The sequence below is a fragment of the Chanodichthys erythropterus genome, chromosome 19 (genome assembly GCF_024489055.1).
Source record: "Chanodichthys erythropterus isolate Z2021 chromosome 19, ASM2448905v1, whole genome shotgun sequence".
Lineage (NCBI taxonomy): Eukaryota > Metazoa > Chordata > Actinopteri > Cypriniformes > Xenocyprididae > Chanodichthys > Chanodichthys erythropterus.
Window position 1 is genome coordinate 4820784 of NC_090239.1, and position 144179 is coordinate 4964962.

Consider the following 144179-nt stretch of genomic DNA (forward strand, 5'->3'; position numbering starts at 1 on the left):
TAATGCCAGCAGCATCTTTCCTTCCTGTTTTCTGGATGCCTTGCGTGATGTCATTTCCTTTTGAAGGTCCAAGATAAACATTAATTTCAGGATCACCTGGGGTAGCGCTCTGATAGACAGCTCAAGGATCCGAGTATTCCCTTACATAATTAGCAAAACCAGGCATGGGCATAATCTCATTCTCCAGACCCAGAAATGATGTGCCCTAGAAAGACAAGTTATTTTTATTGATTTATTGATTGATTTTCGCTTTATTCTCATCCCACCGCTGTTGACACCTGAAGTTTATGCGTTCGGATAACTCCTCTGCTCCACTCTGTTTGAAAACGTGGTTTTATACTCTGGAAAGAAACAAAAAAAAAACTTTTGAGAACATACTCCTCTGTGATGCAGTGGAGAGGTTTTTGTGTGCGTATGTTGCGTTTGATTGACAGCGAGTCAGAGATATACCTTAGTCTCCAAGCGGGAGCGAGATATTTAATCATTCGTAATTAACATTTCTGCCGTAGTGGAAGCTGGAAGACAGCAGGCACGTGTGATTATCTGTGTGCGAGACAAAAGTGATGATTAAGAAAGTTATTCCTAATTTAGACAACACATGTCCACCTTTGACCATCCAACCCGAGCAAAAGGAAGCCACATGGGTTCGGGTCGTCTTCGCACTCATCTTCTTTTCAGCACTTTGTTCAAACGTTCTTTGAAATGTTGATATTGAGCCGATTAAAGATGTATGTAAACAACTTATGGGGAATTCTCAGAGCTGTGCAAATATTCACTGTTTGCATCTCTGACATTTGCAGGCGTTTTGTAATGCGCGTCTCTCGCTTTGTGCCGTACAAGTGTTCGGGTCGTGACTCCGTGGTCCGTTCTGCATGTTTGGACACTTTCTTTTCCTTTCATTTGACTTTTTTCTCTTTGATAATTCCTGTTCCACACACACTGACCTCCAAATGTATTCTACCCGGAGCTCGCGAGGCCGGTTCTCTGAAGAACGTGGTTTTCCCCTTGCGACGCCCAAATGCAGATGTTCAACCGCTCTGCCAAGAACTAGCGAGCCTTTCTCTCTCCCACCAGTCCCAGGACAGCTTCACACAGCCGTCCATGCTGGCACACACATTGCATTTGTGTGTGTTTGTCCTCCCTGCACACCAAATCACAGCAACCAGCTGAGGAACACTTTCTGATGTCTTCCACCTTTATTTTCTTCACGTTCCTTCTCTCCCTTTCTGTCTTTCATCCTCTATTTTCTCCCTTCATCAGGAATGATTGTAGGGCTCTTAACCATCATGGATAATTACTCAAATGACAAATTGAATTTGGTTAATGGTGAGGATCTGACTTTGGGATTTTCAGGATTTCACTCCTGTGAGCGACCGCAGAGGCCGGGCTAACAAGAAACACGCTTTCTCCATCAAATAGTGGTCTGCAGCTGGCTGAGGGAGTGCTCAGCGCTGGTATTCAAGCGTGGATTTGTGTGTGGGATATTTCCTATAGTTTAAATGAACACCAGGTGGCCTATATGATCAGGCCATTACTTCATGACTGTGAGCACCAGGTCAGACATTAGCCAAACTGTGAAGACGTGCTGTCACCAGAAACTACTCCGAATCACATGTTGAGGTTTTGTACATTTTATGTACACTTCATGTAGTTCTGTGTGAAAATTCCCATTGCAGCTATAGTTTCTACCATATATAATAAACTACAGCAAATGTGGTAGCCTGATATTAGCCATCAGGTGAGCATAAAAATAACACGGTTTAAAGGAGTAAAAGTAACTGTAGAGTAACTATAATGTTTTTGGTGGAAATATACGTAGCCAATATAGGGACATGGTGATCCAAAACGCCTCGCAAATGTATTTAGTTTGCAGAACATGTCTATTTGCTCGCAAAGCTATTGTGTTCCCATGAGAAACTTTGCATTTGCTTGCAAAACATTTGTGTTCTCTCACAAAACTATTGCGTTCCCCCCTAACAGTCTACTAATACTCAACTAATACTCTAATGAGACTAAGTTGGCATGTAGGTGCAATGTTTTTTATAGTCAACAAAATATGGGGACGGACCATCAAAATAAAGTGTAACCCAATCAACATGTCCCTTCAGGGGCTCTGTAGAAATACATGACTGGCTACATTTCTGCAAATGTTGGAGTTTGGGTTCCTTGCCGCTGTCGCCTTTGGTTTGCTTAGTTGGGGACACTTGACATTTGATATTCAACAGTATTCTTGACATTTATTCAACAGTGCTTCTGATCTGCCTGCATTGACACTATTCTTTAAGAGCTGCTGTGCATGAAAAATTATGTACCAGTTATCAATGTAAAGCTGCTTTGGCACAATCTGCATTGTAAAAGGCGCTATATAAATGAAGGTGACTTGACTTGACTTGCAAAACCTATATACGGTACACTTCACTGCACTTTTGAGGTGACGCATCCACAAGAGGCATTATATAATTTTTTTTCTCCATTGCAGAAAGGGTTTTATTTATTTGCAAGATGTGTGTTGCTTATAACACTTTTCATGGCAGTAAAGTGTCCAGTGACGTGTGTTTAAAAATACTTGTCAAAAGTCAACAAAAGTCAGCATTAACCATTTAACTTGTGTAATCTGATGTATTTGTTGTTGTTCTTGTAGTTTGTGTAGTTTGTATACATTAAATTTAACAATTCATTAAACAAGAACTTAAAGGGTTAGTTCACCCAGAAATTAAAATTCTTTCATTTATTACTCACCCTAATGCCGTTCCACACCCGTAAGACCTTCGTTCATCTTCAGAACACAAATTAAGATATATTAGTTGAAATCCAATGGCTTCGTGAGGCCTGCATAGGGAGCAATGACACTTCCTCTCTCAAGATCCATAAAGGTACTAAAAACATATTTAAATCGGTTCATGTGAGTACAGTGGTTCAATATTAATATTATAAAGCGCCAAAAAAACAAAATAACGACTTATTTAGTGATGGCCGATTTCAAAACTGCTTCAGGAAGCATCGGAGCAAAAATGAATCAGTGTGTCGAATCTGCTATTCGGAGCGGCAAAGTCACGTGGTTTCAGCCGTTGGCAGTTTGACACGCTGAATCATGATTCGATACACTGATTCTTTTGTGCTCCGACGCTTCATGAAGCAGTTTTGAAATCGGCCATAACTAAATAAGTTTTTATTTTGTTTTTTTGGCGCTCCAAAAATATTCTCGTTGCTTTATATATGAACCGATTTAAATATGTTTTTAGTACCTTTATGGATCTTGAGAGAGGAAGTGTCATTGCTCCCTATGGAGGCCTCACGGAGCCATCGGATTTCAACTAAAATATCTTAATTTGTGTTCCGAAGATTAACGAAGGTCTTACGGGTGTGGAACGGCATGAGGGTGAGTCATAAATGACAGAATTTTCATTTTTGGGTGAACTTACCCTTTAATATTGAGTAGGGTTGTCAGGGTTGTAGGGTAGTCAGTTGTACTGACTTCTATACCAAGTAGGTACTGAAATATTAAAAAAGTGACGATACCAGTTTTTCACCGCTAGCATTTTGAGCTCCGTTGAGCGGATTCTTACACACCTCTGATTGGCCATTGTGTTCACATGCTCAACAGATATGCCTGTGATTGGCTACAGTGATCAACGCTTTAAAAACATGTTCTTCACCGAGCACTTACACAGATACACATGGGAGCGTTTGAAAGCAGGCGTCTATCAGCGGATATATTAGGGACGCTCCTGTGTATCTGTGTAAGCATTCGGTGAAAAATGCGTCAGTGATGTCTATATACAACATTTTTTCAAGTGTTGATCATTGTAGCCAATCACAGACATATCTGCTGAGCACGTGAACACAATGGCCAATCAGAGGTGTTTAAGAATCCGCTCAACGGCGGTGCTCAAAATGCTAAGGGGAAATGCTGGTATCATCACATTTTTAAAATTTCTGTACCAAAGTCGATACTTTTCACAACCCTAATATTGAGTAGCTTACGTTTTATACAAAACTTTGTCTACTTTCTCCAATGAAAACGGTTTCAAACTAATTAAAACCATCGTTCATCTTTGAGGAACCAAACGCATTGTATTGACCAAATGCGAACACTAACCACCAAGCCACATTATTTCATCTTTAATAGCACTTCTGATGTTGTAAGACTTCAAGAAGTAAGTTTACAATGTGACTTTCCCTCAGACTTGACTCTTTTTTGCACTACTCATTTTTAAACTCTCACTGATGTTCACTCATCTTCTTTATCAAGTCATCCCTGCAAATCACACCCCCATTGGTCATCCATCAGTCTGCGGCGATCACCAGAGACTCCCTCCTCTCCCAGTAGCATTTTTCTCTCTCTGAACTATCAATCGCTCCATCCGCAAACCAGCTCTCATTTCCCCAAAATGACCCTCCCTCCCCTCTCCGTCCGGTCAGATTGATACGTTTCACGCCGCCATCACGAGAGGAGGTAAAATATTTCCTGTCACTTAAAGTCCAAGAGGCACGGCTGCTAAATCGTCGAGCCGAAACCCAGAAATCCATCAAGCCAACGCTCGACTTTGCACTAGAACATTTGATATGCAGCATTACTGCATCTGCTTTGCCAGATCCTCCTCGGGCCAGAGGTCAATAATGAAACAAAGTTTGGAGGAGCTGCTGGAATATTCACAGTATATGGTTAAAGGGCTTGAGAAACACATCATTAACTCCCCTGTAAGAAAGTCCGCCTCATTCCAGCGACTGTTGTATTCGTAGCATTCCCTTTTCAGATGTCTTAACGATCACGCACAGATGTATGGATCACGCCGCTCTCTTTTCTCCTGGCGCGTAATGGCAGAGCGAGAGAGTTGCCCTATGGCTAATTTGTATCATTCAGTAGCGTGACTGTTTGTCAGAGCCGAACTGACTCTCTTGACCTTCTATTTCTTGTGGCGGCCGACAAGTGGCTCTGCCTCTGGTAATTAGTTTTCAGCCGCTCTCGGTGCATGTGTGTGCGTGTGTTTAAAGTTGAGCTTACGAGGGCCAGGCGATGCAGAGTGCTGGTTAAATATTTACTGTTCAAGGCAGATTCACACAACTTTTTAAAATTAATGAGTGGAGCGGGCTGTTTGGACAGTGGCAGTGGTATTGAACTGTTTGTAGAGCTTTTCCACCTCGCACTGGTGACGTGCAAGTCACTCCGTATTTCCCTGCTCTCTCTCTCGCTCTCTTTCTCTCTCCCTCTCTGGAATTAATGGAGAAATGGCCATGTGGTTTCAACCCACGCGGCGCGCGAGCCATTGGATGTGCTCTCTCTATATTAAACTGTATTTGCAATGGATCACTGCCATTGTGAAGTAGTTTTCGGAGAGCTTCAGTGCTTCACTCTTCAAGCATTCAGCTACACTTCTTTTCCTTTGTTTTCCTATTGTCCAACTCTTTTCACTTCCCAGAGGAAGAGGAATTGCTCTTTTGTAGTTCGGAAGACTTAACGAGGTCTCAGCTTTGTTTATTTGAAAAATCACAGTTGTTTTAGATGATTCTCTCAAAATTCCTTATGATGAATAACAATAGAATTGAGCAAGGCAATTGTTGTTGTATAGAATGTGTATAGAGTAGGGGTGTAACGGTACACAGAAGTCACGGTTCTGTACGTACCTCAGTTTTGGGGTCACGGTTTAGGTACAATAGGAAAAAGGGTCACACTTTGGTTAAGGGTCCATTTCTCACTATTAACTATGACCTTTGCCTCAATAAACCCCTAATTACTGCTTATTAATAGTTAGTAAGGTGGTAGTTAAGTTTAGGTATTGGGTAGGATTATGGGATGTAGAATATGGCCATGCAGAATAAGGCATTAACATCTGCTTTAATTACTAATGAACAGCCAATATCCTAGTAATATGAATGCTAATAAGTAACTAGTTCATAGTGAGAACTGGATCCTAAACTAAAGCGTTACCAGACAAAGGAACAAATCCACAATGCTAGGTTTTATTTATTTTTAACAGAAAAATGTGCAAATTTGTTCCACCTAGCGGCATTTAGTCCCCTAGTTGGTACAGCCTCCTTAAGTGTATTAAACACTAAGCAGTAAACAGAATGCACTCTTTCATAGGTCATATTTTTTGTGCAGGGCTGATTAAAAAAACAAACAAAAGGTATTTGGTCACAATCAGCTACAAAACTGAAAAGTGTTTTAATATCAATATTAATAAAGATTTTATTATCTTAGTATAATATCAGTCTTTAAATGCATGGTATTTAAAATATACTTACAATAGTTCCACTTTAGCACAATCAAATATACTTCAGTATATGTTTAGTTGAATCTCAGCACTACTTCCGCACAATTAAAGTGCATTATGTACAAAATTAATTGTTCCAATTTAGCAGACTTTAAGTATACCAAAAGTACAATTGCAGGGTATTTTTATTTAGCACATAAATATGTAAATGTATTTGTAGTATACTTAGCACAAAATAAATGTTTCAAATACATTTAGCATTTTTTATTATTATTATTATTATTATTATTATTATAAATATTTTATTTATTTATTTATTTATTCACTAGGGCTTATCTTTAGATTTTGGTACTCCAAATGAGACACATGTGAGATCAATGGATCTTCTTGCTATGAGAAAGCAGAAGTCTCCATTTGCTCTCATCGTTGTCATGTAGAAACAACTGAAATATTAAAGAGACTCTGATTTTGACTTTACCCACTCCTCCTATATCAGCATCCAGTAAATTACGTACATTTATATATAAAATAAATAAATAAAACAGAAGAGGAAGAAGGGGTGGGTTGTCGATGAAGGGGGTGTTGGGGGCAGGCTAAAGGGATTTACTACAGTTAATCTTTTCCATAGAGTAGATATGTGGGTTCCTTCGCTCAGTGCTTTGTTGACAGAAGTGGGCTCCATTGTAGGGGCTCCAGAGGAGGGGGTCTTTTGAAGGGCCTGCTATCGTCCCGCGGCATGCGCGCCACACTCGTCCTGCAGCCAGCTGATAGGCCGGCCTCGGCACGCTGGGAAGATTGAATTGAAGTGTCACACTTGAAGCGTACGGTGCGATCAGCCCTGTGTGAGTGCGAGGTGAAGAGGGGAGATCACGACGCTTCCTCTTCGACTCGCGCGAATGAAGCGAAGTGCCGAACGGTGAACGAATGAATGAACGAAACGAACGAACGAACGAATGCACGCCCTCCCTCTCGGTGCTTATATTTGACTTTGTGTGCTTGGCTGGTTTTATTATGACAGGCTGAATGGTGAAGGGGGGGATTAAACTGTTAAGCAGACATCAGAGGCTGTCTAATGTTTAATGCAAGAGTGTGTGCATGTAAGAACTGATAATGAATACAAACAGGACGACATCTTATTTGCTGTGTTTTTTATTAGGATGACTGGAGAACTTGACATCCTCAGCTATCCTCTCTTAATCTCAAAAACCCCCGACCCACATCAAAAAACCTTTATAATTTCTTGAGAGCCCTGTGTAGTTTTTGTTTCTGGGGCTTTACAGAATGGATGGGTTTTAGTAGCTAAGAAATGACAATAGTGAACACAATAATTGCATGACTTGTTTCAATTTCATTTTTAATTTGTGAATGGTTGTGGTGGCATTTTTTTGAGTGGTACCTTGCATCTAATTGGTTAGAGGTGGCACAGTAACTAACTATACACAAAGACTGTAAATGGTGATTATATACATTTGTTAAACATTGTGTGTATATATTAGAAACAACAACAACAAAAAAAGGTAATTTTTTAGGCAAATAACAAGCTGAAACAACTAAACTGCCTTTATTCACACATAATAACCAAAAAATATATATATTTTAGTTTTATTATGTATGGCCTCTTTGGCCTTGATAACAGCTTGCATTCTTGCTGGCATTGTTTTTATGTACTTTTCCACAGTCTCTGTTGTTATTGACGTCTAAATAGTTTCTGATTGTTCCCAAATCCCCAAAGCACAGGCCAGATGAAGCTGTTCTCGGCGGGTACACGAGCACTGAATGGCTGCTGATGGCCTAGAGCTCACATCTCCGAAAACGTCTAAACACAATATAAAATAGGCGCTATGATTAAATATGAGTCGCATATTTCAGGTCTAAACAACTACATTCTTTCCTTAAAAAACTTTTAAAACTACAGTTCATGGTACAACAAGTGTAGAATTTGTAAAAAATACGGTGGATTTGATTGACCGCCATGACATTCGCTTCAAGCGGAGTGATACAAACGGTTCCAGTGGTGATACTGGTAGAATATCGCATGGCTGGAAAGACCACTCAGCCAATCAGATTCACATATATATGTATGAATTTTGGATTGTCATTGTTTGGCTGACCATTGGCAGACAGGGAGAGCATTTGGGAGAGTGGTAATTCTGTTTAGTGACTTTATTTGAGAAACTTCACTTTCTCCTAGGGCTGGGCGATATATCGAATGCTTCTGTCACGCGCATTTCGTCAGTAAAGCCGGTTCCCTGATTACCGCTAAATCGCCATCACCTGCTTTCAAATGAAGCGGCATTTAATAGACAGAGCCGTAGTTCACTGATAAGCCACGCAATATCGCGTTCAATATCGACGGCGATTCATATCGATATTGAACGTGGCTTGTCAGTGAACTACGGCTCTGTATATGAAATGCTGCTTCATTTGAAAGCAGGTGATGGCGATTTAGCGGTAATCAGGGAACCGGCTTTACTGACGAAATGCGCGTGACAAAAGCATTCGATATATCGCCCAGCCCTACTTTCTCCTTTAAAGGGATAGTTCATGAAAAATGTAAATGTTGTCACCACCCACCCTTGTTTCGTTCCAAACCTGTTCTTTATTTTTGAAAAATAAAAATATATTGTTTGTTGTGAGGCAAAGTATGAGCAAAATATCTTTAAATATCTGATTTTGTGTTGCACAGAACAAAAAATGTCATACATGTTTGGAACAACATGAAGGTGAGTAAAATATATATTTTTTTTTACTTAAAACCGTATCTTAAAAAGGGACAATGGCCAATTGTTTAATTTAACAATTAAAAAAAAAATAGTGTAGACTTTATTTGTGTAGACTTTGTCCATATTATATCCATATTATCCATTAACCGCTCGCTGTTGTATGTGCCGTTTCTCTGAGTGTTGAACTCACAGAACAAGTAGGAGATCATCACCTATGATAATGAAGAGCAGATAGGAGCCGGCGATGGCAGCTTTAAAGGTCACACGTAGACGAATAATTGCTTTTTACATCCTCCACTACGTTTAACAGGCCCGAGGCTTGACCCCACTGGCAAGGGCAGTAAATATGCCATCTCCACAATGCTCACAGATGTACGGACACCGCCGGCTTGTGTTCGGAGCACATTTACTGATGTGAGGTCAGAGCGCTGCATCCAAGGGCCTCTATTAATCAAGAGAAATAATGCAACAACCCTGAACACATCTCAACGTTACAGGACAGACCCAACGAATGGGGTCAATTGATCTGGAAAGAAATTTTACATTAAAAAAAGATTTGATGATACTTTCTGATGGAGAATTAGCTAGTGTGCACTCGTTCTTTAACTCCCTTAACTCTACTTTCAAATGCGTGTTCCCGCAGGAAAGAGAAACCTCAAATGAGATTTGTATAATATCTCAATTGTTTCTCCTATGGCAATGAAATTAAATGCAGAGAGAATGGAAACTTTTTCTCAAGTCTTTCGCTTCTCAGTTTTTGTTTCACATCTCAGAAGAGATCTAACAGATATTAAAAGTCAGAGATCAAACATATCTCATCAACCAAGAGCAAATCATCTAAACTCATTTTATACTTTTAATGCACAGTGAACAATTGTTTCAATTGTCTAAAATGTCGATAACACTTTACAATAGTTAACAACATCAGTTAACATGAACTAACAATGAAAAATACTCCAAAAGCATTTATTAAACTTAGTAAATATCAATTTCAACATTTACTAGCGCAAGTATGTCAATATTACAATATGAACTAACAATGAACATTTTGTATTTTTATTAACCAACATTGAAAAAAATGAATACTGTAACAAACGTATTGCTTAATTTTGCATTATGGGACCTTATCGTAAAGTGTTACTCAAATGTCTCCCTTGCTATTTTAGTAGAAACATCTGAGACAGAGTTGATACTTAAATGAGACACCTGATATCTGAAAAGTCTCCTGAGCAACCTCTGAGCAATAAAACTTTCTCCTGGGTTATTTAATGCACCACACTAGGCTAAATAAACAGCAAAACAGCGAGTGTTTCTCCACACCGTATTTCAGCAGGCTTCGTTTAAACCACATGTGCCACCGAAACCCCACAATAACAGAACACAAGCGCAAATAGGAACCACCTTGCGGTTCGGATCAGGCGTTGAGAGCTTGAAATAGTGACTTTGACACGTCTCGGAGGAGAACGGATACTCTTTGGGAATGGCATCTTACTGATCGAGTTCTCTCATCGGGGGACTTGGGATTGTGAAACATGTGGCCGGAGAGTTCTTCGCAGAGCTCCCTGCGTGCCGTCTGACTGCTTTATGCATCTCAAAACACGCTCGCATACTTTCAGGGGTTAAAACAACAGGAAGGGATCGAGCGGGTTTATTATGATGACATGTTTAAAGCGAAGAAAAATAAATCCACTGGAAATGAATGAAACGTTTCATTGAAGCAGGATGTTAACTTTTCATTCAAAAATATTTGACATGTTGATCTTGTGATCTATACACAGTAAAGTATTTTTGAATGATTTAGAGACCAAAACGAACATGGAAAACAAACATAAAGTGCATTTACTGTCAAGTTACTCAGTACATCAAATTTTAACGGACAATAAAGTGGCTGAATTATTTTCAAATCCAATTAACTATGTATTTTATTTCATTATTAGAATTTCTTTAAAAGTGCAAAGTAACCCTTTGCAAATAAGATTACTTAGTGGATTATTATTTTTCTGTAGTCTCTAAGGTCCAGACTAACAGGAAAGACTTAGGACTTTTTAGTCTTCAGAAAGCCTTTCAAAACCACTCTGACTTCTCATAGAGAGGCACAGAGCCAAGAGTTACTCCATTCAGAGAGAGAGAGAGACTTGATTCAGTGTGTTTGATGGAGGCAGAACCACAGCTCCTCCCTGTGGTATACACACTGGATTACTCCAACCGCAGTTACATGGTTCCTTCCTCCCTCTCTCGCTCTCTCTCTCTCTCTCTCTCTCTCTCTCTCTCTCAGTCAGTTGAATTCTGCATCAAATGCAAGTGACGCTGCCTTCAAGCCCTCCTGGAAAGTTCCTTTTTGCAAGAAGTCATAATGATGAAGTAAATACATTGAACAAATTCATATTTCTTTTTGACATGTTCACTTACTGATAAACATATGAAGGGTTTTTTTTGCACTATAGCAACAAAGTGAAGAGCAAAGCATGTGTATCAGGGGTTTAATCAATGCTTTATCTATGTGTTCTACTCTTGTTGAACAAGTATTTTTTCATCAACAGTGTATAAAATGCATAAAAGTACAGTCAACATTCATAATTAAAACTTAATTATGATTAGTCCCAAAGTGTTTCCATGATTCTTTGAAAGTGAGGGTTGTTTGGAAAAAACTCCCATTGTTTCCCATTGTTGTATTTTCACGTGTGCTCATGTTGCAAATATGACAAGCATAAAAAGTCAGCTTCAAAGCTTTTAATCATAAACAAGCCAGATATTTAATTGAATTTCTGATTTTTAATTGAATTTTAAATTGATATTTAATTGCATTGAATTTTGAATTCTATTGTTTTGCAGACACGAGACCCAAATCTCTTTTCTTGTTTGATGACATCTCGTTTACTTCTTGATCTGCACAACATTGGCTTTCGGGTCAGGATTATCTGATTAGGAATGTTCTGAAAACCTGTTTGAAAATGGTCATTATTTTTGCAATTCATTTTGTGATGCTGGTTTGCATACTTCTTAAGTGCATTTAATTATTTTGACTAATTTAATAATGCTTACAGCTGTTGGTAAGAGTTACTCTCAGCTCTGTCCCCACACATTTTACCATGTTCTTTTCCATTTCTTTTTTCTTTTTCTTTTTTTTTTTTCCTTAATGCAAATCAGTAGATATTTTTTCTCACGTTGCTGATATGACACAGAGGCTTTTGTCCCAACCGCTGTTATATTGCATGCAAGTGCATGTGTGGGACCCAGGGATTTTTACGGCCCATCCCTTGTTGTCTCCAGAGGGTGCTTCCACTCAGGTCCTGGCCATTTCTACCGGCATTCTTCCCCACCTGTGTGTCATGCTCTTGTATATTGCTGTATGCCTTCTCTCATCTTTCTTCCTCTAGAAAGAAGAAAAAACTCTGACATTTGGAAGAGATTGGTGGGAAAAGCAATCTCAGATCACTCGGTCCCAGCAGATCACACGCAGCTTACCGGGGAGAGCGAGACTCTGGCATTATTTGAACCGGTAACTTCTTTACAGCTAAAATGGCGCTGCCTTGGATATTTCTCTCCTCTTGTCCTCTCCTCCGCTTTAATGGGTGAGTGGAGAGCTCGTGCACCGCCTGCTCGTGACATTCGCCGTTTGCTGAGACGTCTCCGTGTGATGGGCCTCAGCTAAGAGCTTTAGGAGTCCCACACCATATGTTTCCTCCCAGGATCACCCCGTCCTGCAGAATTACAGGAACCCGAGCTTAAAAAACACAATTAGTTAAAGGTGAAACGTTTAAGTCCCTATCGCACACGCAGGGTGGCCACCGACACGATCCACCTCCGGCTAAATGTGGCTTTGGTGCGTTTGGTGCCGTGGCCTTTCTTTATGCAACAGTTTGCTCTGCATCACATCTCTCTGCATTCAACGCTTCACCTTTGTCTGTTAGTAAGAGTGTTTTATTTTGGGATGCAAGGCAATTTATATGGCTAAGCTGACTTTTTATTTATTTATTTATTTAAAGAAATTTCAATTGGAAACTTTTTGTGATGCAACCAATATTTTTGATTTGGCATCTGGCATTTTTTTTTTGTAAGATTTTATTTTTTATTTTTATGATATACTCATGAATTGGAAATCTATAAAAAGAGATCCATACCATAATCATAATGTTTTGTTGACATGTTTTTCATCTGATGCTGATCCGAACATAATGCACTGATTTTTTTTAATTAAGTTAATTAATTAATTAAAAAAGTTTAATTAAACCAACAAAAAATGTGTGACTATGTATTAATAAATAAATACATTAAAAAATGTATTTTAAAAAAATATATATTTATATTTTGTTTAACTTGAATTTCAAACAAATTTACTAAAATTAACTTTTAAAAATGCAGTCATTAGCTATCAACGATTATATGTTTTAATGAAAAAAAAAAAAAAAAATATATATATATATATATATATATATATATATATATATATATATATATATATATACTTATTAGACTATCATGACTAACTTTGACTAATGTCAATAAATTTTGAAATTATTATTTTTATTTTTTATTTTTTTCTGCTAATTTGTGTTCAGTCACTGCAGTAATTTCGGTTTAGGATGATGCCTTCGAAGGCAGCAACCTATGTAGACAGCATGGCAGCTGACTATTGGGAAAGCATAATATTAATTTTGCATGCAAACAGACCATAAATCTGCTCTCTTTTTGTCAGAACATCATTTTAAAATCATGTCACTCCTATCATCTGATTGCGCCCTCTTGCTGTTGATAATATGGCCGAGATTTTAATCAGGCATCAGGGGTGACACAGAAACAGACCACCCCTGCACTCCACGCTGGTTTACCCCTCTGAGACCCCGAGACTCAACCTGCAATAAACGCCAATCGACTTTCTATGCCGTGATTCCATCCTCAATTCAACCATTCACCTTTATAGAGCAGCTTCTCCTCTCTTAATGGAGTTCATCTCCAATCACAAACTTCCTTTTTTCCCCTCTTTTAGGAAAAGATTAGCTCATGTTTACAGCCCTGGATGTGGACTCTCGTTTCCTATTCTATACTTTCAGGAGAAAGAGGCTCTTTGTTTGACGACCACATCTGTAACATGTACCTGTGCTTAAATAATGATCCATTCTGAACCCGTCTTGTACATGTACGTATATAGAGATGGGCGGTAATACCAAACGCTTTTGTCACAGAAAGAGCCATTTCATGGCAATAAAATATTTTTTTATAAAATCATTTTTATTAAAAACAGATAGATCTGAATGTAAATTGTTTGCGCCTGCACAGCAAGCTGCAAGAGAGTTGAGAGTTTAAAGTCGTTTTTTTTTAAAAAGCGATAAAATTAAATTTCAAGTGAGTGTTACACTTTATTTCCAGAGTTGAATTTTGGATTTATTTAATTTTTAATCCTTTACAGTTGGTTGAGCACCTGCTTTTCAATTTTGATATGTTTCTAAGTGACACAAGATATTCAGTGAGAACAGGTGGAAGACAAGACTTGATATTATCAATCAGGAACAAGTTACATTGCGTTACATACTACAATAGGTTAAAAAATAGAGAGATTTGTGGCGTCATCCAGAAAGGAAAATCGTTTCAGATGTGATTTTGATAAAGACAAAAGAGAGTGAATTTCGATTTCATCTTGACTTTGAAACACCCCTTGTTTAGGACATGTCCTGCTCTGCATAGTCTCAGCCTCAGACGTCACGGACCGTTGGCTGAACATCTGATGCATATGACACAAATAACGGGAAACACTTTGGGAGTTTTGAAGTCATCATCTGATTGGTTGAATTTTCCAGGATTTTCACTCTATTCTTAAAGCCGTGCACACACTTAACGATTGTAAGGCCGATTATGAATGTAAATTGATACTTATGACTGATTGCGCTCAAACGCGTCCAGTGTTCAAATTCCATGTGTAAGTATTTTAATCGGCTTCAGTCGCAGGAAACATCGCTTGTATGTTCAGCACAGTCTTAGAATGGTTTAGCTAGTCGTTAAATGTGTGCCCGGCTTAAGGGTCCGCCTTAAAACAAAGCCATCGTGATGCCAAACTTTCTCATGGAAGAAGAAAGCCGTCGTGTTTACAGCTGAGACAATGAGCTCTTATCAGGATCAGCTAAACCAGGGGTGTCCAGACTCGGTCCTGGAGGGCCACTGTCCTGCAGAGTTTCACTCCAACAGCTCCAAAACTCCTGCCTGTAAGTTTCTAGTATGCCTAGTTAGACCTTGATGAACTGGTTCAGGTGTGTTTAATTAGGGTTGGAGCTAAACTCTGCAGGACAGTGGCCCTCCAGGACTGAGTTTGGACACCCCTGAACTAAATGCTGGATTTTCAAAAGTATGTGAAGTTCACAGCACCATTGTTGCAGTAAACTTGCACTACGTTCTTGAACGAATTGCATGCCGTTCTGTTATAGTGGGGACAACAACTTTATATTTTTACGCCGCTGAATTTTTACTAGGAACCCCCCCTGAAACGCAGTTGGGCTAGTTTTGAGTAGCAATTGGGTGGTTTTTGTTGTGAAAACCTGGCAACCCTGGTTGCTTTACATCCTCTTAGGCCGTCCTTGGCCAATGAAAGCTGCTCTGGAGACCAGACGTTCTGCCATCAGTCTGAAGGTTTGGCTACGCGAGACTACACTCTGCATGACTATGTGTTTCTTTGTCACTTTGTCGCATGTAAATAATGTAAAGCAGCCACATTGAAGAAAAAAAAAGGTGTAGGATTTACTTTGCAACAATTTTCATTCTGAAATTGCTAGTAATTTTCACAATTAATTACAAAGAAACTGCAAGAGTAACATTGAATTAAACATGAAATTTTGAAGCAGACTTGCCATATGAATATTTCTACCGTCATACCCATTCACACCAAGGTCAATAACTATAATGATAAAGATATAGGGACCCACTTTATATTAAGTGGCCTTAATTACTATGTACTTACATTTAAATAATCATTTGATACAATGCACTTATTGTGTACATACATGTTTTTACATTGTACTTATATTTTAAAAACACCTGCATGTAACTACATCTGTAATTAATTTCTGTAATTACATTTATAATTACTCTGTTGACCCATCCCTTACACTTTACCCCCACCCTTAAATCTACCCACACCACCAAAGCTTTCCCTAACCTTACCCGTGTCCCACATCAATAGCTGCATATGTGTTTTGCAATTCAATATGAACCCAATAAGTACATTGTACTTGTTTTTTGATGTAAGTACATAGTAGTTAAGGCCACTTAATATAAAGTGGGACCAGATATAGTTCTAAAAATCATTCTAAATATAAAAGAATATAGAATATAAAGTCCACACACAACTATAACGGCAACGGCACAGAAGAAAGATATTGTTGGGATCACTTTTAGAATGATTTTTTTCCAGCTGATAAACAATAAAAATATTGACAGCCAGACAGAATCCGTTCTGCTTTAAAGAGCTCGAACATTTAAAGCAGCAGGTGACAAAACTGCAGCACGCTTAAAAATAAACAGAACAATATCGTTCATTGGTGTGCACACTAATATAGCACATTCATATATGGTATCATTATGGTAATCTTTGTAGTTATCATTCTCGGCGTGAATGGGCCTTATATCGGTAATTTTATAGCTTTGTGAGACCCTGTAACCTGCCTGAAGGTTCCTTTCCAGTTGCTTCTCCTTGGCACTTGCTCTCTCCTCCACTCTTCGCGTCTCATTCTGTCTCTATTTCCTATTTGCTTGTGTTTGGTTTGTGTGGTGGAGGGACGTAAGAGGTCTTTCAAGTAAAAGGAGTCTTCATATGTCCCCAATTGGAGAAGTTTGGTTAGGGGCTCGCCCCAAGCTAACTGAACTTTGCCTCTTTTTGCTCCTCGCTCTAATACTTCCTCCAGCGCGGGGGCCGGGGGGCCGAGAGAGGGCCGCTGGAAAACAGCCTGCGGCTCTACAGCTGATAATTTCACCAAATTTGCATCTTTTACAGGCAGTTATAAGGACTCTGCCTCTGAGGCCCACGGCGAGTATTACACAGTCATATTCAGTCTCTTCCACTGTCATCCCCGTCTCCCTCCCTCCTCTCTCAGACTTGCCCCGCGGGAGCTTCTCATCCTCTCTCGTCCTCACCCACCTACCCACTCTCACCATGAGCGTGTGTGTTTGCGAATGCCTGTGGCATCTTGGTACTTCGTCTGGCATCTGGCACGTTTCAAAGGGGGAGAAGGGAAAATGAACACCTTAGTCACTTTACAACAACAGCAACACTTGCAAGTGTGTTTGTGTGTGTTTTGAGAGATTGGTGATGTCATTCTCCCCTCTCCTCCTTACTTCCTCTCATCTCATGGACAGCTTCCTGTTCGCATTACAGTTAAGCATCCATTTGTACTGACACTTCTCAAACACACTGTTTGTTTAGTGTCTTGCTTCCTTAACTAAATTATATGCAGTGATTGTGAAGGGCTGTCCTATATAATATATACAGTCGAGCCAAAATGTATTCAGACACCTTCACACTTCATTCATTATCACAGTTTATTCACTATAGTTTTTAAAAAAAAATGGTAATAAAGCATGACAAGATCTCAGAGTCAGAGAAAAATTAATCTTAATTATGTCAGATAACACTCATGATAAGATCAAACATGGTCAGGTCAAAGTGTGTGAATAATTTTTGGTTCCAATTTTTTTTTTTATCAATTTTACTGGTAGTCCACCGTATGAAGAATTTTTGGGTATAATATGTCACAGTTTACTTTATTTTGCTATCCTCACTTATATAAATGAACTATAGTGTCCTGCACTCACTAGTAAAAATATATCAAAAATGTCTGAATAGTTTTTGGTTTGACTGTATATAATTTAACATTATACATAAAATTTGCTTTCATTTGTTTATGTTTAGTCATGTTTAGTTTAATTTAGTCATATATTTCTCAATTAAAATTAAATTTTATTTGAAATTATTGCTATAGTTCCTTTAGCCTTTATCATTTCTATATAATTAAGTAAACAGTCATTCAAAAATGTCTTAAATTGTCAAAAATCTTATTGTTGTTTGATTAATATTAGCCATTTAATCAGTGGCTCTGGCCTTAATTTTAATTTTAGTCAACTTGAAATGTGAAGTTGTATTAAGTAACAACTTGGATATTTGAGTTGACTGAACTTAAAATATAGTATATAAACTATATATATATATATATATATATATATATATATATATATATATATATATATAATTTTTTTTTTTTTTTTTTTTTTTTTACAGTGTAGCCATTAAAGGAATATTCTGGGCTCTGCTGTAAATTACAAAAAAAAAAAAATAGTAATAATAATTTTGACTTGGCCCCAAGTTTGCAAAAACAAAAGCAAATTTATGTTTACTGTAATACATTTACAACATTAGCACATCTTGACCTGACTGTTTAAAAGTGTATTTTTGTTGAACCATTTGCATTAGTTCTTTGGACTTTTTCAAAAAAAAAAAAAAAAAGTAATAATATTTGAGCTGTATAGTTCTGTAAATCAGTCTTTTTGGAGGGACTATTAGCAGAAGTTCTGGTGATGTGCTTTTGACATATTTCCTTTGGAGTTAAACAGTGCTTCATGTCAGGCCCCTTCCAGGCATCTGACACGAGTATTTATTGAAAGGAAAGCTTGTGTTTTTGTTAAAGAACTTACTTTTTTTTTCTGTGCAAAGTGTGTGTTGTTTCAGTAAAGTTATTTAAATCATCATTTTCTAGGTGGATGAACTTCTGATTGTGTTAGCACCAAATAAAATAACACTGTTGGAGAAGTTTGCAGAGCTCTGCTTCATTTAAACAGTGAAGATTGGATATAACGTTGAACAGGCAAGGTTGGTGAGCAGTTCAGTTATACAATTTCATGGTAATGTGTGCAAAGTTTAAGTTACATTATACTTTTAAAAGTTTATTCCCACTGTTAAAGTGCTCCATAGTCTTTTATTGTAAGTGCATGAGTATAAACACATGCTGGAAACCTGTCTGAAACACTCAGTTTAAGTGCTGCAGAAATGACGCACTTCACCTTTATCAAATGTTCTCCGTTTTTAAACAAATGCATATGAATCCTGCAGGATGATTCTGCTCTTTCCCCTAGTTTTAAAATCTTACTGAGTGTTTAATTGACTTCTGAGATCAAAGTTGTGCATCTTTGACTAAGTTTGCCAAGGACCACAGCAGCTGGGGCGTTTTATTATGTTTAAGTAGGTTAAGTACTGCCCAATTTAAACTCTAAGTCTGGGCGCATTTAAAATAGCTGTAATGAGTATTCCCGCAATTTACTGGAACAAAGGAGTCATTAGCTGCCATTGTGTGCCATCATCGAATGCTGTCACCTTGTCAAAGAGTAAAAAGTATGCCTCATTTAAAGCTACAATTACGCACATTAGTAAAAGCAGTTTTCAAATATAAATGCTCTTAGATGGGTCACCACACGAGCGCTGCTCTTAGTCAAATCGTGTTTCCAGGGCATGTGATAAGACTGTTGTTAAAGCCAAACAAGAGCTTTATATTGTTTGAAAGAAGAATCTCAGCATGTCCAATTGTTTAAATGTGATTACAGCCGTACGGATGAATGCGAATTTGTCCAAAAGGAATGATTTTACATGTATAATGACAGCCTCAGGCTGGGTTTAGTGAAAGCTAGTATCATGCGAAAAATACCTCTGGTGTAAACGGGCTGTGTGAAAGATAGACTATGGCATCAATTTTCACTAATTATATCATTGTGTCAACTGATAAAGTTAAAGGTGAAGTGTGTCATTTTTGAGCCACTTGTGGCAGTAATCTGAATTGCAAAAATATGTGTTCCTGTTGCTCAAAAAGCAGAACATGAACTGATAAAATGAGACCTTTTATGCTTAAATTTGTATTGATATGTGGACCTTAATTTTTTTTTTTATATATATATATATATATATATACATATATATATATATATATGTATATATATATATATGTATATATATATATATGTATATGTATATATATATATATATATATGTATATATATATATATATATATATATATATATATATATATATATATATATATATATATATATATATATATATATATATATATATATATATATATATATATATATATATATATATATATATATATATATATATATATATATATATATATATATATATATATATATATATATATATATATATATATATATATATATATATATATATATATATATATATATATATATGTATATATATATATGTATGTATATATGTATACATGTATATATATATGTATGTATATATGTATATATATATATATATATATATATATATATATATATATATATATATATGTATGTATATATATGTATATATATGTATATATATATATATATATATATATAAATTGATATTGAAATTTTATTTTATGTTTATTGGTATGTAGACTTTGGGCTCTTTGTTGTTTTTATTTTTCATTGATATGTAGAATGTGATTTAATAGATAGATAGATAGATAGATAGATAGATAGATAGATAGATAGATAGATAGATAGATAGATAGATAGATAGATAGATAGATAGATAGATAGATAGATAGATAGATAGATAGATAGATAGATAGATAGATAGATAGATAGATAGATAGATAGATAGATAGATAGATAGATAGATAGATAGATAGATATTATAGACTTATATTTTCAGGGTTTTTTTTTTTGTTTTGACTATTTATTTATTTATTAATTTATATATAGACCTTGAATTTTTATTTTATTTTTTATTGATATGACTTGTTTTTTGCTGTTTATTTATTTATTTATTTATATTCTACAGTTTTGGAGCCCTATAGCCTTGCATTATAGCATTGCTCCGACATAAAGCGATCTGGGCATCCCAGCTCATGGTCCTTTCCTGATCCCATTCCTAACTGTCTTCTCCAATTGTTTCCTTTCTCCATTGGTCAGACAAACATATAGTCCTGCCCTAAACTCATGCCATTGGTTGAGATTTTTTTTATTGCTTGCATAACATTGAAGAGAAAATAGTTCAGTCCCAATAAATTGTATCAAACTGTAATGGGGTTACCCAACAAACCCCACGTTGTATGAATATGTTCAGTGTATTAAACTGCAGAGACTCTGACCCAGTCACACGTCTGTAGAACTGTAAACGCCACGAACACTGTGGCCTGTTTAAGTCACTTGATTCATTAGATGCTTTCGGCAACAGAATCCAATTGAGAGAGAAGGGACGGAGAAAAAAAGACTTTTACGTCATCGTTAAGCTCCTTTAAAATGCACTAAAACTCAACATAGAGCCTTGTCACTGGAAAAAGGTTCTGGCGCCTCTCCGAAACTTGCCCCTAAGTTTCAATAAAATATGTGTTTCATAATTTGCCAATAAATTTGATATTCTTTATAGGTCTATAAACGGCCAATGTTTGACTGATTTACTCTGAAAGGTCATTTTCTATGTAAAAGTGAATGGTAAAACATTTAAGCAGCCCATGTGTCTGCCACTTGGAAGGAATCAAGTACGCTTGACAAAATCAGACTTATGTTCTCCTAGGGCACGAAAACTCCAGCCAAGTGGTGGATGACATTAATAAAAGCGTTTGTTTTGGGATTTGAGATTCTGGTGATCGTTTGCAGGTCTGGGTCGAGTTAGAGCGCATGTTTTGCGGCCTTACTGCAGTAAATCCTGTAAAAAATGATGACAGTCGGTTTAGCTGCATGAGACACAAAGAGGCAGTGACAGGACGTACAGGCAGCTGAGGGTGTGTGACCACATAATGGCTGGTTTGAATAACGTGTGAACTGGGCCTCTCTCTCTCTCTCTCTCTCTCTCTCTCTCTCTCTCTCTCTCTCTCTCTCTCTCTCTCTCTCTCTCTCTTGGTTTCTCATTCCCCTTTTCCCACTGAATTGGAGCTCAGTGTTATATTAGTATATTATAGTATTCTTAGTAATATTTTGAGTTAGGTTCTATTTTATATTTTATACTTTTTCTTTATACAGTTTTCAGTTTTATTTTAGTTTAAGTTGTAGAAATTTTGTTATTGAGCGTCATTTTCATTGTTTTTAATATTTCTATTTATCTTTAATTTATTTATTTTTTAGTAGCCTAATCTTAGTGCTTCAACTTAAACTTATTTCAGTTAGTTGCCATATATATATATATATATATATATGATATTTATATATATATATATATATATATATATATATATATATATATATATATATATATATATATATATATATATATATATATATATATAATTATTACAAATGGCTGTGGTACTTTTTATAAGTTTTTTTTTTTTTTTAACTTTTACTTCTATCTTTATTGTGCAAATGTGGTGTGTGTTTTATGTAAAGCACATTGGTCAACCATGTGTTGTGAAAATGGTGCTATATATATGATATTTATTTATTTATGGTTTTTGAGGAAAACATTCCAGGATTTTTCTCCATATAGTGCATTTCTAATCCTTTAAGTTTAGCTAACAAAACTTATTTCACTTACATTCATTATAGACATTTTTATTTGTGTATATATATATAGATTTTTTTTTTTTTTTTTTTTTTGGTGTTTGAAATAAGTGAAATTAAAGTTGATTGATCATGTCCTATCATTACTAATGGAAAACTTAAAAGGAATCTGATCATTTAGAGTTTAGGCCTATAATTAGTAATGTCTTTTTATATATCTATAAGTACCCATTTTTTCTTCAGAAATCATAAACTTTGCATTTAATATCGGTATCTGGGTCAGTGAAATGGCTTTGACAGTACTTTGTATCAGATCGAGTAAGTAAGGTATTATTGCTGTAAATAGGTGTTATTGCTCGTCCCTATTATGCTGTAATGCTTGAAATTAGTTTTGTTGACAGTTACTTTAGGAAAAAAACAGAATGGAGGAAAACTGGTATTAGAGGCAGTGTGTGGAACTGATTTAAATATACTCTCTCTCTCACACACACACACACACACACTCTCAATCATATGATGCCACAGGGAACATGAAGTTGCCCTCACCTCTCTGAGCCTGGGGCAGTTATGAGTGGGGAGGCAGGGAGAGGTATGGGAGAAGATAAATGAACATATAATGACTCAGAAGAGGCTTGGAGTTACAATGTCAATTTGTTCACATGTTTCTGAACAATCACACACACGTATAATTTCTCACTACAGTATCTCATGTGCTGAGATGATTCTGGTGGCATTTGGAATTTATTTATATTTTTATTCCTGATGGTAGCCAATAATCAATAGTAAATCTTGCTTTTGATAAATAACTAGGGAATTATATTTACCAGATAGTAAATGAATCCAATTTTATGACCGTTAAACTTAGAGGGTTAGTTCACCCAAAAATGAAAATTATGTCATTAATGACTCACCCTCATGACGTTCCAAACCCGTAAGACCTCCGTTCATCTTCGGAACACAGTTTAAGATATTTTACATTTAGTCTTTCTGTCCCTCCATTGAAAATGTTTGTACGGTTTACTGTCCATGTCCAGAAAGGTAATAAAAACATCATCAAAGTAGTCCATGTGACATCAGTGGGTTAGTTAGAATTTGTTGAAGCATCGAAAATACATTTTGGTCCAAAAATAACAAAAACTACGACTTTATTCAGCATTTCCCTCTCTTCCGGGACTGTTGTCAATCCGCGTTCACGACTCCGCAGTGGCGCTGCTGACGTGTTATCTGCGCCCAAGCTTTTTACACTCTGAGGGAGACGCACGCTGTAAACAAAACAATCTTCGCAAACATGTCTAAGGATTTCGTCACAGAGGAAGACTTGCATTTTTTTGCTCAGCCATATTTATTTGAACCCGAATACACAGACGAAGAACTAAGAGCGATGGAAGAAGCTCCTACACAGCAGCAACCGCTGTCACAAGCAGCATCACTGCGGAGTCGTGAACATGGATTGACAACAGACCCGGAAGAGAATACAATGCTGAATAAAGTCGTACTTTTTGTTATTTTTGGACCAAAATGTATTGTTGATGCTTCAAAAACTTCTAACTAACCCACTGATGTCACATGGACTACTTTGATTATATTTCTATTACCTTTCTGGACATGGACAGTCTACCGTACATACATTTTCAATGGAGGGACAGAAAGCTCTCGGACTAAATCTAAAATATCTTAAACTGTGTTCTGAAGATGAATGGAGGTCTTACGGGTTTGGAACGACATGAGGGTGAGTTATTAATGACATAATTTTCATTTTTGGGTGAAATAACCCTTTAAAATAAGTATGACAATTCATAGTTTGGACCTACTTAAAACGTTTTTAATGTTAAATAGCTATAATTGCCTATTTGTTCCTCAGAAATCTCAAACTTTCCGTTTAATACAGTTATTGGAATTGGAATGTCAGCGGTTCTTGTATAGGGTGTATGAAATGTATGAAATAAATGTTTTTGCTGAAAAATTACATTTTTCAGAAATGAAATGTAACCTTTTTTTGCACCATTAATTTGTTTGCATTGTGACATTACTTTCATAACAATTAATAGCATATTTTCTCTCAAAAAACCTGGAATGCAGAATGTTTTACTTTTTAGTTTTTTTTTGTAATTCTCATTACATTATTCATCATCATTATTATTATTATTAAATTGCCATTGCTGCTGTAAAACATTTAGACCTTATTTGTCTATTTTGCATTTTGAAAATGCAAGAAAAAATGGGAGATGTATGTGGAAACGTCAAATAAATATAGTAACGTACCCATGAGAAGATTTTAGCACTTTTGAACAAACTTTACTTTTTGAATTTTTCATGATTCTGCTGAATTATGGAAATCCATTTGCTGGATTTCTTTAACTAACGAAGCACCCAGCGGAGTCTGATCACCACCTCGCTCTTATACAGCAAATCTTCTCCACTAAACTATTACGAGAGAGAGAGAGAGTTGGGGTAAAAGCATCAGGTAGACCCAAAAACGGAAGTAAAATGGAAAGAACAGTTTAAAGTGTGGGTGGGGGAAAAAGTGAATAATATTAATGTAAGATTCAGAGGAAAAAGACAGTATGAAATGAAATGATCAGATCTCTTCTGAATGCTATAGGCCTTATCCATCCATCCATCCATACATACATATTTTATCTATATTGTTTGTTGTTTTTTTATTCAATTTTGTGTAAAAATGACAGTCAAAATACAGAAATATTCCAATCAGAAAGCTTTGAGGCACCTATCAGCCATTTTTTGCTTGTTTTCATTGGATGACAAGTTTTTGGAAGGCGGGGTTTGGGAGAGAATGTGTGTGTGGCTGGAAGTCTGGCAGAAGCTATCACACAGGCTGAAATTGCTTATATCAGTATTGAGAGGAATGTTGATTTACAGCATGAGCCATTTTCAACATACTCTTCTGGCAAGCCGCTCATTTTGCTAAAGTTTCGCCCTTAAAAACACACTGGAGAACAACCGATCCGATCACTTAGCCGAGTGGTGAGACATAAACAGTCTGATATGTTTTGTGAAAAAGCACACTTAAAACCGTACACGACTGGAAATATTTAAGATATTTGTCTTACATAGACTTTTTTTTGCTGCAGTGTTACCAATGTCACCAGATCCAAACATATTGCTAAATATTCCCTTGTCCGTCTTTCTCTCGCAGTCCAAAAGTAATGTTTATATGAAGGAGTTTTTATTGACATCATGGCCTGATGATCGTGTCAATGGTGTGTATTTCCACAGGCTGCGTCTGCGTTTCAGTGACTGTAAAACCATGTTTGTGTACGATGTTATGTCTGTTTACTTTCTTTGGAAAGCCAAATGATCCATTGGCTAATTGACACACTGAAATATTCATATAGTAACGGAGCAAAACCTGTGGTGTGTGTCATGCAGTGTGGGCATCCAGTAATGCAGTTTTTTGGCCAATAAAAGTTTGAGTTCTGGCATTAAAGTAATACCAACATTGAGAGTGTTTGCAGGAGATCCCAGACAGCGGTTATTCCACAGTAGCCAAGGGTCCCGATAAATCTCAATTACAGGTACAATCAACTCAGTCACTTCATAAAACTTGAATTTAGTGCTGCCACTTTTGAATTGTTTTAGATGATTTTTCAAGAAAACCTAAATAGGGTATATTTCTCCCTAAAGTCAAAACTAAGAAAATAATTAAATGAATAAAGAAAAAATGGGTCTATATTTTAGCTTTTCTTTATTTTTTTTCTTTGATTTAGAGCTTTAGACTTTAGATTTTACTATAATGACATATATAAACCAAATATATAAATGTTTTTTCCCCTTTTACTGAATTCAGAAAGCTCTAATATTGAAATAAATATGATAATATTCATGAAGAGGTTTATGGGTCTTCATCCTGCTACTAAAATAAGCTGAAACCTTTAATGAGGGTAGTTTTCCTATTAATAGACTCACTTTGCTCTTCCTTGTGTGCCCGTCACCGTTCACAAGCAGAGACTGAAGACAAGATTTTATGATATGAGAGGATGACAGTTTATTAGCTTCCTGCCTCTATAGTTAACCTCATACAGTGCTCAGAGCTTAAAGAGAAATATCCAACAGAAAAGTACTTATACAAGATACTTTCAGTCAGGACATAATAGAAATGTTTATTTAAAAGTTTAATATATATTTTAATATGGTTACACGTTTAGTTTAGGATCTAATTCTCACTGTTAAGTTGCTTATTAGCATGCATATTGGCTGTTTATTAGTGTAAAGCACATATTAATTTGCATGATCATATTCTGCATCCCTTAATACCCAATACTTAAACTTAACAACTACCTTATTAACTATTAATACGTATAATTAGGAGTTTATTGAGGCAAAAGTCATAGTTAATAGTTAGTTAATAGTGAGAATTGGACCATAATCTAAAGTGTGACCTTTAATATATTACAGGGTTTTTTTTAGAGATAGTGAGTGAAAATGTGATGTCATTCCTTTGGTAAAAAAAAAAAAAAAAAGGAAAATAAAATGAAATTGTTTATTTTTGTTAAGGCGTTCTAGTGGTCATCTCTGATTAATTAGTGAAAATAGTGCTATTTTCCTAAACTAATGGCAGATTTAGTGGTGGCACGAGTTTTCTCCTGTGTAAAGTACAGTCATGCATTTCATTTTAATCTTTACTATCATGTTATTTCAGGTCCAAATTTGTTTAAAGCGAGGAAGTGTTCAATTATTTTTATTCCAGGGTTCTCCTCTGGCCTTATAAAACACGGTATTATGTTAAACCTGAACTTGTTGAAAACAAAAGGGTCACACATTGTTCTGTTTGGAACGTAATGCCAATGTAATTCATTTCCCCGCATGTCGATGAGTGAACGGCTGAAATAGAAATGTGAAAAGAATCTAGTCAAACAATAGAGGGCGAGCATTTTTATCCCGACTGAGGAAATGCAAGAGAATAACCATGACCTTGTACATGGCAGCATTTCTTATGTGCCATATCCGTGGTAAGACCTCACCCAACTCTTTCGTTTTCCATGTTCAGGTTTACCCGAGACTCATTTTGCTTTGTTTTTCATTAAATCTCTCAATTACACACACATGTTTCAGAACACTGTTATTGGCATCTGTCACCTCTGTCATGCGTCTGGTATTAGCTGCAGTCATTCACTGGAGCAGGGTGCATTCTGGGTACGGCTCTCCGTGGTGAATTGTGAAGTGGTTGATAACTAATATTTACTGTTATTTTTGCAGCCAGGCTGCTTTCCTTAATTGTTTTTTACAGTTGGATTGGGAATATTGATTTATTTTCTCTGTCTACACTAATTGTGTACAAGCTTTGGATGGAAACCTAGCAGTAGTATTTTATCAACTGTATCATAGTAATTAGATGTAGAAGATTAGGCACGGATTCAGGGTGAGAGATTAGCATTTAAAGAGGAAAAGTTAAAGATTCAAAATGTGGACTAGCACGGTAGATAATCAAGGAGTTAGTTTGCTTATTATTCTGGTGTTTGTCGATGCTGTAGAGTACAACGTCTTGTGCTTAATTATATCCTGGAATAATTTTAAACAATGCACTAGTACTTTGCAAGCACATATACAAACTGAAACAGAAATGAGCTCTCTCTCTCTCTCTCTCTTCTGTAAACCAGGAAAATTGGTACATTTGATTTACCTGAATTGGGTTGCAATTCAGGGGACTTTTACATGACCATGGCATTTTGGGGGCCTGGAATACAAACTTTTATAAAACTTATATTCCAAATCTGTATGATTTTTTTTTTCTTCTGGTCAACTCAAAAGAAGATATTTTGAAGAATGTTTTTAATTAAACATTTGATGGGCCCCATTGACTTCCATTGTAATTTTTCCTATACTATGGAAGACAGTGGGGCCCATCAACTGTTTGGTTACCCATATTCTTCAAAATATCTTCTTTTGTGTTCAGCAGAAGAAAGAAATTCATGCAGGTTTGGAACAACATTTCTCAGAAACAAGACTTGACATCTTATGTAAATATAAATGTATCTTGATTTAAGAATATTTACATATTTACGCTGGAAAACAAGACAAAAATACTGAGTAAGAAAACCATTATTTTGCAGTGTTGTAAGCCGTTTTTATAGTGAAATCTTGCTGGCCTAGGTGGTTTAAGTGATTAACTCCAAAACCATTCAAATTGACCAACATAACTAGCTTGACCAGGCTGGAGGGCCAGCCAACCATCTTCGGCTTGTTGCACACTGTAACGTCCACACAGTAGAGTCCTACATGACTCTCTCTGGCTCGCACCTTGTAAATGGCATGGTCATTTGGGCTCCCGGAGACAATGGCTTCTTAATTTAGGAGGACCTGGCTGATCAGCTCTGGAAGGTAGAAATTGCCCTGCAGAATCTCATTTGAAATGTGAGCCTGACAGAAGACAAGGGTCTGGGTATCTTTGTCTAGCCTCTTCGGCTGGAGAAAATGTATGTTCAGCAGAAGTACTTCTTCCACTGTAGAGACCGTCAAGTTTTAAATGTCTTCCTCTCCGTAACGACGTTATTCAGTAGCACGTCATTTGCTGCCAGTGACATTTTCTTTGAAGTCATAAAGGCTGGCACAGTCATAAAAGCGCTGAGAGTGACAATTTTCAGCATGCCCGGTGAATTATATCTTTTATTTAAGGTCTCGATTAACTGGTGTCACATTTTTCCCTGAACTAATCAATTTTCATGATACGAGCCGCATATAATTCTGGAAAATGTTGGAGTCCCTCTTGCACACCGCTGCCAGTCATGGGATAGAACCAAAGTGTGGTTATTTTCCACAGTGGCATTTGAGATACTGTTCCACTGTAGTATGAAATCACTAGTACGTTTAGTTTGGAAGCTTCTGTGGTGGCTCTGCCCATAGAAACAGCTAATGCAATACAAAAAGCTGTTATTAAGTTCATGGGCCTAGTCCCTAAATAAAGATTTTGGGTAACACTTTATTTTGATGGTCCACTACGTGTTTACATTTTCTACTAACCCCAACCCTAATGCCTAACCCTAACCTAACAGTCTACTAATACTCTAGTTGACATGTAGTTGCAAAGTTACTTACAGTTAGTAGAATGTCTAAAGTGGACCATCAAAATAAAGTGTAACCAGATTTTGTATCTTTGTTTGTTCTTCTTTACACTTTCTTTGCCAGTTCCTGTGTAGTTCATTAGTATATGGACTAGATTTTAAAAGCCAATTGGTCAGTTGAGGCAGAGAATATGCAGCAAAGGCCGGTGGATTGGGTAGCTGGCAAAATTACAATTTTCCCATATGTTTTCCTCATTGTCCATCTGCCTGCTTTGAAATTATCAAATTTACTCCATTGTCCTTGAAGTTTTCAATTCTTCGCATTGAGCCAAGAGGTGAATCTATGACGACCAAGACTTTTGTTCTACAGTTTTTTGTTTTGTTTTTGTATTCTTGAGTGCAAATAAAGTTGCAGGAGATCCAGTCTCGAAAGTTTATTTTGCAAAGGTACCAAAAGACTTGCCAAAATATGTTGTATGACTATGAAAATTAAATTTGACTTTAATTTGACAAACGTGTACAGTTAAAGAAATTATAAATAGTCAAAATGGTCTTCCAAGATAGCCTTCCGGTCATCCTCCAAGACTGCTGATATGTCCAGCATAGAACTGCAAATAATTCAGTTCCATTCAAATATGTTGTGCTTTTCACAATATAATTGTTCCAATTGTAGCTTTGCAGAGATTGGAATAATAGAACAGAATGGTAGAATGAAAAGGTGTCTCTGTTTCTGTCTTTTTATGCCATATACGCCATTTCAGATGCTCCATTTCTGTGTGTGGAGAAAAAATAGTAATATTAATCAATGTTAAATGATTCATGGTCCTTATGGAACCAATCTTGGCTCTGGATCCGGAAGGCGATTGCTAATTTGTGACCTCTGGTTTAGCTGGTCAACCTAACGCAACTATAAAAATGTCTCGTTTCAAATAAATCCTCATACATGATTCTTGTTCACAGCTGTAGCATATTCTAACAGGAGAACCAATATGAAGATTTTTGACTTCCAAAATTAACAGCACATAACAAAAGAGGCCGTATTTCACGTGTTTCGACTCTACAGTGAAATCTTCTGACGTTTTTTCCAATTTAAAAACGACAGAGAATCACTTCAAATAAAGTACAGAGACAGTAAGTACCTTTCATTAAATCAGGGACTTTAAGCTTGAAGAATCTCAGACTCTGAAATGCATTTCTGAGTTAATAAGTCCGTCTTGGTAAAAGTTATGACGTCGTCTGATATGATCAACCATGAAGTACATTACAAAGGTAATGTGAGTGCAGGAACGGGCTCTCTGAGCAGAGTGTATATTTTCATTATCAAAAACATTGAGCCATTTATCCCAAGAAGTCAGAATAATCATTAATAGGCCGGAATTTATGATGCCAGATCCTCAACTAATGTGAAAGACTCCAGGTGTTACTAATAGCTGTACGGAAATGTGTGCCGGGGTCTACGGCTAAAACGGAGGTAATAGAGGCGCTCTTAATCTCCACAGATGAAGAGCCATTTCACTGACACGTTGATTGGATTTTGAGGACCTTAACCGAGGACTACCGGAAAGCGTGTTTAAATGGCGATGAATGGGGTGACTTTTAAAGTCATGTGTTTTTTTGCACTTAGAAAAGCATTAAACCTACTTTAAAATTATTTAGTGTTAAGCGTAGCCCGGTGATGGCGCTTATGTGAATGGTGACTTAAGTTCAGATCGAACTTGGGTCATTTCCAACTTCGGTCCCATGTTTTTGTTCCTAAATGAATCAGTGTTTTTCGATTGGGTTTTGGGAATTAATCAGTGATTCGCTCATAAAGACAGTCACTTGTTTTGGTACCTTCTTCACCAAATGTTTGCAATTTCGGATGCAGCGATTCACTTGTTCTTATCCAGATGAATCAGTGATTTAGAATTAATTGATTCAGTTGTGGGAATGATTCAGTGATTCATTCATTAAGACATCTAAATGAATCCACATTTTTTAATGAATCGATTTGGTTTTGTGAATGATTCAATTAATTCACTCATAAAGTTCCTGAATGAATCAATGTTGTTGAACAAATCTACTGAGTTAATGAATCAGTGAATCTCTCATAAAGAATTTCACTTGTGCCCACCTTGCGTAACTAGCCTATGTAACCTACAGAAGAAGTCATTGAAAATCTCCACCATTAATGCACAGATTGTTTGTAATTACTTAGTTTGAAGTGAACAAATGATTCTGAATCCTGTACAAGGTGTCATTCTATCAGTTCAAAATAAACACATTTTCAACATGAATAGAATTTCTAAAGGAGTATTCAATGAACAAAATGGCATGTTATCCATTCAATCAAGTGATATATGTTGCAGGTATGAATGATAACCGTGAAGCCCATGGAAGCAGACTGACTCTATAAAACATTGATTAATTCTCCACTTGACAGGAAGTCATATTGATTTCAAAGTCCCATAATTAAATCACAATTATCCAATTTTTATTTATTTATTGCTGAGTAAGAGTTTAAAAGGTGTGGATTAATCAATGTAGGTCACCAATACTAGTTTGGTGTCAAATGAATCAAGTGTATCGAAAAGAGCTGTTGTAGTCTGCTGAAATTAACGAGTTCACATGCTTGACTACCTCTGTACTTGACCGAGTTAATAATCAGTACTGGTTATGTGACCTTTGGCCATTTTAGAGTCGTAAGTTGGAGGATATAGTTTCTGCATGATCAGGGAATTTTCCACTATTATTTGTTAAGGCTTAAGGCAAAAAAGCACTAGTATGAACTATACACTGAATACATGTTTAGTGAACTGTTTCTTACATTTAGTTGCATTGAAATATTTAAACAGCTACTTCACAATTTCAAACATGAACATTGAGCCGACTTCTCTTGTTCCACAGGAAAACAGCAAAACAAAACAACAGCATTTGGGTTTGGACTGACTTGAATGCGAGTAAATAATGAGAATTTCTATTTCTATACAAGTGTGAGATATGACTGTAAAGCACCAACCGTGCCTCAAAACAACTGAAACCTTTTGAGAGTATACCACTGCCATTACCAACAAACTTAATGACACAACAACAAAGGCCTTGAATATTAGGATGAGGCGGATGGATCTTGTGCACCTGTGGCTGGAGAACCATCATGAGTCGTAATCAGAACTTCTCTGTGAGGAAAGTCACTGGGACAGTTTTGGAAAGCTTGAACTAGATGAAAGGGAACACAGCGGTTCAGGATCAAACGCCTGGGCTCTAGTCTCTGCCTGTGTTTGTACTAGGAATGCATATATACTGCATAGCATTTAGATCTGGAGCCTTTGTAGAGTTCGAGGCCACAGACGCGACTCTTATTATGCACTAGTGCAGCAACAAACCTGCCCCTTCTTCCGACCGCCTCTAATCCTCAAAGGCGAAGCAGAGACCAAAGGCAAATTCAAATAAAAACAGACACAGCACAGAGGCGTACAGCAGCACACATTGTTTGTGTTCATAATACATTAAATGTCATGCCTGTATGGATGATGGGATCGTGGGTAATTGATCTGAATGAATTTCTCTTAAATCAGTGCTCGAAGTGGAAGAAAATACACATCTTAAAAGGAAAAATTACTATATTTAGTCATTGAAAAAATGTATTAATCAAGTTAGAATTGCTTTTGAAATTCCACCTATAAAAAATTGTATTAAAGGATTAGTTCAGTTCAGTGCAGCTTCAAAGGACGATCGGTCATTTTCTAAAAAAAATAATAAAAATGTATATACCTTTTTAACCACAAATGCTCGTCTTCCACTAGCTCTGTGATGCACCAAGCATTATGTAATCATGTTGGAAAGGTCACGCGTGACATAGGGTGAAAAACTCTCATTTTCTCCTCCAACTTCAAAATCGTTTGACATCGTTTTTTTTTTACTTGTGTGTGTGTGTGTGTGTGTGTGTATAAAGGACATTTGACTTTGCTTTGTAGATGCTGGATCGATACTTCTGCCTACGTCATGAGTGACCTTTCCAATGCATTTATTTAAAATACAAAAACACAGCAAAAACAGTAATATTGTGAAATTTTCTAATATGCTGATTTGGTGCTCATTTTTAACTATTTTAAATTTTGTAAACAGTTGGGTTGCTTCTTGTCTGGCTATCACCAGACCAAGCTCAATTTAAAATTGAACATTGGTCTGGGGAGTCTGTATGTATTTCCTACTGCACAAGAGGCGTGATTGACAAGCATTATTCACGCAATTGGATAGTCCTTCAACCAATCAGATCAACGATCCGGGTGACGTACTTTTACAGAGTGACGTGAAAACTCCAGACAGGTTTAGTTTGTATTGGTTTGTAGCATTGATCAGCGGTTTGCAGAAGCAGCAATGTCATCGAGCGATTTTTGCAGGTTGCACAAAAAAACATGAAAGTGATCGATATTTACACCCAGTCGAGCGATTTGTTTCCTAAACTAAAGAAGTCATTTAGCATCATTGAGAGGTTAAAAGGAATTGGATTGACGGTCGTGCGAGAGACTTCATCATGTTATACCCGCCCAGAGCCATAGAAAGAGCTCTGTACCCGCCAATAGCAAGCAAGGTGGATAAGCCAGTCTGTGATTGGTTCCCGCAAAAGTGTAACAGATGCAGCAGAAATGAATGTATGGGTTTCCAGACTGAGTTGCCGGGCGAAATCAAATCGCCGGCTGCTTCATATTTTTGTGGAAACTGGGCTAATTTTTTTGCAGGATTCTTTAATAAATAGAAAGTTCAAAAGAACATCATGTATTTGAAATCTTTTGTAACATTATAATTAATAACTAAATGCCTTTAGTGTCACTTTTATGCAATTTAATGCATCCTTGCTACATAAGTGTTAATTTCTTTATATATCTTACTAAATAAAATTGTGATATATATATGTTCCCAGAATGCACTACCTATTTTGAATTTCTTTGCATTAAAATTCTTCTTCCTTTCAGTTTGATTCAAATTCAGATGGTGTGGCCAAATTCACACTTATGAGTTGAAACTAAATTTTGCCAAACCCTTGGCAAGTATAATTCCCTCTACTGTGAATGTTTCCCACTTCCAGCACCATCCATTAAGTACAGCTTGGTGGTTTAATCATGGTTGGTATCATTCTGTTTGAGTGTGCCATGCAAAGTGTGTCTGACAGGGTGCATTAGGTGTCAGTGGCGGTATCTTCTGAGTAGACAGCAAATTCACACCTCACTGGAGAGCAAATGAGGCCCACCTTCATTGAATCACCAGTAGCATAAGCACTTGACGTAACTTTTTTTTTCCAATGCTCTGTCGTTCCAGATCGCAGTCTCTTGTCATCTTCGGGCGTGTGTGTCTGCGGAAGCAACGATGGAGGGGCTCTGTACTTCTGCGGCGTGTTAAAGATGCCCCGTCGCCATGGCAAGCCAAGCGTGGCTGCCGGCTGAAATAAATGATGCCGCGGCTTACCTGTCGGAAAGAGTGATTCGGCGCGTCGGACTGTTGCAGTCGGCACGGTGACAGGCAGGCCCATCATGCTCTAGTAATGGGGTCAAACAGGAAGACGGGGATTTGATGCCCGGTGAGGCCACAGGGCCGTGCCCTCGTTGAGCAGTACGAGCGGCCCGATGGAGTCAGCCTGACCTGTTTATTACCGTGTTTTTCTGCTTCGCTGCAAACCAGTAATGATTGTCACACTGTTTGATTGACAGTAGCTCTCTCCCCTCGCTCACTCACCGGATCCAACTTGAAAGTGGTTGATGGTGGACGAATTGTGCCTGTTGACCCATCTCCATGCCCCACCAAGGGTTCAATTTACCTCCCCTGACAGGCAAATGATAAGTTGCGGCCCCACATGTTCCCAGCACCCTACCTCACACTCAGGAAAACACGCTACCGTCGGAGCCGATTCCGCGGCCTTTAATTAGCCTGGCAGTTTTACTTGACTGAACAAGTTCAAAAAGTTAATGATGTTTACATACATGATCTACAAGTCTAAACAACATGCCTGTTTTCAATTAAGAAAAAAACAGTGCCTTGAACATCCATATTTACAACTTGAGAAAAACCAAGCTAAAACCAAGGGCATAAATACTGAAGTCTTACTCTGGAGCAGTTCGTTCTTAGTTTAGTGCTCTAACATACGAAAGGATCCAACTGTCTGAATGTGGGATTTTATTTCATTTAAACTTGAACATTTGGAAATAATGTAATGCTAGTAAGTTGGCTTATTTTGCTGCTACACAATAAACGATTTTTTGCTAGGCTACAATATATCAGTTTAAAAAGAACACAGCAGCAGTCTTGTATTTGGCAAGACTTATAGTAAACCATAATGGTTAAAGGGGGTAATTCACCAAGAACTGCACAGAAGTCCAGCGCATTACATTTCCAGATGGACGTCTAATAGTGTATTTAGGTTTTTTTTTGTTTTGTTTTTTTCCTTTCCCAGGGAAGTTGATGGGACCTTGGCAATAACTCAAACTGCATAGTCATTAGGAAAGAAATTCAACAACACCGTGAGTGTGTGTCGGCCTGAGAGTTTCGTTTCCAGACTTCACATTGTTCTCAGCAAGTACTTTATTATTAAGGTTACCTTGTGCCTTCCTGCAAATGAGATTGACAAATATGGGTCAGGCAGTTTTATTCATTCAGGAAGAGTGAAAAGCTTTTGCAGTATGAAAGGTAATATGTTCTTAATCGTAATGGCCACAGATGCTTCTGAACAAAACCTCAATGAATCAACCAGCTGGTCAAGAAGTTATTAAATTAAAGAGTCTGCTATGTAAACGTGACATTAAAACCTTAATGATTTACATAAGCCATGTCAAGTTATTTGCCATATGTAGAAATTAGGTGAAATGAAGTCCTTGGTTTTTATTTTCTACAGATTCCAGTTGCATACATTATTTCTTTTTTTTTTTTTTTTTAAATCCAGTTAAATGTGGATATCTCTGACTTTTAGAGCTCACTTTATATCCATGTGTATCACATAGAGTTATGGTTATAAATGGCTCTTTGGAAAACGTCATGGCCAGGAAAAAAAACCACCAGATCCAAAGCAAGATCACAGCGTTCTCTCTTTCTTAGATCAAAAAAGATGTCCAACATGCTGAGTTACTTTTTCTTAAAAGAAACGCCTTGGGCAAGTTCTTCTTTAAGGATCCAAAACAGACAGATGTTTCAGAATAAAGTGGCCTCAGTAGTTGCTTTGCATCACCAAGTTCAGTCATTCCACAAACTCGCAAACACACGCAACCACCTGCACAATCTTACACCTCCGTTTCAATTATGAAAGTAGGTGATTAGCAGCTGTCTGACAGGAAGGACTCCGCCAGATCTCTGTGGCTGCGAGCAGATCATGGTGATGGCTGTGGCGCTGGATGTGTGCTAACTTGCAGAGGCACAGATGCTTGGGCCTTAAATAGCATTATATGCTAATTAATCCGTCCAGTGGCTCTCACTGTCAGTCACACTGCTGGCACTGCAAGCCTTCGTTAGCGCTGTGCCAAGCTGATGTGCTGGTCTTTTGAGTTTTGAGCACTTCTAATAAGTATTTAGGTCTCAGTGTGGACTACATTTTATTGTGGATTGTGGGTTACATTGAGTACAATGGTTGCATTTTTGCATATTGCTGGTAATTTGCTAATTACTTGCCAAAAATTATATAAGTGGACATGAAATATTGATTTGATATAATGTATTTTGTGAGACAACAGAGACTGCAGGGTGATACGAGAGGCATTAAACCAAAAAAATAAAAATAAAAAATTGGAAACTCAACACCACATAATGTAATGGTATTCTGGGTGGTTGCCAAGGTGTTGCTAAACTGTTCTGAATGTTTAGCACATTGATATATGGTTGTTAGAGTGTTGCCATGCTGGTTAGGCTATTCTGGGTGGTTCCCAGGGTGTTGCTATGCAGTTCTAAATGCGTTCTGAATATTTAGCACATTGATGGAGTGTTACTAAGTGGGCTAGGGTGTTCTATATGATTGTCAAGGTGTTGCTATGCAGTTGCTAAAGTGTTCTGGATGTTTGATATGTTGCTATGTGGTTGCTAAGTGGATTAAGGTGTTCTGGTTGATTGCCAGGGTGTTGCTAAGCATTTGCTAAACCGTTCTAAATGTTTGGCATATTGCTATGTGGTTTCTAGGATGTTGCTAAGTGAGTTAGAGTGTTTTGGGTGATTGCCAGGGTGTTGCTATGCAGTTGCTAAAGTGTTCTGGATGTTTAGCTTGTTGTTATGTGGTTGCTAAGTGGATTAAGGTGTTCTGGTTGATTGCCAGGGTGTTGCTAAGCAGTTGCTAAAGTGTTCTAAATGTTTGGCATACTGGTGTGTGGTTTCTAGAATGTTGCTAAGTGAGTTAGAGTGTTGTGGGTGATTGCTGGGTTGTTGCTATGCAGTTCCTAAAGTTTTCTGAATGTTTAGTACATCACTATGTGGTTGCTGCGGTGTTGCTAAGCAGGTTAGGGTGTTCTGGGTGGTTGCCAGGGTGTTTCTATGCAGCTGTTCATGTGTTTAAAATATTTAGGATGTTGCTACTGTATATGATTGCTAAGGTGTTGTTATGTTGGTTTGGGTGTTCTGTGTGATTGCCAGGGTGTTACTATGCCTTTGCTAAAGTGTTCGGGATGTGTAGCACTTTGCTATGTGGTTCAAGTGGGTTAGGGTGTTCTGGGTGGTTGCTTACTGGCTAAAGTTTGAATTATATTTTATATATATACATTATTTAAATAATAAGTATTAAATTAAAAATGTCTTTGATGGTGGGATGATATCTAGAAAGCATATGTTCACAGTGTTGTAAGCACTCTCAGAAGCTGTCAAAAGAGAGTTTAGCTCCTCCGTCCAAAGGTAATGTAGAAAAGAAAGTCAGCAAATTCTGCTTTCTGTGTTTGACTGTTCCCTAATACCTACACAATAACCCCGTGGGGTATACTCGGGCACAAAGTTGTTTTGCTTGTAAAAAAGCAAAGCGGTCCCCGAGGGCTCCTCATCGCACAACGCCTGTCTGCCACCCCTCGGGAACAACTCCCAATCATCAGGGGTCTCAAACACGACAGCCAATCACAGCAACCCTATTTTTATTCTCCGCCTCTTGTTTTCATACTGTGTGGGGTCAGAAGACAACAGCTGAGGGATTTTTGAGTTGCTTTCCCTGTGTAACTTCAGTCAGTTTGAGTTAGTTTTTTTTTTTTTTTTTAGTAATATGATAGAAAAATAAGGTGTATATGATGCAAGTGTGCTTAAACTACAGTATAGAAATATTTTATTGCTCAGAGGTTGCTCTTTCAAAGACTTCTAAAGTCTTCTAAAGGAGCTATGCTATCTCAGATGTTTCTTCTAAAAGTCATTAGATGTATAGAGCTATAAAATTAAAATGGATTGCACAGCATGATAAATGTTTGAGTTAATATTGAGATATATAAATTTTACACATTTTGGTATTTTGTCAAATCTGAGCACAGTTTGAGACATTGTTGAGGTATGGAGACAAAGGTGATTAGCACTTAATCTCATTGCTGTCTAGAAGAAACAATTGAGATATTAAAGATAGCCTTTGTGATTTTTATCTCCTATGGGAAAACATTGTTATTCTTTACAATGTCTGTCATTAGCATTACATTCTGTATATTGTACCCTAATGTAATGGACAGTGTGACAGTGTGAACCTTCCTTGATGTTGACATAATTACAAAGAGCTTTGCAATGTTTCTGTCTTCTCTCATCGCACTAAATATCTCTCTTCCTTTTGCTTTCTCTCCTTTCTCGGGTTTAGCTGCTGGACTATATCGCCACTTCATCACCCTTTTTGGCAGATGAGAACGCAGAGTTATTAATAATTTTGTCTGTGTGCTACAGATGTTCCACAAATGAACAGGGCTGCGTTGAGTTCTCATGACACCAGGGCGCCTCAGGTGCTAAGCGCAGACCCAAATCTGTCTCCCTCCTCCTAGTACTGTCTCACCCCTCTATAAATGAATGAAACAGGAAGAGCTGAGGTGAGGACAGGAAAACAGACACGCCCACACATCCTCAACTCCCGAACGATTGAGAAAAGATGGATTGGGAGTAAGGGTAGGATAGAATTGTGTGGTTGACCACATCCTTCCTCTGTCAGTTCAGGTTTTGGAAAACCTCAGTTTAACATTCATCAGATGTTCTTCAAATATGATTGATGCATTTACATTTATAAACAATTTTATCCAAAGCGACTGTATTCAAGGTAAAGTTTTGGCATTCTCTGCATTGAACCTATGATCTTGGCATTGCAATAGTTTTGAATTTCCTGAAACAAATAATGGTGTTAAAGTTTTTGGTTTTAAATAAAGTAAGTGGGGGGTTTTAATTTAAAAATTAAAATTAAAATGAAAGTATAAAGTATAATTTTTATGGAAACACCTAATGATTCTGCACAAATAGCATATATATATATATATATATATATATATATATATATATATATATATATATATATATATATATATATATATATATATATATATATATATATATATATATATATATATATATATATATACAGGTGGAGCTGGGGAAGATGGAGGGTTTTGGAGCGATTCTGAAAGTGCACTGCAAACTGCTATAGAGAATGCTAACCAGCCATTTAAATGCTCCTTGGCTGCAGATGTGACATGAACTAATCAGCTTATGCCAAGTAGTTTATATTATGAATATCATCAGATTGCATAAGGACAGATCAGCCTGTGCCATCTAGAGTTTCGTGACAGAACTAGGCGGATGGATGGATGGATGGTTGGATGGATGGATGGATGGATGGATGGATGGATGGATGGATGGATGGATGGATGGATGGATGGACGGACGGACGGACGGACGGACGGACGGACGGACGGACGGACGGACAGACAGCTAGACAGATAGATAGACTAGATAGACTAGATAGATAGATAGATAGATAGATAGATAGATAGATAGATAGATAGATAGATAGATAGATAGATAGATAGATAGATAGATAGATAGATAGATAGATACTCTAAAGTATTGACAAAGTTTGGATAAAGTGGAAAAATGTGCAAAAGAATACAATGAGAGATTTCAATATAGTGGAAATTACATTTAAACAGGAACTTTTTAACTACTGTATTTGTCAAACACACTTTTCTTGAGTAATAAATGATTAAAATATTTATCCCAAAGGGAACAGTAGTGAAAGGGCATGGTGAAAAGCGAGTGGGATGGAGAAACAGAGAGAAAGTGCTAACTAGTCAGAGTAAGAAAAGCATTGAAAGACATAAAATATGACTTTTCCATGAGGGGTGTGTGTGTATGTGTGGGAATTTGGACCCAGCTGTGGCACACATGACTGAAGAGATTCTTATCCCGGGCCTCATGTTTCACAATGACCTCCACTTCCGTTCTGCCCCTCGTTGCCCCGCTCAGCTCTGCGCCAAGCTGTAGCCGCTGTTAAAAAAGGCCTTTCTGAGAGCAGCAGACCCATGAAGAGGTGCTGGTGTGTCAAACATCTGTTTTATCCATTACTGTGAGACTGCAGCCCTGCAGAGTACAGAAGACACAGAGAAGCATCCATAAATCTTTGGCCTCTGGTGGAAACATATTTTCCACACACTCCTCCTCCCTCTCCTCCCTCGTTCTCTTGCTAACACTTTGCCTTCATCCCACATCCCTCCATACTTGACTCTAAAGGGCCGTTCACACATGCAGAGATCTGCAGTAGCAAAACAACCAAAAGTCATTGATTTTCAACAGTTGGTGATTTCTAGCAACATAAACGATAGTGATTGTTTACGATGCACATAGAGGTGTGTTTTTTTTAAACTGATATTATATCTAAATTGGTCAGAAGTGACAGTAAAGACATTTGACACTGAAGACTGGAGTAATGATGCTGAAAATTCAGCTTTGCATTACAGGAATAAACTACATTTTGAGATATATTTTTGTTGATTCTTTAAATTGTGATACTATTTCACAGTATTACTGTATTTTTAACTGGCTTGATGAGAATAAGAGACTTCTTTCAACAACATTACAAAATCTTACTGATATGTAACCATGGAGTACATTTTCTGTTTGTTTGTATAATGCAGTTCCAAGTATTCCATTACTCTTTAGACCTGTACTTATGAATCAAGCAAAATAAGACCAGACATGAGTATTAAAAAAAATAATTTTCCAATTTTGATTTAATGTTGTTACGGAGAGGTGTGTAGAGGTTCAGTGCAGGTGGAATAATATCTTCAAACAGTCTCTTGGGCCTTATCTCTATAGTTTAATAGAATAAATATTGCATTTTTATGGATGCTCTGTCTTTCTGCAATTTGATGATGTTGTAAGCTGGTTGAAGACATCAGGCTGAAATCCATGTTTGCATTGATATGAAGCTCTTAATTGTTTTTAGAGCATCAAATGACTTTTTCTTGCATTCTCTTTTATCTGGCAGTGTAGACAGTAATATATTGAAGGCAAAGGATATGAAAGACAGGCCAAATAAAGGACACAACGTCCAAGGTTTGTTAAATATTTCATAATAACTAGATAATTCATTTACAAAAAGACATTCATTTTCCTCCTGTATAATGGCGCACTCATCTAAAATGGAGAGCGTGAGCTCAAACTTTTGAAAAATTCAAATATTTGCATCAATTTTTAAAAGGGGTTTATATCTAATGAATTTAGATTTAATTTGGCATGGCATAAAATCCATTTGTACCGCTTTTAATTAAGAATGCAGTCCATGCAATTAGAATTATGGGTAGAGCCTTCATCAGCGGGTCCTGGGAGAACCGCAGTCGGAAAAATTATGTTAATGCTTTACACTGAAAACACTTCGAATGGAGGGCAGCTTTTTTCTCATCTCTTGCAGACAATGAGGTGCTGCTGAAAGCTTCCTCCTAAGCCTCTTTCCGAAAGCAACATTTGAAGCGTGTTTGTTCCTTTGTTTACAGCAACCCTGCACATGGAACATATGTCTGACGTGGGTTTGCGTGTGACGTTAATGTGTGTTTAAGTGTTGTTTTACAAAATGCAGTGACACTGAGGCTGAGTGCTGTGTTATTTATAAAGGGCTGAGCATCTCTTCAAGGCCTTGGCTCTCTTCAACTTGGAGCAGGAATAATGAATCTTTAAGCCCAGAAAGAGTGAAAAGAGGAAATGCAGTTTGCACCATGCTGTGAGAGCCATTATTACACAGTGCAGCCCATTTTAACCATAATGAAGTTTCAGAGCAAAGTTCTGTCAAATTAAGTTCCTTATCATATGATACAAGCTTCATGGTTTGTGTACTTAATACAGCGATTAAAAGATTTAATTTGTGTAAATGTTTAATTTTTAACATGCTTCAGTGGTGGATATGATTCATAACAGGCTTCTCCAAGATATGTACATGCAACATCATTTATTTTATTATGCAAACATGGAAATAAATAAATAAAATAAAGTAATTTATTTGTGCATATGAACTTTTATTTTTTACATGCAATTTCAAAATTCAAAAAATTTTAATGGTTAAATAAGAAAGGTGCATGGCACACTACTGAATTTACACCAAAGCTTTTTTTCCCCCACTGCTAGCGTATTTTTCCAATTTTCAATGGAAGCGCCACGTTTTTAAAACGGCAGGAGCGTAACGAGTTGCTGAGCATCTATTTCATGCTGAAGCGCTGAGCTGGCGACTGTGTCTATGAGTGAGTAAATTAACCATTCATTCAACCGATGTGCTGATTTATCCAAGAATTAAACAAATTTGAGTTGGTCATTGAATAATTCACTCAATCGATTCATTCGTTCAAACACTGATTCATACACTTAAAAACACAGTGTGTGTTGCTTGGTTGTTGTTGGTGGAGCAAAAACAGATAATAACTGGCAATTCTGCATCAGTAATGTAAGTAACTTAACATTAACTTCTTTGTTTATTGAAGTGTTGTATAAAAACAATATCATGCCAGCACAATTGCTTTGTTGTTTTGAATATAAGATATTCAGAACAACAGCACTCCTGCTTTTAAGATATTGCTTTATTATCCAGTAAAAGTGACCATATTTTACCTTTCAACCTTACCTTCTTTGTTTGATGCTAATTAATCTGTACAGATACTTTACAAAGTCTTTGCATATATAAACCTTCAGCGTAACTGACTTTGAGTCTTTCATCTGCTGTATTCATGAATGCACATGAACTGACAGTGGACTTAAGACCTCCGTACAAACTTTGACATCAAGCACTAGTTCAATTTGCCTTCATGCATGTTGATAGAGGCTGCAATTAATTGATTTTAATGCTTTCAGCTCATTCCAAGTACTTCAAAGCAAACCAAGAGAAGAGATAATGCAATTAGTGACTGAATTATGAAACCAGTCGACCTGTACACTGTTAACACAGTATATAGAATATTAAACTGTAAATGCTTTTTTTTTTTTACTGTACATTGGGGGTTGTTTCTATCTGATATTTGTCATTGTCATAACTTGCGCTCAGGAGTGAAGCCTTCCAAGGGTTAGACTTATGTGTATAGCACTTTTTACATTTTTGACTTAGCCAGGTAAAAGGACTTAATATTCAGATTTTATCATATGGAGTACATTTTTAGGTTACCTGACATTTTTACAGTGTGGTAACTGAGCCTTATCAACAGTAATGGTGTATTCCATTCAAAGTCGGATGCGGGATATTCCTGATTTATCCTTCAACTTTTAGTGGATGACGTATAAGGAAACAAAATGGCAATGCTACTTTTAGTTTTGCAGGTGTTTGATTGTTAACAAAGAAACTAGCACAGGTGTACAGAGATGACATTCGTTTCCCATGTTTTCACACCTGTCTCTGCAAATATTTGCTGAACAGGGTTTTTTTTTTTTTCTTTTCATGTTATGTAGGAACTTTGAGTCCGTTTATATTCTTAAAAAGTGAATGTTTTTCATTCATTAACTGCGTACATGGGTGCCACCATGTTCCTCTGATGTCACTGCATCTTGGTGACATCAGAGTCCCTAATTTCCATTTTGAAGTCTCACTGGCGTTCGATTGAACTTCCACGTAGGAAGTTGGAAATGCCACCCTTCCAAGTTTAATGTACATAAGCCCAAATCTTGCATTATAGCTCAGAAAAGTGAGTCTTTTGATTGAAACAGAACTACACCTGGATGAAGTTCCTTTTCCATTCTGTGAAAGCCATCTCTACAGTAGAGTGGCCTAATCCTCCCAGCATGACAGAAGCCCATTTTCCCTTCATTTCACTGCTGCGCTGTAGGTGGCTTCCAACTTTTGAGTCATGGCTTTAATGGGAATGGCATCTGGCTGGATCTCCGCTCCCTCCTGAACGCCCACGCCGAACCGACGTGCAGGAACACTCTTCCTATTTCCATTAAAGTTCATTTAACCTCTACACATACACATACAGCGAGTTTAAAAACCACAGTATTCACTCCCTTAAACACACACTGATGTAGGCTTGATGTTTCTGAGGAGCGGAGAGCGACGCGGTGTGTTTGGGGGCTTGAGCGAATATACAGGTTTGCTCTGGGAAACATGGTTTTCATTGGCAGCACTTGAGAAATAAATAAGCGGAAACCCAAAAGAGTCCAGTGAATATGCATTAAAAAGTAATGTGAGTGCCCTCTTGTGCATTCTGTGGGGAAATTAGCTCCAGGGTTTAATATGAAGTCAGAGTACTAGAGTATTACTAGACCATTATCAAGACATTCTCAACACTCACTCTGTCATTTCCTACGAGACTAATTTGTCTCTTTAAAATGGGTCGCATAAAAGTGTACATTGTGCTGGGTGGATTATTAAATGGATGCAGAGAGAATGAATTGTCTGATTGTTAGATTTTCTTATAAAGCACTTTTCAGTAATACACCACCATGTTACGTCAACCTAAAGATGTCTGGAAAAATTATACTGCAATCACACAGGAAATATTAGTCAGCTATTAAACTTTATATGGGATGTGTAATATTTTCAGTGTTAAAATAAATTCACTTATAGTTTACAGAGACAAAAAAAAAATCAAGCTGAAGCTTGATTTTCCACAAAAAGTGCATAAAATTATCATTGTTTGATGCATTGTTTGCCATGATGCATATTTTTATTTACATCTCATGAACTGGTCGGTGGAGGAGACATTTACTAAATATTTGCTTTTCGTTTAGGGTTCATTTAATTTGATTGGATCGGATTGGATGAAAATGAGAGCATGCCACTCTAAAAAACTAAAAAACAAATTTACACAGTAAAATACCGTTTTCCATTAAAACAGAGATATACCATAAAAACAATGCATTCTGGGTAACATTTGTCACTTTAAAGGTGCAATATGTAAGAATTTTGCAGTAAAATATCCAAAAACCACTTACAATATACCAAATGTTTGCAACTATTAGTAAATCTTGAGAAAATTGCAATTTTAACCAAGGCTCCGAGATTTGTGAGGAGTCGCTTGTCAATTGCGTCATACCCGCGTTTCCGGTTTTACTTTCTAGAAACCATGGAAACACCAAAGACGTGTATATTACATGTTTTAATAGGCAAGGGAACAACTGTTGTGATATATTTATAGACAGAAAACTAATTATTGTTATATAGCTCAACACGTTTAGTCTTATTGTTTAAATCTAATTTTCTTGATGTTTTGCGAGTACCATGTTTTACCATGCCTCAGAGAAAACACTATTTTGTGAAGTAGCTAACATAGCATAATCAGATGCAGCTTTATTTTTAGTTACAGTAATACAGCATTTTCTACATCGTACCATACGTTTTAAAATGAATTGCATGCCATTTATCAACACAAGCCATCCAGCATTTAATATGATATTCTAAAATATATCTAGCTTACTGCAGTGTGTAACAATTGTCTCACAGCAGCCACCAAGCGAATGCACAGAGTAACGTTATAACATCATTTTCAACACTCTCAAATGTATCTAATATGATAAACAGAGCTGTGTTACCGCATACTCATGACCGGAAAAGCGGAAGTGGCGCCAGCGACTGTGGCATAATAAAAGTCCCGCTGCATGTGAGGCGTGTTGCGCAATCGCTCCAGCGGCCTCGTTCAGCTCCCACAATACTCGGCCCTGCTCTGCTTCATACTACAGTAACATTAATAATCACATCCATGAACATGATTTCTTCCCGAGTCCTATCCCGATTATTTTCCAAATTTTACATATTACACCTTTAAGAAAAGAGGCCTATAGGCTACTTCCTCAAAAAAGACTACTCAGAATGCATTGTAAAAAGAAGTAATATACCTAATATAAGTAATATAAAAACAATGCATTCTGGGTAATATTTGTAGTTTTCGAGAAAGTAGCCTATAGGTTTACCCAGAATGCATTGTTTTTACTATATATTATTATTTCAATGGAAAATGGTATTTTACTGTGTAAATTTGTATCATTTTTACAGTTAATTTTTAAGGTGATATAGTGTTGGACTTGAAGCGGCACTTCGCAGTCCAATTGGTGAATGACATCAAAGTACTGCAAGAAGCATTTTGAAAGCATACGGAGCCGTCTCGCGGTACTTTGATGTCATACGCCGATCTGTCTGCACAGCGCCACTTCAGGTCAAACACACCTAATGACTCAAACAATGGCCAATGAATTTGAGGCTGTAATATCTGTATTTAAAAAAAATAATAATAATTTAAAAAGCAGCAAAATAAATAAAATAGATGCAGCAAATATTAAACAAACTTTGAAGGATGCTGATTTCCTGATTTGGTAACTATGGATAACCAGAAGTTAACAACTGTTTTGTAGCATTTCTAACTGGATTGATAGCCCAAGTGCATAATTCTGATCTTTAAATCCGTCTCTCTGGTTCTGTATGATAAATGTCAACAAAGGATTACAGATTGAAAGCCTGTCTGGGTGAAGGAGACTTTAGAAGAGGCGCTTTCCCCAAGAGAGTGCTAATACTCCACAGACAAATGTAAAAGATTTACTGTGCTTGAGCATCTAACACAATTTCTCTGCTTTTCTCATTTGGATCCAATTGACACATTTGGAATTCCTTTTACACTAATGAAATGCTTTCAATTTCTCTTACAGTATGAAATGACCTCACATAAAGAAGAGAATTCATTCTTTGAGTAACAGAGTACTTGAATGTGTATGTATGTATGTATGTGTGTGGCTGTTTCAGAGTAATTGTTGTGGCATTGCACTGTGGGAGAAGAGCCACATATTGATTGTGGATTGAACAAATAGTTCATTTTATCAGGCCTGACTGTCCCCATTCTTCTACATGCTAAATAATGAATAAGCCCATCCGTCAATGTTTCAAGGTATTTATTGCGGTTTCCCTTTAGCTTATATAAACCGACGGAGGCTTTAGCTTAAAACCGCTGGGAAAATTGCTGTGATTATTCCATGAAGCTCTGTCAGGGTGTCCAATGAATAGCCTTGTTCATCATCTTTGTCTGAATTGTTTGATTTAATTCACTTATTATTTATATTCGTATGTAATATGTAAGACAGTAGAGGCCTGCAAAATACATTTGGGTCTTGGGTAACAGTTAAAAGTGTTTCCAGGTGAAAAAACACTAGGATGTAATAGTACAAATTGAGGTTCAGCATTGTAGAGGACACATGCAAAATGAAATTTTAAAGTACTTATATTATTTTACAAGAAATTATTAAATATATTGCACATTTTCTTACATTTCTTTGCAACTGTAAACAGTCTACAGTTCCACTGAACTCTATTACATGGTGGAGGATTACTTGGTTGATGGTTAATACTTGGAGGATAACTTTTATAAGCGCAATGATCCATGGTAGGCTGTATCTTGCAGTGATTTTACCACGATTAAGGAAGTTGGAAGTATTTGAACACCCTTTACCCATGGTAAAATCCCTGTAAGATGCAGACTATCTGTTCTGTTTGATTAAAGTGTTTTTATTAGGTGAATTAATGTCACAATTTGTCAGGTTTCGTTTCTTTTATTTACACCGAGTTGTCAACTGATTTACCTGAATTCTGAAAAGTAAATTGTCACTGTTTAATCCATTGCAAGCTATACTACAATCCATGAAGAGATTCATTATTTATTCAAACTTCTCAGATGCTTAATGTACCTGAAATTATATAGTCTGGATCACTGTTTGAGCATTAAATAATTTCGCCGATCAATATTACTGGTAATATGACATAGAATAACATGCGGTCAAGGGCTTGAATATTTCATCAGATATGGTTGGACAAAATTTTCAGTAGTCGTTTTAAAAGTAATCTCCTTGCACTTATGAGTAGAAACGCTTTTACTCCACATAGCCCATTAACGCAAGTGAATTATAGATTTTTTTTTCCTGGATTCTGAACATCGGGATATGAGTGTAACCAAGTAGAAATGATATTACATATATTATACAGGGGTACACAGAGAAAATGAATGGATGTATATCCCACTAACACTAGGGGAATGAGATTGCCAAGGCTTTCCCCAGGGATCCTGAGCATCCTGACGATTTCTTAGAACTTGGTTAGAATTAAAAGGAGTAGTTCATCCAAGAAATTAAAATTCTGTCATTTATTTACTCAAACAAAAAATGAGGGTCACACTTTATATTAGGTGTCCTTAACTACTATGTACTTACAAAAAATAAGTACAATGTACTTATTGTGTACAAACTGTATTGCAAAACACTTTTGCTGCTATTGAGGGGGGATTCAGGTAAAGTTAGGGATAGATTTGGTCGTACTGTGGTGCAAGGAAAGGCTCAACAGTGTAATTACATGCTATTTTAAAATATAGTACAATGTACAATGTAAAAAGACACCTAATATAAAGTGGGACCAAACTGAGGTTTTGAATGACGTGTAAAAAATGCCAAAAATGTCCTCTTTTGGGCTGAACTGTTCCTTTATGGAAAGCTTAAGCAGTTCATCCAAACTATGTAGGCCAACCCTATTGTGTGGGGACTGGATTATTAACCCCTCTGAGTTTCAGAATGCCAGTATTATTTCTGCTTAAATGGAAGTCCAATGGGCTGAGATTTAGGCTGGTGTTCCGGACAGGATTGCTCTCTTATTAATTCAATCTTGATCTCACGACACTTAAATTTTGCACATGGAAAAGATTTAGGCTTTGCTTTTAGTCAGTCTCTTGTGGCAGTGTTCAAATAACTTCCAAATCTTGACTCATCAGATTTTCAGTGAGAACCTTAAACGGTTCAGCAGACAGGGCCTTTTTTGTGGCGTTCATTACAAAATTATAAATTATTACTGTGCACTTTTTTAGTAGAACAGCACAACTTTGACAAGAAATGACAAATAACACAAACTGAATCCAACTGAATAGTCAATTTTGTAATGGTTTAAATTTGATATGCAGATGTTTCAATGCAATTGCACATTAAATGGCTCGGAGGGAGAACGATATTGCTTGTAAAATAGCCCGATGCCCTATAAAACAAACACAATTACTTCCAGGCCTGCACACACAAATCTCAAGAATCCCAAAGTAATCATTTCCTCTGTAATGTTTTTGTAAGGGATATATGAACTTGAGCCCTCCTTTTTTTTACCTGCTTTTCATACATTAGGATTCTTGGGCTGCTGTGATTTCAGACTTGTTCTCATATCTAAAAATGGATTGTCATACGACTCTCAGATCAGAGCCAGATGAACCATCATGAATCAACTCAGATGTTAAATGGTGGACTGAAAAAAGTGAAGGAGTTAAGATCTAAAGGAATCGTTCACCCAAAACTGAAAATTGTTCCAAACACTTATGCTACTGTGTTTTCCAGAGGAAGACAGAAAGACAATTTTTGAAGAATGTTAAGACAACATCATTTCTTGGTGACGACTGCTGTCAAGCTCCAAAAAGGGCCATAAAAGCACTACAAAAGTAGTCCATATGACTTTTAACATCATAGCTTATTGTGAGGAACAGGCCAAAAGTAATTTTTCACTGAAAATCTTCATTCAATCTCATCCTCCCTTCTACACATTTAAACTGGTGCATTACAGTTACAATGTAATATACAAACACACACACACACAAAATGAATGACGTTTGATAACATGGAGCAATGCATCAATGCACCAAAGAAAGATTATAAGCTAAATTTAGGTCTGTTTTTCATACAAAACTATATGGTTTTAGAAGTTTCTAAATCAATATAATCTCTTGGCAATGCATAACTGTTTTACGTTTTAGCCAATGGTGGCTAATTCATATGCATTCATACAATCTCATTCATAAGTTTGTGTACGATCTATTTGCGCCCCAGTGACGGTGGACTATGTTTAGGTGTAGACTTTTCGTACAATAAATTCATACGAAATCGCCACTTCATAAATTAGTTATGTTTTTCCATGAGATCGGGTTGTGTAGACTACTGGTGGGGCTCGTTTTTGACACTTCTATAACACTCCTTATATTGCAAAAAGATTCTTTAAAATTAGTATATGGTGTTGAAACAGTACAGGTATGTCTGTTTCTTGAGATGCAAAAGTTAAGAATTATGCCTTGATATTCTCCATTCTTCTGCTCTTTCTTTGTGCCACTGCCATCCAAAGAGTAACAGCTGACAATGAAGACTTGCCATCGCCGTCAGTCACTCCGAAGGCAGCCCCAATCATCAAACTGACGGCACTGCAAGAGGTGTGAGCCCAAGAAAGAGCTAAATAGAGAGAAGAAGTGTGTTTGGGCTGGAAATACACACACTGGAGCCTCTGTCCTCCCTGGAGAGTCTTCTCATATAATCTTAGAATTAATTCTATTTGAAATACTTCAAATAAGTAAGGTGAAGGTGTGTGGCGGAGGTACCCGCTTCTTTCCTAATGAACACATACCTTACCTTTCTCAGAGTGTCCTTGGACTGTCATCTCCAACCTTTTGAGTCTGTATCTGATTATCCAGGCAGCAATTAATCATAATTAAGCAAGTCGGAGTCTTGGAGCAGTGGAGGCGAGGTGGCAGAGGATCTGGCATACCTCCTGATCAGCTTCCCATTTTGGCAAGCGGGTACTTCGCTCGGTTCCATGATGAAGCCTGTGGTGGGGGGCAGAAAGGGACATATGTGTGGGGGGGGTGGGTATAGAGTGGAGGGGGGATTTGGACAGGCCCGTGGCTAACTCTCGTCCTCCTCACCTCCCTTTCAGTCCCTCTGGACTGCTCTGAAGCGTTGGCTATGTTGAGTTCCTGAGCGCTTGGATTCTCTTTGTCTTCCAAGAGGAAGCGCCGTAACAAATGACTCTTAGACCTGCAGGGGTTGTATGGATTTGGACAGAATGTACAATCTTTTCCCCCATTTTTTTTTCTCCCTCAAGTACATCTATGAACAGATTTTTGGGACAAAGTCATACACTACCCAACAATCCTCTAGAAATCACAATTACAAAGTAGAAGCTAATTACTAATGTTCATACTTGGGTTTAGGGATTTGAACAATAAGTATGTATCAAACTTTTAAGTGCACTGGGTGCTATGGACATAAATAATACCCAAAATCATTTGGTTTATTAAGAGAGGTGTGCCATTACTTTTCTATGTGTTTATAACTGTTATTTTAATTTGTAAAACAATAAAATGTGCCAAAAATTGAAGGAGAGATCCAAGCCATGTCTAGCAACCAGAAAATCAATGAGACTTGGGAATGGACTTGTTTGAGTAAGAAACCTAATAACATGTTAAAAATCATTCAGAACACCTTAGCAACTGCATAGCAATGCCCTGGCAACCACTCACAACACCATTGTATTTTGGCAGCAAGCTGCATGCTGACCCTATACATTTTCTACAGCAAATGTCATTCTAGTTAACGTTTGCTTTTAAATTTGTTTCAATTTGCATACAATATAGTGTTGTATTGTTAATCAAAAGTATTAAAAATGTTTTCGATTAAAAATAAGCTGAAATAAAATAAAAATATAAATTAAAACAAACTATACATAAAAAATAAAAATATAACAAATAAAATAAAACATTTTATATATATATATATATATATATATATATATATATATATATATATATATATATATATATATATATATATATATATATATATATATATATATATATATATATATATATATATATATATATTATATATACAGCTATGGAAAAAATTAAGAGACCACTTCAAGTTCAGAAATCAATGTTAAGTGGTCTCTTAATTTTTTCCATAGCTGTATATATATAATATATCAAAACTTAAACTAAAATTAAAAAGAAAACTAGAAATATAAAAATAAATAATTAAAAATAACACTAAAAATAACAATTATATATAAAAAAATGACTTTGAATTAACTTACTGAATTCCCAAAATGCAAAATGAAATATTATCCTCAATCTGGAGAGCAAACATAGTAACAAATCATTTCCCTGCATATCTCAGCACTCATCTACTGTCTTGTGGCTTTGTTGTGTTTTCCAGATGGTTTGTATTTTGCTGGTCAAAAGGTTTGGTATCAGAGGCCTGGGCTCATGACCCCATGATGTGTTTTTCTTTTTGCAGGCAGTTTATTATTAGAAAGTGCTTTCATTGCATCAGTAGGATGTTGTGCTGTGCATGTGATGGAGGCAGAACAGAGATTAATTCAGGGGTCAGCCGTATCTGAAGCCCTGCCGGGTAGAGGCTGAAGTCTTGCCAGGCCCTGACAGAGGTCAGTTTTGGTCGGTTCTCGCTCTCTCATTCGCCCCTGCCTTCAGCAATGAATTTCGTCACGCCTTTCCAACTGCAATGTTTTCACAAGATTCCCATCCATTCTCTTGACCAGGGTGTGAATTATGGGGCTCTGACCTCCCTGATTAAAGCTTGAACCCTCCAAGAACATAAAAAAAAATAAAAATTGGGGGGTTAAAAGTATATTTTCAAAATAATTTACCAATAGTTTTGTTTTTTGTCCTTTCAGGAGCTTGATGAACCCTGGTTACTATGAATTGCCATTGTATGGCAAGAGCTGCTTAACTCTTTTCCCACCAATGTTTTTTTTTTGTTTGTTTGGTTTTTTTGCCAGCCACCATCAACATTTTTGATAATTTTCACAAAACTTTCATGGCACCCAGAATATTTTGTTGTATGAATATCAGAACATGCAATATATCAAAAGAAAGAACAGAGGATCGCTTTTAATCAACGACAAACATTTTGAACAAAAAGCTGAGATGTTTTCTTTCTTTTTCTTTCTTTCTTTCTTTCTTTCTTTCTTTCTTTCTTTCTTTCTTTCTTTCTTTCTTTCTTTCTTTCTTTCTTTCTTTCTTTCTTTCTTTCTTTCTTTCTTTTCAAAGAATATACAATGTGCATAAGCAGTGCTTTTATCACTTGTTTTCTCTTTTTTTGCCTGTGTTTTGATCCGGAGCTTCTCTACTATTTCAGAAGTTGCGTAATAGCGCCCCCTACCGTATAACAGAGAAAACATGGGAAAAAAGTCAATGGCGGGAAAGCGTTGTCTCATAAATGATGGAAAATTCCATCAATGGTGGGGAAAGAGTTAAGGATTCTGCTTAAATTCTACTTAAAAGAGTGTGAGTAAATACTTTTGGACAAACATATTGACGACTTTCAAATGTTTCTTTAAGCATGAATGGTAAGTTAAATGTTAAGTTAGTCAGTGTGTTTATTTTCAAATAGAAGCTAGCAATATCGCATTTGATTGATGAGGTAACAATAAAAACAGTAGGCCTCTTGAGCATCTTTTGGATTGAAAATTAACCAAACTTTTAATCAATTTATATGTTTACATAGCACAAATATATAACAAAAAACTTGCCACCATGACAGCTAGAATGACGTGGGAGATTACCAATGTTGTTATGCAGTTACTACAGTGTTTTGAGTGCTTTTAGCGTTTATCTATCATGTTGCTAGGGTATTATGTGTGGTTGCTAGGGCTTTGCTTGGTAGTTGCTTACTGGCCCAAGTTAAAAAAAAAAAGTATACACTGATATTCTGGTGTCATTTTGGTTTGGGCTACTCCGTTAAGTGAAGTGAAAGTGACATGTGAAGGCCAAGTATGGTAACCCATTCTTAGAATTTTTCCACTGCATTAAACCCATCCAGTTTAATGTAAGTGTAATGCTTGTCTTTGCCAAAAAAAAAAAAAACTATGATTACACATTATTTTGATGGTCCCCTTTAGATATTCTGTTGAATATTCTGCACGTACATCTCATTAGAGTATTAGCTGAGAGTATTAGTAGACTTTTAGGGGTATATAGGATTAGTAGAATAAGTTGACATGTACTTGCAAAGTTACTTATAGTCAGTACAATGTCTGTTGGTGGACAATCAAAATAACGTGTTACCAAAACGACTAATTAAACATTTAAGATAATCATAATAATAGCCAGAAATGTTTTTTAAATGCAAAAAGATCAGTCCATTATCATCAGAGGCTTTAAAATTTCACAGCAATTAGTTTCACTGACTAGAATTAGATCAGTTCATCCATCAGCATGTAATCTTACATAAAAAGCATTGCATAACCACCGTCGTTCCTCTGCCATCACGGCTAATTTTGTCGTAACGTCTGCCGTGACTTTGTTGCTTGTAAAGACATGACTGATTATGTTGGGTTATCTCTAGCACTGCCACTCTGACGGATCGCTGGGCTCTTCACTCCATTTTCACGGCCGTTTCTCATTCAGCGTGTCTTTTTTCTGTCTCTCTGTCATGGCTCCTGATGGTGCCCGCCTACAGGGATGGTTTCACCACATCATCATCATCGCCTGGGTTTGATTGTCCTCTGACTAACCTGACCGCAGGACGACTTTGTTCTTACAAAGAGGACACCAAATTAACACTGAGCTGTTTCACAGCTCGCGCCTCTGATCTTAATGAGGGATGACCTGGAGAAATATAACATAATTATCCTGATTATTACAATCTTTTTAGCCAGAGAATATAAAAGGCTCATTATTGTTCTTTTTGAATTGTTCATTACGATTATTTTCGAGCCTGCAGCCTTTTCGGGCCAAAAATGGTAGGGAGAGACAGAAGAGGAAGAGAAAACCTATCTTTGATTGGTTAATACCCAGCAGTAGAGTGGGCTTAGAGAACTTGAGTCCCCCTCGACCCCGATTCTGTCTGTCTGAATATCCCCCAGCTTTCGTGAATAATTTGTCTTATATATATATATTCTGTCTTAAGGACACTGATCTATTAGAGGTTCCTGTTAGGGACCTTTTTTAACATATTCAAATATATTTGATTTGTTGAAAAGGGCAAAGCTGGCCTGCTGAGTACCTTTTTGCTGTTTGTTGAATGGGCCGTTTACACAGAAAAATTAGGGCTAGTTTTTACACTTTTTTCTCCAGTAAACATTTCTCATGATATTTTGTTTTTGAAAGTCTTACATACAAAATACAAATACAAACATTTTGAACAAAAAGCTGGGAAAATCACGTTTTCTTTTTTTCTTCAAAGACTACACTGTGCATAAGCAGTGATTTTATTGCTTGTTTCTGCTCTTTTTTGCTTGTGTTTTGATCCAGAGCTTCTATTTCAGAAGTTGTATAACAGCGCCCCCTTTTGTATAACAGTGAAATCACGGAAAGCCAGAAAATTTTAAAAAAGTCAATGGCGGGAAAGCATTGTCTCATAATTGATGGCGAGGGAAGTATTAAGGATTCTTAAGAATTCAGTTTTGGAAAAACAATAAACATGCTCCAGCCAATAACCGACAAGAATGATATTAAATGCGCGTTCATGACTGTTTCAGGAAGCACGGATGGGAGGGGAGGAGGAGGTGGGAGGGTCTAGCTAGCCTCTGTTTTGTTTGACAACACTTCGAACATCAACAGGAAGTTACTCCACCCAGGATCGCTTAGAGCACCTTTAAATGTTAAGTTAGTCAGTGTGTTTATTTTCAAATAGAAGAGGAAGAGAAAAAAACATAGAAAATTAGGGCTAGCTTTCACATTTTCTCCAGTAAACATTTCTCATGATATTTTGTTTTTGAAAGTATTCAATACAAAATACAAATACATTTTCAGCATCAGTCTTCAGTGTCATGTGACCCTTCAGAAATCATTCTAATATGCTGCTTTGCTGCTCAAGAAACTTTCCTTATGTCAGTGCCGATAGCCTAGTGGTTAGTGTCCCGACATATGGAGTAAATGTGTTCATGGTGAACCGAGTTCGATTCCCGTCTCGAGGTCCTTTGTCGATCCCGCCCCCTCTCTCCACCCAGTGTTTTCCTGTCTGCTCTCTACTGTCTTCTTCGAATAAAGGCACAAAAAGCCCATAAATATAACTTTAGAAAGATTTATCAATGTTGAAAACACACTAAAAAAAATTAATTGTTGGATTTACTTAAAAAATAAGTGTCAAGTGGTTCCACGCAACAATATTGAGTAATTTGTACAAAAAACTATTTAGTTGAATGAACAAAAGAAATTCAAGCAAAGCTGACAAAATGTCACTGTTACATTATATTTATATGTGCAGTTTACTTAATAATGTTATGTTGATTACGTAAGGTAAACACATTTTTTTTTTTTTTTTGAATAATCATTTAAATAAAAAGGATACAGCATATCAGAATGCAGCCTCTCACCCCAAAATGCACTCAAAAAATAACTAATTGAACAAACTCAATTGAATTGAGAGCAGAAATTTTATCCTATAAACATGCATATATGAGTGCGCACAGCCTAAACACAGGCGACACTCTTCTGCATGATGGTAACCACAAAATTCAAAAACATTACAGAAAATACTCTAAATGTCCAACATAACTGAACATTAAACACTAACATAAACTAACAACATCTTTCCCTTTACTGAAAAACACATAAAATAACACTTTTATCCCTAAATTTACTCTCCTAATGCAGTCCCTTGCAAAGCATGCTGGGAACTATGGATCCACTGCACAGTTAGTTATGTCAACAATAATGTGTGCGTTTCACACAGCAATGTTAAGTTGATTGAAAAAACACTAAGTAAAGCTGACAATATCCAATTTTAGTAGAAACAATGCAGTTAAATTACGTTCATGTAGTTACATGAGTTTTTTAAGTTATGTGAACAAGGATGGTTTGAGTGAAACTAACAACAGTGAAAGTTCATTTTTTTGAGTGCAGTTATGCTGCTTAATATTTTTTATTGAAACCATGATATTTATTTTCAGGATTTTTGAGGAATATAAAGTTGAAAAGAGCAGCATTTATTTGAAATAGAAGTCTTTTGTAATATTATAAGTGTATTTACATTCACTTTTGATCAGTTTAATGCATTCTTGCTCAATAAAAATAATTTATTTCTATTAAAATCTTTCTGACCCAAAAGTTTTATGTTATTGATATTTAATACTTTTTCACTCCTAAACATTTTTATTCACTCATAAACATTTTCTATTATTATGAAAAGTAAGCAATTAGCATAAATTACATTTGTTGTCATTTCTGACATTTTATTGTTCCTCAAAGTAGCGCTGAATGTTTGGTAACTGTCAGTTTTGCATTGAATGACACTTTTTCCTTTTGGTTAAAACTGCCACGGCAGCAAAATGAATTGTCAGAACAGGATCAGGTCCAGATTGCTCATTACTAAGTGTCTGCTTAATTTCAGGTGTTGTGGCTTGAGTGATATGTGTAATTATAGTTGTCAATCCATCCTGACGTGCTGTCACCCGTGTGACAGTCCACATAAGCAGACTGCTGTTGTCCTCAGTGAATTGTGATGAAGGTTTCATTTAGAGTCTCGCTGCCGCATAATGAATCTACACATGAATACAAATAACAGACGCATGTGATCAAGACTCTACGCAAATAATAATTATATATGCACTCTTTTCAGCTTTTGAAGACAGAACACTTAACCTGTCCTATATGAATAATTGCGCAATATATGAATGATATATTAACAAGTAGAACAAATCCAATGTACTCTGAATATTAAAGTGCCCCTATTATTAATTTAAAAGCTCTGCAATGTTTTAAAGATCAAAGTGCACAACAAATAAAGTTATTGTCTCAGAAAGAAAGAATTGAATTGTTTCTGAATTCCAGTCTCACTTCCTGTTACATACAAACGCAACAATGCAACAAATTTGCATAATGCCAGCCTGTGGTCTTCATCGGCTGCCTGTGAATGTCTACTTTGACCCTCAAACACTGTAGTTGTAGCTGAGACTGGAAGAGTTTGGTTTGTGTTGTCGACATGTTGAGAAGATGCTGTTTTCAGCTCTGCGATTCCTCCAGAGCTGAAATTCAGATAATTAGCGTTTTGTTTCTGACACTCACCAATCACAACAGACTGGGCCATCTGACCAATCAGAGCAGAGTAGACTCTCAGAAAGAAGGGGTTTTGAGAGACTTAATTTTCGAACAAACTGTTTTCAGACTCTTTGAGAAATGAGGTGATGTGTTGAGAAATGAGATATATTCTGAGCTGTCAAAAGTGGACCATCGAAATAAAGTGAAACCTAGGAGACCTCCGAAACAAAATTAGGTACCTTTAAAATATCATAATCATTTTTTGTATTGAATCGAACTCATTGTAAATTGTTGCATTGTTTAAGGCAGAAATGCATTCTGCTTATGCTTCACTAATTCATTCTTAGAGAATTCCCTTTTAGCATCTTTATTCTGATGCCATCAGAAGCTTATTTTATAAAATGCAAAGACAAATAAGTATAAAACACTACAAAAAAAGTTGTGCAAACATGCACTTAACAATATCTGCATGTCTGCATGATGGGGCTTTGAGCACTGTGTGGCGGCTGGTCGTATTGTGCTGAGAGAGAGTCGGTTTGGATTACTGTACAGTTGTCCTGAAAAACAAATGGGGTTTCCAGCAGCTACGCTGCATGCTAAGCTACACCGCTATTGAAATTTGCACTAGCTGTTTTGCCCTGGTGCCAAAAGAAATCAAGTTTTGCCCACATGGCAGGCTATGAAAGACTATGAACTATGGGAGAAACCTACAGTGACATGTGTCGCCTGCATACGAGATCAAATACACGCGAATTCAAAAGAACTTCTCCAGGTAGATTTATCGACAGGGGGAAAAACGCCATGATGAGACTGACTCAATCATGATCACTTTGATGTTGGAGAGGGACGAACCATCACGAGTCTGAATAGAAGCACAATTATTCTTTTCTGCCTCTCTCTCTCTAATGGGTTTAGCATTCATGCTTTATAATGGCTTAAACAGATCGAATAGAGTACAGGCATGTTGTTTATTCACTTTTTACTCACACACATGCACGCACACACACTCTACACCTCTGCATCACGATTTGTTTTTGTTGTTTTTGCCCTTGAACTTTTACAGTAGGACATGATAATTTTTTACATATACATTTTTTATTTTTTTGTCATTTGTTGTTGTTTATTTATTCCTTTTTTCGAATGTTTGTGTTCCTGTTGATCGAGTAGAGCAACACTAAGATAATCATCAGATTATATGATTTATTATTTATTTATTTATTTATTTTTTTTTGGTTTAGATCAATATGTTTCTGAACACTCTAAAAAAAAATGCTGGGTTAAAAACAATCCAAGTTGGTTTGAAAATGGACAAACCAAGCAATTGGGTTGTTTTAACCCACTGAATGAATTGTTTTATTATTGTTGCCTCTAGTAATTATGTGTCTGCTTTCTGATTTTTAATTTTTCTAACCTATTTTGGGTTCATTTTAAGCCAGCCATAGTCATTTTTAAACAATAGTTGGGTTAAATAAAACTGCCCAGCACATTGGGCAAACATTTAACCCAACTGCTGGGTTTGTCCATAATTTAGAGTGCAGAAAAGACTCAAAATAACACGCGATTGCATTGAAAGTCAAATGAATCAAATTGGCTGTTAGTATTATTTAGTATTTTATTTATTTATTAATATTTTTAATTGGCTTTAGTTTTAGCCCATCTCTCTCTCTCTCTCTCTCTCTCTCTCTCTCTCTCTCTATGATGAAAAGTAGATGAAAAGTTTTCATCTAATATTTATTATATTTTCTTTTATCCCTATTTCAATTAAATAAAATGATTTTTATAGTTGCCCCACTGGTTCTAAATGTCTTTTAATCATTTTAAATCAATACCAATTAGCTATTGGCTATTTGATTTTAAACTGACACCCTTGGATCAGATAGTCGCTCAAAGAAAATCCATCTGGTATGATATTCTTGTGTCTGCTCATCTTAAGAATAAATGCAATGATGAAGTGTAAAGATATTAATTTGTCAGGCTTTCCTCTAGCTGAGCTTGAAGACCTTACTTGGGTCGAGCGGAAAAGGCAATCTGGAAAGCGAGAAATGTGAGTTTTCACACATTTCTTGTGTGGCTTCTCCAAGCTGCTTCACATCAATAGCATGTACTTGCTGGAGGTTAACGTGAGGTCTCCTCTCTTTAAAAGCCATAAAACTGAAACTAAACAAGCCTCAGAAAGCTCTAACCGCTGTTTCGCCCTCCTCCTACCCGACGCTTCCAGGTGTTCTCGGATTCGAGCAGTAATTGCGATCACATCAGTCCAGTCATAAAAAGCAGGCCTATGTAATGAAGCTGGTCTTAATAAGGTGCTTATGTTTTATTCTGGCCTATTAGAGGCACTGAGTCCATCTCTGAGAGCAGAATGACTTTTACAGTTCTCTCCTCTACCTGCTGTTTGGCAGAGGTTGGAGAGACAGCATGCAGGCCAACAGTTTCTGACAAGGTTAACACCCACAGACGTTTCCTGTAGGTCTGGGGATAGCAGCTGCTTTTTACCCGACGCCCACTTCTGGTCTAACTTTCATGATCCTCGCTGGACAATGAATTTGGCTAACCAGAACCAGACGTCCCACCACTGTTCGCCACAGCTCTAGAAGCCTCACTGAAACACTGGCCATTAATGAGGGGTCAATGACATGGTCGAAAGGACTGTAAAACTGCAACCGTTTCAGCTGAACCCTTTTGGGACTACTTGTGATAGTTCATGACTTGAATCTAAATAGGTGTGATTAATATATCGTATTTATTTTACCATCCCTTGTGTTGGTTACGCATTACAAGTAGTAATAATTTGACTTGAATATTTTTTCGAAATAAGTTTTGACCTTATGTCCTTTAATCAAAGTCTAAAAAAATGCTGAGTTAAAAACAACCCAAGTTGGGTTGAAAATGGACAAACCAAGCGATTGTGTTGTTTTAACCCAGCGGTTGGGTTAAATGTTTGCCCACCGTGCTGGGCAGTTTTATTTAACCTGACTATTGTTTAAAAATTACTATATGTCTGCTTTAAAAATTAACCCACAATAAGTTGGTAATTAATAATCAGACACATAATTACTAGAGGCAACAATAATAATCAAAAGGTGAACATTTATTAATAAGCAAATGAGTAAATGTTTATTGTTTGAATATTATTCATTAAACATATTAATAAATGATCATTTCTAACATATTTTGGGTTCATTTTAAGCAAGCAATACAGTAATTTCTAAACAATAGTTGAGTTAAATAAAACTACCCAGCAGGTTGGGCAAACATTTAACCCAACCACTGAGTTAAAACAACCCAATTGCTGGGTTTGTCCATTTTCAACCCAACTTTGGTTGTTTTTAACCCAGCATTTATAGTCTACTTATTAATGCAAAATATATTCACATTGCTTTCAATTATCAAATATCAATAATGCAACATGCCACTTTTAAAAGTAGCTTCCCCAACATCAACACGTTACACAATAAAATGAACTTATCTTATAGAAAAGAGCTGCTTGTCAGACATATAGTCTATTCTAAGATCGTCATTTACATAGGAGAAAAGTTTAAATCTCTTATTCAACACCTCAAGGCTGATATTCTGAATGATTTATAAGTATGCTAACACTTTTTCCTCCAGAGGTGTGTGTGTGTAAGCGGTGTGGCGTTGGGGGGTTCCTCTGACACTCAGGGGTCCAGACCCCAAACTCTGGTTCATGTCTTAACACCAGGCAGAGCAGCAGGGTCAAGCCACCAATGGGAAGCAGTCTTGGGCCGCACCTCAACGGACCAGAAGCCCGTACAAATCTCTAAACGTACGTCAAATGTCAGTTCTGTGGCCTTGGACTTACACGGCCGCTCTGACATACAGATTTACCCAGAGCTGCTTACATTGGCCTGACCCAGACCTTCTGAGAGCCCAAAACCAGATCAAAATGTGTATTAATGCTGTATTTTTTTGAAGGCCGTACCTGCACTAATGCTTGCAGGTCACATGGAAAGATGGATCCAGTGACAGTCTCAAAAATGAACAGTAGTGTATTTGCCTTGGATCATTCTGTCTGCAGCAGAAGCATCTCAATTGGTAAACCCACAAATGTGTGTTTGTGGGATCCACATGTCAAATTTAAAGTACTCTAGTTCATCTTCTCTCCTTCAGAAATCCTCTATTGCTTTCACTTGGCACATCAGTCTTGCTTTTTCCTTTTCTTTTAAAAGAAAATGTTTTTAAACATTTGAAGCCCATAGGCCTTATTCAGAGCAGCGTCAGGACAGGTATGAAAGTGAGGCTGTGAGGGATAGACTTCTCACTTTTCAATGGCATCCACTGTAAAAAAGTTGTATAAAGCTCCTAGATCACTTATAAATTTCCACAGCTCACGTCGTCTGGAGTTTTTTGTCTACTGAAATTTCTTGGAAAGCTATTTTTGCAGTGTTTCGTCAGCAGAACAATCCAAAAACATATTAAATAACAGTACAACCCACTGAGGAGATGTATGTCCATCCCTCACAGCCTTGCTTTCATTTCCGTTAAAAATCAAAGATGGCGCTGCTGTGAATAAGGTCTATTATAACAAGATATTATATATATATTCTAATGATGTAAAGGAATTTTTTTTTTTTTTTTTTTTTTTGCATTTTGCATAATTTTGGCAATTGTAACTTTTGACCAAGTTATCATTAGGGATGGGAACTGGCAATTCAAAACCAATAAATGTATGTATATATATATATATATATATATATATATATATATATATATATATATATATATATATATATACACTTGTTGTACCACAAACTGCAGTTTTGAGTGTTTTTTAGGCGATAATGTCGTTGTTTAGACCTAAATATGTGACTCATACAATCATAGCACGTATTTTGCAAGCTCCAGGCTGTCAGCGGCTATTCAGTGCTCATGTACCCGCCGAAAACAGCTTAATCTCGGTCAGTGCTTCGGGGATTTGCCTCTGGCTCTTACTGTGGTAATTATATATATATATATATATATATATATATATATATATATATATATATATATATATATATATATATATATATATATATATATATATATATATATATATATATATATATACCAAATCAGCGTATGATTTCTGAAGGATCGTGATACTAAAGTTTGGAGTAATGCCATCTCTGGGATAAATTAGATTAGATTATATATAATTAAATTATATAAATAAGAAAAATTCAAAGTTATTTTTTATTTAAAATAATAATGTATTTTTGATCAAATAAATGCATTTTTGGGCATAAGAGACTTCTTTCAACATCATTAAAAAACAAAAATCTTATCGACCCAAACTTTTAAACAGTACTCTGAGTGTGTGTACTGTATACATGTAAGACGATTAAATGAAATGGCTTTGCATGAATTAATATGGCACAGCACGACTCTAGAACTGAGCTGGACAGCGGCTGTTATGAGGTGTTGATTTTGAGCAGAGATCAGCCGTTTGGCCCAGATGGTAATTGACTCGACACCAGAACCACTGAGCCGACCCCTGTGTCTCATTCTGTTTCTCTTCCTGGGACATCAGAACCTTTTTCTTTGCAGTTTTTGGAGCCTTTGAAATCCAGACTGAAAAGTGGAGGTAGATCCCAGCAGGAACAAGGCCCATCTCTCTGCCCCAAAGGAGACGTACTGCCACAGGGTCCAGAGATGAGCCTTTGCCTGTCCGCTCTCTGTTCCTGGTAGGTGTTCGCTGACGATAAATATTTCATTTCCTTGCAAAACAAATAGCTACACATCATTCCTTCCCCAAGCTTTGTTGTTGACGGCGACACGGCGGGTAGTTTGTGATGGTTGCCGTGGAACGCAGGAGAGAAAAATGGCTTGTTGAGAACAATCATAACTCAGCACGTCACAGAAAAAACCTGACCGCAGCGGTCAGAGTCCCTCATTGGGAAGTACGTCTGCATGTTGTGACAGCGAGTTTGTTCTGTTTTGAGGCCTGATGGATAACTCAAATCTGCAGTGCAGTGAAAACCAAGCATTTTTATACTGAGTGCAGAATTACCATGATACCACAACTCCCAGCTCTATTTCAGCTAAATAGAGACCAGTGGAGGAACGTGATTTGTTGAGTGTTTCCTAAATCACTTTCCTTTGCCTTTTTGGTTTCATGAACTTACAGAACTATTCGTATCTGATCTGGACCATTAAAGGACTTTCATTGAACATAATATTGATTCAGTCATTTTAAATAATCATTTTGACAATACAAACAAGTCGTATGATATGTAGTACATATTGCACTAACTGGCAAAACTGTCCATTCATTAAGAAATGGTCCAGGCATGTCTTCATTTCCAAACTAAATGTTTGAAACAAAACATGATTTCTTGGGAATGTTGTTTTAATTTAGTTGGTTATCAAGTGCCCCTTAATACCAATTTCCATCTGTTAAATCTTCTGTGATATACCTTTAAATGACAAAATCTACTTCCTTGTGATATCATTATCCAGGAAGTGATGTCGCTTTGGAGGGAAAGCAACATTGCAAACAAAAGGTACAGTTGACAGTAACCGAAAAAAATACTACGGAAGTCAATGGCTACAGGCAACTGTTTGATTACCAACATTCTTCAAAATATTTTCTTTTGTGTTCATCAGAATAAAAAAATTAATACAGGTTTGGAACAACCTGCGGGTGAGTAAATAATGACAGAAATGTAATTTTTTGGGTGAACTATCCCTTTAAGCACACAGACGGAAGCGGGTTTCTTAGGCTGCTGTCACTTTAAGAGCAACACGGATCCAATATACGGTAAATTGTTACACATTCGCTTTCTTTCTCAACTGTTTAGTCCACTTATGACATAAATGACTGTGTTTATGTGAATACTCACCAAGATGGGCAGAATGACATAATTTTGTGTGGATTTGGCCATATAAGCTGTGGAAGAGAAATGAATTTGGGATCACACGCTGTCTGAGAGGCGGCTTTCTGTGTGCGTGAGTACTTCGCTTATTGCATTTAATAGCATGTCACATGTGTCCAGTCTACTCTCTGCTGTCTGCATCAACCTAAAACTTTGACTTTTTGTAATCTTGGAGTATTAAAATCATGCCGTTATCGCAAGCCATTGCATTTGTGCCGTTGCATATTTACATTTGTGATATTTTGATATAACGTGTGCAGCCCTAACTTTGTTCAACAAAACATTGTTTGCTTGAATGGATTTGTCTCTTGATGTACAAACTTTAATTGTGTGGAAAGGTTAACCTCAATAGAAGTTTGAACAAATATTTAGTGCATTCAGTTTTGAAAGTTACAAAGACAAAGGTTCTGCAGCAGGAATGACATTGTTTTTAGGTAAAAAAAAAAAAAATCAAATAAAAAATACAATTAGGTCAAACATCTAATAACATTTTCCATTTTTTCCAATCACATATTTGACAGTGGTCTATCAAAAAGGGGTGAGCAGTATGGCCAAACATCAGTTTTATATCATAATTTCATAAATGTACATCATGGTAACAGCGTTATATAAACTTAGTCATAGCACTCATATGACGCTAACTGAGGGTGGCAATGGCATGTCACCCACGTCGGCTGGTAAAGATTTGTTCCTAGCTGTATTTCATCAAGACCTCCTCATTACGCCGTTCTTTTGCATGTTTTAGTGTGTGTGAGGTGTGTTTCCCTTTAAACCTGTCAGTTAATGAGCGGTTCTCTCTCACACACTCCTGTGCCTGTGTTTAATCACAAAGATGAGAGACCATCTGAACATCAGCATTACTTATTACAAGACTTCTTTTTATCCAGACCGTCTGTCTGATACTCGCTAGCAAGTCAAGGAGGTAAAAACCTGCCAATTACGTTTCTCCTCCTTCAAATTCTTACCATTTCCTTGATAATTCTCTCCATAACTATAGGCCCCGGCCATCGTGCTTTTGAAGTCCTAACATGTTAAACTCAGTGTACAGTGGTAAGGAGAAATTATACGAAGACTTCTGAGGAGAAACAGACCATGTGAGAAAGAGTGAGACAGACAGCCAAAGGAAAGATTTATTGCTCAGAGGAAACTTACTGAAGGTTGTAGCTGTATTTCATGTAGGTATCGACTTTGTCTCAGATATTTCTCCTAAATGTCAAAAAATTAATATTGAAATATATAGATTTTGATTGTGGCATCATGGCATATCTGAGGACAGTTTGAGATATCCGATACTCAATAAAGGAAACACCTGAGAGCTTTTTTTTTTCCGTCTGAAAAGCAGCAAAGTTCTATATTTTTATTTCTGTCTAGGAGACACAACAGAGACTTTAATGAGATATAATTTGTAAATTTTATGTTTTTATGGATTATTTGAAAAGCCAAGGAAAATGAATGGACTTTTCTGTTATGTTTTAACTCAGATGTCTCTCTTAAAGTCCTAAGGGGGAATGAAAACAAATGAGACAATTGTTGACAGGACGATTTTAGCACTATAAAGGCAGTATGAATGGACAGCAGATCATATTTATATCTTCTGTTTCCAGATTAATATTGTGGAAAATCTGTCTACAGTATAAAACATCTTTTCTGAAGCACTATATAGGGGAAAATTGGACAATTATATTAAATGAAATCGTTATTTAATTATTTATTTATTTATTTAATCTGAAAAGGATGATGCTTGTCAGCTTATTCTCCATTTAGTGTCATTGCCGCCAAGGAGAAACAATTCATATATCAAATAAATCATTTCAAATTTTTTTTTTATTCTTCTATCATTTAGCCATCTTCATAACCTAAAAGAAGTTTGAGGCATTGGCTACAATAAAGTAGTTAAATTTCTTAGTGAACTTCCATCATTCTGAATAAATCAAGCCAGGCCTATGCTTGAGATCAACAGGTTAAATAACTTGTCTAAATCATCTTTATTATATTTTTTAAAAGGATATGTTTTATATCCTCTAATCTGCTTTGCTCCTTCTGTACAGATATAGGCCAAAAAAACAACCTTCCCTTAATCCGGTTCCTGCCATGTGCCCTTACCTCCAAAATATGCATGTCATGATCAAATCACTTCCCAGCAAAGCCATCATTAAAATGAATTTATGCACTTTGGAATTGGACGTTATCCCTAATGCACTGGATGTAGGTAGCCCAGATTTCTGGCTCAGCCCTGGATGTTTTAGATTCTGCAGATAGACCAGGCTTCCCTTCCACCACATTTCAATCGCTCTGCTCCCAATTCTAAAGCCCACATTCACTGGGGCCTGGGGATATCCAGTTCCAAATTAAGAGGCACGACTGGACTGCCGTTCCTCGCTTGTTAAGAGTCTGAAGCCAGACTTCAAACTCTCAGATGCAGGGACCAGCTCCATAGTTCAAACATGTATTCTCTTTCCATACAACCGCTGTGTTCCCATCAGTGTTGGGAGTAACAATCTAAAAGTAGGGATGCTACTAACTTTACTACATTTTTTAGTAGCTCAGCTGTTTTCCAAACAGAGTAGCTTTTCAGCTTGGTACCTCTGAACTGTTGAGTCCCTGTACAGAGATTCATTTATGTTTTGTTTTTTTGTGTGTCAAAAATGTATTTCAATGTATTGAACATTAGAATGTGAATTCATTATATGAATTAGCGTATTTTCTAGTTTGATTTTTTTTTTTAATATGTAGTATTTTTTGTGTTAAGTTGAATGTAATTGCCCTAATTAAGTTCATCGTTTTTGTGCAGATAAACATTGTTCTGATTGCAATAATTAAATAATATACCTTCTAATGCGGGAATTATTAAACCACAAAAGAATGTCTATTTGTTCGTTTGTTCACTTTTTCGTTTGTTTTACTACAAAAGGAGTGTTTTTTTTTTTTTTGTACACCATTGCAATCGAAGTATAAGCATTCAAGTATAAGCGCGAGACATCACTGCCGTTGTCAGAGCGCGATCAGACCTCACTAAGCGAGTGCTGAACGCAGTTAGACATAGTGGTGTTTTATAGGTAAAAAATGACACTTTTGGGTTTCTTGCACAAACCGATCGTTTCGTGTCTTAGGACATCAATGTGTCGTCACGAGCCGCAGGGTTTAATTTGGATTTTTTTTACTTTTATTGATAGAGTTCCCATTGACACGCATTATATGGCTGACAGACGGCAACGGTTGGAGTTAAAAATCATCATTTGTGTTCTACTGAAGTAACAAAGTCACCTACATCTTGGATGCGCTGGGGGTAAGCAGATAAACATCAAATTTTCATTTTTGGGTGAACTATCCCTTTAAGACATTACTAATATATAAGCAATATATAAGCTAATATAGTGCATATATTTAGTGAAATGCTCATTTCTTTAGTGAACTAACATGCTGTGGACACTAAATGACTTGCCTGAGGTAAATGTAATGCTACGTGAGATATTATTCTCAAGGTGTTTTATTGATGTTTACATGCATATCTAGGGCTGTGATACAGTTTTTTTTTATGCCCTTCCCCCGCTAACTTCCCTCAGTCTCGTTGACTCGGATGTATGTCATTGCTTACGTTGCATGAGTGCCCACTACTGGTGGAACACTTGCAATGGGCTGAATTGGAATGTCCTAAGGCCTTGATCACTTGGAATCTGCTATGGAGTTTGTTTATTATTTACATTTTTTTTTCCCTTTACGAAACTGTTTAATGCAGCATTTTATATGTATATAGGTGTGTTTGGGTTGTTTTAGATATTAAAAATAAATAAATTTAGCATAGAGTTGTCTGTGGTGGGGTAAATTAAATGCAATATGCGGTGACGTCACAATCATGTTGCATTGTGGTATATGGAGCTGCCTGAAATGTGCATATGAAGTAGATTGGCTCCCTCTGTCAAAATCGAGGGAGTGAGGGTTTGTCCATATAAACTTCCCTTGTCTAATTTCACAAAGTGGAACGCACTTCAAAATGGTGGCAGGGATTCCCCCGAGGGGAAGTGCTTAGAGAAGTTTGCAAGTGCATGTCTAAAAGTGTAGTGGAACGCAGCCAAAAATGTGTCTTCTTCTTCTTCTGTGCTTTTTCCTGTTGTGGCAGTTAAGTTAGCAAACAGTGTTGCATTACCGTGTGCACACCCTTCTGGATTGGATTGTGGATGTGACTAACTGTGACCGTCGTCTAACTGCATGAACCGAACCTTGACGTCTGTACCGGGATGAATACATGTACTGTTACGCCCCAAATAAATTGTATATACATATATATAGGTTTGTGATTGTGTATCATATATATAGGTTTATACATATGTGAGGTTTCCCGGTGGTTTGGATAAAACATAGTCTGAATGGTTAAAAATACCGTTTAAACATCTGTCCACTGTATTTGCACCATGCGTTGTAAGTTTACCAAAGATTCTACCCCCTCAAATGGGTTCAATATCTACTTTTTATTACAAACTTGTAGAATAGCCTACTTTTTCAAAGGTTTATCTTAACTGTAGTTTAACTACTTCAAATAAAGTAGAGCGCCTTGTAGCTTGGCAGCCTACAGTTTCAAAGACGTTCCTAACACTGGTTCTCATGCACGTCTGATAGCAGTAAAGAGCTAGATGCGATCAGAAGTGGCACTCAGCAAATACATCTGACCTTACACCTGTAAGTGTCCACCTTTGTTGTAGAGAATGACAAGATCTCTGTAGGACTTCCTCTTTAGTTTCCCTTTCATTTGACAGTGCAGCATTAACTCCTTGTTCATCTCTTTCTGTCTCTCCCTCTCTCTCCCTCCCTCGCTGTATGCTTCAGGCAATTACAGCAATGTTGCATTTGTCAATCACATTCAGTTGTGCATGGTTTCCTAAAATAATTATCAGGTGAGTGGCATCTCGTTGCCTGGAGTACCAGTCTGGTGAAGGCAAGCCCCAGAGTATTAATTACTGCGTGCAGAAATTTGCAGAGAAGCAAGTCTTTTAATGGTAGAACTGACGCAACATGATTGTTCTGATTTTTTTTTTCTACTAACATGACAATCATCACCGTCCCTGTGGTCATCAGCATAGATTAGCTGGAATCGTCAAGGGAGACCATTACCAAGCTGTGTACCATTTGATAAAATGAGGCACACATTGCCAGGTTTCTGTTTGTTGATTTTCAAAACAAGGCCTGCTTTTCAAAAAGGAAAAAAAAAGGCAGAGAAAACACCCCAAAAGTCAAAATTTCTAATAAACATGGACTGCTGCCAGAAAGCTCGAGTGTAGTGCTATTTACCGGGGTGAAGGAGCTACATTTCTGGAGAATTCCGCTGGAAAGGAATCTCTCAGGAAAGCAATCTTCAAATAGCAGCATAAAGGGATGCGTTTATTCTAAAGGGCATTTTCCTGCAGGGATGCAGGGTGAAGTGTGCGGATGTAGAGGAAAGCGGCATCATCTCAGGCCTGGCAAGTGGGGAATGAGAGAGAGCGCTTGCACAGGTGACATTTTCGCTCAGCTGAACTAGTTGGTTATTGTAGTGGTTCATTTTTGGCCTGGATTACAGATGATCTCCTCACATTGTCTTCATCTTTTTGCTTCCAGCAAGGGTTTTGACTGCATTTCAGTTCTTGTCTTCCCATGAATAACTGTACAGCTTCATATGATCTAGACTACGGTTTTATCAAACAGGGCTCCATGAACCCCAAAGGGGACGCAAGGAGGCGCTAGGATGTCTATTTGAAACAAAAGCAAAATATTTACAAAATAAGATTTAAGGGCTGTCAAAGTTAACGTTAACTTTTAATTAGTTAAATATTTATGATGCTATTTTAACCTAAATTTAAATTATAGCTGTTTTTATTACTTTTAGAAGGAACAGAAAATTAAGAGAATGCTGGAAACAGTAATAAAAACAGAATAATAATAATTTGAGTTAAAAATAGCATTACTTGTAAAAACTTGTAAAAAAACAAAACAAAAGAACATTTTTCAACCTAAATGTAATATATATAATATTTAATATATTATTTGTTTCTCAAAAAAAAATACATATATATATATATATATATATATATATATATATATATATATATATATATATATATATATATATATATATATATATATATATATATATATATATATATATATATATATATATATATATATATATATATATATATATATATATATGTGTGTGTGTGTGTGTGACAATCTGTTTTCTATTTTTATTTTTATTTTTTTTTTACACATCATTTTTCATGCTATTTTTAGCCTAATTTCAGCATTCTTTTTTGGTCAAAAATCAAAAGTACATAAATAAATATACATACATGCATACATGTGTACATGTCAGTATTGTCCTGCCTTCAGTTTAACTTGATGATAATTTTAAAAATCATTTTATTGCATCAGTAGAATCCCTCACAAGACATAAGTGGCAATAATGAGAATGACCAAAAAGTAACAAACTCAATATGTATTATGGGCTATTTGAATAATTATCATGAAAATATCCACACTGCAAAACATTTGAATGTTATTTATGCATTTTAGGGTGAAACATTTTTATATATTCAGTGGCATTCTCTTTTTAACACACGTGTCAACAGCATCAGGTAACGGACACAACGGTCGTGTATCCATTTGCTAGAGTTGGGAAGTGAATGGAAATTCCCACCCATATCTCATTACAGCATTTGCAGTGTGGGAGTTCTCATGGCCTCTGTGTGTGTTTATCTGTAAATGCTTCTGTATAGGTGTAGGTCTACAGCAAACACCTCCCAATCATTAAAACGGCACGCAATGCCGTGTCACGTATTGCTTTCAGCTCCACACCCTTCTTTGTTGTGCCTCGCTGATGAAGTAGGTTAATGGCGGCCTTTGAAACGCATCCCTAAAGCGCGCATTCTCTCTGAACGCCATGTGCGAAAGGTCCGTTCAAAGAGAGCCGCTACCTTTACTTCAAGCTTACAAACGCACACTCGAGTGCACATAAAGAGGGAGTGATTCAAGGAGAAAGAGCGTTGGGGGGGAGTAAGCAGAGCTCATTAACATCCGTGTAGCGGCAAACGCTTTCTCTCTCTGTCCACGGAGCTGAATTCTAGTTTCAGATGAGCCAGGCCTGCTGGGAGTTCAGCTGCCAGTTTAATTAGTGTTCAGTAATTTCAATAATGAGTGACAATTCATTGGGGCTTTTAGGTTGGTCTCCTCGTCAGTGGCGAATCAATAATCTGCTGTTTTCCTCCCTCCTTTTCTTTCAAGACTAAAAAGTGGCACGTAACTTCCATCAGAGGGGGAGAAGGAAAATGAAAGACAGCAGCGGGTCCCAGAGAAATGCTGGAGACAATTTGCCGCTAATGGCAGATGCTAGCCTTTCCTCCGCCTTTTGTTTTGATGTTATTGGATGAAAAGGCAGGTCTTTAGCAGCGAGCGCAGGGCCAGAGCGTGAAAACAATTTGCCCTGGCTGTAGAGGGAGTGATGTGGGTAAGTGAGAGGAGGCGCGGGGATTACGGATAATCCCCTGGTCCGCACCTCGAGGCGGAGGGGAAGCGGTGAAGCTAATTTTTGCCACGCGCACGCGCCTCGTAGCCGGCCGCCGTTCGATCCCGCGGTGACATCCGTAATTGATAATAGGATTTTCGACTCAAGCGGAGTTGAAATGTTATTATTAAGGCACATCATGCTAGAATGAAGAAGGAAAAGTAAAAGACGTTTAACTGGAGTGCTTGAAAAGTTTACTTACAAATCAATTTGGCACTGAAGAATAAGTTACGTGATCTGTATGTGTTTTAGCAATTTATACATGTGTGTTTGTTCAAATGCAGGGCCAAGGGGTCAATTTTATTCAGTCTTATTTACTTTTTGTTATATAAAGGTAACTTTTATCTTGCCTTCTCTTGTGTGAGCTGTGAATAAAAGTTGTAAAATATGTTTTACAAGAAAATACTTCATACTTTTATACTTTCTACAAATTCAATGTGTTTCTCACCATTTAATTTTCATTCAGAAATTGCTAGTAAATTTTACAAATAATTACAAAGTAAATCCTACACCATTTTTGTAGTGTTTTTCATTTATTTGGCTATTTTTCAAATGTCTTTTACGTGTAGATTTTATTGCTTTACCCTTTTCCCAAACCCAGAATCTTTTTTGAAGAAAATCCAATATCATCATTTTGTTACATTTGTAATCTATGATCACTTAAGTAAAGAAGGAAATAAACAAATCATTTTAGTATTTATTATGTGAAAACGATCCATTTTTACACCCTCGGTTGTTGTCATTTATCACAACCAACAAGTATTAATAATCGCCACTAACAGAATTTGACCAAAAGTGAGTGCACTTGTTTATTAAGGAGACAAAACAGTATCAGTGAAGAGCTTGAGATGAAATATGAGACTTCATATCGTTTGTAAACAGAATATTTTATTTTGTATTGTTTCCAATCTAGGTGCAATTGTGTAAAAAAAAATATAATATTTAATTCTATTTAGGATGCATAAAATCCTAGTTAGGAAATTAGGCTTAGCAAGGCAAAGGAGTCATGACAAAATTCTCCTGTGAAAACACTGTTGGACATCACAATTTAAATGAACTAGTGTGTGTTAAGTGTGTTTTAAGGAAAGAAACCCATCTACTTTGCATAAGACTTATTTTCCCAGCAATGTCAAGCCTAAATATGAATATGCACATGTGAATTGCATCTAAATATGCACAGTGCATATTTAGATGCAAAACCCTGCTAATTGTTTGTTTGAGATTGAGGCATGTTGCCTCAGCACGTGTATTTCCTGTACATCTCGAGTCAGCATGGTTCTGCATACCATTATGCCAATGATGTGCAATTAGACCCGCACATGCCAGGACTGGCAGACGGCCTGTTCCTCTTCCTACAGACACCGCTGTGAACTTCTGAACCTGTGAGGAGCGGGGTCTACCACAGCCTCTGGGCCTGAGAGAAAGACACACAGAGAGAGAGAGACAAGAAGAGTGTGGAAAATGATGCCCGAGGCAATGTTACATTCTGAGCAGTGATGTGCTGTAGTTTAAGGAGATTATTCTTACCGTTGGTTCCTTCATCTTCGGACTAACTGAAAGTGGATGTGCATGAATCACCTATACATTTAACAGTTTCCAAAGTGACTTGCATTTCATTGAAGGCATACATTTTATCAGTTCATGCATTCCATGGGAAGGATTCTTTAATGGTCATAATGGTACATTATAAACACTTTGGATCCATGACGCATGCTCAACGCTTGAGTGACAGAAACACTTGTTGTATCATTTAAATGTTAAAGGGTTAGTTCACCCAAAAATGACAATTCTGTCATTAATTACTCATTCTCATGTCCTTCCACACCCGTAAGACCTTTGTTCATCTTCGGAACACAAATGAAGATATTTTTTATAAAATTCAATGGCTCAATGAGGCCTCCATTTACAGCAAGATAATTAACACTTTCAATGCCCAGAAAGCTACTAAAGACATATTTAAAACAGTTCATGTGACTACAGTGGTTCAACCTTAATGTTATGAAGCGACGAGAATACTTTTTGTGCACCAGAAAAACAAAATAACTTTATTCAACAATATCTAGTGATGGGCGATTTCAAAACACTGCTTCATGAAGCTTCGAAGCTTTTTGAATCTTTTGTTTTAAATCAGTGGTTCGGAGCGTGTATCAAACTGCCAAAGTCACGTGATTTCAGTAAACGAGGCTTTGTTACGTCATAAGTGTTTCGAAATTCCAATTGTTCACCACTGGGGGGCATGACTTTGGCAGTTTGATACACGCTTCGAACCACTTCAGCTTTCTAGGCATCTGAAAGTGTTAATTTTCTTGCTGTCAATGGAGGCCCTGACTGAGCCATCGGATTTCATCAAAAATATCTTAATTTGTATTTTCTGAAGACGAACGAAGTTCTTACAGGTGTGGAATGACATGAGAGTGAGTAATAAATTACATAATTTTCATTTTTGTGTGAACTAACCCTTTAACAAAAATATCCTTAATATCAAACAATATGCAAAATGCAAAACAAATATGCAAATGTATAAACCTGACATATGCTTCATGTATGTTTAGCATTCATATATAGGCTAATATATACACTCTAAAAAATGTTGGGTTGCTTCAACCCATGTTTGGGTCAAATATGGACAAACCTAACCGTTAATTTTTTTTATTATTTTTAAACCCAACGGTTGGGTTTGTCCATATTTGATCCAAACATGGGTTAAAACAACCCAGCATTTTTAGATTATATATATATATATATATATATATATATATATATATATATATATATATATAAAATGTATGTATGTATGTATTCATTGCACAAAACATGTCCTCAGTGTTGGTTGCAGGTTTACTGTTTGGGTTTTAACTTCTATTTTACTTTTCTTTTTTTTTAGGGTACATTTACATGACAAGGATGTACTAAAAACAGAAAAGCTTTCCTTTGTGTTTTTCATGTACAGACAACAGTGTTGTCAATACGAACCCCTTTCACACGGATCCGCGAAAACGATTACAATGCTGTACTCTGCTGCCAGGCCAGTAGTTGGCGACTTCACTTTGTTCTGAAACACTACTTGCCTAGTTTACGTGGAAACGATTTCGGTAACATTTCCACAAACGTGCACTTCGAAACCCATTTTTAAAAGTTTGTGTTTTCAGGCCCCCAGAACGTATTTTCCATTTTTATCTGATAACAGTGTTGTGTAAACACCCCTTCATTTTCATTTGTATAGTTTTTTTTTTTGTTTGTTTTTTTTTGAGGTCATGTCAAGAAACCTGTCTACACTGGTATCTGTCTAATTTTAGTAATTAACAGATGAGTTTCCTCCAAAATACCCTTAATTATCAGTGCATAACCTTCGAAGGCAACAAATATGAGATATGAGACACATTTTCTCACCCCTTTTAATATTTGATAAGCCTATTTACTTTTTATATAGTTAGTTTATTTATATATATATATATATATATATATATATATATATACATTACCTTCGAAGGCAACAAATACGAGATATGAGACACATTTTCTCACCCCTTTTAATATTTGATAAGCCTATTTACTTTTTATATAGTTAGTTTATTTATATATATATATATATATATATATATATATATATATATATATATATATATATATATATATATATATATATATATATATATATATATACCTAATTTCAAGTCATGCCCCACCAATAGAGAACATATCCTCTAAATAAAGATTTACTTACCTCAGTCTGAGGTAGAGAGAGTTATGAGAGAGTTCTGGGCATAAAAAGCCAGCTTTCTCTCTTAAAGCAGCTTGTCTTTAGCAGGTGTGATTCACAGCAGTAAGGACACCGTTAATGCAGCTGTATTCATTATTCACTGTAAATTTATATTTGGCATAATTACGAAGCAGTGCCTGTCGGTGCGGTCCGTGTGAAGCAGTTCTGATGGGGAAGATAAATGGTGAGGCTCGGGCTCTTAATGAGAAAAGAGGTCATCTGTAGGGTGTGCAGCACTGCCACAACTGTAGCTCTCCTTCCGTCCCCAGGTACCACATGAGCGCACGACACGTAATTAGACAAAAAGAGGAAAAGAGAAGCATATAATATCTTAATGAGGTATGATATCAAAACTTTATTTTTTTCTTTTTCTGATGATATATTGCACACTTTTAAGAACAGCATTGTGTTGGGATCAGTTTACTCCTTCCAAAAGAAAAATTCTTAAAACCTTTCAAATAACCGAATATTGCGTTTTGGGGGACGAATATTTTTTGTCAATGTATGTAAATGTTTATACAAAAGTTTGAACCGTCCTATATATATATAATATATATAGAATCTGATAGCAGAATCTGTGAAAATGAGAATTATTTTAATAAAATAAGAGGGATAATAAAAAATGCATGTTATTTTGTGTGTAGTACTGTCCTGCTTAAGATATTTTACATAAAAGATGTTTGCATTTACTTCACAAGACAAAACAATAGCTGAATGTATTAAAATGACCCCATTCATAAATATGTGAACCATTGATTCTCAATACTGTGTGTGGTTACCTGATGATCCACGACTGTTTTTTTGTTTTGTGATGGTTGTTCATGAGTCTCTTGTTTGTTCTGAACAGTTAAACTTCAGAAAAATCCTCCAGCTCCTGCAGATTCTTCAGTTTTCAAGCATTTTTTGCATATTTGAACCCTTTCCAGCAGTGACTGTAGGATTTTGAGATCTGTGTTTTCATACTGAGGACAATTGAGGGACTCAAACTCAACTATTAAAAAAGGTTCAAACATTCACTGATGCTACAGAAGGAAACACGACGCATTAAGAGTCGGGGTGTGAAAACTTTTGAACAGGATGAAGATGTCACAATTTTTCTTATTTTGTTTAAATATCACTGTTTTCCATGTAGCACTGCCCTTCGGAACCAACAGAAGATACTTGCATGTTTCCCGGCAGAAAAATTAAGTACAATTTACCTTGATAATTGAATTCAAAAGTTTTCACATGCTTTCAAGGGTTCACATACTTTTTCATGCCACTATGCTATATCTGTTATATTAAACTCAGAACTCAGGACTGAACCACCAGACCTGACTGCAAGTTTGCTAAATAGTTATTGGGCTGTTGGTTAACATCATTCAACAGTCTGTGCATTTGCAATTGACTAATTAAGATGCATGCAACAGATATGTCTCCATGAGGCGTCTCTGGTGGGACTTTAAAGTGCAAAAACATATACAGATATTTCTCAGCCCATACAACAGGCCTGAGCTTCAGTGGAATGTGAGTGAAATATTAACCTCAATAATACTCTTCAGCATATCACAGTCTTGTATATAATCCCCATTAAAGATGCACCTCACAGCCAGAGGGCCTTTCTGCGCCCGTATGAAGCCTGCTGGGGAGACCGCGCTTCAGGGAATAGCTCCGCCCGAGACAGTCTGATATCAGCGGGAAAACCTCCTCACGTTTGTGCAACACAACCCTCCTAATCTAACTTTTCCTGACATGTAATGGGGGAGCGTTCCCTGATGGCCCATTTATTTATATTAAAAACGTCATTCAGGTTCGCTGTCTTAATTGATTTCATTTCTCCCTGTGAATCCTTTGCCCCGTATGTTTCCACTCCAATAATCTAAATGATTATGTATTTTTTTATTAATACTTGCAGTCAATTCTGACTTGCTTTCACCTGCTTCTTTTGAACCTTACTTTGATTTTGTTTGGAATAGGTGATGATTGACAAACAGAACTATGCTATATCTGTTATATTTATTTGAGATGACTGATTTTTTTTTTTCCTTCCTTGCTCTCGGTTTCTTTCAAACTGTCATCTTACAAGAGAACTGAGGCTCTGATAAGGCAGTAATGGGGTGTAGATGGGAAAAAAATAAAGAATAAACGTGCCCGGTTATTACGTGCTCCCGGGGGACTCGTGTGTTTGGTGTAATGTGCGTGTGAGAGCGATACTCATATTTACATGTGTCACGCATCCCCTCATTCCCTCTGTCAAGAGAATTGTCAGCCATATTGCTGTGGCACTTGGCGTGAAATGCTCGGCAACAAGTGCTGATGACTGACTATCACACCCGCGCTAACGCACTTTACAGCTATTCGGGTTCTGATTACAGACGTAAAGATGGTAAACACGCCTTGAAACAGCCTTATGCGATTGCTGTCATTCTTGTAGCATTTCTTTTTCTTTACAAAGATAAATTGTGAAATATAAAACAACAGGCTTTTTAATGGTTCAATCGTGTCTTATTACAAAAAAAGATCTGAACTGGATTTGATTAGCAATGTCTGAAGCTTTTTTTAAAAAATGCTGATATACAGTAGGCCTACCGTTCAAAGGTTTGCTCATCAATGTTGTGTTTTTTGGCCAAAAATGCAATAAAAACAGTAATATTGTGAAATATTATTACAATTTAAAATAACTGGTTTGTATTGTAATATATTGTAAAATGTAATTTATTCCTGTGATGCAAAGTTGTATTTTCAGCACCATTACTCCAGTCTTCAGTGTCACATGATCCTTCAGAAATCATTCTAATATGCTGATTTGATGCTCAAGAAACATTTCTGATTATTATCGATGTTGTTTTTTGTTGTTTTTTTTTTTTTTTCAGGATTCTATAATGAATAGAAAGTTTAAAAGAACAGCATTTCAGAAATCTTTTGTAACATTATACTGTAAATGTCTTTACTGTCATTTTTTTTATTAATTTAATGCATCCCTGCTGAATAAAAGTATTTCCTTTTTTTTTTAATTATTGTATTCACCCCAAACTTTTGAACTGTATCGTGTGCTTTGAATCGAATGCTAATAATGAAACTATGGCATGCAATTTATCATATGTTGGTGCTAAAGACATGAGTTCTCATGAGCTTGCTGAGAAAGATGTGCAATTATGTTTCTAAGTAATTTTCTCCAAGTACTGTGAAAGTGGGCAAAAAAAAGAGTCAACTCATCACTACTTGGAAGTGAACAGCAAACCAAACACCCTAGCAACCACATAGCAACATCCTTCCAATTACATCACATTATGGCGGGAAGATTTCCAAGAGTAAATGTCACTTATTTCCTTCAGAAAATGTAGTAGCTGTTCTATCATGTTAATGTTGCAGCCATTTTACACTACCAGTAAACCACAAGAGGCCTATGTTACAGTGGATTAACCACAGTTAAAGGACATTGTTAGGCATTACGCAAAGCTTGCTTTATTCTACGCCATAGCGCTGAGAGTTTACCGCTGCACTATGCATAGGTTGCATAACTTCACTGATTTATCGCAGCTAATGCTCAAGTTCAAGTCAATTGTAAACGTATACAGTGTTTATGTTGGAGAAGGATTAGAACCACAGGCATTTATTGCTCAAACATGAGCCACAGATGAGCGAGTTTGGAGAGCTTGAAGGAAAAAGCCAAAAAAGAGAGAGCAAGAAATTCATCATTTGATCTTTTTGTCTCAGAGTTTTTGCTCCCATAGGTACAGGGAAATATCAAGTTACCAAGCACTCTCTCAAACTCGTTCGAAACACACAAAAAAGAGAACATATGGTTTTTCTGAAGACTTGCACAATGTTTCATATCTTTTGTGCTGTCCCTATTGACGGAAAATGGTAGTAAATAACCTTGCCATGTATCTATTAAACTCCAGATTTACAACTGTTAAGTATCGGCTAACGTGTTAACCAGGTGTGTGCATGTTATTCTATGAAATCTGACCCGGTTTTAAATCACTGTTCCAGGTCCAAGAGTTGAGAATTGAAATTCCCAGATAGCCTTTGTCTCTTCTATCAGCAGCTGGAGAGCTGAAGGATGTTAGTTATATTTTTAAGAGCACAGAGGATACCTGTATCTCATCCCATGCCGTCCTCCCACATCTTTTTCCGTTTCCACTCTCTTCTCTTTTCCTTATTCTTATTTTTTTTTCTCTCTCTTTCTCTCTCTCCCATCCCTCCTTTATGGATTCCCACTGATTGTAGGCATTTCCTCTCACTGGCTCCATGTGAAGGAGGATAAATCCTGAGTTTCTGGCAGAAGCCGCCATGCATCCTGGCGATGGTGGAGGCCATTGACAGCTGAGTGTCGTCGGGGGATATTAAAGTCCAACAGCGGGCCCATTTCCCTTATTATTACATGGGCTATCCTATGATCAGTTTCATGCACCTTTCCTTCGAACTCCGCCAACATGTGTCCGCTGTGTTTAATAGTTCGGTGACAACAAATTTATGTTGCTAAGCTCCAGAAAGTAAACCTCACCAAAATACATCTCGCCAGCCACCCTTCTACAACGTCCACAGAGGTAATATGGAATTTACTTGTTTTGAGTCTTTCGTAATTGCTTCCAGATTTTGGTCTTCCCCCAGAATATTCCTGAGCGAAGCCACATTTTCTCACGATGCAGGCGGCCAAGAATATCTCCAGCCTTGCTGTGGTTATTCACTGCTGCTTGTCAAACATCCTCCGGCCGACCACAGTCATTTGTTTTCATGTTAACCATGCCTGAGAGAGTAAAGCGCGATTACAGCTCATCGTGGAGGGAAGGAGGGCTCTGTTATTCCGACATTTGGACATGCATAGTCATGGGATGATGGAAACTCAACTTTGACATCTTCCATTTATCATATGATGGTCAAATTGGAATGTCAGTATTAGTATCTAATTTCTGTCTGCCAATCTACTGTATATTTCTACCTATATTGAACAGGATACTTATTTAGGTAACACTTTATTTCAGTGTCCTTGTTACGCATGTTATATGTACTTACTATAGTAATAACAGTAAATTATACATAATTACATGCAACTAACCCTAAACCAAACCTGGTAGCACTTTATTTGTCCTGTTCCCCATGTACATACTATATACTTATTATAGCAATTTGCAATAACTGGGCAATAACTAGGTACTACCCCTAAACCTAACCTTAAATGATTTGTTCACTTCAGAATTAAAATTTCCTGATAATTTAAGCACCCCCATGTCAACCAAGATGTTCATGTATTTCTTTTTAAAGGAAAACATTCCAGGATTTTTCTCCATATATTGGACTTCAATAGTTACCAATGGGTTTAAGGTGCAATTTCAGGTTAAAAAGTATAAACTTTTCATTTTTTTCAGATAATGACCGATCATTTTGCTCGATAAGACCCTTATTCCTCGTCAGGGATTGTGTAGAGCCCTTTGAAGCTGCACTCTAAAATTAATAAAATTATAATTTACATTCAAGATGTTTGTCTTTCTTTTTTCAGCCGAAAAGAAATTAAGGTTTTTGAGGAAAACATTTCAGGATTTTTCTCCATATAGTGGATGTCAAGAGTTACCAACGGGTTGAAGGTTCAAATTACAGTTTCAGTGCACACTCTAAAAAATGCTGGGTTAAAAACAACCCAAGTTGGGTTGAAAATGGACAAACCCAGCAATTGGGTTGTTCTAACCCAGTGGTTGGGTTAAATGTTTGCCCAACCTGCTGGGTAGTTTTACTTAACTCAACTATTGTTTAAAAATGACTGTATTGCTTAATTAAAATTAACCCAAAGTATGTAGAAATAACCATTTATTAATGTTTAATGAATAATTATTAAACAATAAACATTTATTAAATTTCTTATTAATACATTTATATTAATCAACTATTAAACTATTAAATTTATATTAATAAAATAGTAAAGCTTATTAATAAACATTCACCTTTTGTCTATTATTGTTGTCTCTAATTGCATCTGGTTTTTAATTTCCCAACTATTTTGGGTTCATTTTAAGCTAGCCATATAGCAATTTTTAAACAATAGTAGTTTAAATAAAACTACCCAGCAGGTTGGGCAAACATTTAACCCAACCACTGGGTTAAAACAACCCAATCGCTGGGTTTGTCCAATTTCAACCCAACTTGGGTTGTTTTTAACCCAGCATTTTTTAGAGTGTGCACTGAAACTGTAATTTGAACCTTCAACCCGTTGGTAACTCTTGACATCCACTATATGGAGAAAAATCCTGAAATGTTTTCCTCAAAAACCTTAATTTCTTTTCGGCTGAAAAAAGAAAGACAAACATCTTGAATGTAAATTATCAGGACATTTTAATTCTGAAGTGAACTATTCCTTTAACCCATGTAGTTACCTTATATAACCCAGTGCAACCCCAAACCCTAATCCTAAACCTTATGCTATAGTAAGTACATGTTGTTCATTAATATTACACAGTACTTAAATGCAGAATTACACTCTAACAAGGAATCCTTAAAACAAGTGTTCCAAAACCTAGTACGCTAGTGATGCAGTACTCAAGCACACACAAATATTGAGCATATATAGTGCTGAAAAATAAATTTATGGATACTGAAAAGAATGGCACAGTGCATTTTGTTTTCTACATATAGGATATGCAATGCATAGAATATGCTTACTTGGTTTTAGAACAGTTTCAATTTCACCAGCAGTTGCAAACTAGTATGTCCTTAGACTCATTTTACATTAGCGTTTCAGCTCACTATAAACGAATGCAGCAATATTAGCGTTGCCCGTTGACCTTGCAGACTCTGTATGAATATGTATGTGTGCTTATGTCTTACGATGCAGTTCCCAAGGAGGATGGGACGCTGACCCCTCTCCTACAGTAGCCAGATTTCAACAGTAGAGCTGGTCTTCTTCTCTCGCACGTCTCATTACGCAGATGTGAAGCTCCGAGCGGGGTTATAAAAACCCTGGCATGTCTACAGAACTGTAGGCGAACATGAGGAACATTAATTCATAAAACATGTCCTGCCTCTTATAACACACAGCAGCAGCATCGTGGAGACACATCAGCTCTAATAAGGTGCCACTGCCATGGGTTTTATAAATGAACCGGATGCTGCGTCCCTCGGTACGCCAGAGCAAACCAACTCCAGTGGATTAAGCCGTAATTAATCTATCATCTCTCCTTCGCCTCACTCTTTTTAATACACATGAGCAGTTCGACTCTGAGCTCCTCGCTATGGTAAATTATGTATGCTTATAGATCAGCGCATCTCTTGGACGTTAATGCAACGGTGTTTATCCCCTTATTGGCTGCCCGTGACCCCTGTTGGCCGGGAACTAGTAAAGTTCGCTCGGCGGTGGCATCACGAGCGAGCGACACGCCGGCGGGACCCGATTGGTGGATGCCCACCCTGTCTCAACCCTGATTGGCCCTGGGTGGTCCGTGTCCCTCATTGGCATGCAAATGTCTCCACATTGTCTGATCAGATAACGGTCTAGTCTGGAGACGCCCAGAGCTGCCAATCTCGCAGATTGGATTAGATGGAAGAGGGTTGAAGATTGGCTTGTTCTGGTTGGTTAGCGTGCCCTCCGGGGGGCTCGGGACGACGGCGGTGCCCCCACAGAGCAACACTTCTGTCTCTGTTTCCTACTGTCAGCCTGTCCTCGCCCAGTTCCTCCTGCCCCGCTACCCTTCTTGTTATGAGTCTAACACCAGCAGGCAGTGTATTAATATGTAGGAGATCAAGAGATTATTGATTAGAATCACTTGCTTAATATCCCCTTGTCTGTCATTCAGTACACCGAGGCTTCTTTCATGATTTTTTTCCTCCCTCTTTTGGTGTCACTCTTTTTAAATATTCATGGCCTAGCTTGCTTTGTGCCCCTACTGCTGAATATCTAATTAAACTGTCAAAAGAAATACAATTTGCCCTTAAGGGTTATTACGAGAGGGGTCAGCTAGCACTGATCAGACCCGCTCGGGCCGAGGGGGTAATTACCTTATAAGCAAGCAGTGTTTACCTTTCTCCCGTACCTGTGGCCCGGCGTAGGGGAGCCTAAATGAGCCTCTGCAAGCTCCTGGCTGCCTTTGAAGCCTCGTCACGCCACCCCAAATTATCCTGATCCAGAAGAAAGACGGAGAAGTTGAGAGTCTATAACAACATAATCAGCAATTATAGCTGGGAAATGGGGAGAAGCAAGATTTTTATCTCATTAAAAAGAGCCGTTTCTTTTTTCCCCCCTCGTCAATCCTCACCTCTCCCACACTCATTCCCTGTCACTTGCGCTTTCTTTTGAATTCAAATGATTCGGCTTTAAAGGTGAGGGAAGAAATCTGGAAATTTAATTCAGGAGACGAGAGCTTGAGCCAATTAGCGGAGTTCGCTCGCTAAAATATGAATGACATTTGCTCTGGCTGAGCCCTAATGGAGGGAGGCATTAGCGTTACCGTGTCTCTGTCACCTTATTTCCCATCATTATTGTTGCCTTAGTTCTTCTGTCAAATTATGGCCGCTAATTTCTGTTCATATTTTACGAGGCCTGTTAGCAAGTGTCTTTAATGAGCTCCCAAAAATGACCCGGTGCGGCAAAACTTAAACGGGAACCGCCCATCAAGGAATATCATCAGAGAGAAAGTTAAACACTATCTTTCTCGGACGATTTACTGTATCACTTGCACGACTCTTCATCTCGCACGCATAAAGAGCTGGGATTTTTAATTCGCCTTTTTATGTGACTTGTTAATGTGCTCTTTTAGGGCACTCTTAATACCTTCAAAATTTGTAGAATATCATGATAAATCAAGGCCTTGCCCATCTAATGATAATTTATCTCACTCATTATTTTTTATTCTCTCGCCACATTATGGCACCTAGTTAAACTTCTCTCTCCGTGACCTTTATGAGTGCGCTTCAAAAGTTAGTCCTCAGAAAAGTTGATCGTTCAAACGCCAAGCGTCAAACTTCAAGAGGATTGGTTACCCCGACTAAAATGTTCCATTTTCTACACTGAAGCGGCGCAGCCAAAATCAGTATGAAACTCTCCCAGCTCTATTACTGTATCAGTTCAGGGGAAACGTGTGAGTAATTTGATCTACAGAGTAACTTTGGATCTGGAGGTGATTTAAAAGTATGTAAAAGCATAGTAACTTCATTGTGTGGCTTTGAGTTGTGACACTGTATCACATAACAGGTTTTCTATAAAGCAGCGCAGGTGTAGTTTATAGTATTTCGGCCACACGTGGAAAAATTGGGTGAGGTGATATTTCTCTTTAAGGCTAAGCAGTTAAAGCGGCAAGGAATGGATTCTGACGTACAGGAAACGGCAATCATGGTATAATAGGGTAAAAACTAGATTTGCGTTTCCTGAAGGAAATACCAACGCTTGCTAGAAGTTTAAGTACACCTTTATGCTTTGATAAAGTTTACAAAAACCCAATATAGATGGCATACCTAAGGCTGAAATGATCTACTCAACAAAGTTTTAATGTCTACATGACAGTGATTTGCAAAGAACAACTAGATTTTTATATTTTCTGATGCTTTTTTGCTGGTTTTCTGTGGAAAACCACTTATTTGGATTTTTTGAATAACCCGATTTCATGAGAAAACAACTATTTTATGAGGTGGGGATTTCGAATGAATTCGTATGATGTGATTTGTAGGAAAACATACACTCTAAAAAATAACTGTAAAAAACAACAAACTTACAGAGTAAAATACAATTTTCCATTGAAACAGTAATATACCATAAAACAATGCATTCTGGGTAATATTTGTTGTTTTAATAAAAGAGGCCTATAGGCTACTTTCTCAATAACTAAAAAAATTAAACTAATTTGTGCAGTAAAAAACAGAAAACGGTATTTTACTGTGTAAATTAGTTTAATTTTTAGAGTGTATGGTTTGTCGTTATTGCTACCCAGAATGCATTGTTTTTATGGTATATTACTGTTATACCATAAATAATGCATTTTCGAGAAAGTAGCCTATAGGTTATTTTCTCGAAAATGACAAATAATATCATCCAGAATGCATTGTATTTATGGTATATTACTGTTTCAGTGGAAAACTGTATTTTACTCTGTAAATTTGTTTCGTTTTTTTTGTTGTTGTTGTTGTTGTTGTTGTTTTTTAGAGTGTATGTATGGTTTTCAGAAAAAAAAAAGTAAGCATGAAGTTCCACTAGTAAACATAATCATCACAGGTGCATAAGCTGATCGTACGAAAACATACGAATGAGACTGTACAAATTCATATGAATTATCCTCCATTTTGCCAAATGTAAAGTAGTTATGAAAGTGTGTTGGTTTTGAGTGTTTCCAGGGTGCTAGTTTCTGAAACTTTCTGAATGAATTTTGTTCTGTTGCTATGTGGTTGCTCGGAGGTTGCTAAGTGGTTGCTAGGCGATTACTAGTCAAACAAGGCCGCTTCCAAGTGTCTCATCCCTAGATATGCCAATCATTGGAAGTCTATGAGAGTTTTTCATCTATTTTAAGATCTACCAAAGTAAATATTTTAAATTTGATTGATTAGAAAAAAAATAGCACAGTGTTGCCAAGTCCACGTTTTTTCCGCAGAATTTATATATTTTTACACTTTTGTCGATTTTTACGTGATTTTTACCAGGGACCCCCCAAAACGCAATTGGGCTAATTTTGAATGAAATTGGGTGCGTTTTGAAGAACGATTGGGCTTGTTTCTCAACAAGTATCATTCATGTCCATAGCACAAACTTAAAGGGATTCTGTCATCATTTACTCACCCTCATACTGCTCCAACTCTGAATGACTTTTGGTGGGGCAGCAAAAAAATAGTGTTTGGACCTTATCAATCTTCAAAATATCTTCTTTTGTGTTCCACAGAAAAAAGAGAGCCATGCAGGTTTGGGAAGGCATATGAGTAAAGGATGACACAATTTTCATGTTTTGGTGAACTTTCCTTTTAATAGGAACAACCTTAAAGGATTAGTTTACCCAAAAATGAAAATTATCCCATGATTTACTTACCCTCATGCCATCCTAGGTATATATGACTATCTTCTTTTAGACAATATATTTAAAAATATCCTTAGTCCTCCAAAGTTTATAATGGTTGTGAATGGGGGGCCGCGTTGGAGTCGTATGGATACTTGTTTTTATGGATGGATGCATTATCTTTGGCTTCAAAACACAGCCCACCATTCACAACCATTATAGACTTGGGAGGAGCAAGGGTATTTTTAAATATATCTCAGATTGTGTTCGTCTGAAAGAAGATAGTCATATACACCTAGGATGCCTTTAGGGTGAGTAAATCATGGGATAATTTTCATTTTTGGGTGAACTATCCCTCTAATAAACAGAGCAGAACATAGATAAATAAGATTGCAAAAATGGCTCATTGTCATTTGGATGCAACTCCACATAACACACAGGAAATTCAGCAAGCAATAAGCCATTTTTCGCAGATGTTGAGTTTTGAACTGCAGAAACTGAGCTTTTCACGTTTCCCCTGACATTATAATGGGGTGATGTCATAGCATATTAACATGACTAACGACTATGTTTAAGCCCTCTTGACATAATTTATCTTTTCCTGGAACGTTATTCGTATGCGACTTCGGGTTTGTGAAGAATGGAATAAAGACACACAACATTTATGTGTCATTATGGATTCTAGCTCCATCAATGACAAAAGAGCAAAAACTACCTTTGATTGCTGGTGTGCTTAACAGAACTAATGGCCCCCAGAACGCCCTATTTAGAAGTGCTTAATTTGGCATAAAGGAACTTAAAAGTGTTTTTTCTCTCCGCCTGACATGAATTAAAGCCAAACAACAGCGGAGAGCAGAAAGGCACCTGACACATCTGCACCTCTGCTCTCGCTCTCATGCCTCATCATCTCATGATGAATGAACGTTGTATTGTTACCAAACAACATTCGTCATGACTCAAGCAGTGTGAGAAATCTTTAAATAGATGTTGGTCTGCAGAGGGAGGTGGGCTGGGGAAAGAAAGCGATGATTTCCTCTTGTTTCCAAAGTGCCGATCGGCCCACCAGCCCCTCAGAAGCTCAGTTGAAGTTTATTGGGACTCGCCGCTATTGTGTCGTCTCTTGAGAGGGCCGGTGACATTCATTGGCTCCCGTTGAGGTTATTTACAGGGGATTTGGTGACAGTGAAACATGCCTTTGCCATCCCTCCGTGAGCTCGGTCCGACATGTTTTTAAGAGATGGGTGAGGCGAAGAGGTACATGTGCCACCTGAGACTGCAGAAGCAGACAGAAAAGTGAGACTAATGACCATGGGCTCCGAACTCAATAAAACCCTATTTTTGACCCATTCAAAGTTTGCTATGAAATTTACTGTTGACTTGAGACAGGTATTTTTCCCCATGCAGATTTTATGCTCACACCGCAAAAGAATCATTTTGTTAATTAGTAATTTTGTCCTGTTTTCAGAAATATCCTAGAAATGCTTCATAAAATCCACTTTCAACTTTTATAAAAGAATTAAGTATAAGCAAAATTGTTTGAAAATAATAATGCTCATTTTCATATGTCTGTATTGTTATAGTTTATTTTTCTTACCCCAAATTATTGCAAACTTTCATTCATGTATTATTCATTCATTCACTAATGTACTATTCATTCACTCATTCATTCATGTATTTTTCATTCATTCATTTATTCATTCATTATTTGTTCATTCATTCATTTAATTAATTCATGTATTATTCATTAATTCATTGAAGTATTATTTATTCATGTATTTGTTCGTTCATTCATTCACTTATGTATTATAAATTCATTCACTATTCATTCAGTCATTTATTTATTTATTTATTTTATTTATTCATTCATTCATTAATTCATTCATTGTTCGTTAATTCATTCATTCATGTATTTGTTCATTCATTCATATATTTAATCCATTCATTCACTGATTCATTCATTCATTCATCCATTAATTCATTCTTGTAGTTTGTTCATTCATTCATTATATGTTCATTAATTTATGTATTCTTCATTCATTCATTCATTAATGTATTTTTTGTTTGTTCATTCATTCATGTATTGTTCATTCAGTCATTAATTTATTATTTGTTCATTCATTCATGTACTATTCATTCATTCATTCATTATTTATTTTCTTCATTAATATTTTCATTCATTATTTGTTCATTCATTCATCCATGTCATTTATTCGTTCGTTCGTTCATTCTTGTATTGTTTGTTTGTTCGTTCATTCATTCATGTATTGTTCATTCAGTCATTAATTTATTATTTGTTCATCTATTCATGTAATATTCATTCATTCATTCATGTATTATTCATTAATACTTTCATTCATTATTTGTTCATTCATTCACCCATGTGTCATTCGTTCATTCATTCGTTCGTTCGTTCATTCATTCATTCATGTATTGTTTAATTCATTCATTATTTGTTCATTCATTCATTAATGTATTGTTCATTCATTCATTCATGTATTATTTGTTCATTCATTTATGTATTTAATCTATTCATTCATTCATTCTTGTATTGTTTGTTCATTCATTTATATATTCTTCATTCATTAATTCATTCATGTATTATTTGTTCATTCATTTATGTATTTAATCTATTCATTCATTCATTCTTGTATTGTTTGTTCATTCATTTATATATTCTTCATTCATTAATTCATTCATGTATTATTTGTTCATTCATTTATGTATTTAATCTATTCATTCATTCATTCATGTATTGTTTGTTCATTCATTCATTCATTCATTTATTATTTGTTCATTCATTCATGTAATATTCATTCATTCATTCTTGTATTATCCGTTTATTCATTAATACTTTCATTCATTATTTGTTCATTCATTCATCCATGTGTCATTCGTTCATTCATTTGTTCGTTCATTCATTCATTCATTCATTCATTCATTCATTCATTCATTCATGTATTGTTTTCTTCATTAATTTATTTATTCACTTAACACTAAAAATAAAAAATAAAAAAATTGCCAATTGAGTAAAAATGTATAATACAGACATATTCAATGAAAACAAGTATTATCATTTTCAAACAATTTGAAAAAGAAAAAAAAGAAAGAAAGAAAGAAAGAAAGAAAGAAAGAAAGAAAGAAAGAAAGAAAGAAAGAAAGAAAGAAAGAAAGAAAGAAAGAAAGAAAGAAAGAAAGTTTGTAATGATTTGGGGTCATAAAAATAAACTTGTTTTAAGTTATATAATTTTGCTTCTCAAGGATATGTAAAAGATGTTTAAAGGGATAGTTCACCCAAAAATGAAAATTTGATGTTTATCTGCTTACCCCCAGGATATCCAAGATGTAGGTGACTTTGTTTCTTCAGCAGAACACAAATGATGATTTTTAACTCCAACCGTTGCCGTCTGTCAGTCAAATAATGGGAGTGAATGGGAACTTCTACTATAAGAGTAAATTAAACTAGCATAGACAAGTCCAAATTAAACCCTGCAGCTCGTGACGACACATTGATGTCCTAACACACAAATCGATTTGTGCAAGAAACCGAACAGTATTTATATCATTTTTTAACTCTAATAGTAGAAGTTCCCATCCACTAGCATTATTTGACTGACAGACGGCAACGGTTGGAGTTAAAAATCATAATTTGAGTTCTGCTGAAGAAACAAAGTCACCTACATCTTGGATACGCTGGGGGTAAGCAGATAAACATCAAATTTTCATTTTTGGGTGAACTATCCCTTTAAAGAATATTTTACAGGAAAACAAGACACAAACAGGCGTACAGATTAATATGTTGTTGTTGTGCAGTAAACACGACTAAACATATTTTAAATTGGAAAGCCACAAAACACTAATTTATTGAATCATTGTTATTCCAAGGTGATTATTCATGTTTATCGCATCACTTTGTTCATTCATTCTTCCTTTATGGGGGGGCGGGGTCTGTAAATATTACATTTCATCTGAAACAATGCTTTGGTAAGCGTCCAAAAGCACTCCATTCCATCTGTGAAAAACAATTTTCTTCACATTATGAAGCTTTGTGTCATGGATCATTTTCAGACACCTCAAAATAAGACTTCAAACAAGCCTGCAAGGCGTTTCCTGTCTGCGTCTCCCTCTTGTCAGGTTCAGATTTCCTCATTGCCGAGTTCCAGTCTATCAGCCCATTATACATGGTAGCGCTGGAAAAATAGGATTACGCGAGGAGATTGTGAGCTTTATCCCAATACCAATTTTATCTGGCTGGCTGATAAACTGCCGTAGCCTGGAGAGCAAAGGGAGCTAATGGGAGCGAGGGAAAAGAGAACTTGGACACAGGGAGTCGCTTGGCTGTGGCTCGAAAGGTCACGGGTTTAGCGCTCTGTGCTAATGCTAACAGAAACTCATTTCAGAGACCAGGACGTTTGGCTCCAGGGCTGTGAACTGCGCTGTGGATTGCTGTCCTAGTTTTTGTCTGCAATTAGAAGTGTAGACTTTGTAAGTCTTTGGCAATGTGTCAAACTCGTGTCACAGGGTGGACTGATATGTCAGATGATGTGTAAAGGGTTAAAACTGTCAAGCTACAGATATTTTCTCTGATAATGATCAAACGCTGACCCATGTGCAAACCCTCGGCCTGTGTTATTTTATGATATGCTATAGGGGCCAATCCTACTATGCAGTAGGACGACATCCAGTTCATTCAAGTCTCTATAATACATGAGGTAATAGTATTATACTTGCACTTTTTAATAATGGACAATGTAATTTATTTGGTTTGAACATAAGGTTATGTTTTATCCAATGTTTGTTTCTTTTTTCTTCTTTTTCTAATCGAAATGTTTCAAACGAAACACCCTTTTTTGAGAATGTTGTTTTTTTTTTATCATTTTATAGGTCCTCAGTAACATTTTCCATCCTGTTAATCTTCTGTGACATCCCTTAAATTAATTCCTTAATGACATCATCATCGAGGAAGTGACATAAGTTTGGAGGGAAAACAGTACACCAATGCCAGCAAGTAATAGCAATGGATTTGATGAATTCTTTTATGTTTTTCTGTGGTAGTTGGTTTTTCTCACTCTTGAACATTATCCGATTTGATAAAATTACAGAAATCAGTGTAACAGTATCAACATTTAAAAAGATGGTTAAAATGACTAACTTATTTATTCCCATCCCATTTTGATCATTTGTTTTAATTGTAAGTGTCTCAGCTTGACCACAGCACATTTCTGAAAATATGCCCTTTTATTGATCAGTGCTTTCTTTCAAATAATACATATTTTAAATTTCTTTATTTTTAAAAGGTTCTGCATAACAGGAATGACCCATATGTAGGTACATGTATTCGTCCCGTACGGATGTCACAGTTCGGTTCATGCAGTTATAGGAATACAGTCAGTCACAGGCAATCCACACTACACTATTACTTTGTAGCCTAACTGCCTTTAATCAGCATTAACCCCCAATAATCTCAATAAGCTCTGTGGTTTGTCACGTTCGATAAGAAACAAAGTGTCGTCTTTCAAATTCTGTCGATTTTATCATGAAATTCAAACAATAAATGCCATTTTGACGCTTTTGATGCGGCATAACAGACGCTGTATTGGCGCCTCAGTTCGACCGGAAGAGCGATTGAACGCGATCATCCCTTCCTCTTCAGTAACGTTAAAAGTTACAAAATGAACAGGAATGAATATCTGAAGGTATGTTGAAAGATACCGTACAACTTATTGAAATGTATCATATCTGGTGTAATCGCTCAATCAGTGTTTCAACCATGGAAAGACGTCAACAACAGCTTGTAAACAATGTCACGTAGCGTTACATTTACCTCAAAAATGCCATTTGGTGTCCACATGTTGTTAGCTCGCTAGAGAAATTAACTCTTTCGCTAAATATGCACAATATTAGCATATATAAATTTTACTTAACCTGTTAGTGATGTCTTAATTATTTAATGTATGTTTAAATAAATCCGTCGTGAATACAAGTTGACAGCCACGTTTATATTTCAACAACGAATTGGAGAAACATAATCTTATAATTCGATATAGAAGTTAATACAGAAACTGCTCTATGTGCAATTTACATGTTTTCACATACAATTGTTTTATTATTATTATTTGAGTTTAAATAGCAACTGAATTGAATAGTTTGGGTTGTTATATAGTTTACATCATTAGCAGAGATTGATTTTATCCTTAAGAAAAATTGAATTATAATTGAATGAATTTAAAGATAGAGACACAGTTTGTTCAGTAAAACAATGTTTAAAAAAAAAAAAAAATGTTTAGTTTTCTCACCCTGCTATACCGAACCCGTATCGAACCGTGACTTCAAAACCGAGGTACATACGCAACCATTATTTTTGTGTACCATTGCACCCCCACGTATAGTTTTGTGCAGTTTTTATAGTTTTGCGCCTCTTTCTAATAAGCAGATGTGTTGCATCAGTGAACGTGAGAGAGAGAGATAGAGAGAGAGAGAGAGACAGGGTCGTAAGAATCTAGGCCATTCGTTAATGGTAGAGTCACCAGTAGGCCGCGGCTTCACTCTGCCGCCTATCCAGACATTAAAAAGAATTTCAGATATACTCCATTTCTTTGAGGATGCACTTCCTTTGAGATGGGGCTCCTTTTGAGCATATCCAAAGTGTTTTTCTGGTACACGGACCACTCCACAATAATTTAAGCCACAGTACACAGATACGCATACTGACCAGAATCAGTCATTTGAAAGTGAACTCGAGACCTTTTTAAAACCAGATTGACTTGATATCAGTCTATAGTAAACCGACAAGACTTGAACTGTAAAGATTATTATTTGGCAAATACTGCTATTTTAAGCAATGCAGCATTGTTTAAAAGAAACATTAGCTATTTCAAATACATAGGAACATTTCATGCATGTTTCTCATCAGTGTTGAGAAGTAACAAAGTATTGACACTAATAACATACTGTTTTCAGCTTTTTCAGTTGGCAACAAATGCGACAGGGCTGTGTCTTTCTTTCTGTCACATTGCTTTCCTAGAAAGTCTCTATCTGATTCATTTTAGTGAATCGGATGGTTCTGATTGTTCATAAATTTAAATGTTTCACTGAAATTATTATTGTCACTGAGCTGACGTCTCATTTCATTGTAGCAAAACATTTATTTAAATGCTACTGTTTGTCACAGTTTCAATATATAAATGAATATATTTCCAGTGTTTCAGTTGTATTTTGATGTTACTATTTTTCACCTGTGTTGCACTGGTACTTTAATAAGAAATATACCCAATGTTTGTTTCATTTTTTCTTCTTTTTCTAATAGAAATGTTCAAACAAACTGCTTTTTTGAGAATGTTGTTTTTTTATCAATTTACAGGTCCTCAATATGAATTTCCATCCTGTTAATCTTCTGTGCTATACCTTTAACCTTCCTTAACGACATCATCATCCAGGAAGTGACATCACTTTGGAGGGAACACAACAGCACCAATGTCAGTAAGTATTAGCAATGGATTTGATTTTTTTTTTTAATGTTTTTCTGTGGTAGTAGTTGTTTTTTCTCGCTCTAGTACATTATCCAGTTTGATAAAATTACAGAATTCAGTTTGACAATATCAACATTTAATTAAAAAGGTGGTTAAAAAAAGATCAAATTCACTAACTTTAGCTATTTATTTTCATCCCACTGTTCAGTAACTCATTTATATACTAGTTATAAATGTTGTCACTGTAATTGAGATCAATATTGCTCTCAATCTGATGGTTATATAAAAATATATCGCCTCATCGATAGCATCAGTGTTAGTTTGCTTGTGTAGCCAACTACATTTTCCTCATTTTAGGAGTAGCTTCAAAACAGCTTTCCTATGCTGCTTCTTTTAGCAACTGAGCATATGATGTTAATTCATCAACATATTCTTTAGTGATGCTATCATGCGTGTGTCAGGCAAATGTGACTCGCTCCTGCTGAATATCTGCCTCTTCCTCCGCAGCATGTGCCGCTAACTGCACCATATTGTGGAGAGGCAGGCAGCCCATCACGGACGTAACTTTGATTGACAGTAAGTGTGCATATGTGTCCAATCTGCTCATCGGGATACGTGCTATCGTCATGATCTTTATTTATGTGTTCTGCTGTCGGCACAGTGCGAGCTAACTGCCCATTCCACACTAAATTAATTAGTTTGGCAGCCAGCCTGTGATGGAAAATTGGATCCAATATGGTATTTCCAGGGTGTTTCAATGTGGCATTCACTGGAGGGTGAGACAGACTTCAGATATTTGGGTCACGCAGATTACATACTGGAGCTTTCGTATCAAGATGGAAATAAACGTGCTTATGTGTTTTTAAGTTTTCTACATTCATATACATTTGGTTTCGACCATGCAATTAACAAACACAGACGCCCCTTTATAAAAATGACGATTGTGAGCACGTGACGGCTTTGTGCGAGCACCTATCCTGGCAGGGGTTCAAACTTGTGTTCCTCTTGAAAGGTTTTATCCAAATAAATAAATAAATAAACATCCTGGGAGAAAGGGAAAAGAGAGAGAGGGAGAGAAAAAAGGGACTACGGAAGTGTTTCTATCCCGTGTTGTTGTGTGTAAAATAAATCCTTTGTAGTGCATGCTCTTCTAATAACACGTCGGCTAATTAATAACTTCTACACAATTATAAATTAACTTCGGATCAGGACTCCGGCTTTGCATATGATTTCCTATAATCGCTAAAGCTACTGCGAAAACATGTCTCATATCAAGCGTAACTTTCTTATTTAACACAGACAGACTGGGTTCTCATCGGGTTTAAACGTACAGCAAATTATCTCTGCTGGGACCTTGTGCGAAAGCCAAAAATCACAGCAGTAATTTTTTTAATTTGAAATAGCATCCTTAATCGTCATTTTTGGATTCGTTCTTTTTTTTTTTTTTTTTCTGCGAGTGAGCTTTGATGGAATTAATCTTAATATTTTAATATTATTACAGCAGTAAGAAACGAGTACGAGGGAGCTGTCGCTAATTCGCTTTTCCACAAGTCTCGACTCCGAAATCAGGCCTCCACGTGTACGAAATGATCATAGGTGGCTCTGCATGCAGCTCGTTTCTGGCACCTTGGTGGTGAGACGCTGGATCCATAATCAAACTCCTCCGTAATTAAAGGTGCAGAGAAAGCAGACGAGAGTGGCATGACATATCGCCTGACTCCTCAAATTCCTCTGTGGCTTTTCAAAGGATACTCCTTTAATATGGAGATTATGCTTATGTACTTGTCTTCACTTGAAAGGCATTTTCCTAATTTACTTATTAATGACATGTAAATCTATTTATACTGAGGGCCTCAACTTTGAGGAAACGCGCCCGTCCCGCTCGCCGTAAAATCCGTCGGTTTGAAAACACAGAGGGAGGGAGGGCGCGGGTAGATGAGCCCGGCCTCCCATTCTTGTTCTGTTAAAAATTTATACAGTCCATGTTAAATTTATTAATATTGCTTGCTGTCATTCACTTTGCTGCACTCTAACTGAAATGTGACTTGACAGCAAGCACATTAAAGATGTATGTCATTGTATTCAACAAAGATTAATGAAGCTCTGTAAAAGTAGCTGTATAGGAGAGAGGGCGAGAGTGATCAGAATTTGAATTTGCTGAATTAAACAAGGCCTAGCGCTGCACAGTTTAACATGCTTGTGGGGGTTTTTGCTCAGTGAAGAGGTTTTGGGATTGAGAGTACTAGTGGTATGTTCAACCGTAAAAACATTTAAAAAGTTAATAGATCTGCTCTAAAACCTAGTGAGCAGGCAGCAGAAACATACTTCAAGCTAGTATGTGTACATAAATGCAAATGCACAATTAATGTACAATTAAATTAGATGTTTTTATTCAGGTATCTGACTATGTCCATTTTAACTTGCTCAGCAAGATTCTCTGAAACGGAAAACTGGCTATAGAAGAAAGGCTATACAAATGAATGTTATTGCACTTCCTATGGCAGTGTTGAGAATACAATGCTTACTTGGAACACTCTCCAAAGACCCTGTCCCAAATGGCACCCTAAACACTCGGTCTTCCTTCAAGTTTACACTTTTGTAACACCAGTAGCGGCTCCTGACTGTAAATTTAGGTAGGGCACAAAATCTATGATATACATTTTGTAAGATTTATATTGTAATTGCAGAACACTTTTGCAGAGGTTGCTTTATTCAGCCTGAGGATGGTGCTCTAATGTTGATTGACAGGCTTTAATTACACTCGACACACACATAGAATGCTATCTTAGAATTGACTTAATGTAGTATTTATTGCCCCAAATGTTGTTTTAATGTAATTAACATTTTTTTTAGTTGTACAGTCATTCCAGTGAGGAAAATTACGGAAGAGGATTAAGGCCAAGCAATAATAAAAAAATAATACCATCTCGAGATTAAAGTTGTTAAATTTCAAGAAAAAAATTTTGAGAAAAAAGTCAAAATAAAATGTTGAGAATAAACTCATTAAATTACGAGAAAAAAAGTAATTCGATTATGAGAACAAATTCGTTAAATTTTGAGAAAAAATGTTGTTACATTTCGAGAAAAAAAGTCAAGATAAAATGTTGAGAATAAACATAAACAAAAAATTAAGAGAAAAAAACTCGTTAAATTTCAAGAAAAAAGTCGAGATAAAATGTTGAGAATAAAGTCATTAAATTACGAGAAAAAAGTCGTTACATTATGAGAACAAATTCGTAATTTAACGTTGAAAATGTTGAGAGTAAATTCGTTAAATTATGAATTTGTTCTCATAATGTAACAACTTTTTTCTTGTAATTTAATGAGTTTATTCTCAACATTTTATCTCGACTTTTTTCTTGAAATTGAATGAGTTTTTTATCGTAATTTAACAAGTTTATTCTCAACATTTTATTTAGACTTTTTTCTCGAAATTTAACGAGTTTTTTAAATTTAACATCCTTGAATCTCGAGATGGTTTTATTTTTTTTATTATTGCTTGGCCCTAATCCTCTTCCTTAGAAAATAAAGTAATGTCGATTAGCATGAAATAAACACAACAGAACTATATATTCACATGAGCATGTTTAAACTAAAGGATTTATACTTTTATTAATTTGATATGCTATTCCACATAGGAATTACAAACTAGAGATCGACCGATATATCGATTTACCATTTTACCATAATCGGATATCGTTTTTTTTTTTATATCGGATTTACCGATATATATGGCACCATCTTGTGAGTGTTTTGAGAATTGCGCACAGGATCGCCATTACAGCGCATCTGAGGGGAGACGAGACAACGGCGTGCACAGGTAAAGTATACTTACCTGCTTTGCTGTAATTAGTAAGCTTTATTTAACATAACAGCCGTTAAAGGTGCCATCGAACGTTTTTTTACAAGATGTAATATAAGTCTAAGGTGTCCCTGAATGTGTCTGTGAAGTTTCAGCTCAAAATACCCCATAGATTTTTTTTTTTCATAAATTTTTTTAACTGCCTATTTTGGGGCATAATTAGAGATGCGCCGATTCAGATTGCGGCCCCTTTAAATCGCGCGCTCTCCGCCCCCGGAGCTCTCGACTATAAAACAGTGCATTTACAAAGTTCACACAGCTAATATAACCCTCAAAATGGATCTTTACAAAGTGTTCGTCATGCATACTGCATGTATGCGTCGGATTATGTGAGTATTGTATTTATTTGAATGTTTACATTTGATTCTGAATGAATTTGGGGTTGTGATCCGTGGCTAACGGCTAATGCTACAGAGCTTTATAAAGAATGAAGTTGTGTTTATGAATTATACAGGCTGCAAGTGTTTAATAATGAAAATAATGACGGCTCTTGTCTCCGTGAATACAGTAAGAAACTATGGTAACTTTAACCACATTTAACAGTACATTAGTAACATGCTAACGAAACATTTAGAAAGACAATTTACAAATATTACTAAAAATATCATGATATCATGGATCATATCAGTTCGCTCTATCTGCCATTTTTCACTATTGTTCTTGCTTGCTTACCTAGTCTGATGATTCAGCTGTGCACAGATCCAGACGTTAATACTGGCTGCCCTTGTCTAATGCTTGATCATGGGCTGGCATATGCAAATATTGGGGGCGTACACCCCCACTGTTACGTAACAGTCGGTGTTACGTTGAGATTCGCCTGTTCTTCAGAGGTCTAAGAAATAGAGACAAGCTCACAGAGTCACATAAGATAATCCATCAAGTCCTGTCCTACTAAAGATGTAACTTTGCATGAATTAAATAATACAGCCAAGAATGAGCACATGTTGAAAATAAAAGCGCTGAATTTAATTCTCTCTCTGTTGTCTATGCTCATCATTAGTCTCGTGAAGTTGTCTGCATTTTGCTGTTCACTCAGCGGGTTGATGCTCAGGAAATGCTCCACGGTCACTTTTAACAAGATTCACTTGTTTAAAACACTGTAAATAACATTTACTATATAACCATTAATTCACTAATAAACATTCAAGTAAACACAACTCTATGGAAATTAATTATTTATTATCTCTGCGAGCGATCGCAGTTTGAGTATAGTTCTGTGTAAATGCATAGATAAACAGCACTTTGCCAGCAGATATTTCATAATCTAGAATGACAAAAACATTATTAATAATTCTGATATAACATACCAGTTGAGAAATGCAATAAAATACAATGTTGTGTTTGTTATATTCCAATATTCCAGAGAATATTATTCAGTTATTTAACGAATTATTCTTCACTCTTTAACCTATTAAACAGCTTATAAATATACTAAAACTGTTGTTTAAAATAAAGCATTACATTTCTGTAAAGTTGATATGACTCATGTCTTTAATTTATTTTCTCCATTTGAAAACATTAAACATTCTACATTTATTTTGCTTATTGTTAACGTTTGTGTTGCTGCTGATGCTTTTTATAAATAAAATTATTTTTGTAATATGAAGATTAAAATGAACAATTTATTGGTGTATAAATAAGATTTGTTTTCTATGCAAGGAAGGAGGGATTGTTATGAATAAAATGGTTTGTTCAGTTCAGGCACATAAACAAAAATGATCGGTATCGGTTCTAAAAAATAAATTTCGGTCGATAACTATTACAAACATTCCAATATTTACTGACTAATATACACACAGCTGAAGCGGGTTGATATCGTCTTGGTCTGGAGAAGCTTTACCTAAGGTAATATGCAAATGAGTGGGGCGGTCGGAAATCTGCCCCAATGGCTCTCAAAGCGTGCTGCAGTTCCATTTTGCACCACAGATTTACATTAGAACATAGTGGGGCGCTGTAGAGGCTCCGAGACTGGCTGACCCCTTAGTATCATAATACATGCCTGCCAAAGCCATACATTAAATTACAAAAACATATTCTGCTCACATTATGACTTAAAATAGTCTAAACAAATCTGACAAATATTTGTTGCAGAATGCTGAACACATTTACAGTTTATTATTGATTCAGTTTATATAGAGGTCTATGTTTTGGATGAATATTTTGGCGGGGCTTTGACTGTTGGGAAGAAGTCTCACTTCAGTGTGGAGCTCAGCAAAAGTGCGCATTGAGGGCGCATATCGACCACAGCGGGGGCGCTCGCAAACCTAAAATGATAAATGGGACACCCTACAGTCTCATGAACTTCACAATCACACGCATGCGGCAGCCATTGTAATTTTACAAGAACGAAAGTGCATATGAAATGTGTCATTTGGGACAGTGAACTCATAATTGTTTCCAGTAAATGTTTTTGTTAACATGTTGCTAAGCTAAGCACAATACCCTAGTAACAATATAGAATAGCACACAAAAATATAAGATAAACACTCAATTTGTAATTAGGTTTAAGGTTTTTATTGTAGTATTATTTAAATAATGTTATAATTATTAATCTTTTGAATTAGCTTTTACATATTGTTATATGTTCAGTTTTCATTTTATTATTAATTTGTTTTAGTTAATTTTGTCTTTTTTAAAATATTTTATTTATTAACTTGCATCAGTTGTACTTTTAGTAATTTCAGTATTTGATCTTACTTACTTTATTTCAGTTAGGCCAAGGCAGCATTTCTAATTTTAATCATTTTAAAGTTTTTCATCCAGCTATTCCATGCATACTGAAAATTCACATACTGTGTGTATATACTTCAGTTTATATATACTGATGAGCCAAAACATAATGAACACTTGTCAAAGTTGCCCATTTCTTCTGCATCCAACAAATTGATTATGAGAACTGATTGTTTGCTTACCATCTAATCTACCCAGACTTTAATATTTGGCCTTTTTAGAAGGTGATCTGTATGCAAATATGTAAATTATGCTATTCTGGACACAGCCCATGTCTAATTAATTGTTTTCTGGATGCCATCGACACAAATGATACCTAGAAATGTATACTTTTTTTTTTTTTTATCTGTAAAAAAATCAAACATCTCAAAAAAATGGTAAAAGTTTATCCAGCAGGAATAAGCTGTACAGCCACTAGAGAAACGACATCTCCATCCATGTTTTCTCCAGAAGTCTTAGTGTTTCCAGAGCAGCAGTGCTGTAGTGTTGTAGTTGAGTGGCTCTCACACACATTTCCTCTCTCAAACATCTTCACGTTGAGCTCTACCGCACCTCTTTCCCCAGGCGCTCCGTGTGCTGATGTCATATCCCCTGCAGCTGGGATGAGAAATTCACATCAGTCCTCAGGAGAAGTCCTTATGAAACCATGTTCATCTATCTCTCTCTCTCTCTCTCTCTCTCTCTCTCTCTCTCTCTCTCTCTCTCTCTCTCTCTCTATATATATATATATATATATATATATATATATATATATATATATATATATATATATATATATATATTATTGTCTTGTATAAAAATACGCTGGTGTGTATACAATATAAATATTTAAAGCACTTAAAAGCATGAAAAAGCTTATATTGTTTCTCTTTTCTGCCTTTATTGGGATTTTTTTTTTTTTTAAATTAGCATTGAACTACTTTGATCAATATTTCATTATGTCTTGTATATAAAAACAATACATATGTAAATACTTTTTTTTGTTCCTCATTGACAATTTTGGATGATAGCAAAACATTTTGTTGTTGAGATGCAACAACCTATCCTGTGTTAACAGCCTACCTTGGAAGTGAGGTGGAAAGGAAGCAAAAAAGGGAGAGAAAGAAAAAGAAAAACCCTTTGGGAAGCAATAAAATGATTCTTCTGGCGTGCACTCCCTCAAATCATTAAATTCAAAGATTAAACGCCCTCCCTACAAACAGCTGATTGTGTTTTTGCAATTAAGATTGCACTAGAAAATCAAAACAAAGCAACATTTGCTGTTTACTCAGCACAGCAAGTAACACACACCAGCATATTTTCATAAAAAAAGTATTTACAAAGCTAATTTGGTCTAACAGGAAGTAGGGTGAAGCAAGATGACCAGTATGAAGAGAGAGAGAGAGAGAGAGAGAGATCTTCAGGGCAAGAGGGCCACTCTTTGCCCAGTGCAGATGTATAATGCAAAGTTAGTTTCTTAGACCTTTCCTCCAGATAGATGGATCTGATAGATCTAAAGCAAAGGCAGTTAAACAGCTGGGCACTGTGGGCCCCGGTGTACAGCGAGAATATCGCAATGGATGAAGGGTTGAACGTGAAGGAAAGTAAATTTGACCCAGGTGAGCATCTGGTTTGAGGTCTTTAGACTTTAGACATTGCTCTTCACTCACATCACAGCACAAATCTATGCTTTTATTAAGCTTTTAGTTAATATTAAACAGCATGAAACATAAAAAGTAGGCATTACACACAGGTGGTTTTAGACAGGTGGGTTTAGAAAGGATTCATGACGTTGGCTGAAAAGGAAAGTCATTTTTAGAGGAAGTGTAAAATATTACATTTTGATGAAAGTTTTTTTCTTCTCTGGAATATTGTTCAATGATAAATTGTGCACTATAAGACCAGGAATGTGTCATTTCATTTTGACTTTAAATCTTGATATTTTTCCCGGACCTATTGTGCAAAATTCACTTTTACATGGTGTTTGTAGATGTGTGTGCACAACACCATATAATGGTAAAAATCCACCCAGCCCTCTTTTTTATTCCCCATAAATCATAAGCAGTGTCTCAGAATAAGCAGTTTGCCGATTCTAGCAATATGACATCACATTGCTTAAGCCCCGCCCACGACTGCTGACGGACACTGCCCTATTAGCTTAGCTCCTCCCCTGAGTCAGCTGTACACAGTCCGCCATGTTTATCTCCACACCAGAGCATTTAACAGAAGCATTCAAGTAAGAAATGTATTCTTATTAAAGCTACTAAAGTTATTAAATCAAGAGCAGTTTTTCTTGTTTGATTCATATTGACACCATATACAGCAGCAGGTACTGTACATTACGCTGCTTTCACTTTAATACACAGATCTAATGTACACATGTGATTTCTTTCCTTGCTGTTTATGTTCACATACATAACCGATTGTGTTTATGTGAAATTTTTGTGTTTTTTACATACCTTGTGTGTATTTTTGACAGTTTTAGTGCAATAAGACGTGAAAGAGAACTTAGTTTAATACTCACAGTACGTGCCATCTGATAGCCAGCTTTCTTTGCGCTCAGAAAACAGAAATCAGAAGTTTAGACTGATATGGCTTTAAAACGCATGCAGATAAACTTTCATGATTAAGAAGAACTGCAATGCACGTGAACGTGACACAGATAGAGATGATAATCAAAACCAAACAGACTTTTTGTTAATTTTTGGAGTATTCTAGGCACGAACTGTACAGGCTCCGCCCTCTCCTGGAAAGTGGGTGGGGAGCAGCATCTTATTTGCATTTAAAGATACATGCACGAAAACAGAATGTTTTTCCTTCCACTCAAAAATGAGCATTTACAACATAATAAATGATCTGGGGTATTTTGAGCTGAAACTTCACAGACACAGGGGCTCATGGGACACCTTAGACTTATATTACATCTTGTAAAAAGGGGCATAATAGGTCCCCTTTAAAATGGAAGACAATTATATTTCAAATGCTATTGCACAACATGCAGCGGTGTTAAAGGAAAATCTGAATGTTGGCTAAGAAAAGTGGCATACTTTCTCTGGGAAGTGTAGTTGAATTTGGCTTTAGAGCTTTCAAAATACTTTGTGGTCAGTCTGAGGGAACATTAATCACTGTATTTTTCTGTTTCTGATCTAAAAATGCGGCTGCTAAACGCTCGGCTCCCTTGCGAAGCCAATAAATTAAATATTAGTAAACTACATATTTAAATTCCTTCCCCAGGCAGTTTTTTTTTTTTTTAGCATGTTTTGCTATTCTTGTGTACTATAATATTCACCATCCCATTTTCAAACTAATGGCTTGTTACAGCTTGGTTTTGCATTCCATTTGCCTTTCCTCCAGATTTCTTTATAAAACAAATTGCAGTGGAACTCTAAAGGGAGACGAGAAAGGAAATTGAAACTTTCTGAGGAACACGTCATTTCACGAACGTTCACCCTTAAGCGATCAGGAATGCTGGAATAATTTTAGTGTTTATTGAGGCACGTAGCCGTTTGCGTGTGAGAGTGATTTCCACCTCAAACCCTCGCTATCTCTCATTTGATTATTTGATTCGAATCTGGCTATGCATTTTTTATGTCAAATGTGAATAATTACTTGTCTAAAAAATATTTATATTTGGTTTAAGCATTCATTCATATCATATCCTTAACGCTACAGACCATTATAGGATTTACAGTAGCTAAAACACATTTATAATTCATGAATGTAAACAAACTTCATCTTTAATTATATGTATTGGAATCATTGAGAAATTATTAATAACTTTCTAAGCTCATAAGATGGTTCATGCAAATAGAGGCAAATCTCATCACTGAGAGAGTCTGTGTAAGTATTTGGCTAAAACGTCTCTTCTCAGAGTCACTCTTCATTTGAGAGAGAATGATTGTTTTGTCATTAAAAAAAACCTTTTTAGGAAAGTCGTTTGTGGCTCAATTGTTACAACTGTTACTTAAATAGAATATCTGTCTATATTTGTCACTGTTATATAAGCTTTTTGTATTTTGTATTTGAATTAACAATGTTTTTTAGCTCCCATTTATCAATTATTTAGGCACCAATTACCAGCTGAATGTGAAGTCACATTTCATCCTAACATAGTAAAGGAAAAAATAAGAAATTATATTATGTATTAATAAGTCTTATTGTGTAGTATACAAAATACATTTTTGCAACACTATCAGAATCAAAGACAGTACAACAAATATACTTGATTTCTAAATTCTTTATTTTGGGGGTGAAATATGACCTGGATATGTTCTTGACAGCTTTCAATCATGCATCAGTGATTATGAAGTCCAAAGTTGATTTTAGTCCCTTAACTCTTCCAGTATATACCTTTCTTTCCTTGAGTGAAAATATAGAATATTTTATATGAATCATGGCTGGACAACACATTCTCTGCGAATGTCTCAGAAGGAGGTGAAACTCTCAGAATGAGCGGCAGTGTGAAAGCATGTAAGCCGAGTATTGGCACAGGGGAATTTGCAGATCCGTAGTGAACTTTCAAATCAATTCTATGCATTAGTTATTATCACGGGCTTTGATAGACACCAGACATCTGCTCATTATAGGGGCGTGCTACTGTCTGACCAAATCTACAGAGAGACACAGAGAATGAGAGCCGATTGTCTCACAGGTGAATAGGTGAGGCATCAGTCATTATGATTCTTGTCAAATAAGCTCAAATAAGAACAAAAACTTCACTTTGCTTCTTTGTAATGTCATCGTATAATATCTATTATCACTGTGCATTCACACAAAATATGTCACCATAAAAACATACAAATAATGTTCATGGTTGTCTCATGATAGTAATTAGCTTTATGTGCCATTTACATTATATCAAAGTTGCTTCTGATACTTGTGTTTTATTTTTTTGGGAGATAATTTTATTTATTCAGTTTTACACATTGATATTTATTAAAGTAAACTAATTTATTAAAGTTTAAAGGCCTTTTTAAAAAAAAAGTTGCATTTGATACCTCTGTTAAAATGTTTTCATTTTTGGAAGAGGATTGATTGATTAGTTGATTGATTGGTTGATTGATTGATTGATTGATTGATTGGTTGGTTGGTTGGTTGGTTGGTTGATTGGATCACCTATGCCTTAATGTCAAGTCAAGTCAACTTTATTTATATAGCGCTTTTTACAATGTGACTGATCATACTATATTAGAACACCATGAAGTTCTGTTTCATGCTTTTAAGAGCCCTCCAAAAATAGTCTGACAAATCTGAGTTTATTTATTTTCTGGCGAAACATCACTGTCTACTAATATCTAATGACATTTTAGGCAAGAATTTGTTTTGTCAGAGTAAATTGCTACTTTTGAATGGTGATGGTATATATATATATATATATAAATATATATATATATATATATATATATATATATAAAGTATATATATATATATAAAATATATATATATATAATTGTGTGTGTGTGAGTTATAAAAAAATTTTTTTTATTTTGTCAAATCAACTTCAATAATTAATGTGGTTCAGATAACATATTTTGAGTTTCTGTTGATTAAACCAATCACCTTCATTGTATTAACTCAAAGTTTTAATTTCAAAGAACTCAAAATGTTAAGGGAACAAGGTTAAAGTTAAACCAACTATTCTTTTTTAAAGTGTGGTATTAAAGGGATAGTTAAACCAAAAATTAAATCATCATTTACTCACACTCAGGTTGTTCCAAACCTGTATAACCGAGGCACTATTGACTTCCATAGTATCCATATGGAATCCAGTGGTGCCCCACAAATGTTTGGTTACAAACATTCTAAATGATGACAGAATTTTAATTTTTTGGTGAACTATCCCTTGAACGTACCAGCAGGGGTTAAATAGACCATGCTAACCCATTAAACCTTAACTCCATAGGGCCAGTTGCATAAAGATATCCATTATGTTAAGGCTGTGTCTTTAGTACCGTGACCAACTAGCGATTAGTTAAATGGCTATCAGTATTACCTTTTGGTATCAAATTAGAGCAATCTACATTTTTTTTTTAAGTAACTGAATTAAAACAGTTATGAATATGAAAAAATGTGACTAACTTGTAAGACTAGTCTTAGCAGTTTATGCAACTGGCCCCTATAGTTGCATTGGCTTAAACAAACATAAAAACGAGTGTATGCAAATGTTAAATCACTACAGTAAGTTTTGATGCTGCTACATGAAGCTCATACAAATTCACTCTGAATTGCATTCACACAGAGTTTAAAAAAATTAAGCGATTTGACTCCGCTGTGAGGGGAAACGGCACACATCGGCACAATTAGTTATGCAAATGCCTAGCTGTGATTTCCAAAAGTTTCCTTTCATAACGTGTCAGGAGATGGAAGAGCATTAACGAGGAGTGAGATATCCTCCAAGACGCCGGCATTATCTTCCAGGACAGAGGGCGCAAATTCCCTCTCTCAGGTGGATGATTAAAATCAATTAAATCACTCCAGCTATGTCAGCCTAGGGATTCTTCTGACGAATGAAATTATGCTAAGAAAAAGGAGGGAGAGTGAGAGCTAGAGAAAGGCAGAGAAACGTTCGCGCTCTCCCCAGGCCTGTCTCAGCATCACTCTCCCCCACAAATGAGATTAAAATGTGCAGCACAGGGATTTCAAAGGGATATTTTCCATAAGAACATGAAAAGTCCTCAGAAGCCAGTGTAAAGAGACCTGAAAGCCTCTAGCGAGAAGCCCTGTCAGCCAACCCCCATCTCACACCACCGCTGCCAAAAAAAAGTTCTGCGTACACGCGCTCGTGTTCCCTCTCGCAGCTTGTTAAGATATAAATAAACACAAATCTACCCGACTCAACAAACATTACCATAACCACCTCCGTCTGAGTAAAACAGCCGTGACGCGTAACCAAAAAGGGCCGTGTCGAGGCCACTTCCTCCCAGTGTGTTGTTGACAGTCTTCTGATTTCCCTCCGTCACTCTACGCTGTTGTTCTTTTTGTCCAGGATGCCTCCGTCACTGTCAGTTTAGATGAATGAGCTGAGATGCTGTGTCAGCGCGATGGTTGTTTCTTACTCGTTGCTGGTTGTTGCAAGTCAACAGCATTTAAATTAAAGCTATTTACATTCCTAGTCATATTGTGCATGATTCAGCAATGCAGATTATTTAAAATAAAATGGCTTTGTAAGCTTTTATCTTTCCCTTTCAGCTGTTTTCATAAATCCCTACTTTTTTTCTTCTACCACACCACTTCAACTACCTGCCCCCATCCTGGTACATAATGTTCACTTTTAAGATCCAATCATTTATCATTTGATAAAATAAGGTTAAGCTCCCTACTTTTTTCTCAAGTTTTATTTGGAAATATGTCTTTCAGAAAAATAGGTTTTTGGGCCTCAAGTTCAACATGAAATTGTGACTTTAAAGTTGCAGTGTACCTGAGATAGTGGCAGATCTTTTCTTCCATATTGTGATGTATATCAGAGAGAAATTGTTTTTTTGTTTTTTTTTTGTGGATGAGGACTTGGTTGTATGTATCAGTTGTTGATTGAACGGTAGTTTCAGCGTCAGACGTCATGCCCACACTAAAAAAAAATGGTGCTATACAGTACTAAAAGTAGTTATTTGGACTTTAAGTGCTGTAGAGCACCAAATCTGAGTGCTTCAGTGGTTCTTCACCGGTTCTTTGGGATGACTGAGGTGCTATATAGCACCGCTACCGTATACAGAATCTGTTAAGCCCCTGTATTGTTCTTCAGTGGTTCTTTGGGGTGGTTAAGGTGCTACATAGCACTACTGCTGTACAAAGAACCAGTTAAGCCCCTTTAAAGGTTCTTTACAAGCCAAAGAACCACAGCATTCTTTTTTTGAAGAAAAAAAATGTGATATGGCACCTCTTATAGGTTCCATTTGACAAAGGTGCTGTAGAGCACCTTTAAAGATATGGTGCTACATAGCACCAAAATTGGTTCCCCTATGAGTACGAGTATGAGTTTTTTTTTTAGAGTGCATGGATCGTCAGCTAAATGTCTGATGCATATGGCACACTTATCTGGAAACACTTTTGAAGTTTTGAAGTCGTCATCTGGTTGGTTGAATTATACTATGTTGTGTTCTTTAACGGTCCACCTGGAAACAAATGCCGTGTCGCTAATCCCCTCGGGTTTACAAGTGTTTACCAGAATCAACTAAACACTGGGTTTTTATATGTATGTGAAGTTCGCGGCTCCATCATTGCAGTAAACTTGAATGAATTAATTAATAATTTATAGATGCACTCCAATCTGGGACATCGACTTTACATTTTCACGCCCCTAAACATGACATGGAACAAAACAAACTGTGATTGGTTGTGTTACATGTCAGTCAAACATCCTCTTGGGCGGTCCTTGGCCAATGAAAGCTGCAATAGAGTTCAAACCTTCTGCCATTAGTCTGCAGATCTGGTAACGCGAGACTAATTGAATGGAGACAAATGAACACAAGCTTGCAGGGACGATGTTTAAGAAGAATATACGATTGGAGAAGTTTGTTTTTTCCACCAAAAGATCAAGTTATGACATCATGATTAAAATTACAAAGTCAAACATTTTTTAAAAGATATTAAACATGCATGGATGAATTGTTCACAGTAAGATCATTAAGATGCATTTAGAAAATAGTGTGAATTTTCATTGCATGCCAACTTTGGCTACGTTCACACTGTGAGCCTTTATTTTCAATTCTGATTTATTGCTCAGATCTGTTTTTTTTTTTTTTGTATAGCTGTACACATTGTTTTCAATGTGGCCAATATCAGATTCCAGTGTGAACAGATCATGGTCCTGAACTGACATGTATGCACAAAAGAACAATACAAGTTTTAAGTGCAATATTGTGATGAATGCCGATCTAGAGTGACGTAAAAGTCGCATGAATTCTGATATGACTGTTCAGACTGAGGTCACATCGCAAAACATCAGATATTGAAGTGGCCCAAAACAGAACTGAAAAGATCAGATTCCATGTGGTTTGTGCTGTTCACACTGTTGTGACAAAAACAGATAAAAAAAAATTCGTTTTTTTCTGCTTTTATCAAATTTATCTGCGGTCTGAACGTAACCTTTAAGGCTCCAAACACACACTACACAAATACTCTTTGCATTCTTTCTCCATTTATCAGAAATTTTTTCTCTATTAATAAATTTTTCTCAAATTTTTTTCTAACCAAATTGAGAATTAAAATCTGTTAAAGGCTTACGACAGATTACACTTTTGGCCGATCAAACCTTGATTTGTTCTTCAAATACTGGTATGTCTTTTTCCCTATTCTTGTGTGATGATAATTCCCAGTACACTTTTCAAGTACGTTTGTAATGAATCCTATGGCCTACAATGGGTTGAGTAGTATTTGCAAAGGCAATACATCACAATTATTATTGCTCATAATTAAGGTCAAACATTTTGGCAAGAAACTTGTGCTTGTTATTACAGAGAGGCTTCTGATTTTTGCCTGACAAATGGAAAATTTCCATGACTTGTGCTGCAGGAATAGAAGATGTTTCTAAGATCTGGAGATCTTCGAGATCTTTTGACTTACCAGTAAGCAAATCTTAGCAACACCCTGGCAACCACCCACACGAGTTTTGCATGGGCAAAAAGTCCTCGCATGATTCTTAGAAAATGGAGTTGTTACACGTATTATTTGAGTTAAGCTTTTGTCATGCAGCATGTGTAGCATAGCTGCTGAGATTTATAGACTGTTAGTTTAAATTGGCAGAAAGCAGTAAGACAGCAGCGTCATTTACGGCGAGAGAGAGAGCACGTGCCGAGGTCTATTTCTCAGCAGGCGCGAGAATCTTTGCCCTCCTGGAATAATGTAATATATGATGTTCTGTAGAGTGCACTGAGTGATCACATTTGGACGTAGAAAGATGATAAATGTATGTTGAAACAATGTAAAACTGTCTGAACAGGGTATTGTCAGGGATTTCTGCCTGCCGTGCTTCTGCAATAACCGCCCAGATCCCTCTTTGAGCTGTTCAGATCTATTTAATGCCTTATTATCTGAAAAATATACAGCACGTATTGCCTCAAACTCTGGCAGCCCTTTGTCTCCTGACAAATTTACCTATTCTCCAATTCTGGTGATGCGTTTCAGGAGCGAGCCTCTGTCAATCCCAGTTAAAGACAGCATCCCCATCTTTCGGCTGCGCAAAGCTTTTGATATAGGGCCCGGCCGTAAAGCTTGAAAGAGAAGAAATATATTCAGTTACTCACGGTCGCCTAGAAAAGCCTGTCTGAGAAATGGTGTATTGAAATGCCTAATTAACTGACAGTGTCCAGTCAATTCGCTTTGCTAAACCTGCAGATCACCTCAGCTGAGGGGCCGTCCCTGGGGCTCGTTTGACATGCACACTTTTTACGGCCCCTAAGAATGATTCTAGCAGGCAAGGCTTTGTGCTGGATGGAATCTCCCCACCTCCGATAAGTCCATGTATCTTCTTTTATTGGAGTATGAAGGGGAATGCCAATGAAATTTTTATTCCTGCAGAATTTCAGACGGACAATGCGAGCTCCCGCGGGGTGGGCGGAATGCGGCCCAGACGCGAGCAAACCGATCCGGAAAAACGGCAAGGGACGAATCAAAGGAGGAGGGAGATGTTCAGTTTCTCTGTTTCTTCTGCCATTGGGAGCTGTTACACTTGTATGCGAGGAGTTTTACTTCACCCACTGTTTTTGACAAAAAAAACTGACAACTTTTCTACCTTTCTTTCTGTCTGTTTATTAATTATTCATTTCTCTTTCTATTATTTTCCTTTCTTTCCTTTTTTGCTATTTGGATCCATTCTTTCTAAGCTTGAGAAACAGAATGCATGGATAGAATTACAAGCAGATTTTGTGCAACATTTATTTATTCTAAAAAATTCTTGTTTTCTATTATTTCTATCCTTTTTATCTATTTTATCCATTGCTATTCCATCATCCAGCCATCAATTTGTCTGTCTAATGTTTTCTACTATTCCTGTCCCTATTTATCTCTTTAATGCATTGCTATTCCATCCATCCGTCTGTCCATCTGTCTGTTTTCTACTATTTCTATCCCTTTTTATCTCTTTTATCCATTGCTATTCTATCCATCAATCCATTCATTCATTCATCCATCCATCCGTCTGTCTGTCTAATGTTTTCTACTATTTCTGTCCCTTTTTATCTCTTTTATTCATTGGTATTCCATCCATAATCCATCCATCCGTCTGTCCGTCCGTCCATCTGTCTATGGTTTCTACTATTTCTATCCCTTTCTCTTTTATTTATATCCCCTATCTCTTTTATCCATTGTTATTCTAACATCCATCCATCCATCCATCCATCCATCCATCCATCCATCCATCCATCCATCCATCCATCCATCCATCCATCCATCCATCCATCCATCCATCCATCCATCCATCCATCCTTCTGTCTGTCTGTGTAATGTTTTCTACTATTTCTATTCCTTTTTATCTTTTCATTGCTATTCCATCCGTCCGTCCATCAAGTTTACTACTGTTTCTATCCCTTTAAATAAAAAATAGCAAAATACATTTTGTAAATACCAGTTCACATGATCAAAGACACCTTAATTGAGGAACTTCTGGAAAATGAACTGAAAAGACAAATCAAGTGCTAAGTGTTTCAGGTTAATAGGGATGCTTTTCCAGGTTTATTTTCTGTGTTCTTTTCTTAACTGACAGCTTTCATTTTATATATCTGAGTGCAAATTTGATTATTACTGAAACCTGTCACCTTAAATTATCATTTTAATAGTAACATCAGTATGGCAGGAACATGTCATTAGTCTTAAGAGCAAAGTATGAATCAGATTTTTATTTCTTTCATCTTAAGCAATGCGACATCACTCCGTTTGCATTCAGCCAGTGATTACATGTCTAATGAAAACTATCTCAGTTGAATTTCCAAAGTAAATGCAATTTAAATATCTATTTATCTGTCTTTGAGAGTGGCTTTGAGCTATTAGTTCATGTGAACAGGTCTGGCCTGTTAATTTTCTGCCTCTCCTTGAGCTCAGACAGAGTCGGGGAGGGACACCGTTCCCCCAACGCCACCCTGAAACTCAGCAGTGGAAATGAATAATGCAGTCCAACCAACCCCCATCACACACACACACACACACACATACGCAGGGCCTGGAGCGCCGTGGTTCAAGTGTGCGCACTTGAGGGGCACCGTCAGTATCAGCGCACAATTATCTGGTGAATTTGTACACTTTATTACAGGAGTTCCATTGGGCAAATAGTGTCACAACACAGAGACCGGCCCTTCAAAAGCATATTTAGCTAATAAGAGCAAATTAATTAGACTAGAATGAGCTTAGCAGGGGGACACTGGCGGGCAGTGAGCATGTGTGTTTCATACAACGCGGCCATGACATCTTAAATACAACATTAGACCGATTGAGAAAGAGCACGGGACGCTTTCAGCCCAGAGAATGGATCTTTTAAGTTAAAATATATTTTCATTTCTAAGCTTGATATGCGGAGACGACTATAAGTAAACTTTTTATTTTGATTCCACTCAGTGGCGCTTGCAAAACATTTAAGAATCTCCGACCAGCACAAGGATTTTCTCCTCCTCATCAGTGTATCTACAGTAGGTAATGACTATGAAGAAGATGTCAGTTTCACTGTTATTGGATTAACCAACGGTGTTCAATCTCTGACCATTGATAGGTTTGAAAAGCTATTTGAAAACGTCTTTATTTTTGCAGTTCCATTTGGTTAAGTTAATGGTGCAGATATTTCACATTTCACCTTTAAACATCACGTATGGTCCCACACAATCAACATGATCCTCGTGCAGACTGTCTTCACCAATAAGTATTATTCATAAAATAAATTACGCAATATTTAAATATTTTTCATGTGATTTCAACATTGATAAGAGGTGATTTTATATATACAGTATATGATCAAATTAAGCAAATGCAGTTTCGTCTTGTAATATACAGTTCATTAACTGTTAATGTATACAGCGTGGAATATTAATGTGTAATAATAACTTATGTGGTATATTACAGAGTTGTTTCTTGTGGCTCATGCAATCAGAAAAATGCGGAACTATGCGATTTATAATTTGCATTTGGGTTCTGTTTATTGTTGCATTGCACTTTAGAACAAAACCTAGTGTTTTCACATTATGTTCAAAACTCTTTGTCAAATGCCAGGCTTTGACATTTGGTATTTGCATTAAAGATGTTATGTGGTTTTTCTGCATCCACAGGGTCTCAGTGTCTCTTCCTGATAGGTCTAGAGTTTATGGCCAGTGGGACCTTTGCTTAAAACTCTTAACAAACAGAGGTAAAGACGTGACTGTGGGGGGCACTCTGTGCTTTCAGGCTGCCTCCTGCCTCACCTTCATGCTTTATCATGTGAATGTCTGTTAACCCCATCACACAAACACACACACACACGCCCATCCGATCTCGCTCGCAGCTACAGTCTTAAATCAAAGTGCGGACACGTGGTTGATGGGTGTTTGACACCGCTGAGCTCTTGTGACTGCTGAGTCAAAGTTGCCGGTCTGGTGTCCTTGTCTTATTCCCTCGTGTACAATCACTTGTTAATCTGTCCGCAGGGCACGGCTGCCCCCCTCATCACCAGGATGTGCATACTGAATACGGCCTCAACAACTACATTCTCAATGGCATAATTGCATGAACACAAATACACTTTAGAAACACTGTTTGATTGGTGCTTTAATATTCTACTATAACCTCGTGTTTTGTTGCATGCAGGTTTCTATATTTTGTGGCAGTTGTGGTCTAATGGTTAGAGAGTTTCAGGTTCGAGTCTAAATGAACAGCGTTCTCTTCCTCTCTCATTACCCACAACTGAGGTGCCCTTAACCCCCAATCGTGTGTGTGCGCGCACTTGGATGGGTGAAATGCAGAGTTTGGGACACCATACTTGGCTACACTTCACTTTTACACTGGTTTTTAGTGCTAACTTTTTTTTTTAAGAATTTGTCAAGATTACCATCAAACCTTTGTGCAGACAGTACTTGCTTTGTCTGCTATACATGTACTGTATCGGTACGAGCTGTTCCAAAGGCTGCATTGCTTTATAATGGTTCAGGTGACCCAATTAAGATTTTTTTCCTCCCATTTGACACAGATCGGATATGACCCACGAAAGTGTAACCAGGAAAATTGCACATGGATTCCAGTATTCTCAGATAGGTTTCATATGTGGAAATAAATCTGATACGAATCGGATATATGAATTTGCGTCTGCCATGTAGGTGGACAGATCGTATATTCCTGTCATTGCGAGTCGTACATCATTTAAAAAGTGATGGTGGCAAATGCCATGAACTCAGGTGGACATCAGGACTCATCACATGACTCTTTTCAATGGCGGAAGACAAAGGCTCAACCCAAAGTTTCATCTGCGTCCATTGCAAATCAAATTGGCCTAAGCTTTTCCAGGTTAGTACAACCTTGGGTTGTTTTACCAAGTGTATAGTGTAAGTGCAGATATCGGATATGGGTCACTTTTAAAAGAAGATGTAAGCTGGTCATCAAAAACATTGGATAAAGTCAACAAATCGGAATTGGGCATCAAGACCTGCAGTGTAAATGCGGCGTTTATGTGGAGAAGTGTAGCGATAAAGCAATTTCTTACTTTTTTACCATTTTTCAATCCATCTTGAATGACTTACGATTAATGATCTGGCTCTGCAATGTCATTTAATCAATCCTTCTGACTTTTTGACCTTGACTCATGTTGTAGTGGCTTTGTGAGGGAGCGGGCCTTAGTCTTCTGCATGATTCTGTCTCCAATGAAAGATGTATTGAGCTAAGGCTGTTTCACATGCATACAGTTTTGCTCCTTTAAAAGAAATGTGGGACAAAATAATGTCATTGTCTTGTCAAAGCATAAATAATTCAGCCCCTCACTGACACAAAGCTTTCATATTGTAGCGTTCACTCTCAAAAACCCTGAATCGCTTTGCCGTTTCTTCTCCTTTATTCATGACAAACTTGCATCGAAACTTTAAATTAATTATGAAAACAAAAAATATATTTAGTTCCTGTCTGAGAATCCCCCGTACCCTAAGAATGCCCTCGGTGCGCCATTCTATCATAAAATCAAAATGAAAGACAAATGGAAAGACTGAAGGCAGAGCGTGGAGAGTTCCTCTCCAAAACTTAACCTCATCATCTCAAGAACAAAGGTGACGGAACATCAAAACAAGGACGGGGTACATCGTGATGTATTTTTCCACTTGATGAGCAAGTAAGAAAGTATTCTTGTGACTATCAAACACATATATATATATATATATATATATATATATATATATATATATATATATATATATATATATATATATATATATATATATTTATTTTTTTTTTTATTATTATTATTTTCTGTTCAGTGGGCATGTGCAATCGCAAGTCAGCTGGGAGGAGGGGTGCGAATACATTTTTAATTTGCTCAGCAAGGACGAGGGTTTGCTGCTCAGATGTTTCATACGTCTCAAAGCCAACTTCAGCTGCAGAGTCTCTGAAATCCCACGTGGTCCAAGGAAAACAATCAAAGTGATGAGCAAAATCTGAGCATGCTGTGTGACGCCATGAAACTCAGGCACTTTGATGGAGGCAAATGACAGATATTCCCCAACCATTGTTAGATTTCTGTTAGGATGTAGCACCTGTGATTCAGATGAGGCCTTTTGTAGTCTATCGTGGACACGGAGATATTATGTTACACTGTTACTTTTTCTTAGCACCGTAAAATGAATTTTCACTGTTGCGCGTTTGACTGGATCCTCTCTTGTCCACGTTAGTAAATGTGTGTGTAGTCAAGTGAACTTAATATTAGAGTTCTTTCAATCGAAAAAAAATGTATGCTTTACTTGACAAGTGTGTGTTTAGTGAATGTAAGATTGCTAAGTGAAACGCAAATCGATTATTATGCATTGTTATTAAATGTAATATTATTTTTGGTGTGTAAGACTGGGAAACTATAGACCAGGAACGTATGAGTTACATTTGACTTTTTGCTCCATGCATGCAAATACAGGAAACCGGGAAACACAAGAAAGGTTGGTGAACTCTGACCTGCCAATTTACCTTTTTTTCCAGGAGAAGAAAATGGCATAAATAAATAATTTTCTTACAATAAATATTAAGTGTTAGTTTATTTCACTCTTTGTTTAGTACTAGTTTAGATAATAGGATTACTACTACTAATAAAGTTAATAATACTTTATTTTTTATGATGGATTTTCATAGTTTAAGATCGGAAGTCTGGGTTTGGGACAAGGATGAAACATTTAACATCTATTAAAAAGTACCAGAAATAATGAAAAGTTTCCAGGGCAGTTTTAATGTGATATGTAGAACAAAAAAAAAAAAAAACGTAAAGGTCCATTGTGTAATTTTCAGGAGGATCTATTTATAGAAATGCAATACAATATACATAGCTATGTTGTCAGTGGTGTATAAAGACCTTACTGAATAATAATGAACGTTATGTTTTTATAACCTTAGAATGAGCCATTTCTATCTACATACACCACAGGTCCCCTTACATGGAAGTCGCCATGTTTCTACAGTAGCCCTAAACGGACAAACTGCTCATTGCTTGACTGGCTACTCTCTTCTGTCTCAGATGACGTCATCTTTGTCCTGTGTCAGCCACCATAGCATCTCTATGTGCTTCGAAAGGGTGGGGTGAGCGGTGGACTCAGCCGTTGGTTGCAATGCACAATCTCACCACTAGATGCCGCTAATATTAACACACTAAACCTTTAATGTATTAATTGACAACCACTGGTGCTTAAAAATGGTTAAAAAAACACCATGAAAAGATGTGTTAACAGACTTTTTAATACATTGTAAGCTTATTTGCACAAAAATCGCAGTTGCGGAAAAGAATATTTAATGTGCATGAATGTTACATTTTTGACGGATGTATTGATAGTTTGTTTATTCTTGTGCTCATCCAACAGAAAACAAGATCTGATTGTCACAACTCCTGGAGAGAGTAAGGCTACATCTGAAAACTTAGGCAGCTCACTTGTTGCCTCGCTGCCTTATCAGTCAATGACTTTGTAGGCAGCGTTTGCGCATGAAGGTACCTCCCAAAACTAATTTTGGAAAGACTTCTGAGGCAGCATAACGGTTTAATGATCTACTGCAAAATACAGCGAGCTATATTTAACTCCTATAGTAATTTCTCTCTAGAAATGACATAAGTGGAAAACGTTGGTCAGAAACATACATTTACACACAAACTGATCACCGCAACTTTCAAATGCCATCTTTATTTTTTAGCTCAGCTATCGCAGAATGGAACGACTTTTGGACGCAGCCTAACCCACCGCTGCTCTGAAGCAACACCTGCTTTTTGGTGAGTACAAATGGATTCCACTGAAAAAATTGGATTTATTTTTCTTTAGCGGAGGTATTTTGCCATTTTAAAACTCCTTTTGTACCCTTATTTTTCCCAGCATGGGGAAGGGAGAGAATTTCGATTGCAATTAAAGAAATGGTAATGCGTGTTACTTCTTAGGAAAGGTAAAACAGCTGTAACGTCACTTTGTGGCCCAGCACAGATATGATGTTCAATAACATTTCTTGCCTTTGCTGGTCTCTTCCTGTGTTCTTATTTAGTATTCCCTCCACTTTCACATGTATTCCATCCCAGACAACCTGTCTCTCCTGCCCAAGTCAGCTTCAAATAATTAGCCTACAGTAATGTGAAGTCCTGTTCTTGAGCAAGGAGCAACTTGAAAGCAGCAAACATGAATCATGTATAGCTTAATTTTAAACTGCTTTGTAGACAAACACACTTGCAAAGTCAGCTTCTGAAGAGAATGCAAATCCCCGTTCTGCTGCCCTAAGCTCGGTTTTAATGTGCTAAAACGAATGAGGACAGACCTTCTTAAACAGGTCTTTAAATGTGTCGTTACCTGTCACACGAACCCGATCGTTAAAGGTGAGGTATTTTCTGTTTGCATGCCTTTTTTTAGCCGTTCCTTTGTCATCCTGAAAAATAAATGACGCAGAGAATGATGGAGAATGTTTAAAGATTGAGGGCACTCAAGCAGCAATTAAATTTGACTCTAGGGGAAATTATCTACAAAAATGGGACATGGGCATGGCGTGTGGTCAAATGGCTTTTCCTTGTTCTCTTTCCATGTACTTCTTGTGTACCACTTTGCCACACAAAAACTTTCTATTTAAAAAAAAAAAAAAAGGAGGAAAAAAGCATCCCACCTGACCACTTTGTCAAGCCTCTCACCATGAAGTCCACTGGCCATTGAACAAATTTAATCCTTCCAATGTAGTGCCCTTGTTACACATAATTATGTACTAACATAGTAAACTACATTTTATATTTTCCTACGAAATTGTGAGTGGTGCTTATCATGCTTAAAAATGCTAAGGTATTGCTGTATGCAGTTACTAGGTGGATGCTAGGGTGTTGTTGATGGTTGCTAGGATGCCAGGTGGATGCTACAATGTTGTGAGTGGTTGCTAGGTGAGTGCTATGGTGTTGTAGGTGGTTGCTAGGGTGTTGCTATGCAGTTCTAAGATGCACGCAAGGATGCCGTGGGTGATTGGCTGCTACAGTGTTGCTTTGCAAATGTTAGGTGGATTCTAGGATGATGTCAGTGATTGCCAGGGTGTTCCTAGGGTGTTGTGGTGGTTTCTAGGGTGTAGCTATGCAATTGCTAGGTGGATGGTAGGGTGTTGTGGATGGTTGGTAGGATGCCACTACGAAGTTGCAAGGTGGAAGCTATGATGTTGTGGGTGGTTGCTAGGGTGTTGCTATGCAGTTCCAAGGTGGATGCTGTGGGTGTTGTGGGTGGTTGCTATGATTTTGCAACGCAGTCATTAGTTGAATTATAGAATGTTGTAAGTGATTTCCAGGGTGTTGCTAGGTGGATGCTATGGTTTTGTGGGTGGTAGCTAGCTAGCTAGCTAGGGTGTTGCTATGCAGTTACTAGGTGGACACTAAGGTGTTGTGGATGGTTGCTAGGATGCCACAATGAAGTTGGATGCTAGGTGGATGCTACAATGTAGGTGAATTCTATGATGTTGTCAGTGATTTCCAGGGTGTTGCTAGGTGGATGCTAGGTTGTTTTGGGTGGTTGCTAGGGTGTTGCTATGCAGTTCTAAGATGCACGCAAGGATGCTGTGGGTGATTGGCTGCTACAGTGTTGCTTTGCAAATGTTAGGTGGATTCTAGGATGATGTCAGTGATTGCCAGGGTGTTCCTAGGGTGTTGTGGTGGTTTCTAGGGTGTAGCTATGCAATTGCTAGGTGGATGGTAGGGTGTTGTGGATGATTGTTAGGATGCCACTACGAAGTTGCAAGGTGGAAGCTATGATGTTGTGGGTGGTTGCTAGGGTGTTGCTATGCAGTTCCAAGGTGGATGGTAGGATGTTGTGGGTGGTTGCTATGATTTTGCAATGCAGTCATGAGTTGAATTATAGAATGTTGTAAGTGATTTCCAGGGTGTTGCTAGGTGGATGCTATGGTTTTGTGGGTGGTAGCTAGCTAGGGTGTTGCTATGCAGTTACTAGGTGGACACTAGGGTGTTGTGGATGGTTGCTAGGATGCCACAATGAAGTTGGATGCTAGGTGGATGCTACAATGTTGTGGGTGTTTGCTAGGTGAATTCTATGATGTTGTCAGTGATTGCCAGGGTGTTGCTAGGTGGATGCTAGGTTGTTTTGGGTGGTAGCTAGAGTGTTGCTATGCAGTTACTAGGTGGATGCTATGGTGTTTTTGATGGTTGCTATGATGCCACTATTGAGTTGGATGCTAGGTGGGTGCTACGCTGTTGTGGGTGGTTGCTAGGGTGTCGCTATGCAGTTCCAAAGTGGATGCTAGGATGTTGTGGGTGGTTGCTGCGGTTTTGCAATGCAAGTGTTAGGTGGGTTCTAGGATGTAGTCCGTAAATGTCAGGGTGTTGCTAGTTGGATGCTAGGGTGTTGTGGATGGTTGCAAGGGTGTTGCTATGCAGTTTCAAGGTGGATTCTCGGATGTTGTCAGTGATTGCCAGGGTGTTGTGAATGGTTGCTAGGGTACTGCTAGTGTTGAAATGCATGTGCGTGACATGAGTGTAGAATATTTGTAAAATTAGTAGTAGATCATATACGTTGTGTATTATTATATTGTTATGCCTAGATATGCTTTGAGACTTTTTTCAATTGCTCATGTCTGCAGCTTAACCAGCACATAATGAGTTAAACCAAAGTGTAAAATTTTGTTTTTGGGGTTTGTTCAGATCACCAACAGTGACTTTATTAGTGATGCTCGCCTTAGCAAACGCCACTAATTAAAGTTGCAGTAAAGATATAGTTTAATTAAATGCTGTTGCACAAAACAATATTACTCAGGATGTGCAATGTAATTACACTAACATAATGTTGCTGATTTTGTCATATATTTTTATGATGTCCAATAGTTGCTTTGGGAGTTTTGAAAGTGGGCTATGACTATTTAACATGTGAAGGACATTTTTAATTACTATTTTTGTTTTTGGCTCACACAGAAGTGTTCTAACATTTCATGAAGCAAAGTGATTTGGGCAAGATATCTCCAACCTTTACAGTATATCACCCTAATAGCCGGCGTTAAATACACAGGAGTATTATGTTGTCAAGGCTGTATTTGGTACTGTAACACAAAACAAAACTGTTTTAGCAATTAAAAGTCAGGAGCTCAATTAACTTCCCTTTTTTCCAGAATATCAATAACTGTGCGTGTGCGAGAGTTTGTGCCGATTAGAGTGAGGGCTGTTTTTATAATTGCTTTTCTCCCCGTGGCAGCGAGGGCCCAGAGGGTCAGATCTGAAGAACCGGAGCGGGTTCTCCAGGGGAACCGCACGGGACCTGCAGACGCAGATTAATTGTGTGAGGTTCTGGGGCTTTAATTTGCAGGGGAGGAAATGACTGTGTAACCTAATTAAACACTGACTTGTTTCAAATATCTGTCCAGCTGCAACCCGAACGCTGCGTCGCACAATGTCGCCGCCCGTAATTGCCTTGTATGCAGTAGGAAAGCGAAAGGGTGGGATTCAGGGGGGCAACGGGGTGCGGATGACACAGAGAAGAGGGGGGAGAGTCTTATTTCCTCAAGTGATCAATTTAAGGGAAAACTCTGTTGCTCTTAAAGGCAACATCTTTAGCGCAGACGGCAACCCATCACTAATTAGGATCTGCATTTATGAATGTACGATCATTGTGCACAGCTGGAAATCTTTTATAGGAACATCCTGGTCTGGGATTATGGGACGCCGAGGATAAAAATGTCTGCAGTAGTGCATCATGGGATACCTGTAATCATGATCAGGTCAAATAATGGCCAACCTTAAATATTAATTTGCATGTTCAAGCTTAATGTTTTAACATTTACATTCACAGTTTTAATGGAACAGTCAAAAAAATATTATTTATTTACTTACTTTTTCTCAAATTGTTTTCTCTGTCAAATCCCTGAAATCTTATTTGTGCTTACGTCCTGTTTAATTATTATTATTAATAATTTATTCAATAAGGTCCAATTTAGTTAACTACATTAGTTCATTAACATTAACTAACAATGAAAAATACTTATAAAGCATTTAATAATCTTAGCTGATGTGCATTTCAACATTTTATAATACATTATCAGTACAAACACGCTAATATTATTTAATGGACCTGAACTAACATGAATTTTGAATATTTAAAAAGATAGATACATACTGTAACAAATGTATTGTTCATTTTTCATATTCGTATTCATATTGCTTGACTAGCACATATGTCATATTAACTATTTTATGATTTTCATTGTGTGTTTTTGTCCTTTTCGGTTCTTGACAGATCTCCAGATGATCATTATGTTCTCTATGGAAAGGAATATGAAACATAACAGCATGCAGATTTGCCACATCATGAGGAACGGCATTTGCAGTGGTAAATGATTTTCATTTGTAAGTGAGTTATTGCTTTAATAGTGATGTTAATGATATATGGCTGACCATACTGTGTGTCTGATTGTGTCTGATTATCCTCTCTGTATCTGTCAGGACGGGAGGTGTGATTCCAGCGTAAGCCCTTTCCTACTGCCTGGCTCAGGGCTCGCCCCCAGCTGGACGCTGGAGACCGGTCCTTTGGGACACGGAAGGGCTCTCTGTTCGAATCCGTATCGATCCGTGATGCTGATGAAAGAACCCACTGGTCACCTTGAGCCCTGCATATCCCGCGGCAGCACTGCAGCCCCCCGTGTCACTTTAGTCAGACCAAGAGGCTCCGGGGCACAAGAGGTGTGTGTGTGTGTAAGAGAGAGAGAGAGGGAGAGGCAGAGGTGAGGTGGTCCATGAGGAATAATGATACAACTGTGGTTACTGTTTTAATATTGCATTTTGCAAGAAAAAAACTCCCTTCATAAAGTTATATTTGCATCTAAATGTTATTATGTGTTCAAAACCTATATAACTTTTCACTTCTGTCCCTCCAGTGAGTTGTTAAACTCTGCTACTGGATCATTGAGTCATTTCATTGAATGAATCTTTCAGAGCAGGTTCCAATCAGATCCTAAAGAATAATTTTTGAATGGACTACTTTTGTGATCTTTTCATCCTTTTTCCTGTCTCCATTTATTCTAATTGCATGGAATATTCAGTAAAATTATTCTAAATTCTCATTCTGTTTTCAAATGAAGAAAGAAAATCATATGTGTTTGACATTATATTGTTTTTAATGTTTAAGGACAGAACTTTCTGAAAAAAAAAAAAAAATACTGTACTCACTATTTTATTTATTTATTTATTTTTAAGCAATATTTACCCTACTTCAAAATTATTCATTCAGTCTTTTAAATTGCACATTTATATGACAATGCACCAATGTTTAGCATGAAACTATATTTGAGGAATAATAATAAAAGGATGTGGCATTTCAGGGGGGAAAACAATCTCCCTTCATAAAGTTACACTTTGCATCTAAATTTGTATCGTGTTGTTCAAAATCTATAGAACTTTTGCACTTTACTTAAATAATACTTTTATGGTTCTTCTGAATCCTTTTTGAGGCTTTAAAAACTATTTTAGTCTAATTTTCATGGTAAATTCTTCAAAATGTCTTATTTTTTCTTCCATGGAAGAAAGTAAATCATACGTGTTTGACAAAATAAATAAGGACATTTTTTTTTTTTTTCTAAACTAATCCTTTTAAAATAGCAAGAAAAAAAATACAGTAATCACTAATTTATTTGATGTTATCATGAACAATGCAGATAAAAATCCTCTTAAAAAGTTGTACATTTGCATGAGAATCCAATGCCTTAGCATGAAACTCAAGGAATAATGATACAGGATATTGCATTTTGCAAAACAAAACAAAAAGTTTGCAAAGTTATGATAAAGTACAAGCAATATAAGTTACACTTTGCATCTATTTGTGCTGTTGAGAAAAACAAAACGGGTAAAAACCTCAGAGAACCAGAGTAGATCAGAACACCATCAGATCAGTTTTCCCAACGCCACATCTCAAGACAGATCCCTGATCATACGCACTGAGCTGCTCTACGGGGAATATAATTACTTTTTTCCACCAGTGACGAGTGATTTCCCAGGTTTAAACAGAGGTGCTGGGAGAAACGTGGACGATTGATCAGTGGTGATGCCTCCCATTTGAAGATCACAGACAAGACAAAGAAAAGCTAAGTAGGACGGCGTTGGACGCTCCCAAAACGCAAGGCGGGTTAAGGGGGGAAAAAAAGAGTATAAATGAAAAGGAACAGAGGGAGAAGGCTTGGGAATTAAGTAAAATATAATTAATGACAGCCGTCTGAAACTTAACTGTATCAGAAATGTGTTTTAATCGTGCAAAAGTACATCAGGAGGTAGTCATATGGCTCAGGGCGAGTGAGGAATTAACTACCAGCACTTGAGTACAGCTGGAATATCTGCCTCCTCCCCGTCATCCCAACTCTGGGAGTTTGTTGTTTGCGGCCTTATGGGAGCGAGACGGAGAGGAAAATACTTAATGTGCTTCCGACTGTTGGCTATAGTCGTGCCTTAAAAGAGGAAGAGATGCCGAGATTGATCTTAGGAGCGCAACATGGGACTCCGGTAGAGGAGTCAACGGCGAGCTATTGGACAGCTGGGAGATCTCCTCTGAGATCACAGACCATATTGAGGTGGAATAAACTCCCGTCTTTGTGCTTTGTCACTATCAGGACCTTGTCCCACAACCTTGAACACATATTCCCTTGGTAAAGTCACCTGGGAAAAATTACAGAGGGAAAGGTTTGTTCTCTATTCCTCTTTTTGTCGGAACCGAGGTTTAATCTACTACCCAATACTAGAGACTCATTTTTTAATATCTCCCCGGAGCACCGGCGGGTTAAAAGGCTTCCCAAAAATACACCACATGATCAGCAGAAAAAAAGATTTCTAGATAACTTTTATGCGTTTTAGATTTGATTTATTGGCCTGAAATGGCCCTTTAAATTGCCACGATAAATTTTGAAAGTGTCATTCACATCCTGTGTATTAATATTAGATTTCCAATAAATGTAGAAATAGTCTTTTATTGTGTGTGCAAATACTTTGCATTAATCTAGTGGAATATTAAGAAAGTGAATTAAATGTAAAGTGATTAATCAAAACTAGATTAGCATTTTCTGAGGAAATTAGTTAAGCTTAAGATTTAAGGCTTTGTTTCTGGGTAAATGAACCGTAGCATGTGTCTTTACAAATTAAGCGTACATTAAGCTAATTGAAGAAGAAAAAATAAACTCTTTTTAATTTATGATGTTTTTATTTATTCATTTAATAATTTTTTTATTCACTTTTTTTTTTTTAACCCTTTCTGAAGAAGTTGCGAGTGGTGATTTCCTATTCAACACCACAATGAATGACCTTTGTGAGTGGTTGCCAGGGTGTTGCTATGATGTTGTTAAGTTGTTTGCTATGCAGTTGTTTTGAATGATTGCTAGGTGTTTTAGGCTGTGTTTCTCAAAAGCATCTTAGGCTAAGTAGATCAACTTGCAGTCCAGATTGGTTGTTTACTAGTCCAAGTCAAAAGAGTCCACATCAAAGTCTCTATGATATTCTGGTCCCTTACTCGAGTCACCCGTTTTTTCATTTGCCAGGCAAAAATTGTAAATCTAATCTCCTAAAAAATAACAGCACACTTTAACTCAACAAAGACGCTTGGTTTGAGGTCAAATTCATGCCTGTAGCACAAACAGGGACAAGTTTAGTACTGTGGCATTGCTCGTTACCCAGAATGCTCTGTGGCTGATGTCAAATCAAAGCCTGTTTGATCCGATTCCTTGCTAGGACTGTAAACATGCATTAAACGGGTTTAGATGGGTATTCGTAGTTGACTGTTAGTTAACATTTCTCTGGCGTATGCGTATAACCGTTGTTTTTGTAGTCCAAGAAATGTATTGTTTAATGTATTTTCCAAAATGTTTTACTGTTATACCCATTTGTTTTTATGTTGCTTACACACTGTATAAAAAAAAAAAAAAAAAAACATTTTCATGATTTATCACATCAACTTAGATATTTAATGTGGTTCCGATTAGCATTATATTTTGAGTTTTTGTTGATCAAACCAGTCACCTTCATTGTAATAACCCAAATTTTTAATCTTTATTAACTCGTTACTAGGTTACTTGGTACAGTGCAGTGGCCTGCAATCATTTTGTGACTTTGTAATATGACAGTGATATAGACAATATATATTTATTATAGTATATTTTATTATTATCATTATTATAAAATTAGTATTAATTGTTATACTGTTAATACATTTTTATTATTGGTATTTTATTTATTTATTTATTCAAAGGAAGCTTTAATAATGATGTTTGCTTTAGCATTAATGGTGTAAATGTTTTGCAAATGTGTTTTAGGACAAAGCAGATCTAAGCATCTATAAGATGCATTGTGAAAAGAGGCGCAAAATGCAACAAATCCCCCCCTCACTGCTAACCGTGATCTTCCTGGCACTCTGAGACAGGGGGCCCAGCTGGGACTCTACCCAGGATCGCATCTCTTTCATGGGCAAACGCTGCTTCACCTGCCCCCCCTCCCTTTCCCCTGCCATCACAAATCCCACAATCCTCCCTCCGGCTTCCCAACCCCTCCAACCGTCCCAGCTGAGCTTTGCTAATCAGTATGGCGACGAGAGACAAGACTTGGTTAATTCGGCCAATTAGACCCGAGCATTGTTTGTGGCCAGCGACATTTTGTATTCGTGAAAATGTGTGGAGTGCAAAACGTGCCCTGGAGCGACGGAACGATAGTGCCGCGGCTCTAGCCACATGTCAACAAAACACACGCAGGGGCCGATCGTGGTTCGAGCGTGTGTGTGTAAGTGTGAGAGAGAGTACACATGAATATGTGCATGTGTTTTAAGAGAGGATTGTGAAGTCTGGAATAATTAAAAAAAAATTATGTTTTTGAAGAAGTCTCTTATGCTCACCAAGGCTGCATTTATTTGATAAAAACAGTAATATTGTGAAATAAATAATGTTTTCTATTTTAATGTGTTTTAAAATGTCCTTTATTCCTATGATGTCAGAGCTACTCCAGTCTTCAGTGTCACATGATCCTTCAGAAATCATTCTAATATGCTGATTTGCTGCCTAATAATGATCAAATATTATTGGTGCTCAAGTATTAAAAATGGTTCTTTAAAATTATCAATGTTAAATTTTGATACCTTTTTTTCAGGATTTTTTTTTTTTTTTTTTTTTGATTAATTCAAATTTCAGAACAGCATTTATTTGAAATAGAAATCTTTTGTAACATTATAAATGTCTTTACTGTCACTTTTGATCAATTTAATGTGTCCTTGCTGAATAAAAGTATTAAATTTAAAACTTTTGAATGGTAGTGTATCACAAAGAATATTAAGCAGCAAAAACTAATCAAAGTGCCTTATTACTTTAATGAAAGATTTAATATGTATTAGAAATAATACAGACGCAATTTTATTAATGCTACAAATAGCGATCCACTACGGGAGCAGCGCAGTGATGGCTGAACAGGTGTTTTCCGTCATAACTGTTACTATATTGTGTAATTTAGCATGCTGGAACGCTGTATTGACCAATCAGCATCCAGGACCATTTTATAATCATGTGTACGGTGCACTGCCTCTCTTTCCTCTCTCTCCCTCTGTCTTTTGTAGGAGCGAGTTAGCGGAGGGGTCTTAGTGGCAGATGGGCAGGAGTATCAGGGATTGACTAATCCCAAATCTGCCGTCTCCTCACCACACCGAAACCAGGGGAGAGGCACGAGCCAGCTGCCACATAGACGCCTTTCATGCTCGTCTGCACACAACAGCTGCAGCAGGCCTGCCTGCTTGCTTCTAAATTATTAAACATCTTTTTAGTTTGTTCCAGATGCAGAGCCCGATGTGCTTATGGAGGCCTTTGTGCATTTTACATACCGTTCCTTTTCCCCTCCTCTCATCAGAATGCTGTTTGTAAAAGTCATTATCCCATCTGTGCCGCCAGTTTGGACAAAACAGCCCAAGACGAATCCAGCACGTTCCTCCATTCCGGGACAATTTGGGAGTTGAGGATGACGGCGATGATGGAGGGCTGCAGGGGTTTGGTTCTGTCGCCTCTGAACGCAGAGGCCACCTGTAAGCCGTCTCGGTCGCTGCTCAGGGGCGGCAACAGGAGTTTTGCAAGTGAGATTTCATCCAGGCGGCTTAAGAAAGAATGAGCCTCTTTCACACACAGGTTGAAATAATCTGCTACTCGTGGAGTCTTTCCCCCAAAGGCAGGCCGGCAATGGCTGGCCTATTATTGCTGTGAAAAGGCGCTTGAGTCCTGAATATTCATCAGGGAGATGGAGGGGGCTCCAAAATCCCACCGCACTGATGGTCAGCTAATGTACCAGGACACAGAATGGTAATGTAGATCCAAGAATGTCACAAAGAGAACTTAAATGCACATTCTTGATCTTTTTGTGCTTGATTCACTGCATGTTATTCCAAAGCAACAAAATGTATAACTGCCTCTGAACATTTTTTCTATTTTGATGCCCTCTGTCTTTTAGCACCTGTCACTTTTCACAATCTAATCAATTCCCAATAAATAAAAGTATGAAAGCTTGTTTCCGCCACTAAATAAAAAAAAGGTAATTGCCATTTTTTTATATCTCCCAATTCTTTTTTTTTCTCTCGCAATTGCAAGTTATAAAGACTTTTTTTCTCCAAAATGTTTATATATTGCAATTCTGACTTTATAACATGCAATTGAGTTATAAAGTAAGAATTGCGAATTATAAAGTCAGAATTGTGAGATATAAACTCACACTTGAGTTATAAAGTCAGAATTGCGAGATATAAAGTCAGAATTGTGAGATATAAACTCACAATTGCGAGATATAAACTTACAATTGCGAGATATAAAGTCAGAATTGCGAGATATAAAGTCAGAATTGAGTTATAAAGTCAGAATTGTGAGATATAAACTCACAATTGCGAGATATAAAGTCAGAATTGTGAGATATAAACTCACAATTGCGAGATATAAACTTACAATTGTGAGATATAAAGTCAGAATTGTGAGATATAAACTCACAATTGCGAGATATAAACTCACAATTGAGTTATAAAGTCAGAATTGCAAGATATAAACTCACAATTGTGAGATATAAAGTCAGAATTGCGATATAAACTCACAATTGTGAGTTACAAAGTCAGAATTGCGAGATATAAACTCACAATTGTGAGATATAAAATCAGAATTGCGAGATATAAATTCAGAATTGCGAGATATAAACTCACAATTGCGAGTTATAAAGTCAGAATTGCGAGATATAAATTCAGAATTGCGAGATATAAACTCACAATTGAGTTAAAAAGTCAGAATTGCAAGATATAAACTCACAATTGAGTTAAAAAGTCAGAATTGCAAGATATAAATTCAGAATTGCGAGTTATAAAGTCAGAATTGCGAGATATAAATTCAGAATTGCGAGATATAAACTCACAATTGCGAGTTATAAAGTCAGAATTGCGAGATATAAATTCAGAATTGCGAGATATAAACTCACAATTGCGAGTTATAAAGTCAGAATTGCGAGATATAAATTCAGAATTGCGAGATATAAACTCACAATTGAGTTAAAAAGTCAGAATTGCAAGATATAAACTCACAATTGAGTTAAAAAGTCAGAATTGCAAGATATAAACTCACAATTGCGAGTTATAAAGTCAGAATTGCAAGATATAAACTCACAATTGCGAGATATAAAGTCAGAATTGCGAGATATAAAGTCAGAATTGCAAGATATAAACTCACAATTGTGAGATATAAAGTCAGAATTGCGAGATATAAACTCAAAATTGTGAATTATAAATTCAGAATTGCGAGATATAAACTCACAATTGCGAATTATAAAGTGAGAATTGCGAGATATAAACTCACAATTGAGTTATAAAGTCAGAATTGCAATATATAAATTCACAATTGCGAGATATAAGATATAAACTCACAATTGCAAGATATAAAGTCAGAATTGTGGGATATAAACTCACAATTGCGAATTATAAAGTCAGAATTGCGAGATATAAACTCACAATTGCGAGATATAAAGTCAGAATTGCGAGATATAAACTCACAATTGCGAATTATAAATTCAGAATTGCGAGATATAAACTCACAATTGAGTTATAAAGTCAGAATTGCAATATATAAATTCACAATTGCGAGATATAAAGTCAGAATTGCAAGATATAAACTCACAATTGTGAGTTACAAAGTCAGAATTGCGAGATATAAACTCACAATTGTGAGATATAAAGTCAGAATTGCGATATAAACTCACAATTGTGAGATATAAAGTCAGAATTACGAGATATAAACTCAGAATTGCGAGATATAAACTCACAATTGAGTTATAAAGTCAAATGGCAAAATATAAAAAAACACAATTGTGAGATATAAAATCAGAATTGCGAGATATAAACTCACAATTGCGAGTTATAAAGTCAGAATTGCGAGATATAAATTCAGAATTGCGAGATATAAACTCACAATTGAGTTAAAAAGTCAGAATTGCAAGATATAAACTCACAATTGCGAGATATAAAGTCAGAATTGCGAGATATAAAGTCAGAATTGCAAGATATAAACTCACAATTGCGAGATATAAAGTCAGAATTGCGAGATATAAACTCACAATTGAGTTAAAGTCAGAATTGCAAGATATAAACTCACAATTGCGAGTTATAAAGTCAGAATTGCAAAATATAAACTCACAATTGAGTTATAAAGTCAGAATTGCAAGATATAAACTCACAATTGCGAGATATAAAGTCAGAATTGCGAGATATAAAGTCAGAATTGCAAGATATAAACTCACAATTGCGAGATATAAAGTCAGAATTGCGAGATATAAACTCACAATTGAGTTAAAAAGTCAGAATTGCAAGATATAAACTCACAATTGCGAGTTATAAAGTCAGAATTGCAAAATATAAACTCACAATTGAGTTATAAAGTCAGAATTGCAATATATAAATTCACAATTGCGAGATATAAAGTCAGAATTGCGAGATATAAACTCACAATTGCGAATTATAAAGTCAGAATTGCAAGATATAAACTCACAATTGTGAGTTATAAAGTCAGAATTGCGAGATATAAATACAATTCTGAGAAAAAAAAAGTAATTTTTCCTTCACAATTGGACATTATATCACACAGTTCTGACTTTATAACTCACAATTCCTCCTTTTTATCATACAATTCTGTTAATTCGGAATTCTGAGAAAAAAGAAAAAGGTAATTGTGACTTTTTATATTTCAAAGCGCAAACAAGCTTCCATATAAAATTCCTATATTTATCAAAATTTCTTGTTTCACCTTCACATTAAGGATTGCGAATGCCAATTCATGTAGACCTTGCTCTGCAATTAAGTTATGATTATGTTTACATTTTTTCCATATGTTTTTTGACATACATTTTGCATTTTATTTTTTCATTTAGAAAACCGAACAAAATGGACTATGGCGAGGAAGACAAAGGCAATGTTTTGAGTGATTTGGCATGAGTTTGCTGCATCCAGGCTGCTGGATTGAAGTTAATAAGCGTGCGAGAAGCCCGACGAGAGAACTGCGGCTCTTACCGTCTCCCCCCGTCCAGGCTGGATCTCCAGATGAGTCCTCCACGGCCCACACACACCAGAGACGAATCTGGATCCTCCACTGGAGCCACTGCACCTGTTGTTTTCAGGAGTCGGAGAAAGACAGACACTCATGCTCAGAGACCGTATGGAAGGATGAGAACAGGCAATGTGTTTTGTTTTTAAAAGCATTTCGGTTACAATATTTAGTCATCAAGAACACTTAAAAGTCCAATTTAGAACCAAAATAGGTAATAAAAAAATAAAATAAAATAAACATCAACAATAAATCAGAACTGACTCAAAATTTTGGGGTTGGTAAGATGTTTTGATATTTTTGAAAAAAGAAGTCTCTTTGCTCACCAAGGTTGCATTTATTTGTTCAGTAAAAACAGTAATATTGTGAAATATTATTACAACTGCTTTTTTTTTTATATATATATATATTGTAAGATGTAATTTATTCATGTGATCAAAGCTGAATTTTCAGCATCATAACGCCAGTCTTCAATGTCACATGATCCTTCAGAAATCATTCTGATTTGCTGCTCAAGAAACATTTATTATCATCAATGTTGAAAACAGTTGTGCTGCTTAATGTTTTTGTGGAAACTGCAAAACAGTTGATGGATAGAAAGTTAAAAATAAATAGAATATTTTGTAACATTATACATTTTTAATGTCACTTTTTATCAATTTAATGCATTTTTTCTTTTAAATAAAAGTATTAATTTCCTTTAAAAAACTGATGTTTGACCCCAACCTTTTGAAAGCTAAAGTATCTTTCATCAAATTTTAGTGTCACAAATGCATCATACGTTCTGTTCAATTCAAGCTGGATAAAATTAAATTCTGCTAGACATTTTTATTATTGAATTTCCTGTTTTAATCAGAAGTAAAAATTCTGATGAATCTATAATGTAATATTATAATCATCATTCTTTGCTGAACCTACAGTACGATGCTGCACAGAACCATGTAAGATTGATTCAGTGGTAATGTTTGTCTTCTAGGTTATAAAAACCAGGTAAAGAGAACTGCCTGCAGTAAGAGACGCCAAACCATTTAGACATTCTCGAGCCGGAACAGTTCAGCAGCATTTAATAATGTAATGAAGAGCAGACTCCCGTCACGTTTTCGCCAGGTTTCGCCTCATCACTTCCTGCCCACAGATGGTGCCACACTCATTCTTCTAACGTCTCTCTCGCTTTGCCTGGCATGAGCAGCTTGCACTTCACAATTAGGCTGCGCTACTTTGCAGAAAAAAGGTCACGAAATAGTAAAATATATGCTAAAACTGCCCCGATTCTGACACGCATCCCGTTACGATGGACTTTAAATAGCATTTCCTGAGGATGCATGATAAATTGTCAATAATTGACCTCAGAGCTGCAACTTAGAAGCAAAACTTGGACTGTAATTTATGAGACAGCGATGGCGTACGGATGAACAGTACCTGTGGTTCGCGTCCACAGACACTGACCTTTAAATCTGCTGTTGATAAATGCACTTTCCCTCTCAAAAAGTAAAAAGTCACGCCCTGAGTTACCAGGCATCTACTGCCTGCTGCTTTAGCCTGCATCTTTGAATATTCATCAGGCTCCTGAGAGGAGCTGAATGAGATCCGTAGAGCTCTTAGTAGGGAAACCCTCGGCTCGAACTGCCTTAACGCTCCGTGCTGAACCGGAGCTGACGGGTTAATCAATGCCGTGATCAATCTGGAATGTACAAATTGTTTTATTTGAATGGAAAATGCAAACTGTTGTTTCTCAAGTCCTGATTAATTGACCCACATATTGAATGCTGCTTGGGAATGCCCAAAGCTCTGAGCAGACTGTATTGGTACAAATTTTATAATAAGGTTATGTTATATTGTAAATTAACCAAGACGCAATGCTCAGAAGGGCTGTTATCGGAAATGAATAACTGAGAAAGTGAAAAGGGTTACATTAACTTAAAATTCTAATGTTTAATCATGAGAATTTTTTTTTTTTTTATTGTTTGGTACATTTATTGTGAAGTTTCAGGAAACCACTGTTGACCTAGAATTACTTCAGCTTCTGTGTGTTTTTTTATTATTATTCCCTCAACATTGTTATTGCAGTCAGTGTTGTGTACAGCAGGTTCAATCGTGATAATGCAATAGGATTCAGCCACACGTTAATTAGCTGAGAACGACCCAAGAGAGCCAAACTGGATATGCTATTACTGAGAGAAATACAGGAACACTCAAAGACAAATTATACAGTGCTTGATAAATTAACTAATGCCTCTCTGATTAAAAGCCTGAAATGCAATCTAATTTTTTTCTCTTCAAATTACCAATTTGTCAGAACAAATGAATCCAATATGCTTTCCGTTTCCGTTTGCTGAATACAACGTACAACTAATTCCATATGACAAAAATTCTCACCTTCCCATCCAGCATTCATGTGCTTTTTTTCATTAGAGTTTGGCTTTATTGCATGCAATTTATCAAACTAATACACCTCTGGAAGCGAGCTGGGCTCAATGTGTAAGTGTGAGTGTAAAACTAATCATTTCAAAATGCTATTATAATTTATATGTGCGAGTTATTCATCCATTTATCTGTTTATACGAATGCGTTTTTATTTATTGTTGTTATAAATAAATACATTGTGGAATGCATAAGTCAGATGATTTGTTTGATTTTTTTTTCTAATTTAATATAGAAATGTTCATTGCAAATTGTGTTAGCACATTAAGTTTGAGTGACAAGCACATGCAATATTATTTTTCTATGTTTGCTGTGTGTCTCTTTGCATGCTTAAGGCTGACATGCACAAAACAAAAGCATGTTCTCCAGAATGATGTTTCGAAGCTCATCTTGAGCCAGGAAAAGTAAAAGTATGTTTGCACGGTGGGTTTGTGTTTTGATGTTCTATAACATTCTGCTTAGTTCAAAGTTAAATGAAGGGAAAAAATCCCATAAAAGTCTCTTTTGGACCCCAAAGTACACTGCATTATACTTCTTTTTGCATACGACAGATGCACATTTTGTCAAACATCTGTGATGATCAAGTTATCCTCTTGAGATGGTTACTAACCCTAAACTGAAGTGTTAATTCAGATCTTCAGGTCATGCATTACTAAGAGCAATTTCTTTTCTCACACATTTTTAATGTTGGGCACTTGCTAATTTGCCATGTATAAATACATTTTCATACAGTGTAGTGTCTGAATTTCAATCTGCACCTCCGGCTTGGGTTAATTAAACAAGCCAGGTTGAAACCACATCTGTCCTTCTGTTAGATCAGTGAGGTGGGACATATAGCTTCTCGGTTTCTGTCTCTCTCGTGGATTTTGTGTCTTTATTTTCCCTATAAGATCTTTCCAGCACAACGGAAATTAAAGAGGTCATGTGTGATGTCAACATACGTGTGTGTGTCTCCATGTGTGCCGATATGAGGATTCACACCATGCCAGTTGCATCCAAGACGTGAAGATTTCCTGCAAATGAGACAACAGCAGTAAATTCATTTTTATTCAAATGACTATCGTCGAACATCAGCACTCCTCCCGTAAACATTTCACCACAGACAGCGTGACGACCGACCGGCATCATCTGTCAGATTACGCTGTTAATTCATTAACATGTCACCTCCTGTTTGAGACGATGCAGTAGTTCACCTCTGAATAATTACAGAAAGCGATGACAAACCTACATCACACAAACACATCGATTAAAAACACACTTCCGGAAAGAACTCTGACACTTCTAATCAGTCTGAAGGCTTCTTTCCTATTTCTACAGAAAAAGAGAAAAGAAAAAAACTTTGTTTTGCTACAGTGCATAGTTAAATCAGTAGAACTTCTATAAATATTCAAGATGTTTTTCAATAAAAGCATGTACAGTGTGTGTGGGTTTGTTCAACAAGGACACAAATGTGTATAATAACATGGGTATTACACTGGTATTACAATGTAAATGTGCTTTATGAGGACATTTCCTGAGTTCTAGTAACTAAAATGGATAAAATATAGTTTTTACAATATAAAAATCCTATGGAATGTCAACATAATGATGGGTGCACCGTGTGTGTGTAATTTTACATAAATTTTCACATTACAGTATATATTTATTTAGTGCTGTCAAATGATTAATCACATCCAAAATAAAAGTTTGTGTTTACATAATATATATGTGTACTGATGTATATTTATTATGTATATTATGTATCTAAAAAATAAATACTCACACACACTTGTATATATTAAAAAAAAATAATAATAATATTAATATATATATATATATATATATATATATATATATATATATATATATATATATATATATATATATATATATATATATATATACAATTTACATATATATGTGTAAATATTTCTTAAATACATGTACGTATGTGTATTTATACATACATAATAAATATACACAGTACACACACAAATGCAAACACAAACTAATCATGATTAATTATTTGACAGCACTATATATATATGTGTTTATTCAACCAAAAAAAAAAAAAAAAGTATCTAATATAATTGGATGATCCTGACTTCATTAGGTTACCCAAGACTAGATTTTTTTACAGTCTGATACCACATGATCTTTCTCTGGTTTTCTTTCATCTACTTTGTTTTTGTGTGTTTTTCTCTATTTATTTATTTATTGTTCTCTGTTTGTTTCTTTTTTCTGCTCCCATGGTGACGATTTGGACAGCGGGGGGAACGGCACACCACATGCAGCCCTCTTCACTACGTTCAGTCGGATTCCTCACAATCCTTTGGAAATGTGTTTGGCATTCCAGCTCTGGGTATAAGTGGCTGATGGCCGCCATCTCACCGCATCCAATACCTGAACACAACCCAGTTCAAGCCAATGTCCCCGCTCTCTTTGCTCTGTAAGAGCCTTGATTAAGTAGGTAAGTGGCCGAGCAGTAAGACACATTTGTCTCTCTTTCCAGCACCCTGCCTTTGATGCTGGTTTAATTCTAATGGCCCAACACATCCAATCCGGTTATGGATTTCAGGCCGCTGGAGCATGGAGAGGCGGCATGTCCATCTTTAATCCCGATCAGACGTGCTTGACTCGGATGTGAAGCCGGCCCACTGGTACTGCATGGGATTGCTGATAAAGGATAATTCCGGTACTGTTTGTATAGGACACATGGAGCGACTCAACGTCAATCAGACTGGGACCCTCGACTGAAGCTTTCTAGAGCTCAAATTGTGCCAGAAACATTCAATGTACTTCAGTCACACACACACACTCATCATTCCTTTCATACCAGCATGCATGTCTGTGGCTCTTCCAGCCTTAACGGAATAAATGGAAGACTATTGTTTCTGTAGATTACAGGCTAATCCCATTTAGGATGGTTGAAGCAGTACAATAGTGCTTTTTTAAAATGTCAAAATAACAAAAAAGCAGCTAAAAGTGCATTTTTGATTCAACATTTAGACTTTTGTTTTTGTGCACATTGAAGATGATCATATTCATATTCGCATCTCCTGATGACAAATAGGTCACCGACATTATCAAAGATTTATAAATACTGCAACAAATGTATTGCTTATTATTTTTCATGTTAGTTAATACACTGCAAAAAAAAAAAAAATTCTTACTTAGAGTTTTTGTCTTGTTTCTAGTCCAAATATCTAAGAATTTTTAAATCAAGAAGCATATTTTTAGACAAGTAAAAATGTGTTATCTTCTTTTCAGAAAAAAAATAAGTCAAAATTAAGTGAGTTTTTCCTTACAACAAGCAAAATAATCTTATTTCAAAAAAAAAAAAAAAAACAAGATGCCCTACTGGCAGAATATTTTGCTTTTTTTAAGGAAAAATTTACTTAATTTTGACGTTTTTTTTCTGAAAACAAGAATAATTTTGCTTCTTGATTTTTTAGATATTTGGACTGGAAACAAGACAAAAAAAACATTTTTTTGCAGCAAACAAATGAGACATATTTGTAAAGTCTTCCTATTTATATTATAAAAATATTCCAGATTTATTCTTTCTCAGTCAAAAACATTTTCTTGGCAATATTGTTTTACAGTAACCGGGAACGAGTTTGTTAGATTTTTACAAAAGACCTATATTTCCCGTGTCCTTGATATCACTCCCATCCTGTCTTTTGCAAAAGTGACAAAAGACACTTCCTAATGATATCATCCTCCAGGAAGTGACATCATTTCAGTGGCAAAACAACAGCACAAACATTGACATTAGAAATGGATTTGATGAACTTTGTGATGTTTTGATACCGACTTTAAGAAGCACTAACTTCAGCTCAGTGCCGGTGAGAGTCGGTCACACACAGCTTGTCACGTTCTCCCCGGGCCGCCCGTACCTGTCAAGGTAAGTTTAATGTCACGGAATCAAAAAGTTTCCATCCTCTTCCGCCCAGCTCCCCTCCGTCCTGTTGTAAAGAGAGAGTCACAGAAGACTGACAACTCAAAGTGACAGTTTGTGAATGTTTGGGGCAGGTCAATGAATCATGCGGAGAGTGCTGCTGGACTCCATGATGTGAGAGGATGAAGGTGTCGTCTACCTCCCTGCCATGTAATCGCTCCCCGCTCGCTAATGTTCACAGGCGCCGCACGGCTCCTGCATGCTGCGGAGAGACGCTTCGCTCGCCGGACCAACCGACTCTCATCTGCTCTGTGCTAATTAAGTGAATGTGGTCGCTGTGATCGCGCCCAAACTCACAGCGAGACGAGATCTCCTGACTTACCAAAGTAACTCCTTCAAAAGAAACAACATGTGAGGAAGAGAAACCTGAAAGAAAAAACACAAATGAGATCTTTAAGTTGACTAATTTAAGACATTAGTGTAAACATGTAAAAAAAAAAAAACATCTGAGACAAAATTGATCCTTAAAGTCACCATGAACTTATTATTATTGCAGTATATTTATTATAAATGACTTATTCATGCACATCATTATTTTTTTTTTTAATTAATGTGTCCTCATAATCTTTGATCAAAATAACTTTCCCTCCCTCTTGCAGCGATATCTCTTCTCTGATGACGTGTTTGCTGGCGCAAGGGCGGGTCAACCTGTCAATCAAATGAGATTGACCAATAGCAAACCACAACCATCCAACAATCCAGCCTATTCCCCACAGACAAAAGAAGCCGTTTCACTTGTATATACATCACAATAGGGTAGAAAAGACTATCGCAACTTCTGTTTCATGCCGACTTTACGTGATAATTGAGAACTCCATTAAAGATCTGGAGCTATGAAACATGAACCTATGAGCAATATAATTTTCCTATGGAAATTATAGGGACAATGCTGATTCTTAAGAGACAGACAGTAATTGAGAATGTCATTAAGTATCCTAAACTATTAAAGAGCAACCAATGAGCAATAAAAAAAGAGAAGTGTACACAAACTGTGCAAGAAAAATCAAGTGAGATCCTTTATTTTTTAGTTGTTTCTTCTTGACAGCAATGAGAGCGTGATTCCCCAGGAGAAACATCTGCAACAAAGTTGATACTTGATAAAATATCACTGAGAAATTCAACTGATCAGAACTGCAACTGAAAGAGCAACTTCTGAGCAATGGCATTTTCTGCAACACTTTATTTTGATGCTCCCCAACAGACATTCTACTGACTACAAGTAACTTTGCAACATGTCAACATATTCTACTATCCAGAACCCTAACCTAACAGTCTACTAATACTCTAATGAGTTGACATGTAGTTGCAAAGTTACTTATACTGTAGTTAGTAGAATGTCTAAAGTGGACCATCGAAATAATGTGTAACCAAATTTTCTTTTTGTTAACTCTCAGATGTTTCTCCTTAAAGGTGCCCTAGAATTAAAAATTTAATTTATCTTGGCATAGTTGAATAAAAAGAGTTCAGTACATGGAAATGACATACAGTGAGTCTCAAACTCCATTGTTTCCTTCTTCTTATATAAATCTCATTTGTTTAAAAGACCTCCAAAGAACAGGCGAATCTCAACATAACACCGACTGTTACGTAACAGTCAGGATCATTAATATGTACGCCCCCAATATTTGCATATGCCAGCTCATGATCAAGCATTAGACAAGGGCAGCCAGTATTAACGTCTGGATCTGTGCACAGCTGAATCATCAGACTAGGTAAGCAAGCAAGGAAAACAGCGAAAAATGGCAGATGGAGCAATAATAACTGACATGATCCATGATATCATGATATTTTTAGTGATATTTGTAAATTGTCTTTCTAAATGTTTCGTTAGCATGTTGCTAATGTACTGTTAAATGTGGTTAAAGTTACCATCGTTTCTTACTGTATTCACGGAGACAAGAACCGTCGCTATTTTCATTATTAAACACTTGCAGTCTGTATAATCCAACGCATGCATGCAGTATGCATGACGAACACTTTGTAAAGATCCATTTTGAGGGTTATATTAGCTGTGTGAACTGTGTTTATGCACTGTTTAAGGCAAGCGCGAGCTCCGGAGGCGGAGAGCGCGTGATTTAAAGGGACCGCAACCTGAATCGGCGCATTACTAATTATGCCCCAAAATAGGCAGGTAAAAAAATTAATTACAAAAAATCTATGGGGTATTTTGAGCTGAAACTTCACAGACACATTCAGGGGACACCTTAGACTTATATCACATCTTGTAAAAAAAAGATTCAATGACACCTGTAAAGGTCCAAACCCGTAAAACTTTTGTTCATCTTTGGAACACAAATTAAGAAATTTTAAATGAAATCTGAGCGATTTCTGTCCCTCCATAGACAGCTACGTAACAACCACTTTGATGCTTCAAAAATTTCATAAAGAGATCGTAAAACTAATCCATATGAATTGAGTGGTTTAGTCCAAATTTTCTGAAGATACTCGATCACTTTATATGATGAACAGATTGAATTTAGTCTATTATTCACATATAAACATTGATCAGCGAACATAAACAGATGCTCAACTGAACCTGCTTGATGCATGAGAACAAACCTCATTAGTTCTCAAGGAAGGTCAAACTTCATTGGCTCTCGCATGTCAAGAAAACTCCAACCGAGCTTCTGTTTACCACAACTGATGTGTGAGTTGATGAATGTTTATGTGAATAAAAGCCTAAATTAAACCTCTTCATCATATAAAGTGATCAAGTCTCTTCAGAAAATTTGAATTGAACTGCTCAATTTATATGGATTAGTTTTATGATCTCTTAATTAACTTTTTATAGCGTCAAAATGGTAGTTGCGTAAACTGAAAAAAATTTTTTGGGTGAGCTATATAAATCCAAATGAAACATTTGTTGAGATACAGTAAATGTATAGAGTTATATACACCAGCTTTGGGTCAGTAAGATTTTTTAATGTTTTTGAAAGAATTTTCTTATTCTCACCAAGGCTGCATTTATTTGATCGAAATTAATACAATTTAAAATAACTGTCTTCTATTCTCATATGTTGTAAAATGTAATTTATTTCTTTGATGCAAAGCTGAATTTTCAGCATCATTACTCCAGTCTTCAGTGTCACATGATCCTTCAGAAATCATTCTAATATGATGATTTGCTGCTCAAGAAACATTACTCATTATGAAAACTACTTTTAAACTGTAGCGTACACAGTATCATATGTTTGAGTTCATATTAAGATTTGACGTGTAAATATATGCAGTTTGTGACACTTAAATCTGTTCTGAAACTCCATTTGGCTCCATGTGATCTCATTGCTTAAAGAAATCTCATTCATTGTTTCTCATACAAAATGTTTAGACAGAATCGAAGATTTGTGCAAAGATTCTGAGCTGAACTTGACAGCGGATGTACTGTGGTGACCATCCATCTGACAGGCTGTAGCTCTGCCCGCCGGCCACACCAGTGCACATGACACATGAATAGGTAATTTTACCTTTGCGTTACCAGGGTCGTGACCTATGACCTCGGAGGTCTCTGCTGTCAGTGTCGGGATCAGTTTCACCCTTTCTCTCTCTCGCCCTGTCAGACGCTTCAAAAGTCAGCGACAACATCCTCCTCACCACCCCTGCGGCTCTAAACACACACTCACACACACACACACACAAACAGAAGCTGCCAGAGACTGAAGCAGAAAGAGTGAAAGAGAAAAAGCAAAGATGGTGACCTTCCTGCTTCATGGCAGTAGCTCAGTCCCAAGAGCAGTCGAGGGATCTTTTGATATTTCAAAAAGTGTCATGTCTTTCCTCCCTCTTTTTTTTCCCTCAGACTTTCTCCTTTTTTTCCCCTTATTGTTACACACTGATATGTCACATTGTTGTTGAAATGAAATGCAACACTTCCCGGGGTTGTGATTTCCTTGTTTGTGGGAAACCCAGTAGTGTCACCTGTACAGCTGACAAGTTTAGTTTTTAGCTCAGAGTCTCTCTGCCGTTCACCGGAGCCGGAAACTTTGATGGCGAGAGGTGCGGGAGTCCAGAGAGGCCGACAGTCGCTGTTCTGTGTTCGTCTGCTCGGGTTTTATGTGCATTTACAAGCTCTGGACTCGTACAGGTGAAGAGCTGCTTACCAGAGCGTTCAGCTGTTTCTTTGTTTCCCGGCAATTTAAGCAATAACTCACGGAGTCTCATCTCAGCCTCAAAGAATACTCTTCTTACAGTATAATATAATATACAGCAGCTCATATATTTGTCATATGCACATTAAATAAGTAAATGTTTTCTTTAACTAAAGATGGTAAAAGTAATATTTCCATCTCATTCATTAACCTGTAACACCATATCCAAAACAAAATCACTTTAAACAATGAAATGTGTATAAGATCGCTTCAAGACATGTTTATATTATATCAATATCTCATTATTTTTGTTTTATTTTATTAAAATATTGTTTATTTTAATATTTATTGTTTATTTTTGTATTTTTATTGATATACTTATATTTGTCTTGAGCATATTATTTTGTTCATTTCATCTTATTAAATAATATTTGTTCATTTATTTTCATTTAATTATTATTAATTAAATCTTCATTTTATAATTTTATTTGTTTAATAATATTATTTTATAGTTAATATTAATTATTAATTGAAATTATTCTATTATATTATTAATTCATTTTGTAATACTGTAGTCACAGTATTTATATATATATATATATATATATATATATATATATATATATATATATATATATATATATATATATATATATATATATATATATATATATATATATATATATATATATATATATACATTTTCCAAAATGATTGTTGGGTCACAGTGTTATTAATATTATTTGCATTTTTAAATTCAGATTTTATCTTTCATTTACATTTGCATTGCTTGC